Here is a 144,179-nt window from a genome sequence, read left to right as displayed (position 1 = left end):
ACGTAGAACAACAATGTTAACACCATTGATTTCACAGATTGATGTTACTATATATATATTTTCCATTTAGTTCTGCCCTTCATAAGCAACAGAAGATACTTGTATGTTTCACGGTACAAAAAATTAAGTACAATTTACCTTGAGCTTCAAATTCCAAAAGTTATCTCTCCCAGCTCTTAATGCATCATGTTTCCTTCTGGAGCATCAGTGAATGTTTGAATCTTTTTAAATAGTTGTGTTTGAGTCCCTCAAATGTCCTCAGCGTGATAAGATGTAACTCAAAATCATGAAGTCACAGCTGGAAAGGGTTCAAATATGCAAAGATGCTGGAAAACTGAAGAATTTGCAGGACCTTAAAGATTTTTCTGAAGAACGCTGCTCAGTTTAACTGTTCAGAACAAACCAAGGGACTCATGCACAACCATCACAAAACAGAAAGACAGTCAAGGATCATCAGGTGACCACACACAGTACTAAGAACCAAGGGTTCCTAAACTTTTGAGTGGGGTTATTTTAATAATTTCAGCATTTTTTTTGTCTTGTGGACTAAATGTTAATATCTTTTATGTACAATATCTTACTCAGGACAGTACTAAATAAAATATAACATGCATTTAGTATGATCTCTCTTATTTTTTTGAAAATTACTTGCATTTTCACAGATTCTGCAAAGGGTGCCCAAACTTTTGAGCCCCACTATACATACAAACACACACACACACACACACACACATTTCATCTTATATGACTTAAAAAGTCTTAAATCAGATCTTAAAAACCAATTACAGATGGACATTAATTTTTAAACCTGTGCAACATTGGCGCAGTACTAGTAGCTTCTTGTTCAAACACATAGATGGCATCCTTCCACATTCACGCATACAATAAATAACCTCATTTATCCCAATGAACCAAAGGTGAAATTCAGAGGCGAAAGTCAAATGTATCCTTAAGATGGCCAAAGAGAAGCTGTCAATTATCCCACAATATACAAACACGATAACCTCCAAAGGGGCTTTTATTTGTAGCTGCACAAATACCATTTCATCAAAGCGAAAGGTCAACCACATCAGTCTCTCTTGTTGTTAAGATAAATAAACAAATGTACCAACCGTGAAAGGTCGAAAATCAGTACGAACTAAAAACTACAAGGAGAATAAAACATGACCTTAGACAGCCCATCCATCGCATGCTGTAAGTTCCTGCGGTAAAGTCTGCACCTCTTGCCTCTCAATAATGAAAATGAAATTCAAAACAGAGCTTTTAGAATAATTAACAAGTGTCAGCCAGGAGCAAAAACGTTATTATTTAAAATGAGCTGAATTAGCTGAAAATTAGTGAGCTGCGTATGAAGAGCTGTCATGTTGTCACATCACATTTAATGCGAGATCAATCTTAATACATAACGAAGCATGCTGTTTACACTGTTTAAAACACCAATAATTCATTGTCATCACCAAATGGAGCAAGCATTAGTTGCACGGCATAAATATTTCAGATGAGTAATGTCTGAACATTTTAGTGTGGAGGTGACACTGCTGACTTTGGGAGCAGAGGAGAAATGAACTCTGCAGGAGTGTGACATAGGTCACTCTGGAGTCTTGGAGATGAAAGCTCAGCCAAGGGATCTTGTCCCCTGCACACAAAATGAATTATTCATTGAGGATTTGGAGACATCAGTTAGAGGATCTGTCGATACCAACCCCCATCTCCCCCAAACACACAAAGACCGGCCAGTAACAGTACGCTCTGCCCTTTAATGCAACCTTTAAAATGTAGAGTCTCCTGATAGGTGGGTCATTGTGTCTCAAAATCTCAGAGAGAAAGGATGCATCTAAACAAACACTATGCTAGATGGCTTTATGCTTTGTGGATATTTCGAGAACAGTTTTAAAATATCACTTTTAAGAATCAATTTACTGAAGGCCAACACGGACACAGTTTAATCTAAAGGTCAGGAATTGTACATCACATTGACGACTGGCTCTTTTTGACACTGATCAACTGAGAACAAGGAAAGTGGTTATATTTTCCATCGTAACATCGTGTATTCGAGAGCTGGATGTAGGAAGACTGTGAGAACTGTAGAAATGACTGGGTCAATAACATATAAAAGTTTCCACAAATAAAGAGCACAAGGCTAGTACTTCAAACCTCTTTATATGTTGCGTTGTCCTTGTGGACTGGGCTATGTGGGAAAAACAAGCAGACAACTTAAAACTCTTATTGCTGAACATAGATGTGCAATTAGACACCATGACCAAGTCCAGTAGCACAAAAATGTTACAAATTTAAACATTCGGTTTCGACTCTACAATATATTAACATCGAAGCAGGTAAATTACCTCGAAGAGGGGGTGATATCCACAATCTACTTTTAAAATGTATAATGTATACTTTGAATACTTTATTTCCTAATAGGCTCAATGAAGATTTTTATATTCGCCCTTTTCTTGAATTATTATAGTGATTTAGATTGTACAATGTGATTTGCTTTTTTGCCCTTTTCTAACATGATTTTTTGATTGTCCTGCTTTTTTTTCATGTGGGCATGGGCAATCATGTAATTTAGTATGTGTATATAAGGGCATTGTCCTGTATGTTCATTGTTTGAAAATTAGAAGACTCTTTAAGCTCTAAACATCACCTGTGTTGAGAACACAATAGCCCCTTTTACACTGCCATTCCGGCAAATACACAGGTAAAGTGTTCCTGCAATTGTTCCCAGGTCGCTAGATTTTGCACTTTCACACTGCCAGTGATGACCCGGTATATGTGTGTGCTTTCACACACAACCCTTGAAGATCCCGTAACGACACGTGACATCAGCACGTGATGTGTAATGTACGAGTCGAAAACGCTAGGCACGTTATACTTTCACTGAAGCAAGCAAACGATCTCTGCGTCAGCGTGGAAAATGAGGAACAAACTGATCTCTGCTTCATTACAGTTTGCACATATGTTTTCGTCGCGAAGTTGATCTTCCTTCAAAACAGCCGGTAAAAGAGTCGCGCGTTCACTTCGACACGGAATTAGATCTGGCTTTTGTTCACACAGCGCTCGTACCGGGTTGAACCTGGTAATTTTACTAGGTCCCCGACCCGGGTTCAATGCGGTAATTAATCCTGGGACGTGGTTGCTTTCACACAGAAGGCGACCCGGCAATGTCCCGGAAATATTGCGGGTCCGACGTGCAGTGTGAAAGGGGCTAAAGTAATATATCTCTTGAGCTGCGGTGTGCCTACTTTGATGTTTTGTTCTCATATAATCTGGAAATTAGTTTGTTAAAAAACAATACTTACACCCTTCAATACTTGATTGTTAGTTGTTTAAAAAAAAGTTACTATATATTTCACTTTCAGAAAAGTATTTACAAATATCTTGTCAAAAACATGAATGTTGGTCAAGCAGCAAATCAGCATATTACAATAATTTCGGAAAGATCACGCAACACTGAAGACTGGAGTAATGGCTGCTGATAATTCAGCTTTGCATCACAGGAAAAAGACATTTTAAAATATATTCAAATAGAAATGGTTACTTTAAATAGTGATAGTTTCACAATACTATTGTTTACTAAGAAGATGCATTCAAGTTCTTGAATGCATGAATTGCACTTTAAAATCACTTTTTGAATAAATTAATAGATAAATAGGTAAAACAAACAAAATTCATGTCACGTCATGTCATTGACCCTCACGACAGAGTCATAAATTCCTAATTTGTCTAGTTCTGTATGTTTTTGCCCTTGCCTTAGGAGAGCATAAACAAAAAGTCACCCAGAGTTAAATGTGTTTTGTTAGGAAGGCCACCCACTGTGAAAAACACCCCATGGTCCTGTCTCATCATTTTGGCATTTATATGACACTAAAGAGGCATTCAGGACCACATCAGACATTTGTGGTAAAAATTGTAGCATTTCACACTGCTACCGTCAGGAGTCATTTCCTCGATTCCGTCACGTTTCACTTGTGACAGTCATAAATTCTCAGGCAGGGCCATCCATCATTCTTCTCAGCAGCACGTTGATGGGACCTGTCTTGGATGGGCTGTTTTGCGAACTGTCTATATTTAATCAGCATGAGGTAAATATTTAGTGAGTGGTGTGACGATATGCCCCTGGAAAGCGGTGAAGTCGCTACGGGCGAAAGACTAGACAGGGAGCCTTCAGAACAAATGGCCGGACAGGACTCAAGAGGAACTCAAGGTGGAGCACGAAGCCTGGGACACTGGGGCACTTCATGAAGGTTAGGCTATGAAGACAAACACCCCTTCTGGAGGAAATCCTACCTTGTCACCCACCACAATAAGGCTCAGGATTATTCTGCTTCACAGCCATTTGAAAATCACAAAGAAAAGGTCTGAGATCAGCCTAAGCATTAATCTTCAATGGAAGCTCTTCAGAGGCAAACTCTTTTAAAGTATAAAACTAAGGACGATGTAGAGATGTGGCTAAAGTCAAACATCTTATTCAGAAAGTCAAAACCAATGACTTCAAAATTAATAATAAATTAAGTAATTGATTAAATATTACATTATATTTATGCAGTTGTTTTTTTGTTTGACTGATCAACTACAAGGATAAAGCAGTATTTTAAATGAACATATATCTACTTGTGTAAAGACAATATGAATAAAGCCTGAGCTTTATGAAATGAAATGTGCATTATGTGATTTCAATTTCAATTTGAACGGCCACACTGCATCTTTTGTGTGTTTCAGAATACAAACACATTATTAATAACATTAAAACTAAGATATATCATAAGCTTCTAAGTGATATTAAATAACATGCTAATTCATTTCAAGTTTGACCGATAAGTATTTATTTCAAAGCAAGTGTGCAGAGGAAGCCATGCTGTTTTTATTCTTTTTTTTACATAATTTTTTTTTATTAAAACGACAGCGTGTTTGATATGTAGAAACTGTAAGTAATGATGAATGAAAACTAAATGATGTAGCACTTCTGATGTACAGCTGTTCTACTGAATACAGAAACATACAGACAATTCATTACACACTGCTAGAGTTTACACCATGTATTTCATTAGGCTAATGTGTGCATATGTAAGTGCAGATGTTCAGGTTTACTGACTGAGCTTCTGATGTGATGTGATCTTGTCCTGTAGCATTGTTTCAATGACAAGCTAGTAACTGATCTCACTCACTTCATCACAGGCAACAGTCAGAGGTGAGGTGTGTAGCTGTGTTTTCTATTTGATTCATTTGTTACACATCAACTTTGTGTTTGTTTGCTTTTAAACTTTTGGTGACGTCATTGGTAATGATTACCTTAGAAAGCCAGCTACTCTGAGCATGCTTAAACGTACAGGCTAGACTTTTATTTTCAAAATATATTAGCAAAGTCACAGTAATAACGTTCACACATTTTCATATGAATCAAGATTTTCACACACCTCCATCTGTCTAGGCAATCAGAATAGAATGCATGTTGCATGTTATCACACGGTCCCAAAAGCCCTGTTAATTAAAAACTGAATAGTGATTTACTTAACACCTGCTGAACATTATGTCGACTATAAGAAAGACTAGAAATAAACATGAACAACAGGCATCAGAGATGTGCTCTCACCTTTCAGGAGGAGGTAATTCTCTATTTTTTATTGCTATTTTAACATATTAACACAGGTTCAGGTTATTCTTATCTCTCTGGGAATAAAATCTAAGAACACTTCCTTCAGAATTAAAAGTGGATGTCTCTTCAATTCACTTATGAATTATATTGGCAGTGCTGTTGCATTGATTATCTGTTTTTAGTGTTATTTTTTATTATTATTAACACTAAATCGAATTTCTAAAACAGAAGTTTAATCTGTCTAGTAAAAATTAAAAAAATATATCCGCTAAAATATCAGCTTTTAGACGGGGGAGTGGATAAGGATATTGCATAGAAAACAGTAAAAAAAAAAATTAGTTCAGTTTATTTCTGGGTAGAACCGGGAACCCATCATTTCTCAATGCAGCACATTAAAATCAATAAAATCTATTTAGTTCAGTTGGACAACGAACATTACAATTATAAACGGAACGTATCTGCTCCATAAAGCAGGAGCAACGAGAGCCAAATTTCATTTTTCACATGATGGAGAAAGAAAAGATGACTGACAAGACAATGAGGGAAGATTCAATTAGAATCTTCAAAGTGAAGAGCAAAGGTGCCTATAAGTTCTACATTTAACAGTAATTGTAGTTCCCTTTCAATACTTCACTCGTACTGCGTCGAAGACGCATATGGGAAAAACCCCCTTTTTCTCCTGAACTGAAGCCTTATTCAATCACGCAGTGAAACTGCACAGCCATTGGATCGTGCAGTGCTATTAAAACAAACCAATGGCTTGGCAGCGGTGCTGCACGAACCTATGGCAGCGAAGCCCGCCAAAGCCCGCCAATATGGGCGGGGAATCTGGCTATATATTGGCCGCTTCGCCACAGGAATTCAGATTATTTCTCCTTCAGCGACGACGTCACATCGCTTCGCTGATCTCCGCTGAACTGCTCGCCGTTGACACGCCTCGCACTGGAACGCGACTGCCGGTCCCCACCGCAGATTCATCGCTTCCCTGCGGCCATCCGGTGAGATATATTGAAAGAGCAAATTTCTCTAAAAGAGCCTTTTTCTACGGCGTTGTTGCAAATGCCGTCTCGTCATTGCAGCTCGTGCAGAGCCCCTCTGCACGCTGATGACGGGCACAGCGAGTGTGTCGCGTGCTTGGGGAAACCCCACGCTGACACAGCACTCGCGGGGAATTCATGTTCTCATTGCGAGAACATGAATATCGCCTCTCTGCGCTCGCGAATCGCTTTCTTTTCAGAGAGCGATCTCGCTCCTCGCGCCCTCCCTTTTTCTTCCTCCCGCGAGCCGGCGAGGAAGAAAAGGCGGGGCAGAGGATTAAAGCAGCAGGATGAAAGCGAGCTCACGCCGGCTCAGCCCCCGCGTGCCTCGTTTTCTCCGCCCAGAGGGGATTCCCCAGTCCTCTTTGTACAGCCAGACCAGTGTCCCTCTGCTGCCGCGAGTGATCTGGTTTTGTTTGGAGGGACTGAGGAGGAACTGCTAGAGGACAGCATGTCTCTAGCCGCTTCAGATGCTGAGGAGCTGTCGGGCTCGCCGGACCCCGCCCCCTCGATGTCATCTGAACCAAACCGCTCGAAACTCGGCATGGACGCCGAGCTTATCCGCGTTCTCTCCAGGGCAGTGGATGAGCTGGGTCTGGATTGGTCTCCTCCAGAGGAACCAGCCCGTAGCCGTCTGGATGAATGGTTTCTGCCGGGGCGCCAGCAAGCCCCTCGTCAGCGAACTGCTCCGTTCTTCCCGGAGGTCCACGACGAGCTCACTAAATCGTGGCGCGCCCCCTACTCAGCGCGCCTGCGTACTTCATCTTCATCCGCCCTCACCTCAATTGACGGCGCTGATGAAAGAGGATACGAACGGCTGCCGCCGCTGGACGAGTCTGTGGCCGTGCATCTCTGCCCGCCAGCAGCTATTGGATGGAAAGCCAAGGCCAACCATCCGTCCAAACCCTGCCGTACGACGTCGGCGCTCGCCGGGCGTGCCTACTCATCGGCAGGGCAAGCAGCCGCGGCGCTCCACTCTATGGCGGTGCTTCAAGTCTTCCAGGCCAAACTTCTCGCCGCCACCGACGAGTCTGGCCCAGATGTCGCCACACTCAGGGAGCTGAGAAGTGCAACAGACTTGGCGCTGCGTGGCTACCAAGAGCACCGCCCAGGCCATTGGGCGCTCGATGGCTAACCTGGTCGTCTTGGAGCGCCACTTATGGGCTCAACCTTACGGAGATCAAGGATGCTGACAGAGCCCAGTTCCTAGACGCACCGATCTCCCCCAGCGGCCTCTTTGGCCCGGCGATAGAGGGATTCGCCGAGCGTTTCACAGAGGCGCAGAAGTCGTCCCAGGCAATGCGACACTTCCTGCCGAAGCGCGCTTCATCTGCTGCCAGTCGCCCCAGACAGGTGCCGATTCGTCAGCCTCCTAAGCAAGCGCCAGCTGCTACCACCGCAGCCCAGCCGGTGAAACCCGAGCCTCGACACCGTTCTCGCTCGGCCACCAGACGGTATCAGTATCCCAAGCGCATGGGACCCCGGCCCAAGATAGTGCTGGACCCTGCGCCGCCGCCGTCATCCTGATCGACAGGAAAGAAAGAGGAGGGGGCTAAGTCTCGCCACAGCCGGACCACCCCCCAAACTGCCCCGTGTGTTCTGCCGTCCATCTCCAGATGTCGACGAAGTTGTTCCTGCTGCAAACAATGGGCCCTTGTTAGCGCCCAGACAGCAAAGCGCTGTTATAGTGCAAAAAATAAAAAACACACTCCTTCACAAAAAGAGCAGTTCTCCTCACACAACACTCACGAGTGCTATGTCCCCCCACGGCGGTCAATCACTCGAGTTAATACAACCTCTGTCCATCCGGGCCTCACAATGGCAAGCCATTCCCGGGGTATCAGATTGGGTCATGGGAGTAATAAAACACGGCTATTCCCTTCAGTTCGCACGACGGCCACCACGCTTTCGCGGGGCGGTCACCACTTCAGTGCACAACGAGAACGCTCACGTTCTTCGTGCCGAAGTGAAAAATCTGCTGGTGAAGGGAGCTATAGAAATCGTTCCCCCAGCACACCGCGACTCAGGGTTTTACAGCCGTTACTTCCTGGTTCCCAAGAAGGATGGTGGGCTGCGCCCCATCCTCGATTTAAGACATCTGAACCGTGCCCTCATGAGACGGCGCTTCAGAATGATCACATTGAAACAAATCCTCTCGCAAATACGCTCAGGGGATTGGTTCTTTTCGCTGGATCTGAAAGACGCTTACTTTCACATCCAGATAGCCCCCCGTCACAGGCCGTTCTTGAGATTTGCCTTCGAGGGCGTGGCTTACCAATACAAGGTCCTCCCCTTTGGGCTGTCTCTGGCGCCTCGCACGTTCACAAAGTGCATGGATGCGGCTCTCTCCCCTCTCAGGCAGAAGGGCATCCGCATTCTCAATTACCTCGACGACTGGCTAGTTCTAGCTCAGTCAGAGGGGGAGGCATTGGGTTACAGAACTGTGCTCCTCAGCCATCTGGAATGCCTGGGGCTCAGGGTGAATTTTGTCAAGAGCTCACTGTCCCCCAGCCGGCGGATATCGTTTCTGGGAACAGTGTTAGACTCAGTGACGATGAGGGCAACAATGGTGAAGGAGCGCGCTGCGGCTCTACAGCGACTTGCGGCCTCTTTCAAAATAGGTGCTTCTCGACCCCTAAAGACATTCCAGAAGCTGCTGGGTCTTATGGCGGCGGCATCGCCGGTGCTGGAGCTCGGGCTGCTTCGTATGCGCCCCCTCCAATATTGGCTGAAACCACGTGTTCCACCTCATGCATGGCGTCACGGACGCTTGAATATCAAGGTGAGTCAGGACTGTATTTCGGCCCTGACCCCTTGGAGGGACATGCAATGGATGGAACGGGGTGCTCCACTTGGTATGGTTTGCAGAAGGAAAGTGATCTCCACAGACGCGTCCAACAAGGGTTGGGGCGCGCTGTGCGAAGGGAAACCCGCTTTCGGCCAATGGTCGAAAGAGGAGAGCAGGCTTCACATCAACTGCCTCGAGATGATTGCAGTTCAACGAGCCTGCCAGAGCTTCCTGTCAGACCTAAAGAGCCACCACGTGCTGGTCAGATCGGACAGCATGACGGTGGTCTCTTATATAAATCACCAAGGTGGGCTGTCGTCGACGCGTCTCTTCAGACTGACGTCGCGACTGCTGGAATGGACCCAAAGCAATTTGGGGTCCCTGAGAGCAGTGCATCTTCCGGGCAAGCTGAACAAGGGCGCGGATATGCTGTCAAGAAGCGGAGTCTCCTCAGAAGAGTGGAGACTCCACCCGCAGACGGTTCAGAAGATATGGGAGGTCTTCGGCAGAGCGGAAATAGACCTCTTTGCCTCAAAAGACAACTCTCATTGCCCAATATATTTTTCCAAGATCAAGGACGCGTTGTCCCAGGACTGGCCCAACCGTCTTCTTTATGCTTTTCCTCCGGTCCCTCTGATTCCCCAAGTAATCAGGCGGGTCAGGGACCAGAGATGCAGGGTTCTGCTTGTAGCCCCATTCTGGGAAAATCAGCACTGGATAGCCGACCTGTCGCAGATGCTGACTGCAGCCCCATGGCCCGTTCCCCTGAGACGGGACCTCCTTTCTCAGGCGGACGGGACGATTTGGCATCCACACCCAGAGAAGTGGTCTCTGCACATTTGGTCGCTCGACGGGAGCCCGCGGGACTCCCTGAGCGTGTGCTAGACACAATTTCACAGGCTAGAGCTCCGTCTACACGACGCCTCTATGCCTCCAAATGGTCTGTGTTCTCCACATGGTGTTCAGACCATGGTGAGAGCCCGACCTCTTGTGACGTATCAGTGATACTGTCATTTTTGCAAGAGCTCTTGGAGAAGGGACGATCCCCCTCCACGCTCAAGGTCTATGTAGCAACTATAGCGGCATCACACGCCCTTATAGCAGGCCAGTCGGTGGGCAGAAACGACTTAGTCGTCCGATTTATGAGATGTGCCAGACGGCTTCATCCGCCTTGCCCTCCCACCGTCCCTTCTTGGGACCTGCCCACGGTGCTGAGAGCCCTGAAGGGGGCCCCCTTTGAACCGCTACAGTCCATAGGCCTTAAAGCCCTGTCGCTAAAGACCACTCTGCTATTGGCACTAGCGTCTGTTAAGCGTGTGGGTGATTTGCAAGCACTTTCAATGAGCCCTAATTGCCTAGAATTCGGGCCTAACGACTCGAGGGTCGTCCTGAAACCGAGGCATGGCTATGTGCCAAAGGTGCTCTCCACACCTTTTAGAGCACAAGTGGTCACCCTCTCTGCGTTACAAAACACAGAGGAGGATCCAGGGCTGAATCTACTTTGCCCAGTGAGGGCTCTAAAAGTCTACATAGAGCGTTCTGCACCAATAAGACGATCAGAACAGCTCTTCATATGCTTTGGAAACCGCACCAGAGGGTTACCGGTCTCTAAGCAAAGACTTTCAAGGTGGATTGTGGATGCAATCCAGCTAGCCTACTCTTCTTTGGGCCTGCAAAGCCCAATTGGAGTAAGAGCCCATTCGACGAGAGCAGTGTCTTCGTCTTGGGCATGGTCTAATGGTGTGACTATCGCAGAAATTTGTGAGGCGGCTGGCTGGAGCTCGCCGTCCACATTTGCTAGATTTTACAATCTAGACGTCCCAGCGCTTCATGCTAGGGTACTTTCTGTGTGAAGGTCACCTTCTTGTTCCTCATTTGCATGCTCTTGGCCATTCTTGCCCAAGGCTCAAACTCTACTCGTATGCACTCGGTCCCTTGGCTACTGAGGCGATACGAACACGGGATGATCAGGCTAGGCCAGACGTAACCTCATTGAGCTTATTCTGCCCCTAGTTGCTATTATCATATCTTGGTTTAACAAATCAAGTTTGATTGCGTTGGTCGTCCTCCCTTCTTAGCATGGCGTGATTGAACTGGGTTCCCATATGCGTCTTCGACGCAGTACGAGTGAAGTATTGAAAGGGAACGTACTCGGTTACTAACGTAACCTCGGTTCCCTGAAATACGGGAACGAGTACTGCGTTCCTTGCCATGCTAAAAAGGCTGCACAACTCAGTCGTCGCTTCAGTCGAAGTAACCTGAATTCCTGTGGCGAAGCGGCCAATATATAGCCAGATTCCCCGCCCATATTGGCGGGCTTTGGCGGGCTTCGCTGCCATAGGTTCGTGCAGCACCGCTGCCAAGCCATTGGTTTGTTTTAATAGCACTGCACGATCCAATGGCTGTGCAGTTTCACTGCGTGATTGAATAAGGCTTCAGTTCAGGAGAAAAAGGGGGTTTTTCCCATATGCGTCTTCGACGCAGTACTCGTTCCCGTATTTCAGGGAACCGAGGTTACGTTAGTAACCGAGTACGTTTTTTATTATCACGTTTTGTTGTTGTTTAAAGCATTCATTTTATTTAAAGAAAGATAAAGATCTAGCATTAATGATTCAAGTAACCACTACAAATCCTTAAGTCTTATTGACAAATATCCTGTAAAATCATGTGCACTGTAATTTGTAACTGTTTATTACTCAGTGGGGACACTTCCTCACCGTGGCATCCCTACTGGCGATATTACAAGCTAAAAAATACAAACTCACACTCACAAACAAAGGGCTATTATAAGTTAGTTCTTTTAATTAATCATTCAGCAAAACTCAAACTCAAAAGTCACTACTTTAAATCAGTCTAATGAATCCATTACTGAATGAACTGGAAATTAACCAAATCCATCAAAAAGGCCTATCCAGTGTAACAATGTGTCAACAAAAGTAAAAGAGAACAAAGTGTGTTTTCTCCCTCATATTTCACAATATAAATGTTTCTGGTGGATCTCAAGATTGATTTTTTCCTCTCTATGTGGTTTCTAAACTGAATAACTTTGAGAAACCCTTCTTTGAAACAGTGAATGTCAGGATTCTGGACACTTCAGAAAGATCATAAGTTTCCTTTTTGCCTAAAGCATAAATTGCCTATATTACAAATAATAATTAAGACAAAAGGATCGAGCAGTCTTATGAAGAACATTCTCATCTCTGAACTGTTTCTTTACATGCTAATGTTTCTCATATCTCTATTTGTTTTGTCTTCGTCCTGTCCATTATTTTCTCTACCAAATGTTTTTTGGAGCTACTGCTACCCTTGTCACCTCAGAGGAAATGCTCCTCCTGCATGTAGCACTGTTCTGTCTCTATTCATCTCCATCAACGGTTACAGTGATAATGGACTTGCAGAGAACAAGATAGCTTCATTCCATGGGCAGGTATTGGAAATCACTCAAACAGACAAACTAGCAAATAGGGCTTGCATTGGTATAAGCAGTAAGGGTCAAATTTTTTAACAACAAGGCATCATCAACATCCCACTCTGTTAAAATGATACAGGCACATTACAGTGATCCACAGACACATGGAAACTTTAGGCTTCTCGTAAATGGAGAAGCAGAGCTGTTTAGGACATGATCACTGGCACTAAACTTGCTTGTACATTAGAGACAGACACTTTACAATCTGCAAAAGTTATTTCCCTTCCAAATACTGCTATGTCTAGCAGTATGATGAAAGACAACGCTTCAGCAGTCTTTTAAATGACCCACAGGCAAGGCAAAGTGCAGGCAAAAATGTATTATGCACCTTGACAACAATCCAGTAGGCCTAATGGAGCATACACTGCTTTCCACCAACAAATATATTCTCTGCTAAGTGTAGTTTTACTTGCCTAGCAATGTTTAGTGAGGAAAAAAGAGAACAGGTAAAAAAATAAAAATAAATAAAAGGAAAAAAGTTCTTATTCACTCAGACACAATGCCAACGTTTAACTTTGTAACCTCATTCATCTTGCAAATTGTTTGAGGTTCAGCGCCACATAAGGAAGGACTGATTCACTGGTTTAACACTTGGAAGGTGGTGACACACCAAAGCTACACTCTCTTCCTCCCGCGCTCAAACACACACACACACACACACACACACACACACATTTACTTAGGAAGCTGAATGGGGATATTCAATAGACATCTTTTGTTTTATATACACTAGTAGGGGTGTAATTGTACATGTATTCGTACCAAAAATTTGGATACATATACACATGTGTATCGAACAAATAATTCAGTTTTTCCAGGAAATTCAGACAAGACACGCCATTTTGGCACTCTTACTTATGTCTTAATTATCTGATAGGCTGGATCAGAATATTCGATTATTCGGATATTTGAATATGCATTTGGTGGGTTAGCATTCAATTTAAAAAATTTTGAGATTCAAAGATACTTTGTTTAATATATTTTACACATGGCATCGCCGCGAAACAGTTTTCAGTCGCACTTTAATATAGCCACTTTTTTACTATCTGTGTGTGACATCGCCACTCTGTTGCCTGGCTACCAGCTAAGTAAACAGCTAAGCTATGTTCAATATACATAAAAAATAAAATAAAATAAAAAACACTGTCAATGACAGTTTGGTCTGTTTAGGAAACATTTTCGCTTATTGATATTATACCCGTCGTCGCCTTCTGTTTATTTTATTCATGTCAAGAGTTGTGTCCTTTTTTCTGTACCTGAACGAAGTAAATATAAGATAAAAAAAGGAGTCCCAAAAACAGAAATATCTGATCATTGTCCACATCGTTGTGTATATTACACTTGCGTTACCAAGCACCACAGTGTTAAATGAAACCGTATCCGTGCTGACTGGCCCAGATCGTGATGGAATGGAACGGTTAAGCAAAGAGAACCGTTCGGCCTGATAGTGGAAAAGCGGCTTATGAATCGCCCATGAGTGAACATAATGATTGTCACGATTCAGTTCATTTGGAAGAGAAGACAAAAACGCAGAAGACCTCAACTGTGTGGAGCACTTTAAATTGAGTGAGGACAAAGCAAAGGCAGTGTGCCAGAGATGCAATTTGAAATTGGCATACCACAACAGCACATCAGGTTTGAATTGAGTTCTGCAAATAGTACACTTTTTGTTGGGGTAAAAAAAAAAGGGGGGGGGGGGGGTTATCCACATGTTAATCAATAATTTTACACATGAAAAAAATTTGCACTTAATTTGCTTGGAATACGGCAGTCATTAAAAATAAAAATAAAAATAAAAAAACTACAGTAACCTATCCTTGTAATAATTTGTTATGCCATGCATGAAGTCTATTGGATGAATGGTTCTTGACATCATTAAAAAGCAGACACACACACACACACAATGTGTAAAAAGTTGTGACGAGATGTTGCACTGCGCAACATAACTGATAACTGTGCCTCATTCAGGAAAATAATTGCCAGTTCATAGGGACAATAACTATAACTTTAAAGTTTTAATAACCATTCCAATTATATGAAAATAGGAAGTCCACACAACAATTATAATGATAATGACAGAGGAAGAAAATCATCAGAATAATTTTTTAGAACTGAAGAACCCTCTCACTTTCATCTACTTTTATTTAAAGCACGTATCTTTATGTATACATTTTGGATAAAAAGAACATAACATTGGATAAAAAACATAAAAAGATGCAACAATTGAGATGTAAACTGAACAAGTTTCACAGGCATTTGATGAACAAAAATGGAATAACGTTCCCTGAACAAAGGGGAGGTCAAAAAAGTAACAGTCAGCAACTGTTTCAAGTACTAAAGTCTATCTAATCATCATGGACTGAACCAGATTTGCAGTTCTTGCTGTGAGATGTTACTCCACTCTTCCACCGAGGAATCTGCAAGTTCTTATACATTACTGGGGACACACATGGTTACATGTGGTGTGTCACTACACCGGCAATCATTATCAAAATGTCATTAATAACATTTACAAAAGTCATTACAATTACTAGTCACCATTGAACCCTAATTCATTGATCATTAGGTGGGATATGTGCTTTGTGACACAGACTATATTTTCTACTAAAGCTTAATTCTAGCTGTTTTCACTGAGAAATTGTGCATGCATGAGTGTAAGGTGAAGTACTTTATGCCCAAATTACAAACAACGGAGGCGAGATAACTGTTCTCGTACAGGAGGACACCTGCTGCTCTGCTTCCCAGAATCCTCAGAGCTAGATTACTTCTGTTGCTCATCTACATATACATCAGTAATCCTGTTTCTGCTCCAACACACACACACACCACACAGAAGCTGGCTCATATACAGCTAAACCGGAAACACATAATCCTGTTTGATTTCTATAAATATCTGTTTTTAACTTGGACCAGTAGACACAAAATGCAGCCAACAGAATATAACTAAAATTGAGATTTGTTAGCACGTAGAAATGTATATATGTGAACCCAGTCTTATAGAAAACCCTCTACAACCGTCCACAGTACATGCAAAGAATACAGCAGAATATGAGATAATATCACCAGCCACAGGAAAACGGCAGCAAACACAAATGTTGCTCCACTGGCATCCTATATTTCATCTCCCAGGGTTGAAACAGTCACAGAGGAAGTAAAAAATGTGGAAAAAGTGAGAAAAGTAATGCAACACCCTGGAGCTAGAAAAAAAAAATACGCCAATAACTAACATCACAAGTTGAATAATGAAACTGCGTCATTTCTTTGGCTGTTTTTTTTATTTCACAAGGATAAGAGGATGTTCTTCGCACCCATCTATCGCACTCCTGTCTGTGTTTGAGCACTTTTATAAAGAGCTTGAGTATTTCCAGACAGAGTGAGAGGCTGTCAGTATAGCCATAGCCAAAGGATGCACTCTGGAGCGTGACAGGCTGACTAGGTGCTCTGAATTGTTGACAAGGAAAACATTGTTTGCTTCCGGTGTTGGACAGCATCAAATAAATGGAGATATTTTGCGGCAGAGTAGCATTTGGAGGCTGTCCGAGTCGGGTGGGTGAATGTGGTCTGACAGAGGGGCACTGAGCGTACTACCCTTGGGTGGTGCGTAATGTTCTCTTGTGACATTTTAAGTGATACACACACTGAAACATTAGGACATCCGGAGGACGCTTTCTTGTTTCTTTATATCCACTTTTGATGTCAAGAAACTTGACGTTTATTTAAGAAATATTTTTTGGTTTTTCGGAACATGGCAGTACCCTTTCAAAAGGTACACCTCTGTACCTTATCAAACCCGAAAGGGTGAGTATTAGGACCTTAAAAGTACTTATTAGAGTCTTTTGAAAAGGTAACGCCCCAGTGACACTGGAATATACACTGGATGTCAAAGGTAACCAAAACTGCTAACATTTCTTAAAATATCATCTTCCCTCATTTATGGGGGAAAATAGGCACTTAGAAGTGAATGGGACTGGGATATATTTGTGCTTTATTGAAACTCTGTTGTTATTTAGGCGTTACATTGACATGACCACAAAGCTGTAAAATTGGATAAAACAACACAAAATGTGTTTTAAAGCCTTTTTTCTTATTGTGTGTGTCTTGTGCCTACAGTATACTACTGAAACAGATTGCATTATCCACCCCCTTTTTTGCTTTTTTTTATGATAAAAACTGAAGGACAGACTGAGTTTAATTTTTGTGGTAATCGAGATTGTGCCACAAATGCTGCTGACTGATCTTAAAATGAAACTGGAACGGTCATTTAATCAGTTTGAACTATTACACTTCTTTAGCTAAATTAAATCAGCACTCATTTAGTGAGATTTCAGATATTTATTATGTAATAGAGTATAATGTCAAAAAGGTAATGCATCAGAAGAGGGGTTTCTGATCTTGAAAGGTACCTTTCATCAACATGCACTCAAATTCAACACACTTCCTTTAATGCAAGTTGATATTCTGCCATCTAGTGGCACAAGCAATATTTGTTGTTTAAAATGCCTCCAAGAATCTTTTCTTAGTCATAAATAAATAAATATCACCGGAGGAAATCTGGCTTTGAATGTATTGATATTTTAATCCGATGAAATCCCTTAAAACCAAATCTATCCCTCAGTATACAAAAAAACCTAACCTCCATCATAATGAGAGGATAGTGAGAAAAAGTGTTGCTCGTTGCTCCCTTAGACCTAAACCATTTGAATGTTGGAGAGTAAATACTGAAGATTTGGGGACCAGACTTAACTCCCACTCCATCCACAGATTTCCCATCATGTTGCTAAAAACACCAATCTTAACTCGGTGTGATTTCAGTGTCTTACGGACGGATGTGTGCTAGATAGAGTCCCAAATCACTCTGCTGGTCCAGAGCAGAGAAATGTTAATTCCAAACCTAATGCATGGTGGCACTCTCGCCTCTCCATCTAGGTGTGATTTACCCCATGTGAAAGCATCCTGACAGCCCCCTCCATCATCACACCTCTGTGACCAAATCTATAGGATGCTCAAATCTCCTGGTCCCCGGCTCATTCGTTCTTTCCATCCCTCCATCCATCCGCAGGTGAGACTGAAGACTGTATCGCTCAGTCCTCTGAGAATTACTGCCCTGAGAAACAGAGGCAGTCAAGCCCACTGGGACATGTGTGCGTAGAATCCCGGCTCTCGGGTTGTTAGACGCTGGTGTTCATTAATTAGCACGGACTTCAATCATGTGAAATAGCACCTCGGGCTGCTTTTAATTTAGATGAGATCTGCTGTGCAAACACATCTAGGACTGGTGGCACGTAGTTATTGCAGCTACACTGAAACATTTATTCTTTTAGCGATGCTTTTATCCCCAGCAACTCGAAGCAAAGCAGAGAGCATGAGAAAACAATGAAAGGGAGCAAAATAAAGCCAAAATGTGGGTGGATGCTACTCATAGATGCTACTCAAGTTCATTTGAGAGTCTATCAATATGCCTATTTAAGCAATTAGATCAATGCGATTCAATACTGAAGCGCTCCAGATTGCATGAAATCCACTGATTCACACTTGCCTCTGTATAAAGGCTTGGTAAAATACTGCAAGGAGAGCACAGACTTGAGTATCTGAAAGTTTCTTTTGAAAACTTTGAGAGTTTTAGCTGTGGAGGGGGTAGAGCTGTTGATTTCGACCCTGTGCATTTTTCATTCTAATTCAGTTTTAATTGCATCAATGAGCATAGAGCTGAAAATTACACATGGCATGCAGCTGCTGGTATGGCCAGGGGGCAGAATTTAGTATTTTTTTTTTTTTTATACTATTGTCTTTGCTTGCTGGAGTGGACTGGGGCTGCACATGGTAATGGAATCCCTGCTCATCCTGTACCATGTAGCCAAGTGCTATTTGTCAGGATGTTGCAGGGGGCAATAGTTGTTCTGCTTTTTTTTTATCAGATTCTTCTTGTTTGGTTTAGTAGCTAAAAATGTATTTGTTTTAGCTGACATTATTCATGATCCATTACTCTTTATACTATAAAAATTTATTAAATCACTAGAGATTAAAATTAAAAATACATTTTGTCACAATACGCAGCTGTTTTGAATGACTGTCAATTTTTGTTGTCCATGTCATAGCATAGTTATGCAATCTACCAGCAGGAACTAACTAACAGAACTCCGTCTCGTGTCGTCAAAGCTTAAAATAGTGTTTTCTGAGATATACTACAATGCCAGAACATGGCTGAACAAAAATAATAATTATGGTTTGATTACAAAGTAAAAATACAGGTTAACTAGAAAATGTGTTTTATACAGACATAACTTAATAAACAGTGGAATAGACCATTTTACTTGTGGATATTTCCTTTTCTTATTACTGTCCCTCAAACAAGATTTGATGTCACTATAGCGACATTTTTGACATGCAGAATGTATTTTATTCTCAAAAAACTGCTGTATCAACCTGCTACAGTTCCTGACAAACTAATAAACCGTGTATCAAAGCCAGTCGATGAAATTAGAACATATCATCTGTTTGTCCAACCAATGGAAAACAGGAGAGTGTTCAAGAAGCCCATTTTGGAAACAGTCTTTTTGAAAAAAAAAATAATAATAATAAAAAAATAATAAAACATAACTGTGTGAAAAGTTCAGTATACAGTATAGCTTAAACTTCATACTACCTCCTTCGCCACAAACTAACACTTCAGTGAACAAAGAACCAGCAAACAGCAGTAAATCTGCTAACACTTTATTTTAAGGTCCTAATCTCACTATTAACAAACCATTAATTACGAAAATGATCACAGATTGTTTCAAAATTCACTTTTAGACATTTATATATTTTCAAATGTTGTCATTTTTAAATGACTAAAATCTATAAATGTACACAATTTGTACACAACCCTTTATACATTTTTTCTTTTCATGAGGACCAATGCCACAACTTCAACTGCCTTCATTAAAAGATTTTGCCAAATTAATACCACAAATTAAGATCGCTGTGGTTCTGCTGAGGGGACTTGGATAACTTTATTAGCAAAAGTGGAACATCTGATCAAGGTAATTACGCAATGTTAATGATGGTTTCTAATCACACCGCTAATTATGGGCACCCTTGCTGGTTCAATCTTAAAATCAAATCACGCTGCCTTGAAGGTGTGGCGATTCGTTTGGCGAATCTCCATCTAAAGCGGTTTTCCAGCATACTCAGCAGTTCACCTGCTGAGGAAGAGAAGGGTGAGGGGAAATCAAGCACAGAAGGCCTATTTTCATTATCTTGCTCCTGTTGGTTCTGCATGTCTAATGTGCATCATTTTACCTTCTAAGGAATCCTGGAGTGTGTTGCCAGGCAACATGCACATGGTATGGTGCGCATGTAGAGGTTCACTAGTTTTCCATGTATAATAATCCAAACAAGCCGAGCAGTCAACAGTGTGACAATTTCAGTAAATGAAAAAAATCTGGAGCAAAAGCTCCTTTGGTACATTTTAAACTGCTTCGCTGCTAAACACGGACATAGCTAGAAGTAGGTATTTCTAGGAGTGCATAACTTTTTCTTCTGCAGAACACAAAAGGACAGATTTTGAAATATTGTGCCAGTTTCTCTTTTTCCCCATGCAATTATTCTCCTTGAGGATTGAGGGCCTCAAACAGGTTGTAAAAGCGCCATAAAAATGGGCCATATGACATATTCGCCACAAGCCTTTAGAAGCCATACAACAGGCTTATGTGAAGAACAGACCCAAACTCCAGGCATTATTCACTCATAATCCTCCCCTGCTTTGACCAGATCATTGGTGATGTGAACTTCAGAACAAGATCAGTCAGATTTGAAAATGAACCATATGTAACATATTGTGAAATAAATCAACCAAATCACTAAAAGGATCCAATTCAATATAATGAAACATTATACAATTTACCTATACTTGTTCCAAGAACTCGGATGGCAGATTGGTGGATAAATAAATCTCCATTCACAGTAGTTGCATAAAAATAATATACATTTTTTTATTTATTAAAAAAGAAAATGCTACTTTTCAAAATTTTAGTTAAGAAAAAGAAAGAACAAGAACAACGAAGAAATAAATAACTTTTAGCAAGGACACATTGAATTGTTAAAAAAAATTGAGCTGAAAAATGCTGTTCCTTTTTATTCGTCAATGCATCATGAAAAATAAATCCACAAAATATGAAGCATAACAATTATTTCCAACATTGATAATAAGATTTAGCTTATTAGAACGATTTCTATAGGATACTGAAGACTGGAGTAATGGCTGCTGAAAAATCATCCTTACCATTATAGGAATACATTACATTTTAAAGGACACACTCAAACCGTTTAAATTTTCTCAATATTAATGTTTTTACTAAATTTTATGCAGCCTTGGAGATTGTAGGAAATGCCTTTCAACAGTATGAAAAATCCTACCGATCCCCAACTTAAAAAAAAAAAAATTCATTCAATCTACGAAATGTAACAAAAAAAACAACAACGATCAATCCACATGCTGCAAATCTGATAAATGTTGAGCAAAACCAAAATGACAAAATAAAATCTCATGCACAAGACTCCTGCAGTCTTAAATTATGAATCATATTTGAATAATGCAAGAATCACAATAGATTACAAAACAGAGAGCACAAATGAATGGTTTCATCACATGAATCCAGTAAGAATTTGAACTCAACCCTAAAGCATCACTCTCAGTTAAACAGTTGGAGCAGCAAAGAGACCAAGAGGCTGGAGGATGAACATACTTTTCAGCTTTTAACCACATTCCACAAGGACTAACTCAAGGAGAGCTCCATTGCCTGCCATTTGCATACATTTCCAAATGAACAGAGTTTTGTAAAAATTTGGCAGAGAGTCAAAGTGATGTACGGGGGTTAGCGAACGCTCGTCTCTGAGAGCTCCCGGTTCACACTGAGCAGTGACAATCTGGCCACGTCTCATCCGTCACTCTCCGCTGTAAGAAATGAACCAGCCTGGGACACTAGCAGATTGCTGGAAGCTGTCCAAATTAATTATAAGGCCTCTCAGAATACAGAGAGCTGACTAGCCTGTGTGCATCTCTCCCTGTGGCAGGGACAATCGCTCTCGAAGTTGGCAGACGCATTTATCGAATGATCTCAAGCAACAGAAGTGCTGCATTGCATGATTTATAGAAGATAATTTCAGACCTTACCTGCTGAATTTGTAAACATCATCAGTCAGTCCTTTCCAGGCTAACAAATAGCTACCATTTAAAAATATGACAGACTATTAGCATAGAAGCATGGGCTAATACTGTGGATCATAGCCTAGAGAGAAGTGAGTGAAATCTGACTGTAATTGATGAAGTGAACTTGTCAAGGAGGTTTAAGTCTGTAACTGACAATGGATCTGCAGGAACAGACCTTAGTCAGGGCAGACAACATACTTAATTTGACTCAAATGACAACGAGGGGGTGAAGGATAGAGGTTCAGTCTGTTCAATGGGCTAGACTGTTGTGTACCTTGGTGTAAGCGACCAAAAATACAACATAACACATTTCCAGCTGCCAAAAACTCTAGGAAACACAATGTCCATGTTAACTGAAAATAAATTAATTGTGACCTAGGAGCTTAACATTGCATGTCTGTTACTCAAAGAATGAAACTGATCCTGGCATCTACCCTGACTAAGGTTTATTCATTGCTTATTTAAATAGAAGATCATGAACTGATGGATAAAAACAGTGGGTAAAAATGCCAATAGATACACCAATCACATCAAATTCTTTGAATGCCCATTCTTATGACTAATTTTGGTGGGTAAATACCATATTAAAGATTAACACAACGTTAGCTAGCCCACTGAATCAAATACAGACTGAGAAAGTATTAAAAAATATTTTATTTTATTTTTTAATTTGCATTGTGCAATGTTATGATAGTTCACCCAAAAATTAAAATTCTGTCATTAATTACTCACCCTTATGACGTTCCAAACCCGTAAGACCTTCGGAACACAAATTAAGTTATTTTTGATGAAATCCAAAAGCTCTCTGACCTCCATAGACAGCAAAGGTACTACCAGGATCAAGGCACAGAAACGTAGTAAGGACATTGTTAAAATGGTCCATGTGAAATCAGTGGTTCAACCGTAATTTTATGAAGCTATGAGAATACCTTCTGTGCGAAAAGAAAACTAAAATGGTAAACCCATTTCCCATATGCTGGTTAGGTATGTTCTGAAGCATGGCTGCTGGTTTGAGCTGGTTTAAGCTGGTCCTGAGCAACAAGCTCCTGCTCAGGACCAGCTTAGGGCAAGCTAAGAACCAACTTAAACCAGCTCAAACCAGCAGACATTCTTTAAAACATACCTAATCAGCATATGCTATTTTTCAACAGGGTAGGGTGATGCAAAATATCTTAATTTGTGTTCTGAAGATGAACAAAGGTTTTTACAGGTTTGGAATAACATGAGGGTGCAGTTATTAATGCTATAATTTTCATTTTTAGGTGAACTTGAAGAAGAATTTTAGAGATCCTAAAAGGAAAAAATAAATCCTTTTACTTGAGGTGCACAGAACCAAGGAAATATTTGAAAATGAATACAAAAGGTAGCTAGCCAGACACTGAATAAAATACAGACTGATTTATTATTTTTTTTTATTAACTGATCGTGCAAAAAAGTAAAAATTCAATTCAATAATAAAAAAAAATGCATTCAGTTAAAAACAAGTGGATACAAGCAAGCAGATGTTTCAAGTGGTAACATTTTTCTTAAATATATTCACACATTGCAATGTAACTTAAAAAATCTAACAGAATCATGAAGAAAAACTAGAAAGACAAAAAATGCATTCTCAAAATATTAACTATTTTAATGTCCTGATTTACAACTTTGTTAAAGCGATTCTATTTCAAATTTTGCTCCATTTTTTGTATGTTAATAAGCATGCCTCATGAAGTTGGTATGTTTCCTGTCTAGCATTGTTAATATTAAATATATAAATTCAGATCAGCGCAAGAGGGAATAAAACTTATCTCGACAACAAATAAAAGCCTGGACTGATGCTTGCCAGACTTTGTATATGCTGCTCTGAGTGTTGTGTTTCTCTGCAAAGCGACACAAACCACGTGAGCTGTGAGGAACCGCAGCTGAACATTGCTTCAGCAATTCAGGGCAGACAAATGAAAAGTAATTGACTCAGGAGCTAGAAATCAGACCCAGTGGAGAAGGAGTAATCATTCTGAATACTGATCAGCTTATGTGATTGACATCTAAAAACACAGAAAACAAAGCCCAAAGCACAGAGGGTTTCATCGGCAAGTGTGGAAACATGCAAATCGTTACAGACAGCTAGGATGTCTGCAGGTGAAAATGAGTTGGACGTTGTGGTTCTCTCTTGGGACGTATCCCCAAAAATGAGATCTCAAGCTAAAATTCAGGGATGAATTCATATCTGTGTGCATTAGTTTTCTCTGCATTAGTCATCAAGAACATAAAAAATTAAACATAGTAAAGCAAAACAAAACAAACACACAAAAAAGAGCCTTGTTCTGGTAGTTTTCTCTTCAGAAGAACTGTCAAAAAGTGGAAATCAGTTACAGTTTGGAGAGATGAACCAGCCAGCAACATTCATTTAAAACTAAAGAGGATAAAAAAATATAAAAAAGAGCAGACTGTATAGTTAACATTTTTATGAATAATTTACGAAGGGCTTGTGTAATGTTATGGAATTTTGGAAGTTATCATTAATACGGTGAGAAACTTTTAAATGAACGATACAGTGGTAACTGACATAGCATTAATTACAGTAAAGCTATAAAGTATATTTTCTGCCTTATTCTGTGATAAATGTATATATGTATATAAAAAATATATATTATAGAGAAAAATAATTGGTTATTTTCCACCAGCATTGTACTTTATTTCCTAGCCAAGTAAAAGAGATAAAGTTTTTTATTTATTTTATTTTTTTGTCAGTTAGACATAAATAAATATAATTAAGCCTATTATTATTATTACTTTTGACATTTTCTCCCCCTCACTTCTGAATAACTGAATATAAGTCTTTATCTATATGCTGTGTTATCTTTATTTGGGGATCAAATATCTTGTGGCTCCAAGTGAATTTTATTTGGTGGGAAAGGGGCCAAAATCGCTCCTTTGATGCTGAAGGTTGCAGACCCCTGCTCTAAACTATACCAACATGCTCTCACATTAACCAATCGCAATGCATATCTTTCACACCTTTTTTTATGGGACCACTGCAACAGAAGAAAAAAAAATCTTGTCTCGCACCTTTTGACATGTGGTATTAACATGTGCATGCATAAAGAAACATATGAAGCTTCTAGAACAGAATTCCACTTTTTTGTTGTATATGCAATCTGCATATTCAAATTACAATGTATCGATGTTTAGTAAGTGTCTTTTCTCACAGACCAGCATTTATATTTTGTCAGGAATAAGCCAAGTGCCCAAAACAGATTGTTCTGCTTATTAGCCTGCCAACACAACCACAAAGAGACTTTGCATAGGGATCTGAGAGATTCAATTGTAAAAAGAGCATTCAATGATAGAATTGGCCAGCTTCACCCTCCTGCCTTGGGCAGTGTTTTAACCTCTCTTAATTGACAATGGGAAGAGGCTAATTAAAACTAAGGGAACACTTAAAAGTGTTGTTTGTTCTCTTGTGTTTTAACAAAACAGAACTCAATAAATTAATGACATTTCCACGGCAGTGTCTGATCATACCATTTTAAAATACACCATCAAAGACTGGTAGAAAAAAAAAAGCCTAAGTGTTGGTTTTCTACAGTTAGGACGTAAATGCTAAATAATTCTACACTATTCAGATAAACTGCACTGACATCTTGGGAGTTTAAAGTAGGTCAAAAGGTAATGATCTCGTGGTCATCACTTGATTCAAATTTTCCAAATCTTGAAACGGTCGACTCAACACTTCCTCAAACAATGAGGTAAATAAGATGTCAGTTCTGTGACAGAGGTTCTCAGATCTGCCCAGTGCACACCAGAGGGATTGTAGGAAAACACTGCCTCCATATACCTCTCCACATTCATCTGTCCAAGAGCAAATTGGCTGCCACCAGGGTTGGCAAGGATCATCCTGCTGTAAATGAAGACTGAGCCAACATAGACGGCCTGTCAATTTGGCCCTAGCATCTTGGGACCTTCTGGTCCCCAGACCTGCCCGCTCCAATCCGCACCACTATTAAAAGTATTCGCAATTCAACTATGGCCAAGGGAAATATTTAACCGAGGTGCTGTCAAAGCAGAGGCTTTTTTTTATGTTAGTATATAAACATTAAACCCCCGCTCTTCCAGAGCCAAAGATGAGAAAGTTAAAGCCATTTACCGAAGTGGAAGCAGCGAGGCACATTACCTGGGAAACAGAGTGGTTCGTTTATTAGAAGAGTAGTACGGGTCGACATACCTGTCAGTGGATTTTCCATCTCACTCAGATTAATGTTCCTCGTGTGCTTCTGCATCTTCATCATTTTTTCCGGCATTATGCGGCTTTATGACTGTTTGTGAACAGAAACAAAAAGCTACTTGATTTCCACAGCTGAAGAAATGGTTGTCATCTCAAGCACTGATATAAAGAGTGTTGTAATAATTGAAGTGCTTTGTACACGTTGACTAAACAAACCACAAAGGGTACTGGCCGTTGGACACGCTGGCAGCAGGGGAACAATCATCTATTCGCTTTGATTTGTGTAAACCCATTACCTGACAAACCTCCTGGACCAATTGAGATCAATGGTTTAATCCAAATGCTAAGTGTTCCTCGCTGTAAATGCACATGTTAATAATTATGGCGGTGAGGTGTCATTATATTCCTGTAAGGCATCTCGAGGGATCCGACTCCAAATGAGAAAGCTTTGTCTCAATTATGGGCATTTAAACAGGGGGTGTTCAAGATAAGGTGAAATAAAAATTAGCCTAAAAATATACAGACAAACAAATTGCATAATATCAGGGGTAATGTATCAACAATCCTCTGAAAAGCCTGCCTCCCACAATGTTTAATTTTCATAACTGCGGGTAAAACGGTTTCACAGTCTCTGAGGATAATTTCACATGCTTTTGTTTAAAATCTAATACAGTGGAAAATTACCTCCAGTACATTCATATTTCCCCAATCCTGCCTGATAAATCGTGCCATTTGAGATGAGAAGAAACAGGTGGGTTTTAAACTGCAGCTTGCCTGAGATGACTAGTGCAAGTCATTTCCATTTTGAGAGGTTTCTTTATTGCTCTCAGTTTTGTTACATCTGTTTTCTGCCATGCTCCTTCACCTTGCCTGATGTTTCTTTGCAACATCGCCTTGTTCAATTTGTATTCCTAAATTACCGAGCATACCATCACTGTCTTTCTGAGGACTGAGACACACCTGCAGTCAAGCAGAACATCTCACACTGAGCATTGAGCAGCTAATCGTTTCATCTGCACCTATATCGTTCAGACGTTAACGTTTTCATGTTTGTTCACCTCTTTTAACACTTGTGCTCTAATTGTGCTTCAGAATTAGGAGCACTCGAAAACGTTTAGACAAAATAATAAATTACTCTTTCCAAGCCTTAATGTTTGTTTTTTTTCCTGATTGACACAAATGAATCTCATCCTTCACAATTAAACGTTAACCAAAAAAGAGGCAGTATTCACCGTAAGGGCTCGGTCTTTCAAATAAGAAGGTTTTTTTTTTTTTTTTTTTTTTTTTTTTTGTGAATGCTTCTCACATATCTTTGCATCTTTGCACCACGTTAACCAACAGATTTGACTTCTGTTATATATCGATACACTATTTATTGCATCCGCGATATCGTTAAACGCACGACAGGGGATTAGTAAGAATTAAGAAAAAAAATCTTTGAACCTTCCTAACTTCAGTATTAATAACTTTGTTACATATTTAGTCGAGTGACAGTTATTTTCAAAATACCGTGCCGTGAGGAAACGAGTCACTTTCATCATCATCTGTTTGAATCAATTTAGTGAACCGATTCATTTAGACGGTTCAAAAATCTGATTGATCCAGTTTCCATAATATCCCCCTCTCCACTAGATGGCACCTACATCAATGATAACAATGTCTGTCCTTTTGCCCTCACTTTTGTTACAGACCATAAAATGAAAATAGCATGCTGATACTGCCATAAGTTCAGTATAGCTACATTGTTTTCGTTTTTTTCACAAGCTTTACTTTAATTGCAAATTGTACATGTCTACCTACACAACAACGCTTGGCCTTTTGCCCTCACAGGCTGTAACTTTTGTCACAGACCATAAGATGAACATAATGCTGATATTGCCTTTATGCAGTTCAGTAGCTGTGTTGTTTTACACAAGCTTTACTTTAATTTCATGGTACATGGCTGTCTATTATACACAACAACTGTGTGCCTGAAATGAATAAACAGATGAATACATTAAAAAACACATATCAGTTTAAGTACAGCAAAGTTTATAAAAAGGCTGGAAGTGGTTAAGATGAACCAAATACTGTTCAAATATCATTTGCATGCAAATTATATCATGAAGAATGTAATATATATTTATAAAAAAAGGAAACAGAAAAAAGAACAGAGCAAAGTACAAATTGTTCTACCTCATAGCAGGAAGTGGTTTTGATCAGCAGACCAAATCACACATTATCTAAACTATGCCTATATGTGAAACTCACTGTAGTACCTCAAATCCCACTAAAACATCCTAAAAGATCAGCATATGTAAGTTCACTTTTGGTTTTGGCATGCATACTAACAAAAGCATGTTGTTCCAGCCCACTCCAGAATAATGACAGAAAACAAAAAATGTTTGAAAAATTCATTATTTTGTCATTCATTATTTAGAGGCAGCATCAACATGATTGATTTGCAGGCTTTCGCTGCCTTTTTTTCTGCCTAATTAGCCTTTGGGCCCTCGGTCACAATAATACAAGCCATCTTTTGTTTCCTGTGGCAGCCTTTACCCTGGGATCCATATCCACGCACACATGGGAATACTGCATGTCACTAGAGAGCAGCTCCCCATCATGGCTGCAGGGCAGGAGTGGAGCCGCACGGTGGAACCGCCACCATCCCTCTTACTGATTTATGATCTGGAGAGCAACAATAAAACAAGGAGGAAGCCCAATTATTCTTCAGAGGGAAACTGGAGAAAGTGTGTTAGCCTTGACTGGAAGAGAAGTGGGCGTGGAAGAGAGGGAGATGAGGCCGGCCCTATGCAGCAGGTTGATTCTTCCCCAAAACCCAGCCTTCCCTAACTAAAGTCTTGGAAGAACAGATTTACACCAATCAACAATCTAATTTTAAATCCTGAAAAGTTGCTTTCGATCTGCAATTTCAGTTTTAAGTCAATAGCAAATACTGACATATCTTCTAAGTAAGTAAAGCTTTACATTGGTACAGTCCTGCAGTGCTTGCAGTATAAGAAAAGCTGGATATGAAATTCGACACCCCCAGAACATCTGAACACCCAGGGGAGAGAGAACACAGGTGCTTAAAGGAAGAAAAAGAAAAAAGAGATCATTCCTCGCATGAAACACTGTTATTCATCAAACTTTGATTAAAGCACGGATATATGCCATCTCTAATAGCACTCAACAGAGTGATCACAGATTAAATGTGAAATCTGAATGTCGCTAGACATAAGCTTTGATTTAGGTTCAATCAAAAGAATAAAGACAAGATCTTGAATTAAGGTGTACGGAGTGCCACCTGGTGACTGTTTACTATAATGGTTTATATTGAATATAAATCTTGACAGGGTCACTGTCAGATGAGGTTACTACTTAACCCTTGTTCTCTGTTTGGGGTCTGGGAGACCCCAAGGTCATTGTAATAACTTAAAAGCATACTTAACAAAAAAGGTTTATCCACAACCTTTCAGAATCATTCATTTCACGTTTTATTTTAGAAATTATTAATTCTTATTATTATTCTTCCCCATGTTATTCTGTCTATCAAATAATTAAAAATAAAAATATATTTTGTACATTATAAATGACTTGGAATTATTTACATATACAGCATTTGTGGTTTCTGAGACTTTAAATATATTTTTTATTTATTTATTATTATTATTTTTTATAAAGTCAGTCCTAATATAACATGAGGGATATTTATATATGACTGAAAGCATTTACTATAATTTTTATTATCGGGTATAAGTTTTGATAAAAATAAAATAAAATAAGAAAAAGTTGGTTGAACCGACAACTATGCAATCAATGTGAATTTAACCAACATAATAAAATGAACATCATAATCAGCTTTCTTTCACAGATGGCAGTGCACATATTGTTTTCTGTCTGTGCATATGTGTTTTTAATGTGTTTATTTTGGTAAAATTCAGTGATGCTTTTAGGAATGAACAAATTTTGCGAAGTGAATCAGAAAAAAAAAAGAAGCAAACCCTGCTCTGTCTTTGTTAGCCAATGAGTTGCATTAATACTGACAGCACTAAGCAGATTGGGAGATTTATGACTAAAGTGCCATGACTTCTGAACTCTGTTCTGCCCTGGAGTGCTGTAATGAAGATGTGACCCTGCCCTCGAAGCACAGCTATAACAAACAGGAGCAAGATGTTACATAATTAACTTCTCAACCATGCCATGCTAAAATCTGTTGACATATGAGAAGAGTGTAAACCCATGTCACCTTTTCATTCTCCATGATGAGTTTGTGGGAACAGCATATGTGATATGATCTTTGTTCTTGTATTTGTTGTGCTTGGTGAAGATGGTTAATCAGAGAACCTGACGTAAAGACATTTAAAACAGAACAGTCTGTTTACCACAAACATAAATCAGATTAGATACACCAGTTTCAACAGCAGAGACTGCAAACACGGAACAAAGTTTTGGTCTCTATCTCAAACCTTTTCACCCACAAACACAGCTTGTTTTTTTTTTTTTCTTCTGTTAATAGAGTTGATTTTAGTAGACTTTAATTGCTGGACATGATTACGTTGCAAATTCTCAACAGAATCCAAATCAAACAATTAAAATCATACAACATTATAATTTTGACAACCAGTCTTGACTGCACCTGTCAAGCTCAACCATTCAACACTGTTACCCAAATTATGGTAAGAAAAAAACAAAACAATTAAAATAAATAAAAAAAGTGTAAGTGTAAAAAATATTTTGTTTATTTGTGGAAAATATACATTTAGCCATAACTATAAATAAACACTCTGGGTTGAAAATAAAACGTAAAATCTTATGTTACTAAATAAGACATTCATGGACGTTATATTAAAAGTACTTATTCAAAAAGCTCCTTTGTTTCTGCCTTTCATACAAACGGGTAAACAATAATCAATAACTTTACATTTTGAATCTTTACTTACCATTATGTTTCAATCACTTCTCGCTTCTTTCACGGTGAGAAAATGGCGGCTGCTCGCACTGGAGACGTACGATCTTAACGTGACGTGCGTGCTCTCCTTCACGTCCGCGTTCCCAACCCAATGCCGCTGGGTTAAAATCGAGACCTATTTTCAACCCAAACTTGGGTTAAAACAAACCAAAGTCCCAACGGTCTCAACCCAGCATTTGGGTTGGAAAAAAACAACCATCGTTTTTAGAGTGAACAGTTTGCCCTAGATAATAGCCCCTACAGAGTAATAACTTTAGGTTAAATTATCAACCGTCTCACTCATTCTGGTGTATTTTTCTTCAACATGCATATCTACACAGTAAAAAAAAATACTTAAATAAATTAAACAAGAAGTTGCAAATAACACTGAAGTTGTATAAAACAAGTATTATTGGAGTATTTGAGTAATTTCTCTGTAATTCTGTAAATATGTTTCTACACAATTTTTTGTCAGTATATAAAAATGCATACATATATGCATGTGTGCATAAAAAAATTAATAAAATGTACACAATGGTTTTTGTAGGACAATATTTGAAAAAAAAATTACACAACCCAGTCTTGTCCCAAATTCTGGTAGCAGGGTTTCAAACTTCATTGAAAATAAAACAGACATGACATGCAAATAAACAAATAAATAAATAAGCAAATAAAACACATGATATTTCTGAAGGTTAAACACCACCGTGTACTGACCATTTTATTGGAAAAGTGGAAAAAATACTTTCTAAGAGTTTCAGACCTTACTTTATACTTTATTTTAGGAAAGTGGCCACTGACTTTCCACCCATTGAGCAGATAATGGTGGAAAGAAGCCCGGTGGGAAGCCTTGAAACCCTGAGCTGAATGCAGTTCGGCTCCAGATGTGTCACTTTGCCATTTTCCACAGCAACAAAGCACAATCTCCGTGCTCCGCTTGTGTGCTTTCAGAATGGCCGTGTCATGTCACTAATCTCTGGGTGCTTGCCTTTGTGTGTGGCTCCTTCAAGCCTGAGCTGTAGCTATTCACTCAGAGCAGACCACACTTCACACCTCCTATCCTCCAACCCCCCAACAATACAAGAGAAGAGGCCATCTGCCCCTCTAATAGATGTCAGGAAGACAAGCGTGCCTCCATATATTTTTGAGACGAGTGGATTTTGAATGCAATCTCCGGAAACATTATTTCTTATATATAATATATATTTTAACTGTGGAAAAAAATTTGAGCTCTAAATTTCGAGCTCTAAAGTGAACCGGACATCCACCTGTGCCACCTCAAAAAAAAAAAAGAAGAAAAACCCTGGCACCCATAAGTGAGGGGGTGTTATTATTTATTCATGTCTCGGAATGAATACGAGTTTAACACGATCAATATATAGCCTGGCGTGCCTCTGCCACCACTTTAGTTTTACTCTCTATCGGTTGGTTGAAATGTCATAGATCATGAAGTCATGCTTTAAAGTGGTTTTCTTGATCATGAATAAGCCCCTCTCTCGTTACAGGTGACACAGAGGTGAGTTCACACAACCCTGTCCGCATGACAGACCACAGAGCAAGAACGTTCTAAAATAAGACCCTTTCTAGTGGAAAGTGGACCAGTGTGAATTCCAGCTTGTCAGTGACATCACTGCATGTTAAGAAAAGGAAACAAACAAGTCAACTTCTTGTTTTTAACACTTGTTCTCACGCAACCAGTGTGCAAAACAGGGAAATGCGTAGATGAGAAGTGTGACAGTGACTCATCAATGTCCTGGGCTATTGATTTAATTTAATGTTATCATGCATAAACAGGCTGTAGTGGTAGGTTGGGGGAGATAACTAGACAGGGGAAGTATCTCTGAGGTTTGAACAACATGAGAAGCAGCAGCCATCAGCAGAACACAGGCCAGGTTCACCAAGAGTTCAGCCACTAGAACATTGTGTTTGAAGTAACATGTTGAATGGCAGAAGTTTGGTGGGCAGTGAAAGGGAGAGCTAATTACCCCGCAGACATCAGCAGACGGCCTCATTTGTTATTGCATGTTTTTTTCAGACTAAATGGCACTGGTAAAAACAGCTCTGCTGGAAGGTGTTCAGGCATTTATGCTCAAATACTTCTTAATGTAAGTGATTTTAGAACACCTGCTTTCTAGAGTGTTCTTGGCATTTGCTTATGTCATTGAATAAAGAAGTCAGAGACGGTTTTATAATCTCAAGTCCTACGTAGTGTTCACTGCCCCCCAGCTTCTCACTGAGCAGCCTTCATCAAACAGACAAAATGAGTTTAAGGTATGATGACAATATATTTCTGTAAATAAATATAGGTCATATAAATTGGATTGTTTACATATTAATTCTTGTTTTCTGCAATAATCATCTTAATTAAAGATATTTTCAAGGGATAGTTCACTCAAAATGAAAACTCTTTAATCATGTATCCATATATGAGTTTCTTAGAACCAAAGCAGTTGATAGGCATTGAAATTCCACAGTATAAAAAATGCTATGGAAGTGAATGGCTACCGTAAACTGTTTGGTTACCAACATTCTTCAAAATATCTTCTATTATCTTCAACAAAAGAAAGAAACCCATACAGGTTTGGAACAACTTGAAAGTGAGTAAATTATAACTGAATGTTCTTTTTGTGTGAACTGTGCCTTTAAATTAAAGCCATATTGAGAACAAACCCTAAGTATAAGCAACTATTAGTAGCCTAATGGCTGACAAGGTGAGACAAAATGCTACACACCTGCTGCATGTCATAAAGCTGTATGCTATAACAAAGGCACAGGCACATCAAAAGTATGATTTGTATAACAGACCTATTTTGAATGATTTTATGATTCAGTGTTTTAGGCTTCCCTGATAAATGTGAAATAAGTGATTTGGCCTCAGGACCGCTAACACTAATCCATCTTCTGCAAAGTAAAAAGCAAGGAAATAGGATATGGGTGTCTGAGTGCAAAGACAAAGCACTCTGAAGTTGGTTGAGCAATAATTTCTGGTGTCTGACACTGAGGACAGTAATAGGTGATTCAGTCTGAGTAATGAGCCGAAAGCACAGGTGTAGTCATCACCTGGAAATATGATAACATTGATTTAATAAACATCAGCCATGGATGCCAAAGAAATGTTAGCACAAGAAATGCTTTTAGTTCTCAATAACAGAACATCTGTTAGGAAACAACAGGCAGAATGTACAATTAGACATGTTATTTCTGCAGGTTTAAATAATAATAATAATAATAATAATATATTCAAAACACATTATGAAACCATGCCAAGGAAATGAAGCAAAATAATATCTCACTCTGCATCCTATACAGAGTTTAGTTCCCTCCTGGACTACCAGCTGCATCTGTTGATGTATCTTCAAGTCACTTCTTCTTGTCAGTTACATATAAAACCAGATGGAAATCACCCTAGGGACATGGCCCTGCTAATTCAATTAGACAGGCCTCAGCCGTGGCCAGATATAAGCAGTCCGTGGATACCCTGAAAAATGGCAGATTGATCCCCACTGCCACCCTGAAGGCTCAGGGCCCATGATTGATCAGACATTGATTTGATTTGAAGTGAGAGTGAAGAGCACTTTCCTGAGCTGTAAGTAAGAGGTCTGAACAAGATTTGCCTTGTCAAATTGTCTGCGTCTTGTGAAGTGACTTTGGCTGTGAACAATATGTGCTTATACAGTTGTATGCAATTCAAGCACAATTCTAAACACATTGCTATGAGTGAGTCAGAACAGAAGAATGTGACATTATGAGGAATATTCAGCACCCAATATCTGTCTAGTTTTAAAGACATGAAATATGCTACTCCCTTTTGAGGTTCGTATTGCACAACCCAAATGGCCTTTTAAACAAAATGTGGACATGTTGTTCAATATATCTTTGTGATTTCTGCCAAATGTGACAATAGACAAGCTGACTAACTTGTAATTTAACTTTTGTGCTTACTGAAAACAGTTCAAATGTTTAATGCTTTCAAGATCCCCCACTTTTTGTCATGCCCGTCTTCGAGAGGTTTGAGCCTTAATTGATGCTGTTAAATGCGAAGTAAACACACAATGGTTATATCAGGATTATATTTTGGCTATTTCACAGCAATCCTCTCTGTTTCACGGTCTTTTATCAGTGAAGACATCTCAGAATTAACAAGCCGTGACAGGAAAAGAGGGAATTTGTGGTGTGAAATGTAATACAAAATAAACTAAGAAGTGGTTACATACAAATCCCTTAATGCTGGGAGTTATATTCCCTGTCTGTCCACTGAAAAAAGCTAGGAGGCGGAAACTTTAGCCGGGGGAAAGGATGTCCTCTGTTTGCTTTTCTTACAACCCAAAGCCTCATGGGAATCTCCTTTCAGTTTCAGACTTTGACGTACTTTAAACATACAAATAACAAGACAGTATTATCTGTTGACATGACAAACATTTAATGAACCCTGTGGGGAATACTGAATCATTTCTATAGTGTGCATTGCAAATAAAAGTCAACACTAAGCAAAAAAGGTGTGTGCATGTGCTCCCCAATGAAAAGTAAATTAAACTTTGCAAAAATATGGACTTAAATATAAGTATCTGTAAGTACTTGGCATCGCACAGCAGTCAGGCGTCAGAATTTGAAGTTCAGACAGTTGAGAAGCCTATAATTATGGCAAGACATTCGCTGTGGCCCATTATTATAGCTTACAGCCTATGAAATTGAGGAACAAAAACAAGTCATGTTAACAGGTGCTTGTTTTTCATCTTTCTCTCTCTTTCACCTCCAGCCATGAAGCACAGAAAAATAACCATTTGTTTTCAGCTTGCTGCAGGCCATTGCTCCGGTCTCGTCTTTCAGGCTTGCTTTCAGGCAAGAAACCAGATCTTGGTGAAGACAAAGTGTGCCGTTATATGACTGTGCTGGTTATGAGTGCTTTGTTTCAGTCTGGTGTTTAAGAGATATCTGCACATCAGAGCTCGGATGCAGCACTAATATTCTTGATGCTATGGTGTTCATGTTGGTCATATGGGTTATATTTTATATTTTAGGACTATTCTGGTTTATAATTGTACAAAATATTTAAGAAATGCAGTATTAAGTATGTTTAAATATTTAGTATTTTAGTAAAAATTTTTGTGATTAATAATTTTAATAGAAGTCCGAGTACCTTAAGTTACCTTAACTTCTCCTGGCATCTTTTGAATTTTTTTTTGAATATCAATATCTTACATAAGTAGAAGAAAATGAAGGGACTTTTTTTGATCGTGTTTGTTTGTTTTCTTGAAGTATCAGCACTGATGTTTTTGCTCTATATCTTGACTGACTTTACCTCAAATCTAACTTGAAAGGGGACTATTCACACATCAGTCACCTAATAAATAATAAACTACTATGAATTGCATTGTGGGTGCACTGAACGCTCATTAGCAGCCTGCTTAAGACTCTTCTGTTCACCTTCTCATGTGGTCTTATGAGTTGTCATCTGGTGCACCATCCCTCTTATCTGAGTCAAGTGAAGCAGAATTGAACAGGCCATGTGTCTGATGTGCCCTTTCTCTTCTACTTAAGCCACTCTGGCCATATGGGCGGATTTAGAGCTAGGGACACTTGAAAGGGGGCAAAAGGAGTGGCTGCCCCTCAACCCTTCTGTCACAGATAGTCATAGTGCTTTGCTGAATGCACACAATAGGCTCTATTGGAAGGTCAGACACAGGTAGCTCTGTAATTAAAACAGCTGGTAAGTCAGTCAGTTGTTATGGAGTGAATTTCCCACTGATAGAATAACAGACAAAGGGAAGCTGCACCTATGAGGTCTATTTACCAAAGGATTGCATGTAAAGTTAACCATTAAGAGACATTCACCAAGCATTACAAATAAATAGCAGCGATAACACTATATTTTGCTATCATGCCCAAACTAGGAAAAAGGATTTGGCTGTTTTGTAATCCGATGTGACATACTAACACTCGTCTACCATTGTTCACTTTCAGTATTGCACACTAAACCACAATTTAGTCGTTAGTGAAGGAAGGTAGGAACTTATCATGGAGAAACAGCAAACACCCTTCCCTTCAGACTTCATCTCATCCAAGAAAGGCCTGTGAGATGCTGTTGTGGTTTGTTTTGGGCTATGAGCCAATAATGAATATAAATTTCAAGCAACACCCCAGGGGAAGTGTCAGCATTTAAAATTTCATTTCACCCAACCTATTCTTTCCTTTTTCATTACCCCTTCGTTTTCGAAGTGAAGTCGTGTCAGGACGCGTGGGCAAAGTTTCTTTTTTTAATATGCAAACTGTAGTGCTTCCTGTTGTAACACCTCAGGCACCCACACAGTGCTCATGGTACAACATGTGACTGCCTGTTTTACGTGGTTACGGGGTAAACAATATGCAGCAAATCGGCAAAATGAAAAGTCAACGTTTCTGATTGCAAAGCGTGTTCATCTGAATAGCAGTTCTTGAACTGGATTCCAAACTTGATGAAGGCAAATCTAAGGCCTGTCCAACAAATTCTCCTGTGAATAAATGGCCCACTCCTCTAATTTCAAAGCTCAAAGCCATGACCTAATGCTATAAGAGGAAGAGCTTTCAGAAAGTCAATAAGTCTGCCCCACACCCAAGTAGGAAGCGTAAAAAGGTGCCTTTCGTAGATAAGGCGAACCTTTGTCCTTAAAAATTTCCATTGTTCAATCATAAGACTTACTTTAAACAGTCCTTTAAGACATTTCCTTACATTTCTGTGATATGCTACAGGCTTCAAACTGTGGTTGTGTTTTTAAACCTACTGAATATCAAAGTTTCAATGTCATGAACGCACAAGAACTGGATTGTTTCTCTGACACACCTAAACTAAGAAGGTATGCTTTATGATATGTGAGTGACACTATCATTTAGTCACAAAAGATGAAAAATATTCTGCGCTATAGAACATGAATGGACAAATCTTAACATGTAATTGCCCTGGTTATATTTCACTGCTCTTTTTGAAGGGAGGTGGGGGAAAAATATGCAGAACACAACCACAAAGATGCTGGAATTAATTAGGCAACAGTCATCCAACATGCATGGACATTAATAAATATCCCAAAGCAGAACCATGAGTAAAATATGTATGTTTTCCAGCTCACAAAAAAGCCTTCAGCTATTTTGATCTAAATGATGTTCCAACTAAGGGCATATATATATATATATATATATATATATATATATATATATATATATATATATATATATATATATATATATATATATATATATATATATATATATATATATATATAAACCTGATAACCCTTGATCTTTAAAATTAGCTTTAAGAGATGTTTAGATTCTATTTTGCATATAAAACTAGTTAAATAAAATTTATATAATTAAAACATAGCTATTTTTTCCATTGAAATAACTAAAGAGGATCATTATCTGTGTTTTTGTTTAGTTTAGTTTTTTTTTTTTTTTTGTAATGGAAGTGAATAATTTCTGGACTGTAATCATGCGATATATTTACCTGTAAATTAGACTTTTTAAAAAAGCAAATCAGGATGAAAAAAAACAACAATTCAACCTCCTTGGGGTTTTTAGTGTCAGATCAAAGCACAAAAATCTCAACAGTCTCCACGCAAACAGCTGGGTCGTAAAAGCTGGAAACCCCCTAGCTCTGAATTTTATGATTAATTATGTATGGCTGCATATTTTCCAAAAAGCACTATCTTATGAACCAAAGCTGATCCTTCAGCCCTCATATTATTATGAATGTGATTCTTTGCAAGCTTGCTGACGGCCATGAATGAGTTGTGGCTGCAAAACAAGCATTGTTTACTCTCTGGAGGCTTTACACATTTCGTTCTTTATCTCTGCTGCATTCTTTTACCTTATTTCCATGCTCATTCCCTGCTTCTTAGCTCCCTTGCCGCTCTTCACACTTTTTATTTGAATTCTAAACAGCACACGGGTCCTTTGTGTTGTGGGTACAGGCGGTGTACACAGACAGACTGTGTTTAGTGCTCTCAGGACAGGGTATCTTATATTTCACAGGGGGGATTCTAGCTCTGGTTAGCGAAACACATCCTCCTGACCTGACCCTCACTCATATAATTGAAAGAAAACAAACCATGGAGGTATTGCCAAGTTAATAATTCAGCCTGGAAAGGCCTGTCAAAACCTGTTTTAACTTTCAGCGGTGGAGTTTGAGTGAATCCACTTATTAAAATCCATACAGTTTGCATTTTTTTCTAAATTAATGCAGTTTTAACTGAAAATCATAGCATTAAAATGTTGCACATTTATCAGATTATCGGCCTAGAAATAGCGGAGAAGCTTAAATATTTTATGTCTTAACATTTCCATAATTTTCCATTTACTAGTTAATAAGCATTATGTGATGTGCAGCTGCAACTAGCTTTGCCATTCTGGTCTATTATGACATAAAATACAGAAATAATAATCTATAGGTATAGAAATACTTACAGTTGCTGAGTGATTTATATTATAAGCTCTAGACCTTTAAGTGTCTGAACTGTAATTTTTGTAGGATCAAGTGTTTGCTGTTATTGGACACAGTTACATGATCCTTAGGAAAAAGTGCATACAAATTCTCTCATGTCTTCATCTGTCAGTGAACACTTTTAAATCTACTTATTTTTTTCCTGCGTCACCTTCATTCCGTATCCATTACTCACCAGAGGCTCATGCTGTTGATGTTTCACATTAACACATAGATGGAGGAATTCCATCTGTGCGGTCCACAGGGCTCTCATTCTAAGAGCACCGATAGGGATCGACCTAACGAGAGGACAGACATAACAACAAACACTAGATGGCAAAGATGTTGCTCAAAAATGAAACGAATAAATTACTTAAATAGTCTCATGTTTCAAAGAAGCGCAATTCTGTCATAGGTGAGATTTAGTAGAGTCACAGAGAGTTTGGATCTGTCATGAAATGTTAGTCTAGGCATATGATAGAAGTGACTGCGTGACCTTCTGCTTTCATCACTCACGGTTCCTTCAACAATCAGAGTTCTGCACGAAACAAATTGCAAGGAGGACCAGAGGAGACCTGTCATCTAGTAAATCACACTACAAAGCCTAAAGCCACCACAAGGAACGGCCTCCACACTGTTCTTCACCCAAGAAACACATTGTGATTATAAACAAAACTTGATTGGGTGTCTGGGAGGAAGTTTTAGGTGGTGGGAAAGTTAGCTTCAGTTGATCTGATTAAATAAATATGTAATGGAAGTGGGGGAAGTTGTGGCCTAGTGGTTAGAGAGTTTGACTCCTAAAGTGGGTTCGAATTTTGGGCTGGCATTACCACAACTGAGGTGCCCTTGAGCAAGGCACCGAACCCCCAACTGCTCCCCGGGCACCGCAGCATAAATATGGCTGCCCACTGCTCCGTGTGTGTGTTCATTGTTTGTGTGTGTTCACTGCTGTTTGTGTGCACTTTGGATGGGTTAAATGTAGAGCACGAATTCTGAGTATGGGTCACCATATGTCACTGTCACTGCACATGTCACTGCACTTACTGCACTCACTTTTCACTTCACTATATATAGTGAGCTGGTCTTTATAGGAATAGTTCACCCAAAAATGAAAATTTGTTGAAAATGTATTAACTCTCAGAACATGCAAGATGTATATGAACTTGTTTCTTCATCATTGTAATCCAAAACAGATATTCTAAGTAAATATTTTAATGTAAGAGAATAACAGGGGATTGTATTTTTTACTGAAGGAAGCATTATTTTGGACTGTTTTTGTCAGAAGTGATTGTTTGAATTGAAAATGACTTGATGGATTAGTTTCTGACAGGCACACAGATTTTTACTTTATAAAATGTTAAAAGATGGACTAGAGTCGTGTGGATTAGTGTGATGTTTGGATTCTCATTCTGATGGCACCCATTCACTGCTGAGGATCCATGACGTGACATTATGCTGAATTTCTCCAAATCTGTTTTGATTAAGAAAATAACTCATCTGCATCTATGATGGTGAGTTTATTATTTATTTATTTTTTAGCATTTTTTTTTTTTTTGTGAACTTTTCCTTTAACACAAAATAAACTGTGATAGATGATCAAAACCTTTGCACAAATCAGAGTGGCTGGTATTGTCCCTAAGGGAATTAATTTGCCATAAGGACCTGCTGACTGCTCATTATCCCCCTTGAAGCTGCCTAGCAAATAAATAAAACAACATCAAAATAAGTTTTATCTATCTATCTATCTATCTATCTATCTATCTATCTATCTATCTATCTATCTATCTATCTATCTATCTATCTATCTATCTATCTATCTATCTATCTATCTATCTATCTATCTGGATTTGTAATACAAGCAGTGCCATTGAAGCAAAAAGTCTGTGTACAAACTATTTTTGTAACAGGCACGAGTGATACATAATATAAAGTTAATGTCAATAACCATTGGAGGCAGTGTTTATCATAATACAGCGCCGAGAGCGCTACCCTGTTGAGCCACGCCTACCTCATGGCCCCGCCCGTTGAATAAAAAAGGGGGCGTGTACGGTTTGACGGTGGCTTGTTTAAAAGCTGCTTGAGGTGATGCTCCGTTGACTGAAGTGTGTGGAGACTTTTTTATGTGGTTTATACGTTATCTGTTTGAACAACATGGACAACCTGGACTTTTACGATGTAAGTGGATTTAGGACAAATGTAAATCGCAATGTAGTCTGATGTTTGATTAAATACTTTAAAATGAATGAGGCTCAGTCTGTTTTAAGTTGATCATATCTTGGAACCTGCACTTTTGGTGTCACGTTTTACCATTTAGGTTTTAAAATATTTTAGAAGTTTTTAAAAACAAGTTACTGTTTTGTTGTTTTTAACATGTATTTGTAATTTACATTGTTTGATGTCACTTTGTGAACTTTAACATATAATTTATAAGAAATTAATCAATTTACTGTTATTTTCTGCAGCACATCATTTTAGATAACAGCTCAGACTCCGGATCTGGAGACTTTGACTATGACGAATTCTGTGACCTTAAAGTCAGCAATGACTTCCAGAAGATCTTTCTTCCTATTGTATATGGGATTATATTCGTCCTGGGAATCATTGGCAATGGACTTGTTGTGCTTGTGATGGGCTTCCAAAAGAAGACAAAGAACATGACAGATAAATACAGGTTGCATCTCTCCATCGCCGACCTCCTGTTTGTCCTCATGTTACCCTTTTGGGCTGTGGATGCGGCTAGCGGATGGCTTTTTGGGGAATTCCTGTGCGTCACTGTCAATATGATCTACACTCTGAACCTGTACAGCAGCGTGCTGATTCTGGCTTTCATCAGCCTGGATAGGTACCTGGCAGTTGTCCGTGCCACAAACAGCCTGCAGTTTAGGAGGTTGCTCGCAGAAAAGGTGATCTACCTTGGAGTTTGGCTCCCAGCGACCCTACTCACTGTCCCCGATCTGGTGTTCGCCAAAGTCCACAATAAGGGCTTAAAAAAATTCTGCGAGCTCACCTTCCCACAGCAAGCAAACATAGTGTGGAAAGCCGTTTTCCGTTTCCAGCACATCATCGTTGGCTTTTTGCTGCCTGGTCTGATCATTCTGACCTGTTACTGCATCATCATCTCAAAACTGTCCAAGAACTCCAAAGGTCAGGCCCTGAAGAGGAAGGCGCTGAAAACAACGGTCATCCTCATCCTCTGCTTTTTCATCTGCTGGTTGCCTTACTGTGCCGGCATCCTGGTGGACACTCTGGTGATGTTGAATGTCATATCTCACAGCTGTTTCCTGGAGCAGGGTCTGGAGAAATGGATCTTCTTTACCGAGGCGCTTGCGTATTTCCACTGCTGTCTCAACCCCATCCTTTATGCTTTCCTGGGAGTCAGATTCAGTAAATCTGCCCGTAAGGCTCTGAGCATCAGCAGTAGATCAAGTCACAAGATGCTGACCAAGAAAAGAGGTCCTATATCATCAGTATCTACTGAGTCGGAGTCATCTAGTGTCCTGTCCAGTTAATGGATGCTTTGTACATAAAACTTTCCTACGTGGATGATTAAGCTTTGATTTTTTTTTTTTTTTTTTTTTTTTTTTAAAGGACTTTACTACACTTTTTGTATATTGTAAACTTGTTGTGTTGATGAACATTTTTTAACACTTTTTATTCAACTACTAAAATGTATATATATTTTTTAAATGTTTTTAAATGTCCTTTTTTTATTTTAGTACCTAAAGGCAGAGCCTTGACAAAGTCTGTATACTTGCAGAAGTTCTTATCAGGAAATGTTAGCAAACTGTTGCATGGTCTTTTGTCTGATTAAGAATGTGTAGTGTAAATTATTTGTACATAGTTCATTGTTTGTCATTTGTTTTGTGTGTGTGTGCGCGCGCACTTAGCGTTTCCTATTTCCCCATAAGTGTTTTTATATTTATTGAAATGGTAGCTCACACTGTAAAAAAAAAAAAGTGTAAAAAGGGGTTGTAATTTAATCATGTCACAATTGTCACATTTTTACTTCCATTTCATAATAAAACCTAAAAATCACCAATTTTAATGAGGTCTGACAGTGTCATTACTTCTCTCCAGTGGCCATACTCTCACTCACTCACACACACACACACACACACACACCCCTCCACCCAAATCTGTCAGTGGGGGTGGGGCAGAGCTGAAGTGGAGTGAAGGTCTGTCAAGTTACCAAAACAAAAGCTCCACCTGATCTCCCACTGAACAGAATGGCTGGGAGAGGGTCTGTAATTTTAAGAACATCTGTGTTCTTTAGCGGTTTAAGCAACTGCTGATACAAGACACCCATCAACCTACAAAGGGACAGAATTGGCCGTCCATTGGGATTTTTGTTGTTGTATCAGATAACAAGCAAAAGAAGTTAATAAGGTAGTTTGAAGATGTCAAGTTTGAAATAATAAAATCTACACAATAGAATACAAATGTAATGTCTTATACTGGTATAGGAGAAAAACATTTTAGAAACATTTTAATGAGTATTGACAAAACCCTAATTATTCTCATGAATTCAATACAGCCATTTCCTAAATTGGAAAAAAAAACACTAACTTAGATTTAAAACAGCATAGATTCAAATCAATATAACAAAAATTGCAACTATGAATCAGTAATTTACATTTTTAATTGTATATATGTATCAACAGTAAAATAAAGAATATTTGTCATGTGTATATATATATATATATATATATATATATATATATATATATATATATATATATATATATGACAAATATTCTTTATTTTACTGTTGATACTCTAAGACTTGCACTTTTTAACCTCTGTTTGCAATGCAAAGATTTCAGTCATCAAGTTGTGGTCTATTGCTTGATGAATAATCACCATGTAACAGAAGCAAGTCATCAGTCCTGAAGAAACTTTAAACCACACTGGCAGAACCTAGATATTCACAAGGTTTATATTGTAATGGCTTAACTCATGTTTAACACAGTGGGCTAAAATTACCATTTCTAAAGAGGCCAATGAGGTGTGAAGTACTCTGCATCAGAATTTAAGGTTTATGGTTATTTTTCAGTGTCTGCTCTCACAGTAAGAAGCCAGTAAAAATAGAGCATTCGGTGCTGCATTTTGTTCATTTGGAAATGTTCTGGAGTGGTTCTGTCATTAGCATAAGAGCTGTTCTCAAAAGCCACGTCACACCATTAACACTCCATTGAGCTCAGCTGGACCATCTCTCCCATCTCTAAACTGCCATTTGAAAAGAGACGAACCAAAAGGGAGCTTCTGGAAATCTGCTGGGAAAACCCTATATTATCAAATCCCGGATCTTAGACAAACCTTAGCCATGCACATCACAGGTCAAAAACAGATGTTAAGTTCATCCAAACACTCAAATCACAGCCCCTTTGATAGTTCATGCCTTTAATAATTAATGTCTTTAATAATAATTATGTCAGAACAAAAGAACACAAGGTATGATAGCGTACTATATTTAGAAAGTAATGAATTTAAGCCAGCTGCTTCTCAAAAATGGCCAGAAATGTGCTTGACCTGTTTATTTAGATGTGTAAATAAAGCTATAAAGGGAGCTTTATTACACAGAAGGTTTATCAGACTGTATTTCCTACTCTTGCCATTAGTTTATTATTACGTTTACATTGTTTTGGCTGAAGAATCAGGAAGGCAGTTTCCTGTATCAGGACCTCCTGTGACCAGTAGCTCTTGAAAGACTTTATAGCCCTATAACACAACTGAACAGAACAAACCGAAATGGTGGTCTGGAACTCAAGAGCAAGAGAGTTCTGAGGTTATTTATTGCCTCATTAATTATACAGTGACCCTGGTTAGGCTATATGAAGCAATCCTACTGAGAAAAAAATATAAACATACACTATATACAGTATGTAAGTAATATATAATATATATTATATGTTTACGTGTTCCACAGTAGGTCTATGTTTCTCAGAAATTAATATTCATTGGGTTATAGAAGTGTTTTAGCAGCCCTGAACCACAGATGAAAAACATATTCAACGGGTTTATATGATTTAACTCATGTTTAACACATTCATTTTCTTGGATGACAGTAGCGTTGCACTGTCAATATATAATGTTTTATTTCACTTAATTATTTTACTTTATGTTTTATATACACGAGCCGAGCAGCTTGAATGAATAAACCAGTACCTAGGAACCTTTTATTCCCGCGGAGACGTGTTCTACACGGACTCGCGAGGAGGCTGTGAATGTGCAACAGCAAAACACTTCCACACTTTTCCACATGTCCACCGCTCCCAGTGGCTGTCATTGCACATGAACAAAACTGAAATCTTGAATATCTAGTGCTTTTGTTTCACTCCATCCTTTCAGAGCCGAACTATGACTAAAGAAAATGTACAAGGGTGAGAATACAATCTCATTGTTTTCTGCGGATGTGTAATATTCGTGGTCAGTTTATTCATTAGCGTGCCTTGCTGCTAGCTGAGTCTGATAGAGTTTCAGATGATTGCATCAGCAGTTTAGAGATCTTTAAATATGACAGCTGAACAGTGGCTCTATATACTAACACTTGGAGTTAAACAACTGTTCACATATACTAAATTACTTTTGCAACAGTTTTTACTTTAATGTGTGAATAAAATAAAATATTAGGTATCCATAGTGGAGACATTTGCAATGCAATGCAGTTAATAAACCGAGTTAGTGTGGAGGAATTTTATGCCGTAAAAGAAAACATTTGACATGGATAAGCAGTGCTTATGATGTACTAGTTGCAGATAGTTAGCAGTTTTTAATAATTAAGGTAATGTCTGTTAATGGCGTAATCAAAAACACAGTTTGATGATAATGATTTGCTTCTCAAGGAACAATTATTGTCATTATTAATTTTTTTTTTTCAGGATTTTATGATAAATAGAAACTACAAAGAAAAACATTTCCAGTAATTGATGTCGAAAAAATAATCTCATGAAAATGAATTGATCATTAAAATTGATCAGATAAAATAGACCATTATAATAATAGTTATTTTAATAGTAGACCTACTTTTCAAAAACCGAAGTGAAAGTAACTTTTCAAACACAATGTGAAAGTAAGAAAGATTCGTTTTGATCTCAGAAATTCATTACATTGATTGTTTTCGTGTTAGTTATTAGCAGATGAATTATTAAATTGTAATTTCTATAATCATGCTATGCTGTGCCCAAAGCAGTGTTATGTGAACAATACTGTCTATGGTTTAATATATAAACCACAATTTGATGAGTCAACAGATGTGTTCTGGAGTGGTGTGGAGGGCTGAATGCTCAACCCTTATATTCATAGCCCTGCTCTGCTCCAGGCCTTGTGTTTCTGTGTAAATACATAACCTCGAAAGAATCTGGCACAGGCCTTTAATTATCGGCAGCCTTCTCATTCTCTTCTATCTGCCCCAGTGCTTCCAATTTCCTGTGAGCAGAAATTGCAGCGATGCTTTGGGGGACCGTCATCCGTGAATTCCCTTGAAAACTGCTCCGTGATGTGCATATCTTCACTGTGGCCCTTTATGTCCTCTGTTGCCGTTACGTGCAAATGCATAATGCAGAGGGGGTAGTGGAGTTGTTTATTGCCCACTTTTGGCACGGTTGAGGCCTCAGCGGTGCCTGCGGCTGGACCGTTGTTGTCTTGGCCATGGTAGTGCTGGGTAAGAATTTTTTACCGATCCATTGTGTTTTAACTTCTGTAGGTCTGTGCACAGGCACTTGATCCTGTGTTGGTGCCTGAGGGCTGCCATATGGTTACCTGCCCGGATTCTGCTGTTTTTGGAGGTTCTTTGTAGATCAGTGAGGGATAAAGGCCAAGACTGAGTCACAGTTTCTCTGTTTGTTCTGTTGTTGTTTGGAGTAATCAGTGTTAATTCTGTTAATGTCTTGAGGTAGAGTTGGTTTTGTTCTGCTCATGTTGTTGGCCACCTGTTACTCTTTGGGTTTCAGGTTAAATGGTGCCATTCATATCTTTAGAGCAAGAGACCAGAATTTAAATTTAGCAAATGAGTGATTTGTAATGGGTGTATTTAAAACAGTTGGTCAGTCCTGTTAATCGGAGACCATGTGTTATATAATGAGAGTTTAAAATGTTAATGGAGCTCACAGATGCATGCCATTTCCTTTAACCTCTGCCCTGTGATCAGTTTACATATTGTTGGGGTTTCTGTGTAATTGTGTTTGTTTTAAATAACTGTTGTACTGCTTGGTAATTCATCTCAGCCATCTTTTTTTCCATCTAAGTAAGCTTGTTTCCTGTCATATCATTATATAGAGGAAATCATTAAGAGTCTGTTTTTTAACTGCCAATTCTTACATAGAGCAGCAGATTTGCCAATGTCACGTAATTTACTAATAGGCTAGTAAATTAAATTCAAGAATTTTTTTTTTTCCCTGAGTAATACATATCATCAGTTTTGTCTGTAATGGATGTATTAAAAAGTCTGTACGATTTCTATAAGACGACCAAGGCTGCTATGAATACCATTATGAAATATTTTAGTAAATTAAGATATCTATTTTCTTTTTTAATTAGTGCTGTAGTGATTAATCGCGATTAATCGGATCCAAAATAAAAGTATTTGTTTGCATAATATGTGTGTGTGTCTGTGTGTGGGTGTGTGCTGTGTATATCACGTATATATAAGCAGACACAAATGCTTGAATCTATTTAAGAAAAATGTATTGTATACACATTATATGAATATAAACGTATACATGTAACAATTTTCAAAATATAAACTGTATGTGTGTATATTTATATATACATAATAAATATACACCACACACACATATATTTTGCAAACAAAAACTTTTATTTTGAATCCGATTAATCACTACAGCACTAATTTTAATTTATTTTATAATAGAGATTTATTCCTGTGATGGCAAAGCTGAATTTGTCATTGTCCCATGATTCTTCAGAAATCATTCCAATGATGATTTGCTGTTGAAGCAACGTTTCTTATTATTATCAATGCTGGGAACAGCTGTACTGCGTAATGTTTTTAGGAAAATAGTCATAATTTGTTTTAGGGTTTTTTAATGAACCGAAAGATCAAAAGAATATAATTTATTTGAAATATAATTTTTTAATTACATTATTTTAACTTGCTGAATAAAAGTAATGATTTCTTAATATATATATATATATATATATATATATATATATATATATATATATATATATATATATATATATATATATATATATATATATCTGGTAATTATTCAGTACTATCTGACACACTTACCATGCTACCAATACAGCCTCTTTTTAATGACCGTGTCAGTTACTAATTGCACTTGTGGTCATGTGAGCAAATATGGACTGAAAAACTGCCGTTGACAGTTTATGGAACTCAACTGAATTCACATAATTTAAAAGTGAACTGAAATCACTATTTGCATTATCGATCGTTACTCACTTCCATGTTCTCATTCCCATTCTTTACTGTTAAATCAGTTATGTCTGTTTCTACAGCATGAGACAAGATGTACAATATTACACATGTGCTACTGTAGACAGACATCACTCTTCCTGTGCTGCTATAACTGGACTACCGAAACCACAGGAGCACAAACAAGCAGACATTACTGATGAAAGTCTAATTTAGCCTCTGTTGTTGTTTTTGGGCATGTTGAAACAATAGATGAAAGACGCAACAACTTAAAAGCCAGCGGGATGCTGTGCCTATGTGTGTAAGCCGAGGTTGGAATGCTTTCCCCCATCTTTCAGAAAAGCTTCCCGGAAGGAAATGAGATGGAAGTTTGACAGAGCTGTTTTTATGGTGTCTTCCTGTTGTAGAGCCGGTGAGGATGAGCAGCAGGCCCAGTCGAAGAAAGCCCTGAAGAAACAGCAGAAGGAAGCAGAGAAAGCTGCAAAGAAGGCAGAGAAGCAGGCCAAGCTGGTGAGTGTGTGCCAGGAGACGCAGACCCTGCCTGCTGTGCTGCCCATGGCCCACCGCTGCCGTATGGAGGGGTTGTCATTGTTTTACTATTCCTGTGATTACAAATCTGTGTACGTGCCTGAACAAAGGGACATTTGTGCATCCAGAAAAATGACAGTTATTTGCAGAAGTTTTGTGAAAAGCATACTCTCCCTGGAAAAGTCAGAATATATTATTATATATAACTTTATATATATAAAATAATAAAATAGTAATAAAAACATATACTATAATAATAAAGTGAATAATGAAAACAGTTCAATAATATCCATGTTCAAATATTTTACTTAAAGTCTTAAGGAGTTTTTTTTTTTTGTGAGTGATTCAGAGACGAGAGACATGAGCAGAACAAATGAATAAAGTCATTATTACTTATATTGACATGCTGATTTGAGTAAATTACAAGGAATGCAATTCTATTTTACCTAGAAAAGTCGATTCTAGCACTCTACTGTACTTGCAGACATCAGTAAGTGTTTGAATTTGTATCATTCAAGATTCAAGATTCAAACAACTTTATTTATCCCCATAGGGCAATTCAGTTTTAGCCTACCAGTCGTATTAACAAGACAAAAGACAACACTTACTCAAGCATTCAGAAACACTGTCAATGATATCATATTGCTTTTGGGCACCAGAACGAGCAACAAATACACAGGCCACAATACTTAGTCTGAGCAGCGATCAACATTTGAGTAAATAAATAAATAATAAATAATAGAACAGAGGTTTACGATGCCTGGCACCTATCTAGTTGGGCTAAAATAAAAATCGGCTATCAAAAGCTGATGGCAGAGATTGTATTTGTATTTTGGTAAGATTTTAAAGTGATATTTCAGTGCTTGCCTTTCTCCAGAATAATCAGTATGTGTTTAATGTTTGTGTTAGCTGATTTCCCTCTGCCGTTGAAGTTTTATTGAAATCAGTTCTCTCTTTGATTCAGGCCGCAGAGCAGCAGGAAGCTGATGAGGATGTAAGTATTTACTGCTATCTGTCCAAATTCACATTTTCTGTCTGTTATTAGCCATATCAAGTGCTGAAGAAATAAAAAAAATATATATATATATAATGATTTTTATCTTCTTAGTGTTACAAATATATTACGAATATATATTTTGGAAAGATTTTTATGTTTTATTTTTTTAATTTACTGATCACATTTTGCTTGCAGTTACAATGAATGGGGACTGGATTCTTTTTTAATTATTATTATTTTTTTAAGTAAAGGTTACAAATAAATGTAAATCATTCACTGAATATCTTGACAACCCAGGCAATGTCTATTTGAAGAACATTTTTTTTTAAAATATTTATCAATGAATTGGTTGATCTAGTTCACAAAACAGTCTCAAGATTTGCTTAACTCCATTGATGATCCATGATCCAGTCACAAGGTTCTCAAATGAACAGCTTACTGGAACGGATGATTATCAGTTATAAACTTAATGAATTTTCAGCGTACTAATGTATTTAGTTTTTTTTTTTTTAAACTAAATGTTGCTCAAATGGACTTTTATGATTTAAGGCTTTGAGGTTTAAGTCCCATTCAAACACTACTTTGGTGTCACACAGAATAAAGTAATGTAACTAATGGGTGAATAAATGATGACAGAATGAACAGATTTCTTCTTTTTTGCTGAACCGTTCCTTTAAGATTCATTACCATTCCTATCATCTTCTCTTCTCCACCCAGGATTTTGCCAAGGATCGCTATGGGATCTCTCCTATGGTCCAATCCCAGCAGAAACTGGGTCAGTGTCCTTCTCAGTATTTAAGTGGAGATTTAGGAGGGCATCTCGCTCCCACAAGATGAATATAGACAGGTTTCCAAGGGCAAAATCTGCTGTAGAATGATGATTAGGAATGTCTTTGAGCTTAAGAGATAATCTAATTCTGTCGGGATCTCCCTGGCGTCCCCTTTAGCTCTCCCTGATGTTCCTCCCCTCGCTGTCACACATAATGGTCTTGAATAACTGTACGAGATAAATCTCGGATGAGGAATTAGGGTGACACTACTCCCGACTGTCCGGCTCGAGTATTTAAGCTCTGCTGCTACAGAACAAAGTCGTCTCCCACCAGCATTCCTCTCGGGCAGAGATAGACGAAGCTTTCATGTGGGTGGATTCCGGTTTCAGCCAAAGGCCCTGAGCACTTTAACTGTAGCTGAGCGGGGCTGCCCCGTCTCTGCTGCCTCACAATAAAGTCATAATGTGAGTCAGCGAAGGCAGGGTGACACTGTATTTGTCAAAATGGAGAATAATTCACATGATGGTCACCTTTCAGACGGGGCTTGTTATGTTTCATATTTATTAGCCCTCCTCCTGGTGGCTTTGTAATCCGAGTGCATGTCTTTGTGGAGATCTGTGTACAAGGGGGGAGGCCTGTCGTCTTTGATGTCTTCTCTCTGAGACACTCTCTCTCTCTTTCTCTTCTGGATGGAGGCAGACAGGGCGTTGGTGCGTGTCCAGGACCTGACACCCGAGAAGGCAGAGCAGCAGATCTGGGTGCGCGCCAGAATTCACACCAGCAGAGCTAAAGGTAAACGCCTTCTCACTATTACACAAGCTCATCTGCTGCTGGAAGTGTTGCTCAATTCATTTCAACAGGTGGAAGCTGCTATTACCAAAGCTCAAGTGTTTCTTATTTGACATGCAAGCTTTAGTATTGCATTAATAAACACTCAAGTGACAGTTCCTTTAGCTCAAACAGCAGCAGAACATGTGTTTGGCATCAAGATCATGAGTTTAATTTTAAGAGAACGCAAGAACCGATAGAAATGTACATTCATTAAAAATGCAATGGACGTTGATTTAGATAAAAACATCTGCTAAATGCTTCAGTTTAGATATAAATAACAGACATTATCATAATTATGCATTAGATATTTTGGAAGACATTAAAGTGATTTCTCCCCTTGCATTTCAAATCAGATTATTTTTTTTTTAAGTGAATTAAAAATTTAAATGGAAATATTTGTACTTTGATCAGTATAAGGCTGCTTAGTTTGGAAGTGACCTTTGAATTAGTTGTTCTTCATGCATTGGTAGACTACTGATAATAGCCAGTGGACATTTTTACGTGCATTGAATTTCATCTAATTTTGCTAACTAGACCTACTTTTGCTGCACTTGGCAAAATGTGCATGTGAATATGGTTTCCCAGAACGTATATGCACAGTATGATGTCAGCTAGACTTTATTTTATCTAGATTTATTTTCTTATGTTCTTTATAACACGTGATGCACATTTATAATATAATATAATATAATATAATATAATATAATATAATATAATATAATATAATATAATATAATATAATATAATATAATATAATATTTCCTGTTTTTCAGTCCTGTAATTTAGCATACCTGTGGTTAATGGAGGTGATGAGGACCATGCGAGATATGGGTGCCCTCAACATGTGCCTTATCTCCAGTTTTTTTATTTGGATGAATTGCAATGACGCTGAAAGCTTATGAAAATAGTGGCCATTTCCACTACAGAACTGTCAAACACTCCTCGTGGCTGCATTTTATTAGTAGTACTAAATGACGTCAATAGAAACTGTTTGGTTGAATCCTCAGCCTTAATGAAACTTTGTGGCTTCCCCTGTCTGTCCCACACAATCCAAGTCTGAAGGGCCCACACGTACACATCTGCTTTAAGAGTGCCGTAATGAATAAACCATGGCTATATCACTAGTTTCCTTCCACTACGACTTCCATGTCAAGGATTCTTTAACCTCCAGCTTCCTTCATTCTGTCAGTGTGCTTTGGGCTGAAGGATGTCCTTCAGCACAACAACATCCTGATTTGCTCTGCGATGAAGGGTCTGTTTTTAACTACCACCTCTGAACACTGAGGGGGACTTCAAAGAGTCTGGGTGGCCTCTGATCTTGACCTGATCCGTGTCAGGTTTACACAAATCTGAGTTTGTTCACTTTCAAGGTGTCTGATTAGCAGTTTGTTGACAAGTCAAAACTACACGTGTTGTGTCTTTCAAAGAGACGTCCAGCCTGTTGATGGCTGATTGGTACCAGTATATGTGGTGCTCTTTTATTTAACTCTTTTGACTAGAGCTGGACAAGCATGCTCTACTTTGATATCAAATCTAAATCCTTGTTCGGTAGAGATTTAAATAAGTAAATGTCTTTAGAAATTGGTTCAAATTTATTGTTGATTCACTCAGATTTTTCACAGGTTTTGTGATCAGACACCATCTATTATGAATTGCCAGTGATGTAAAGGTTACTTTGGAAATGGAATAGGTTAAAGATTACAGGTTTCTCTATTTAAATTGTAATAATTAGGTTCTGTTATCAGAAACCATTTTAGATTGGATCTATTTGGTTGTGAATTAGGCACAAAAACTGTTTAACGCTGTGCATGGGTTTGGCACCAAGATCTTGAGTTTGATTATAAGAGAACAATAGAGAATTGATAGAAAGGTATATACATAAAAAATGCAAGGTAAATTCATTTAGATAAAAACATCTGCTAAATGCTTCAATTTAAATATAAATAACGGACATTATCATATTTATGCATTAGAATATTTAGCAAAACATTAAAGTGAAACATTAAAATGGCATTAACGTGCATATTATAATGTGATATATTTCAGATTGGGATCTATTTGGTTGTGAAGTAGGCACATTATTGCTAAGATACATTTCTATTTTATTAATGGTGCTGATATTGTTCTCAGACTTTGAACAATCTATAACTAGTACTGTTTATTCTACTACTTCATTCTACTCTATTCTATTCTATTCTATTCTATTCTATTCTATTAAAATGTATTATTAAATGATTCATTTCTTTAGAAAATATCACTCCACCCAAACTTTTGAACTTTATAGTATAATAAGTTATATCATTGTTCTTTTTGTCTTGGGCAGTAAGTACCCATCTTTGTAAGGTTTGCTTTGGTATGTGTTTTTTTTCTCTCTAGGGAAACAGTGCTTCTTGGTCCTGCGTCACCAGCAGTTTACCGTGCAGGCCTTGCTCGCCGTGGGAGATCGAGCAAGCAAGCAGATGGTCAAGTTTGCAGCTAAGTGAGTATAGGCCATGTTTCCTGTCAAACAATTGTGGGAAAAGTGAAGTCCTGGCAACTCGTTCCATTTTAACGTGTTAAGTGGCGATCGATAAAGTTTCACCTCAGAACAAAAGCTCCATTTTTGCAGTCGGATACAGCTTTCCCTCAACACCGTAATGGGTCGTTCCCTTTAAAACAACAAACAGTAGACACATCAGAGAGACATGTCTGCTTAAGAGTATGGCTTCAATGAATGATTATGGGTTTGGGGTCAAATAGAGGGTTGTGGGACAACAGACAAACATTAGCTCCCAAATACAAAACTGAAAACTTTTATTTCATACAATGTGCCATATTAGTTGCTATTTATAGGGCCCTATGAAATCTGTTTTTTAACGCTCTAAGGAAACTGTACTGAACCAAAATAATAACATTTCTTGGTTATATTTTGTTATTTTATTATTTTACTACTTTATGAAGCTAAAAAATTAGGATTTCCACACTTATTTCAATACAGAAAATATTTTGTAAGCCACAGATGGTAAAAATTACCTATCATTTATTTTTTCAAGCTACCTGAAATAATATTAAACCTTTTTTCTTTTATTGATGTTTTGTGACTTTTTCTCATTTATCATCATGGATATGCATGCAAAGTTTCAATATGCTGTTTTTTTTTTTACATATACACGCAAAATTAAAATTACATGTGTGATGTCCGTAGGTCAGTTTGACCCTCATAGACAGCCATTCAAAAGAAACTGTACAGACACAAAATAAAAATATAAATATTTCATGTATGTCAGGCATCAGCTCCAGTTCTAAAGTGTAAGTGTATCTAAAAGTGCACTAAACCTTACCAAACACACTTCGAAAAGCTAAATCATGGTGTTCAAAATTAATGGCAAATGACAAACCTGAGCTACCCAAAGAGATTCTGAACATGGAGGGCAGAAACGTGCATCTGGAGTCAGACCCACAGAAAATAAAGGAGTGAACACAGATGATAGGGAAAAAAAAAAAATGGAAGAGATGTGAGGTGTGCCCATTCATGTGCAACAGCAAAACCAGCACCATGTGTGTGAAGTGCAAGAAATTCATATGCCAAAATCACACAATTGCTGTGTGCTCATCATGTCAAAAGTAAATTCATTACTTTATGAATTGAGTTTACAAAACAGCCAACTGAAGAAAATAAATATTTTCATTATACAGCTACATTTAATTGTTCAGTTATGATGTTCTAAGAAACAAAAAAAAACAACAAAAAAAAATGTATATGCAAAACAAGTCAGCATACTGTTTATTTTGAAATTTTGTCAAAACAAAATATCTTTAAAAATGGTTAAAAAACATTTTCATTAAATCATACCTTCAGATATATTTTTGGGGGACTATTTGACAAATGTTGATAATAAAAGTTTTCAGTTTGTACCTGAATCTTTGTTGTTTTTCATAGTGTGATTTTTGAGGAATTGTATTGAATCCAATTAGGGTCAATTTGACCCGCTCCATAAAGGGCGTACACAGAAATCGAACAGTGCACAAGGGTTAAATTAAATGTTATTAATCAAAAAGCATCTCTAATTAATTAAAATCAGGAACTTATATATTTTCACATCAGTTTATTAAAAGTTTAACAAAAATTACATGTTTAGAATACATTCTGTACATTCTGCTAAACCATAATAATACATTTCTGGCAAATACTTGTCTTTAAAGTAAACCAGACTTTTATTTTGACGGGTTGCCTTGAATACCTTTACAGTTCTGTGTATGTGATATGACGCTAGTTTTACTCAAATCAAACGGTCAAATGCACATGAAGACATTCTCAGAACAATTCTGGAGATGTTCCTCATGTGTTCACGTTGTTATTTAGAGAGACCGCAGACGCTGAAATCACCGCGAGCGTCACGCGCGCTTCCATGCGTGTAATAGACGAAACCGTGTTCCTGCACCATTCATTAACAGAGACACGCAGAACATGCAGGATTCATATTTAAATCGATTTTTCCGGATTAATATTTACAGATACTTGTCCGTATCGTGATTTGATTAATATGTAATTACCTACTTTTTATTAATTCATTCAAAATTTGCCAAATTCTGTGACATTCCACGTTAAACTGTAAATTCCATTTTTATGGCTGGATTCTGGGATTCTGTCATCACGGAAATCATAGGGCCCTATATTTAGTTTCTAATTATCGATTCTGTCTGGATGTATGGAAATGTGTGTGTTTGAACATTTACATGATTTCATTCTGTTGCATTCTTGCTTGAAATGTTTCATCAGATAGTAAGCTTTCACAACTGTTTGATAGACCAGGCTTGTTCACTTTGTTTTCAAGTCCTCTTCCATTCTTTTAAGAGGGTCAAAGGGTTTTCTGCTTGACTTTGTTAACATCCTCTGTTTGCTCATGCAGCATTGAATGGCTAAACTCTATTCACATTATCAGTCATGAATTAGGAAGGGTGTTGTGGTCTGGGGAGTTCCTTTTCAGTTCCTTACGCTGTTGATCTTGTTTCCCATCGCTTGCAGTTGAATATAATTGTTCTTGACTCAAATGGTCCTGGTTGATAGCTGTGCACTTGGTTATTTCTTATCTAACTGAAGGATTTCACCTCAGCAGAAATCTTAGATGAGCGCTTCCCCACATTCGCAGATCACTGAAACAGATTTTGTGTTCTGCAGAGAAACTTCCTCTCTTTGTATTACCTAAATGTGGAGTAAAATAACAGTTAAGTTAGAGAGTTTCAGTTAGAGGATGTTTAACACACCCAACTACTATCAAGTTCTATCAAGTTCATAGTTAATGTATTTATCTTTTAAGCTATATCTATTTTTAGAGTTCTTGAATTGTCTAAAATAATGGTGTTGTATTTTAAAATAATGCACACCTGTATTAGGTGCATTACTCTAGAATGCACAGTTCTCCGCGTCTACCTTGAAGCACACATTTCATACAAACATGATTCATTATTCAGGTTTTTTGGGAAATTTCTGGAAAATATCATGAATGTTTGAATACTTCAGGATGAAGATTAAAACCATTAAAGAATAAAGTACTTAAAGTCATCGCTGATGTATGTTTCAGTCAGAACTCATTTCACACGGCAGGATTTTGAATCACTGACAGTTCTAGATATTTAGCAAGCCAAATATTTCACGGGTGATGCCGACGTATCGGCAATTCTCTCAAATTGTGTCTTTGATAATGTACACTGCGTGGTTGTCACTCATGTGAATGAGCACCGGTTTGCCTCTAATTTCGGGCATTTGTTGGCAATTCCGCAAAAAGTGTTGGCGAATGAAAATCAAATCAGCATTACTTTTAAATTTGATTGGATGTCGTAGATTATTATTATATTTTATTTTGCTGTCCTTTTTTAAAAGCAGTGAACTAATGCATTACAATGAGTTTCACTATTTTTAATGCATTATGAAAGTAGTTTTAATGCATTAATTATGTCTCATAATGCACCTTAAAAAGGCATTGTAAAATTCATAAATAATTGTAACTACAGTTAATACATTATAACACTTTTGTAAGATATTTGCAGTAAAATATCCAAAAACCACTAGGCTAGTGTTATATATTTTGTCCATAACGACCAACAAGATTAGTATTATGGGGCATACAGGTCAAACGTGTGGCATCGTGTCTCTAGACCCGCGCGAGGATGCGTCTGATCCATAGTCTGATCGTGTCTTTGCATCGACTTTGTATGTTATCTACTTGCGCAAATTGTTGAACTCGCGTTTGAAAATTGTGACATCAAGCACAACATTTATAAAAACTTTACCTCATCCGTTAAATCCTTGATTTATATTTCCGTCTGATGGCCGTCAGCGGCTGGGTAGAAGACAACAAATCCCATCATTCCACACTCCTTCTTAGCGTCATCAAACCACGCGATTGTTATTGTTTTGGTAGTGCGCCCTCTTGTGGCAGGTCATACAACCTGTACCTTTAATCTTTAATCAATTTCTCTCAAATAAATTATAGTGAGTTTTACCATGTTTAAGGGTTATTTTCACATCCTTTTACCATGGTAGAATCCCAGTATCATTAAAGATTTTAATACACATTTGTATTTATTGAAATTGATCTCAAAGCTTTTTTTTACATCACTTCACATCCTGTTCATGCCATATCCTTTCATAATAAGGTTAATTAAGAAGTGCTTCATGAACATAGTGTGCTTCAGACCCAGATTAGAGTTTTTGTGTGCCACCTTGCTACTTCAAACCTATACAGAGACATTCCAGACACATTTTAGAGCACAGCTCCCCCTAGCTGATGGTCAGTGGGTCAGTGGATGTGTAGTCTTCATCGCTGAAGCTTGTTGAAAATCAGATGTTGTGTTACAAAGCACATGTACACAATCAAAGGGCAGGTCAAACACACTCGCTCCCTGTTTAATCCTTTCTTTATATCCAATACACAAGCACTAATGCAGAGCCCATCATGGGCGGCTTAGTGTTCAGTAGCTAGACTTAATCAGGACTTATGAAGAGCAGCGTGTCTGTATGGAGATTGTTAGCAGAACTGATCCCAGAGCGATGTGGCCGCTCTCTGAGCAGCAGCTGGCAGGGACTGGTGCATCTCATTCTCTCTCTCTCTCTGGTCTCTCATTACTCCTTTGTAATGACTGGAGCTGAAGGGTGCAATCGCAATTTGTGCCGTCTGTTTTTGTAGCAGACAGTTGGCCGTCATCTTAACGTTTGACCTTAGAGAGGTGACATGGCTTAGTCTTGCCAATCTAATATTATTTCACTAAAAGGAGTAGGTCATCCAAAATGAAAATTCTGTCATCAGTTACTCACCCTCATGTCGTTCCAAACCCAATTGGCTTCATTTTATTTTTCCACAGATCGAGAATGATAGTTCAAAGTGACCATGTCTGTCAAGCTGTAAAAATATAGATTCAAATATCCATCAGAAGTTTCTCATTTTATGTTCCACTGAAAATTAATGTGGAATGACTAGAGGTTAAGTAAATGACTGGATTCAAATATTTAGGTAGACCTTTCACTTACTGCTAATGTTTTTGCAGTATTTGTGGTGGTGAGAAACTTATGGCCTTTCAAAATTGTAAAAAAAAAAAAAAAAAAACGTTTATAAAAGTGTAAATATTTCATCAGAGTGAAAGCAGTGTGGTTTGTCTTCACAACAGCAATCTGTTTGTTCTAATTGTAAAAGCAGAACTTGTGTGTACCATGTGATAGAGATCGTTGGAAACAAAGTTAAATTGCAAAGGCGCTGTTGCTTAACAGTATAATCTCACGAGTTTCCATGAAGTTGTTCTGCAGTTTCTGTTTCAGACTTGCTATTCTGAATGTTGTTTAAAAAAAAAACACCTCAATTTTGTTCTAAAGTGAAACTTCAAAAAACGTTTGTTTTAGATCATTATCACCCATGTCTTATAAATCCACACACTGCACATTTTTTGTGTATTTTAGTTCAAACTTATGTTTCGTTTTTTTGTGGAGTGACTAATTATGATTAATCATAATTAGATTAATTATAATTAATCTCATCCAAATAAGTTTTTGTTTGCATAATATATGTCTACTGTGTATATTTATTATGTGTGTATATAAAAACACACACACACAAGATATATGTATTTTGAAAATATTTACATCTATATACATGTATATATTTATATTCTTATATTTTATATTATATATAAATATATTTAATTATCTTTCTCTTAAATATATACATGCCTGTGTTTGTATTTATATATACATATTAAATATGCACAGTATACACACACATTATGTAAACAAAAACTTTTATTTTGGATGCACAAGCAAGGACACATTAAATTGACCAAAAATGGCAGTAAAGACTTTGACATTGTTACTAAATAATCGGATTCAAATAAAGGCTGTTGTTTGGAATTTTTTGGAATGTTTAATATTCATCAAAGGAATCCTGAAATATGTATCATGGTTAACACATGATAAACAACAGTTTTCAATATTGATAATAAGAAGTGTTTCTTCCCTCATCCTCATGCTGTATTTTTCTGTTTACAGCCTCACGAAGGAGAGCATCATTGATGTGGAGGCCGTGGTGAAGAAGGTGGAGCAGAAGATCGAGAGCTGTTCCCAGCAGGATGTGGAGCTTCATGTGGAGAGGGTGGAGATCTGAGATTCATCTCTTTTATTTGACTGAGAGAGCATTAGGGGCTTTATATCTATCCCCACAAGAAGCCAGTGGAATTTGTTTTGGTCTTATATGTACTTTAACCAATGAATGGTACCAAACCTGTTTGCAGGTACAATTCAACTGTAGTAACATGCTGTCAATTCTCTCCAGAATTGATATATGACCATCATTTCCTGACCGTCATATTGTTTTAGACTTGTATGACTTAGGTTCTTATGTGGAACAAAAAAGGAGCAGTTTTGCAGAATGTTTATGAGCTGCTTTAGTTCATGCAGTGAAAGTGGAGGGGACCAGAGACAACCGAGTTCACTGTTTCACATTCATTGTATGGAAAAAAACAGCTTGGACATTCTGCTAGCCGGCAGCTTTTGTTTTGCATCTAATAATAACCTAAACTCTTGTTCCCTATTCTGTGTGTTGGTCTCAGATCTTTGTGATCAGCCAGTCTGAGGCCCGACTTCCCCTTCAGCTGGAAGATGCTGTCAGGCCAGAGGGAGAAGGAGACGAGGTGAGAAACTTGTGGGTTATGAGAGAAGAGCAAACCACAAATGAAAGCTTAAAATGTTAAACCGATCCCTCAGTTCATTGTTAGGATAATTTACCGTCAAAGTTCTCTTAGACAAGTTGAGATTATTTTAGGTTTTTTTTTCTGTTAGGAATGGAATAAAACCATACTACACAGTATACACACAGAATAGTATGCATTAAAGGGATAGTTCACCCAAAAAATAGTAATTCTGTCATCATTTACTCAACCTCAAGGTCTAACCTCAAGTCAGGTTAGACATTAAAGCAGCTTCATTCATGTTGTTTTAAGGGGCTATACAAATAAAAATAAACTTCACATTAAACAGTAGTAAGCTACATCGTTGAGAACATTACATTATGATAAATTGTATTCTATACGATGTAACTTGTTGTGTATTTCTCATAGCAAATGCATCATGTCATCAGGCATACCATACATGCAGAAAATTGACATACTTTACACAGTATACACTTTGCACACTACAGAAATGGCAGAACATGGCTTCTGTCTTTGCTAGTCTTTCTTGACGTCAGACAACTAATGGTGGTGCAGTGTTTATATAGTAAGAAGAAACCCGCTGCAGTTGCTATCCAGGTGTTCTTTGCAGTGATTCCACGATGTCAGTCAGACAGAGCATCTGCCGCCTCATTACGCTTGTGTCTTATCAGTCGGTCGGAGGATGAGCAGGCTGTTGATCAGTCTTCAGCTACTACAGGCTTTATGAAGGAAACGGAACTCTTAGAGCTCAGGGGCTTTGGGGTCTCTGCGAGAGAAATCATTTGAATCTAGATTCATTTCTTTAAAAAATATATATTCCGCACTTTTGGGTAGTGGTGTATGTAATACCTGTATAATTTCCAGTTTGTAGTAAACTTTTGTGATCGGCACAGCCCTGTTTTCTTTTTGTAAATGTTCTTTTGCTGGCAGAAAACAAAAAACATATTAAGCCATGATCGAATAATTTATTGTAGGTTTGGAATGACATGACATTTTGGACCAATCCGATTTATTTGTTAGCTATCAACAGAATTATTTTGTGAGTAATCGTGACCTTTTCTGTTTTTCTTTCAGGAGGGAAGAGCCACTGTCAATCAGGACACTAGACTGGACAACAGAGTTATCGATCTGAGGGTGAGTCGGTATCCATCTCTCGTGGATTTCATTCAGGGTGAATTATCTGTCCAGAGCTCAGGATTTGGTTGGTTAGCATTGTCCTGTAAATAGTCATGTGACATTTATGTCTCAGGTGATTGGCCCTGTGCCAGTCAAGCAAATGCCAATAGACCTAAGTCAGGTTAGTTGCCTTATTGAATGTAACAGTGATACAAATGAGGCTGTGAGGAATAGACTTGCTGTATATACAATGGCACGCAGTGAATGAAAGTCATCAGTCATCAGTGGATTCAGCCAATCGTGCAGCCGCTGTGACCGTACATTGTTGGCATACATCACAGTGATGTGGCGTTGGTGCCATCTCGATTTGTAGATTACTTTAGAAATCGCATGCACTGCTTCAAGTCAGATGCCAGTCAGCCTGCACAAGACCACATGAAGTTAAACACACCTATTTGGATGAATGGGAGAGTTAATGGATAGCTTGCTTCAGTTTCTACTGTATAGACCTCCTCGCTCTGTCCTCCTAAACTTCCTGATATTGTGCAGCATGAAAAAAGCGATAAGGTTCTGAATTAAAGGAGAATCCCCAATGAGTGTATTGTTCAGATTTATGAAGCCCTGATGTGGTTGTGGGACTCGAGCGCTGCGATTGGCCGCCTGTTCTTTGTGAGAGCACCTGTTTCTGAGACAATGTGTCAGTGCGAACAGACCTGGCCTGCCTCACACATTTTCATTTTAGCGAACAGTAAAGCAATAAACAGTTTCCAGCGGTTGCAGGCTTAGCTTTGTCAGAATGAAAGACCTCCGTGTCACGCATCCACACACACACACACACACACACACACACACAAACACACACACACCTCACCAAATGTGATTGAAATCTGGCAGTGCTATAGGACTGCCACAGCGCACCTTGCTCTGAGACAGCGGCCTGTTTTTGACAACTTCCAGAAAGTGAAGGCAGAAATCTGAGATTGTGAGGTGGGGGAGTCAAACCACAGGACAACAGCTTTTTGTGCCTCTTCGCTTTTCACTGTAGCCTTGTGAACACTAGAGTGACGCACACAGCTCCTTTCTGAGAGCTGTGAGTGAGAAATGTGTGAGGACGCCAACTGAAACCTGCATGTCTACACACTCCACTGATAGCAGCTTTGCATATTAACTGTACAACCACTCAGCGTCACAGACAAGTCACTTAATGTCCCCGCAGTGCTCCCCCGGCGCTGTGTTATCACGATCTGCACTAAGAATATAAACAGTGTCTAATCTGTTGACTTCTTGATATTTATTAGCATGTCAATAAGAGGAAGTACTATTGTCCTGTTTAAATTGCATTTACTGCATTATGGTCATACATTATCACACTAACAGTCATTAAAAAAAAAAAACATTTACGTCCATGACCTTTGCATGTTTATATGTAGTCTAAACTTATAGATGCATTCAGCTATATTTAGTTACTAGACATTTGCTTTCAGTGAGTGCAGTCTTTAAGGATTCCTTTTTTAAAAGTACTCAAATTCATTGGTCAAAAGTTGTAGGAACTAATTTAAAAGTTGTAAGTCACTAATGATAATATGGATTTTTTGGGGGTCATTCTCCCCCCCCCTCACCGAAACCGAAGCTGTCTACCTTGACGTGTAAGTTTTCTAAAAGGAAGTCAGCAGATTTATACTGCCTTCTAAGATATGCTTTTATGACACATTTTATATTTTGCAAAGAGGCCAATACCAGAATGCGTTGTGACAAGCTCAGGGGAAACAAATAATTCAGTCATAAATAAACAGTACCATTCAAACGTTTGGGGATCGATAGATAGATCACAATATTGCTGTTTTGCTGTATTTTTTGATCAAATAAATGTGACCTTAATGAAAAATCGTACTGACCCCAAAATTCTTGTGTATTTACTTTCAATACTGAAAACGGAATAGTTCCATCGAATTAATAATAACCTATTTTAACCGATTATCTAAGTCTGCTATTTATTTTTAGTGTTTATTATGTTCATTTCAAACCAGAGTCACTTCATTCGGTAACTATCTTGATTAAAACCCTGTACAGTAGGTGCAATTCTTATCTCCTTGATGACCAGAAACTCTAAACTGTTTTTCAGGACTGCATGTCAATATTAGATTTAAATGCAGCAATAAAATCTGATAATAATAGTATTATAAATGTAGCCTCTTTATATCAAATCATGCAGAAACAGTTGTTTTGATACCAGTCCAGTTTATACACATGCATGTTGTAGATCTGTCTGCAGAGTTGCTGTTTATCAAATCAGTCTATTTCATTAGAGTAATAGAAGGTGGCTGTCTATATAAGCAGTGCACTGCAAGACTGCTCACTAGCTTTTGGAACAGCACAATTTATATGTTATTTACAGGTCTAAAATCCCCCTAAGGAGAGTGGAGGTTTGTAATGTGGTTATAAAACTACAAACACGGAACCAGAGTAGATCTAATTACCTTAAATCTCCACAGAAATAGTAATGTTGTTCTATCACAGTGAATTCTTGTCTGCAAAAGTGAGTCTGTCCTAACTGAATCAAACCCAATAAACGAGATCCTTGAAATATTGATATAGAAGCTGTTTGTTTCTCTAGGATTCATGCGAGCTCTCTCATGAAGAAAGAGGAAACGTGGCCCGTATCACGGGTCATCAGGGAGTCATCTGATTCATGGGAAATTCAGGCTGAGAAAGCTTTTTTGTTTGAGACCTGAGGATTCAGGAGGTTTGATTGTTGCTGAAGATTGATTTTGCAAGCACTCTGTCCCTTTGGTCCTGTGAAGAGGACCTCATTTATTTGTATCTCTGACAGAAATGACCCGAATATATTCAGTTGCCAGAGAGATTTTATTAGAACATAATAAAAACAGGGCCTTTTGAGATCTAGCATTATGGTTTCTCCAAAACTCCAACAGAATTACTTACAAAACCTTCACAGAGCGAAGCTGAGGTTTCGAGGTGTTACTCTGCATTAAAAGAGAAGTTGCTCCCTAGTTACACCCAAACAAACAGGTTACGTAACATGTTTACTAACCCATGCGTCTTCCTTCCCAGACCACCACCAGCCAGGCCATCTTCAGGCTGCAGTCGGGCGTATGTCAGCTCTTTAGAGACACGCTTATCAACAAGGGCTTCGTGGAGATCCAGACCCCCAAAATCATCTCTGGTACGGCCTTCTCCAACTGCACTTCATCGCTCTCCTTTTGTTCACATCTCTCTGCATACCTTTAAAGAAACGTCAGAGGAGTTCGCTAGTCATTTACTCACAAGCTCTTATGTTTTCAAAGACGCTAAAAAGTCATATGTGGTGACCAGATAAAGCAACAAGCACAGATAATATCACGATGGAAGCACTTCACTACAAATTGGTTAAATTATGATCATGATCTGTTTTCAACATGTCTTATCAAAACAAAACAAATCAACTTTTCTACTGGTGTCATAAAAACCGGGCTGAACATTCAGTTTTGTGCTGAATTCTAAATTATAAATGGCATAATTCATCCATGCATGTTTAATTTTTCAGCTTTCATCTTCAGGAGAAACTACAGACTTTTGTCTGTTGGCGTGTACCAGACTTCTCCAACCATTTAGTCGGTTTAAACCCATCTGACTGTTAACTCACAGTAATCTAATAATCCATTTCATTTGAATGTACATCACAATCTAGAAGAAAAGATGTGTGGCTACTTCATCCTCACAGAACGTTTGAGATGACACGAGGCTATGTTCACACCGGAGTATCTGTATTCATGAGTGCAGACGGAGCAGCACAGGTCTTATCTCTGTCCTCGCGCACTGAGCCTTCTGAATGATTTCCTGCTCACGCTGTCCAACTTAGTTTATTGTTCCTTCTTTGCACCTTCAGTCTCTAAAAATTTCAATTTCAAGGATTGATACTTTTTCATTTTCGGAGGTGAAAAAAAAAGAGAGACGGCGACACTGTCAAAACACTGGCTGAAGAAAAAGTGGTGTTTATTAAGGAGATATGTCTCCAGTCAGTGATAGGATGCCATGTTAGCACTCTGGAGATGGTGGGTACACCAAGAGCTATCGGATCTGCTGGGATTCATGAGCACAGCTGTCTTTGTGAAGAGTTGACTCGACTCAAAACTCTGCAAATTGATTGCTTTCTCACCTCCTGAAAAATATCAAAGTTTCCACAAAAATATTAAAGAGCACAACTGTTTTCAACATTGATAATAGGTAATAATTAGAATGGTTTCTGAAGGATCATGTGCTAATGAAGACTAGTGCTGAAAATGTAGCTTTCATTTTCCATGGAAGACTGATTTTCCTCAAAAGGTAAAGAGAGATAATTGTGAGAAAGTTTAAAATAAGACAAGCAAATTGAGATATAAAGTTGCATTGTAAATTATATGTTTTTAATTAAATATATTAAGTTATACTCTGAGGCAGGAAGGAGCTTTCATTTTAGTCGTATAATCAAACTTTATTTGTATAATGAAAGAATAATGACTGGAGGGAATGTAAAATAAATTATTTTTTAATAACAAAAAAAAAAAAAAGCTATTACTTAAAAAATCTAATACAAAACAAATACACACACACACAGACAGACAAACAACAACACATTGTATTAATTTTAGTTCATGTATTTATGTTACTACTTTAGTTTGCCTAATACTGTTTCTTTTTCCTGAATGATTGCTTGTTGATCAGGATGCTGTCTCACGAGTTGATGGAAGTCGAGCGCAAAAATGATGTGGCTCAACTATTTCAACCTCCTCTTAAATATGATGCTTTTTTAGTCCACCAATGATTTCAAAGACTAGAGATTACGTCAGTAAAGGTCTTGGTGGTGTTACAACACTTTCTCTCAGCAAAACCCCCCGCTGTGTTTGTGTGGTTCTGCTGTTAAGGAAAACTGTTACTTTCATTTCCTCTGTAGCCCGACCAACCAATCCGAAAAAGCCTCGATGACGCATTTCGAATTTAAACTTTGCCGCCTTTGTCACGATCTACCACCCACAACAGATCAACAGTATGTTCTTTCAGTAAAACCGCGTGACATCCGGTGCCCACACCCAGCTCTACGTGGCCTACAGAAGAACATCATGTTCTTATGATGACCACAGTTACCTTGAGAATCATCAGCACTTCTCTGTCCTTACATCTGCGACACAAAATACTACCTCTGATCTCAGTGCATATGTCTTTGTGTATTGTTCACAGCTGCCAGCGAGGGTGGAGCAAATGTCTTCACCGTCTCCTACTTTAAAACCAGTGCATACCTGGCCCAGTCCCCTCAGCTGTACAAGCAGATGTGCATTTGTGCTGACTTTGACAAAGTCTTCTGTGTCGGACCAGGTAAAGCATAAAAATGCACCTTCTGTCTCTTCCCCTCCCTTTTATATGCTGTTCCCATCCACAGGTCATCTCTAAGGTGGATAGCAAGCAATCCAGAAGACCTAGAGAGAGTCATATACTGTAGACTGTGGCCTTAAAAGCATCTGGCCCTTGTATCAGTGGAGGTCACCTTCACCAGTATCTGTCTCCTCCCTGCCAGTATCCAGATCAGGACATACTGCAGGATAAATAGACGAGTTGCACTCTTCTTGGTGCATTTGGCAGGCACAGAAATCCCTCATGTGCAGCGCACTGAATAGAGCGAGAATATCAAACACTTTGAGCAGAGCCGTGGGACGCAAGACTGCAGAAAAATACAGCTCATCAGGGACCTCTGCTGATGGGACGTCACAGTGCAGAAATGTTCAAAACAAGTGCAGCACTCTGATCCTGGGCAAGACATTAATGATGATCCTGTTGTTTGACACTGAAATTTGAAATGTATATACTGGAGAGTTGATTCATATTTTAAACAAGCTTTATTTTTTTAATTTAGCTTAACTTTTAGCTTTCCTGTTTTGTTTTTACTCACTTGCATACTTACATTTATTTTATTTCAGTTAGTTGTCAATGCTTAATTTTACGTTTTCCATCTAATACTTATATTTATTTTATTTCTGCTTTATTTAAATAAAAAAAAAAACATTTAAACACTGTAACTCAATTAGAATTAGACCTCTGTTATTTATTTCATGATGGGAAATTTCCGTCAGATGTGAACAATAGTAATGTTTTTCAAATGAATCGCCCAGTGGTTTCATTTTAATACTCGGGTCACGATGAATGTGAATCTCTTGACAGTGCTAATGTTTCTCCTAGTGTTCAGGGCCGAGGACTCCAACACTCATCGCCATCTGACCGAGTTTGTGGGGCTGGATATTGAAATGGCTTTCAATTACCATTACCATGAGGTCATTGACTCCATTACTGACACCATGGTCCAGATCTTTAAGGGACTACGTGACCGGTAAGAGATCTGACTCCTTCAACATGGCTTTAAACTGGCGCATAATTTAATTTGAATCTATTTTCTTTTAATAAGAACCAAATCCCCTGAGAATAAAGTCCAGAGAGTTTCCCTTGGTAGTTTCTTCATGTGAAATAAACGCAGACACATTCATGTGATTTATAATAATAAGGCTATACACTGCCATCTAGTGCTCACGTTAATATTGCAAGTGTTTTACTGTTTCCTACAAATGGAAATCTGACCCAGGATTCTCATTATGTGTAATTCATTAATGATTTATTCAGTAATCACTAACAACTTGACCAGCATTGAGAGAGAAAAATAACCTTTGCCCTCTAATGGTGTAGAAAATAGTGTTTGGAAGATGAGACTGAGGGAGCCTTGAGAATCACTTTAGAAACTTTATTTGAAGCCTTCGATTGAATTTTGGGCCCACATTTCATGCAAATCTCCGTTCTAGCTACATATTCTCTCTCATCGTGTGTCTGTGATGTGGATGCACTCCAGGTTCCAGACAGAGATCCAGACGGTGAATAAGCAGTACCCCAGTGAGCCGTTCAAGTTCCTGGAGCCCACGCTGAGACTGGAGTATAAGGAGGCAGTGGCCATGCTCAAAGCTGCTGGGGTGGAAATGGGGGATGAAGAAGATTTGAGGTCGGCGTGGCTTTCTTTGATAGAATTTCCCACATTGCACACACAGGAAATCTGTAACACATTTTAAAATAGATCTGCAATCTTTTTTTTTTTTTTCTCAGCACACCTAATGAAAAGCTGCTAGGTCGTCTTGTGAAAGAGAAGGTAAAATATATTTTAAACATAAATAATACACTACTGTTCAAAAGTTTGTGCTCTGAAATATTTTTTTAATGTTTTTTAAAGAAGGCTCTTATGTCATTTTATTTTATAAAAAATGCAACAAATATTAAAAAAATGTTTTAAATGGAATTTATTCCTGTGATGGCAAAGCTGAATTTTCAGCATCATTACTCCAGTCTTCAGTGTCACAGGATCCTTCAGAAATCATTCTAATATGCTGATTTGCTACTCAAAAAACATGTTATTAATAATGCTCTCAAGCTCCCTCTTTAGTCCACCCAGATAATTTTTGGAAACTACAAAAAATAGATCATTCTAAAATCAGTTTGTGACACCTTTGTTTGTTTAAGGTCTGAGAAAGCTGAAAATGACCTTGTAAATTTAAAATGATCCACGTTTTTAGCTCCAGAAATATTGAACCCAGGACAAATATGTTTGTACACATGAGTGGAATATGGCACATATAAATGAAACACATCTTTGTGTTTATTTTAGTATGACACTGACTTCTATGTGCTGGACAAATACCCCTTGGCGGTAAGACCGTTCTACACAATGCCTGACCCCAACAACACGGTAAGTGTTTAGAAGCCTATAGATCTAAATCCTTGACTTTTTATTCAGACGCCACATGGTTCATAACAAACACTACATGTTGTTCCTGCAGAAATACTCCAATTCATATGACATGTTCATGAGAGGAGAGGAGATCCTGTCTGGAGCTCAGAGAGTCCACGACGCCCAGCTGCTCACTGAAAGAGCAATGCACCACGGCATCGGTAACTAGCATCCGTGGTCTGATAAGTGATGCTCCAATGAACAGGAATACACAGAATGTGGAGTGATTATAATGCATTTGAATGACAGCAGTTTTATAATTCATCCTTATGGTAAATATTGGCTACTCTAAAGTATGTTTGGTCATAGATGATCAATTTTTTGCTCTGTGTTACAGACTTGGAGAAGATCAAGGCCTACATTGACTCGTTCCGTTATGGAGCTCCTCCTCATGCTGGCGGTGGCATAGGTAACACACATTTATTTACATCTTAAAAAAAAAAAATTCTATTCTACAGACTAATTATTGTTTTAAGGTTTTTGGTCATTTAAGGCAAGGGCATTTATATTCTGTACTTTTGAATTTAACTTTCAAGTTGTAAGAGCATTAAGTGGCTTAACTGTTGGTAATAATGTTTCTTGAACACCCAATCATATTAGATTGGTTTCTGAAGAATCATATGACTGGAAATCCTAAAATAAAGTTCCTAAAATATTCAGTTTCAGTGTTCTCCTTTAAAAAAATATCTATTGGACTAGTGTGTTAAATGTCTTCCATCTCTTAGGTCTGGAGAGAGTGACCATGCTTTATCTCGGCCTACATAATGTACGTCAGACCTCCATGTTCCCTCGTGACCCCAAACGCCTGACCCCATAAAGATTAAAGCAGCCAGTCGGCTTCTCGTCTCCCGTCCCGCCTGAAGCAGTAGAACCTCTCGGACACCCAGCCCTCATGCCAGGATGTAGAAGTGCCATGATGATTAACCGACACACATTCAGCCACTTTTATAATACTTCTCACCAGACACAACATTACGGATGTTAGATCAAACTAAAGTACTTTGAAGGGAATCAGTGTGAACTGCTATATAATACAGCTGATATCGTGACATGTATTACTAAAACCACACTGTACATGTAGGTGTTTTTCTACTGATGATGTTCCTTGACACAAAGATTTTGAGAATTCTAACAAATCATTTAAACAGTACATGCAAAATAAATTAACTAAATGGTACGTTTCTGAGTTGTTGTTTTTTTTTTTCTAAAAAAATGTGGAAATTATTTTTTATGTTGTTTATAATCAAATCAAACCATTACCACTTACTAAATGATTCCCCAACCGCTGAAGGTTAATATTACATCACTTTCTGTGGTTTAATGCCAGTGTAGTTCATTTCCAATAGTCATCATACATTTGTTGATCATTTTTCTTTGTTTTATTGCCCTTCAGGTTATAGGCTATATATCAAATCACAGTTTTAGTACATGTTCACGCTTTTACAGTAGACTCTTTAAAATGCAAATGAACCAGTGTTATGTTACAAAAATAAAGTGCTCATTGTAAATAAAGTGACAATCAATTTGGTAAATGTATGAGCAACCTCGGTGGAACAACATGTGAAACAACACAACAAAATCATTTTAATAACAGTCAGTAGTGTTGAAGGTAATAGTTGAGATCCGTGTGATTGAAAAAGTCAAGATAAGCTCATAGAAAGATTCGAAACGCTCAAACGCATTTATCTGTTTACTCGGAAGAGCTTCCTGTGATGTGCAGGAGGAAGATAAAGATCTGGACGATATCAACATAGAGGGAAAGCGCTCCGAAGACGTATTCCTCAGGGCTGATGCTGTTCTCTCGGTTTCCAATGAGCAGCTGAGTGTGGTAAGCCAAAAACTATAAAAAGACAAGCTGTCGTTTAGCATTCCATTGTGGGAAAAAAGTGTGCTTAATTGTATTGAATGTGTACTTCAATAAAGTAAATGTAAAAAATTACTCATGCAGATAATACAACATTAATTTAAGGTAAGGCCACTTGGGAGCCTTTTAAGAAAATACTATTTCAATACAGTTTCTTACACTTAATTACACTACACTTTTAATAATGTAGTCATGTCAAAATCAAAGTTTTGTACTTTGGAGTACATTTTGAGCCACTGTTTTGATCTTTGTCACACTTTAAAGAAACACATTCAATTTATTGTGTCGACTAACATACTTAAGCACATTAACTAATTTCATATCACTTTTAAAGTTGCTAGTAGCATTTAAAATGTACTATAATAGATTTATATGTATATTTAATTGTAAATAATATGCAATTTAGTGTGCAAAAACATTACATTTAGTTAATTCTTTTATAGAAAAAAATATATTTTTTTTTTCCCCATAATATTGTTTCAAACTCACCAAGGTAAAGACTATTGCCCCACAAGCACCATACATCATCTGCAGCCACGGCACCTGAGACATTGATGGTGTAGGTATATTATACTATAATGGGTATTTTTTAATGGTTAATCATTCATAAGACAGGACACATCAATCTCATGTTAATATGTGAAATATACAGTACATAAAATAGGCACCTGTCAAGACAAGTCAATCCCCCTAGTCTGAGTTCAAAACTTATTTTAATATGTTGGCACTCCTTATGACATTATAAAGACAATAATGGCACATTTTTTGGAGCTGAATGTTCTTCAGGGATCCCAGTCTTTTTAACCTATGAATTTATATTTATTTACCTGACTTAATCAGCTATTCATGATTTAGCAGATAGGGATTTTTTTTTAAAATATGTTTTTCATTATAAATGGGCATATTTCATTTTTTTTATAAATAGGCATATATCCATGTTTTCTGGTCTGTAAGAAGCATGGTTCTTTAAAGGAAATGAACAATTGTTGAGGGGGTACGTAAAAAAAAAAAAAATCTTGGTACTCTTAGATGTTTTGTCTAATTTCAAAAATGTTTTGGTCCTCTTGAGACCTTGCTGAGGGTCTTTTTTTATTTTATTATTATTTATAGTGCCACCCACTTACTTCCATTGTATTTGCATTACTGTAATGTGTTTCCTGTTGTTTTTCAACAAACTAAAGAACAAGTCAAAATGATTTTGATCTACATGATCTATGTAGGCATTACAAATAACAGAGCATTCTTTTAAACCAGAGGTTCTCAGGTTCAAAAGAGGTTCTCTTCGAATTAGCATATTTCTTCCAGTATGTTCTGCTTTAATTATGACATAGCTGCTTGTTTTCAAACAGTTTTATTAGCTGTGAGTGTCAATATGTTAAAATAATAAATTCAGAAATTTCCCCTTAGTGGCCCTCTAGTTGAGAAACACTGCTTTAAACTGGTCTCACTTACATACTGAAAGGAGAGCACAATGGACGTGATAATGCCAGTCACCAGAAGAACAGCACAGAGAGCACAGAGCAAACCTGTGCAGGAAGTGAAGTCAACCTGTGCAAATGCAGAAAATGTAAGCAGTTGCAAACTGTAGAAGTTGTAATACTATAAATAAAAGTAAAAAATAAGTAGATTTCATATGGAAAATAGGGAGAAAATATTAGACAAAAGCCTAAATTGTTCAGTTTAAAAGCAGAGCACACACACACACACACACAAAAAAAAAAAAACAGTTTTGTCTCAAGCAAGCATGAGACATTTACCAGTAAGCCATGAATGTTTTAAAAGAGACAGACGATCATTGTAATCAAATACAATGGGGTTATTTTACACCGGCAACAAAGTGGCATTCACCACCGACCAGTCTCTGGGTGCTGCCACAGCACAGCAAGTCTTACCTTGGTCTGAAAACAGAAGATTGTGACGATTATACACACTACTGCCGTGATGCCCAGGGCCAGGAACACTGCTTTGGTATCAAAATAACTGTAAATAACACCAGACGGAAAAAAACAAGAGTTTAAATCCAACCATATGCAGTGTGTGAAACTGATGACATTTTAGTCTTACCTTGATATTGTTCCCGTCATGTAAGACAGCGTAAGGGTCTGCGGTGGACAGAAAACATGTTTGGTCAATTACAATGAATAATTCAACAGAAATGTCCACGAAAACTCGATGCAATCATCACTTACAAAAATAAAAAGGAGTATTAAATTCCATGGATGACGCCTCCTAAAAACCAAGTCAGGATTTCCATTATTAAATAGATATTCTGTTACTTATAATGTAAATAGTTAAAAATGACTAAACTCACCTCGGCCCCTCACAGCAAACCAGCATAAGGTAAGTAACAAGATACACCGGGCTGTGAGAAATAAATAAATACAATTCACCATTACAAGATCATAAAAGATCTAAAAAAACATTTCAATCTGTTAGACATGACTGTAAAATAACTCACAATGATGCCCAATAAATGGCAGGATTTTGGAGCACAAAAAGACGCACAGGCTCACTGTAAGATGAGGGATGTACACAAATACCCATTTCATTTCATTGCACTGTTTATTTATGTTCAGTTGCTTTTTGAATTTATTTATCATACTCACACAAACGTGAACACCGCAATGATTGAAGCAGTGACTAACAGCTGGACGGCTAAAATAAGGTAAACCTGGTACAGAAACAACCACAAGCAAATATCTTTACATGAAGCTATTGCTCATTATTATTGCTACATTTATACACTGAGAAATCTGTAGTACTAGTTCGGTTTTAAAATAGATAGTCTCAATACCTTTCTTATGAAGGCATGTCGAACACTCATGCTGTCCCATACGCCAGATGAAGAAATGCCCTCTTCATCTCCTAAAACAAAATAATTAATACAAGAAAAATGCATTAGAGCATTATAAAAATTATACAAAGTGACCCCCAACTGGTAAGAAACTTGATTTGTACATACAAAAGAAACAAAGAAATACAGCAGAGAAGTCATAGGTTACACTTCATTATTCACATGAGAACTTGGTTCTTACTAAGGTTGGAGGGAAATATCCCTGGTGTTATAAAGGATGGCATTGCTGAAGGGCAGTATCCAGGGCCCTGCCAATGCCCTGCCGGGGGGTGTGCGCCAGGCTGTCCCGGGCCCGTGTACACCCCTGGATGTACTGGGTATCCATAGGGAGGGTATGGATAGTTTCCATGCTGCTGCTGTCTTGACTCTTCATAACTTGGAGGGGGATCTGACTTTGACATTGTGATGTCCCTGAAACACAAACCACAAAATTAAAGTTCTTGAATAATTTAATTAAGAAATTAATACCTATTTTAATACTCTCTCTCTCTCTCTCTCTCTCTCTCTCTCTCTCTCTCTCTATTTACACACATACAGAGAGCATTCAATGCATTCCAAGAAGACAGTAAGGCTATACTAAATAAATACATGGAGCTATGGAAACAATACACTTTATTTTCACTTTAAACAACAAAAATATATATGTTCTTAGTTGTTTTGCCAGTCTGACATCAGCAGAATTATAATAATTGTAAATGAATGGAGAAGTATTTCACTTACCACGTTTGCTGTGACCTCAGCAACGGGACCGAATGAAATGAGAGCGTGCAGAATTAACTTGTTCTGCTCATGTGATGCAGCGAGAGCGCGAGGTGCGCACTGGAGCGCTCTGATTGGCTGGAACCAGGATCTGTCTCCAGTTTCCAGGGTTCTGTTCTCACTGGACTACGCTCCTGTTTATTTCCCCAACTAGTCTGAACATCTTACCAAAATACTGTTTTGTATGACCGCTATTTAGTATTCGAAATTATGTTAACTATTTTTTCTTTTGTTTTGTGTGATCTGAACAAATGATATTTGATATTATATATCTTCACATGAGCATGTCTTATTGACAACACTTTGTATTCAGCAGTGCAGAGGGATTTGATGTTGGTTAGTCATTATCATAGATATCTATGGGTCATTATTAGTTAATGATCTTGTAGTAAAACCTGTCTACCAACAGACAGCGCTAAAACATAAAACATTATGACGCTCACGCTCGTGCATTGTTTATACACACACAGTATGATGTGTAGATAGTTTGATCGGTGTGCTCTTTCTTTTTTGTTTTTATACATATTAAATGATTCATTTTTTTAAAAGAAAAATACGATTAAAATTTGAAAATCATACATTAACTTACATGATCAGATTTTTCTCCATTCAGTCTTTACAGTCTGTTGCAATGCAGACAGCAATGACATCATTGTCATTTTGGCATACTGTTCTGCGACTTGTCATTTTTATTATGTTTATTTTAACTGACTTGTGATTGGTCATTTTATGTCTTAAATGTATTTTTAAGTATGTATTATTTAGTGCACACACCTCTGATGTACATTTGCCCTCTTTTCTGTAATCAATATAGGACGTTTATTTACGCAACATTCACAATAATTCTTTTGATACCATGTTTCTGATACCTGGTAACAGTGTGACACAAGTTATTTTCCACATGTGTTTTCAAAATTAAGTTACATAATCTGTACATTGCAATGTAATTAGAGATTTGAATGAACAATAGCCTGTGTAGGCAATATAAGCAGATGAGAGGCACTCGGTTGTCTGTTCATGCAGCCTTCCCAAGTGCCCTCTTTCAGTCTACACAGACACGCACACACAAACCACTACACCATTAATTATTCAGCCAGCTTTTGCATTACACTTGCAGAAATACAACTGATTGTATCTTGTATGACATTGTATGGGATACAAACCAGAGCAACACTCAGCTCAGAAAAAAAATATTGAAGTGCTAAGAAATATAATATTCTCCTACTGTATATTTTCGTTATGAAATAATAATGAACAGGATCTCAGAAATCTGAGAAAACACACAGAACACAACCATTAACAAAGAGCAGAAAAAAAATCTGTTTACTTGCATCTGAGCTAAGTACAATTAATAATGTAAAAAAAAAATCACAAAGGTATAACGATCCCAAACGATTAAACGTTATTCAGTTATTACTTAATTTATAATAATAGCACAGATCAAACTATATAATTCAGATGTCTTCTTTATCTAACAGTTTTTTTTGGCCCCAAGTAAACAGGAGTGTGAGGCTTAGGATGACTTTTATTTTGAAAAAATAAACTAATAATAATTATCTAGTACTTCCGGAACTTTCAACGCGAGCTCGTAAGATTTTACGATGCTGTCATGCTATTTGATTTGGAATTAGATTTATAAACAAATGCTTTTGTTGCTGTTGTTATTGTATTTTTGTACTTTGAAGCCAAACATGGACATTTATGCATCAAATCGATTCACTGAAGGAGTTTAAGTTACTTCCTGCTCGACCATCTGTTTACATCAACCTCAGCAGTACTTTTGATTTTTGCACTTATATGCTGTCTATGCTTATATGTATATATAAGAGGAAGAGGAAGTAATCATGCTGAAGGCTGTTATTCTTATCGGAGGTCCTCAAAAGGGTGAGTAAATATCCCTCAGACTCGTATCAGTGGTGCAGACTGACAAACATCAACATTGTGTACGTCCTGTCATGTGTAGTAGACCTGTGACCTATTGTTTTATTGTTTTATTTTTTGTGTATGTGATATTCTCAGCATTATTATTAATAATAATTATCATTATTATATTCTAAGGACAGGACCTTTTTATCCTAAATATGTCTTAAATACCATTTTGAAATAAAGTATTTCTTTTTTATTATTATTATTTTTTTTGTGTGTGAATAAGATGGATAGAAATATACAATTATCATCAGTGGACATTCAATGGACCTTAAATAATGGAAAGTCTGATTTTGTGTTCCTGCTGTTCATACAGGCACCCGGTTTCGCCCGCTGTCTTTTGAGGTGCCCAAGCCTCTGTTTCCAGTGGCTGGAGTGCCAATGCTACAGCATCACATTGAGGCCTGCTCCAAGGTACATATTTTCAGTTCATATAGAGATAAATAGATATTTAATGAATTTACCTATAGGGAAAAGTTGTGCACTTGTTTATCAATTTTTATGACTTATTATTTTCTTTAGCTTCCGAATATGAAGGAGATCTTACTTATTGGCTTTTACCAGCCCAATGAAGAACTAAACAGATTTTTGTCATGCGCCCAACAAGATTTCAAAATCTCAATAAGGTATATAATAGAAAGTATAATATCATTATAATGTAACATTTGTATTAATTGTTTTTAAAAGTTGGAGACGGCTTTTGTTTACATGGATTGTCTGAATCCCCCTCAGATACCTTCAGGAGTACGCTGCTCTGGGCACCGGAGGAGGAATCTACCATTTCAGAGATCAGATTCTGTCTGGCAGTCCAGAAGCATTTTTTGTCATGAATGCTGATGTGTGCTCAGAGTTTCCTCTGCCAGAGATGCTGGACTTCCAGAAAGAGCACGGAGACGCTTACAGTTTTGTCATCCTAGGCACCACGGTTAGGAGTTCTTGTGTTTATGTGTTAAATCATAGATAGATAGAATATAATAAAAGACACAAGACAGGCTGTTTATAAAATGCTTGAAAATCAAATCTGATTGTTTCAGGCCAACAGAAAACAGTCCCTGAACTACGGCTGCATTGTTGAGAATGAACAAACTAATGAGGTAATCAAGATTATTATTATTATTATTTTTTTTTACTTGAAGCAATAAGAAATAAGATCATAAGTGTCGTATCATATTCTCCAGGTCTTGCATTATGTCGAGAAGCCCAGCACGTTTGTGAGTGACATAATCAACTGTGGAATATACCTGTTCACTCCAGAGATATTCCAGCACATCGGAGCAGTTTTCCAGAAGAACCAACAGGACATGATGTTGTGAGTGGGACAAATCCTGTGGGGTTCTTGAGAGGAAGTGCATGCATACTTAATCCATTTCTTTCTCTTGGTTTTGTTCATTTATCTTTTTCCCTCTAACTCCTTCCTGTCTGCCATCATTCTGTTTCCTGATCCATCATCAGATATTATGACCAGGGGTAAGTTTGTACGTGGACTGAAGGTCTGCTTTGGATGTAGAACGAGAAGGAGCAAGTGTGATGTAGATTTTGTAGTGAGCTCACCTGCTTGTGTGATCTGTCAACTAGAATCATCTTAGCATGTTGTGATGATAACAACGCTTCACACATGTTGTGATAACATCACAAACTTTGATTTGAAGCAAAAAAAAATATGATAATTGGCGTTAAACACGATTATCTAAAACATATTTGAAAATGATGTGTATTGATGGCTTGAACAAAGACTTAAAGGAAATTTATGAAAATAGGCTCATTTTCCAACTCCCCTAGAGATAAACAGTTGAATATTACCATTTTCAAACCCATTCAACCGATTTCCGGGTCTGGCGGTAGCACTTTTAGCTTAGCATAGATCATTGAATCTGATTAGACCATTAGCATCTTGCTGTTTTTTTTCCTATTTAAAACTTAACTCTTCTGTAGTTACATTGTGTACTAAGACCGATTGAAAATAAAAAGTTGTGATTTACTAGGCTGATATGGCTAGGAACTATACATTTAGAATAGTCTCCAGCGAATTTGTGTAGTTGCAGCAATAGCAGAGTTGCTGGGGACTATTTTCAGGCACTGCGTAATATTACTGCGCCTGCTGCACCCATGGTATGGCAGCACTGTTCCTTGATTATTATGTTGGAATGAGAGTATAGACGCTTTCAACGGCAACAACATAAACAAACGTTAATGCGCATGCACGCTTTTGTGGACCTAACTTAACACTCTGGATCTTTGGCATTTACCTTTTATTTTCATTAATTTGTTTTTGTTTAAGTTTACTTTCCTAATTATGTGTTTGTCCATCATGTCGTTTTATATCATTCTATGTCCTGGGTTGTAAAACATATCCTGATATCACCAGAGGGTGCAATTAAGATTTTATTTGGTACTATGTGGTTGTGTTCTGTAGAGAGGAGCAGTCCAATGGCTGGCATCGGGCAGAGGTGATCCGTCTGGAGCAGGACATCTTTACGGCACTGGCAGGCCAAGGCAAATTATACGTGTACAAAACAGACCGCTTTTGGAGCCAAATCAAATCTGCAGGGTTAGTTGTTGACATATGCTGTTTAATCACAATTATGCACTGATTATGCTGCTGCATTGTGTATTTAAGGTTATGCTCGCCTCTTTTTTTCAGATCTGCGATCTATGCAAGCCGTTTGTATCTTAATCAGTATCACAAAACACATCCAGAGAGGTTAGCTACTAATAGAGAAGGAGGGCCAAAGACCAGAGGTAAATGCTCAGTGGAAGTATACATTTTGTTTGTCTGAGAGAGTCATTTATGCAGGCCTTCCAATGCATTTTTTTTTTTAGGAAATGTTTATATACATCCAACTGCCAACATCGATCCAACTGCTGTGGTAAGTGTTTCTTGATATTGACATTTAGAGTTCCTCATCAATCATTTGCAATGTATTAAACTTCTGCAATGTGACACTTCTGCATGAAAAAGTATGTTCAGCAGAAGATTTGCAGAATAATAGCCATCAGGATTTGATTTGAGCACAAGTATGTTTGGTTATGATATTAACATAGCAATATTGTACTTGTGTAGAGATAGAATGGATAAACTTATTTTAATAATTCAAATGAAAACAGGTAATCTAGAAAAGTAAGAGAGTGCTAGTATTAGAGGGTCAAGTTGTTCAGTTTTTTAATAAATCAAAAGAAAACAAGTAGAAAGATTAGAAATAGAATAAAGAACTCTTGTGTTAGAGGGTTAAGTTTAGATGGTAGAGATGTTTAGATGTTTTTTGAAGATGGCTAAAGACTCAGCTGCTTGGATCGAGTTTGGCAGATCATTCCACCAGCTGGGAACAGTTAAAGGGTTATTTTATCCAAAAAAGGAAAATTAGCCTGCGTTTTACTCACCCCCAAGGCATCCTAGGTGTATATGACTTTCTTCTTTCAGATGAATCCAGTTGGAGTTGTATAAAAAATTGTCTTTGATTTTTCAAGCTCTATCATTGCAGTCAGCGGGTGTTGCATTGCTTCAGTCCAAAAGAAGATAAATAAAAAGCGCCCATCCATAAAAATAAAAAACTTGTTTCACATGGCTCCGCGGGGTGAACAAATGCCTCCAGTAGTGAATCGATGTGTTTCCATATTCCAAATTCAAAACGTAACAATCACTTTAATCTAGCTTGCCCTCATTGTTGTAAACGGAAGAAGTCTGAAGAAATGTCTGTTAGACGTGCTAAGATGCAAACAGCTATTGCTGGATCATCACGATGGAATGAGAGGTAGAACTAAATGTCATCAGCACAGCAGTGATACGAAAAGCCATGTTTTTGAATGACAGCCTAGTGATGTCATGTAGACAGACAAGAGAAGTATTCCAAAAAACGGAGCCCTGAGGCACCCCAATAGCTACAGAAGATGTTGAGACTTGGACAGCTAACACCTATGTTGTTTCTTTTCTTTTTTAGTTAGGTCCCAATGTGTCCATAGGAACAGGTGTAACGATTGGTGCAGGAGTGCGTGTGAGGGAGTCCATCATCCTCCATGGTGCTACTTTACAGGTGAGTTCATGCTCCTAACCAGTGGCACAGAACTCTCCCTTTCTATCCCTATTGCTTTCTCTTGCATTTAAAACCAATGACTCGACACAATATTACACAGTATATTAATTTTGTGTTCTATAGGATCACAGCTGCGTTTTGAATAGTATTGTGGGCTGGGACAGCACCATTGGCAAATGGGCCAGAGTGGAAGGGACCCCTAGTGACCCAAATCCTAATGACCCATTTGCCAAAATTGACAGTGAGACACTGTTCAGAGATGGAAAACTAACACCATCCATTACAATTCTAGGTAATTTTATAGAACAACATCATGAATATATGCATTTAAAAGTGGTTCATCTAATGTGACTTCTCACTGCTTCTCTCTCGATCTCATCAGGCTGTAATGTAAATATCCCATCTGAGGTCATCATACTCAACTCCATCGTCCTGCCACATAAAGACCTCAACAGAAGCTTCAAAAACCAGATCATACTGTAGTTTCATTTATTCTTACTTGTCATTTTCATACAAATAAAACAGTTATTTGAAATGAAAATGGATGGATGAAATGGATGAATCATCTGAAGATAAAATGTCTGCCACTGTATTGTGCATATGGATTTACCATTGTACAATTATCTCGTCAAAGCTGAATAAAACAAATGCAGAAAGAGTTATGCTGTAGAATATCTTCTCTTTGTCAAACTGTTTCTGGAATGACTTGAAATTCGTTTTATTTACAGCTTGTTGGCTCCCTCTTGTCAGTGAAATGTTCAAGATATTCACAAAAACAGTGCAAAAAATGAATGTTTATTCGTGCAGTCTGTTACCATTCATTCCAGCATTTAACATGTCATGGAAAACAAAAAATGGTAAGACAAATGGTAAAATCTTGTAATTGGATACCAGTAGTATTGCTATTTGTTTTGAATAATTGATGTTTTTGTGACTGCTCCCTGTATGAAAGCCAAGCGCAGTGCAAGAGTCAGACGTCTGCAATAAATTATATTTTGATTAAGTCACAAAAGGTAATAAAGTAATTTACTGCTGCCCTTGTAGAAAAATCACAGTGTCTGTATTTATGGTTAAACAGCTACAAGACCATCAATTATTATTTCTTAACCTTTAAGATCAAGACAAATTATTCAATTACAGACTTCACATTTTGCAGTTTGTCAACAAAATGCTTATTTAGAAATTTATTATACTGCCTATCTTCTGAAGGCACTACGGCAGATTCTGTCCTTATTATTAAAAAAATAAAATCCACAAAGGAGGAGATGAATTCATCTAGTTTATTTCAAATCATTTTGCCATTTCACCCTGTGTTCATAACACCTTTAAATATTTTCCAGGACATTTCCTACATGCATAATAAATAGACAAACATTCTGCAGAAAATACAAAGGGTGTAGTCTCATATTTCATAGTTTTTTACACTTCTGGACAGAATTACATTCATAGGAAAAGTTTTTTCAAGGTAGAATATGAAGTGCTAAAAAGTTTCATTTTTTGTGGTGGAGAAAAAACAGTTCAGTGTCCCTGTGCAACACAAAATATACACACACACACACACACACACACACACACACAAATCATTTGGGGGATGTGAAGAATTTCTTTTTCCCTGAATCATTTTTTGGTTTGCTTCTAGAAAGAAAAATAATGGTTATGAAAATCCGCAATACGAACATGCTCCAGACCAATAAAACAAGGGATAGTAGCTTACGGGTTATTGAAAGTGCCACCGAAGTGCTTGATCCGACCCTTTATTGAGCCACCGGATGTAGTTTTAGAGTATTTACTCAACTCAGGAGAGGTCAGAGGTTTGAATATCTTATCTGTTCCCACAAATTAAAAAAAAAAAAAACATTTTAAAACATAGACTTAGGCAAAATATAGACTACAAACTGAAAAATACAACAACATTTAAGATTTTAAAATTATTTTAGACAATAAAAATGGAATTAAAATAAAAGAAAATAATAATTAAGTGAGCAATGGAACTTTAACCAGCCAGTTTATATGTTAACTTTAAAGACCTGTTCACAACAACAAGGATGACAACTATAACAACCATAATTTAGTTAAAGAATTCTGTATATGTTAAAGAATAGCAGCTATGACTGATAATGGGACAACATTTTTTTATATTGTTAAAATCACTTTCACAACCCTTGAACAACTGATAAATCAAATTGTCAATCAAAATCCATTCCGCTTTAAAGAGCTTGAGCATTAACGTGGCAGACGACAGAACTGCAGTTCATGCTTATAGTAAGATGAACGTTATTTTGTGCTGGTGTGGATAATCATTTAGTTATGGTTATAATTGTCGTTCTTGTTGTGAATGGGCCTAAACACATGGTAGAAATCATTGTACCTCTGCTAGTGCTTGGGCGGACACCGATGACATTGGAATCCACCACAGGAAGTACTGTATCCCCTTTCTCAGCTAGAAGGCCTTCCCAGAAATCTGAGGGGAAGGACAAAAACCGAGCTACTACCTGTTGCAAAGAAGTTAGAAGAGGTTTATTTCTTGAAACAAAGCTAAATACACAAGGAATGAATCACATTTGGATTTTCTTGCTACCTACTTTGGGCTGGGTGTTCGTGTCTCTCATAATTGTCATGGGAGAAGGTTCTAACAACCCGTGACCAATGACAGTGGGCCCAAACACTCTGGATAAGTTATTCAGATCCATCTGACACGTCGGACTCTGCATTACTCTGAGAAAGAACATAAATGTGGTTGCAACATGTTTAAACAAACAGGTATACAAAGTCAGAGTTGCAGAAATGTCCAAATCGGAGCAATTTACCTCTGCAAATGCAGAATCAGGAAGGCCAGGGTGTCTTTGTTCGGCTGCGGCAACTCTTTGATAGTCTTTATTAATGTTTCTACACTCTTGTCTTCATCAGCCATCTCTGCGAGTGAGAAAAAAAAAAAAAAAAAAGACGACTTTTGTTAGACCTAGCCACAGTATCAGATTCAATTACGCTCCATTGCCAGAGCAATAGATCAGGTGAATTATCACTATCAACTTTTGTAACTTTAAGGATATCAGGTTTCATGGAGCAAGTACATAAACACCTGTAGCAGCGTTTGCATTATGAAGGACTTTCTCTCATTTGCATGCTACAGCCATTCTTGGCCAAGGAAATTAGACAATATGCTCTCCCCATGACATCCAATCCAATTTATAATTTAAAAAGGGAGGTACTTTACCCTGGAGTCATCCTGAATCTATGAGAAAAAAAAAAAAAAAAAAAACTCCATAATAATAGCAGAAGCACCCTGACTGCTCCTAAATCTGCCACTTAGCCTTCATTCAGCAGTGGCGAATGAAATTAAAATGCTGAAAAAGACAAGCGCTGGTTTGGGAGATAACGTTCGACATTGATTGTTTCTGAGTCATCAGGGACTTGTCAACTGTGTCACAAGTAATGGGAAACAACCATCCGCCCTAAATGAATGAGAGTACCATACGTCCTCCTGCCTCTGGCATACACAAGCACCAGACGCTTGTTATAGAATCCACCCTCCGCAAAATTGTCACCATTTTGGATAATCTAGTCAGACTCCTCGAAGAATATAACATTTTGAAAGTTGAATTGGGACTATTAAATGTCAGGACAAGATGGGTCTCTTGATAGATTTGATGAAGTTTTAAGTAGTAAGAACAAGGCTTTCAGGACAGACAGCTTTCAAAAATCAACTCACTGACTTTCTAATAAATGCTAGGGTTTTTTTTCTAGAATGACCAGAAAGCCCTTTAAATAAACACTGTAAATATTAAGTTATAATACTTAACCATAAATATTTTACCTCAAAGGCTTTTGTTTTAAAGTGAATTAATACAAGGATGCATTACACTGATCAAACATGGCAGTAAAGATATTTAGAATGTTACATAAGATCACCATTTCAAATGAATGCCATTCTTTGAACTTTCTCTTGATCAACGAATTCTGAAAACGTATTAAACTTCTCACAAAATGTTAAAACAGCACAACTGTTTTCAACCATAAGAACCGTTTCTTGAGCAGAGAATCAGCATATTAGAAATATTCCTGAAGTATCATGTGACACTAAAGACTGGAGTAATAACTTTTGAAAATTCAGCTTTGCCATAAAGGGAATAAATTACATTTGAAATATATTCAAATAGAAAAAAAATATTTTAAATTGTGATAATATTGACCAATATTACTGATTTTACTGTATTTTGATAAACTAAAAGCAGCCCTGTTGAGCACTTAAAAAAATATTGTATATTTAAAATTAAAACCAAATCCTTCTCCATAATACCCACCAGAAGCTTCCATAAATGCTCTGTGAAGCTTAAATGTTATGAGAGGCTCCTTGAGCTTCCTCAGGAAGTCTTTGAGGAGTCCACAGACAGCATGAACCTCTTCTACTTTGTGGAGCATCAGCGAGCCTTTCCCAGAAATATATTTCTCCCTCAGCTCCTTTACCAGCCGCTCTCCTCCAGGCACTCTGTAAATACCCTTCTACACACCCCAGTCAGCCATACAACAAATGAGATACAGAGAACTTTCATATATCAACTCTATACGACGTAAGTAGATGTTGTAATGTACTGCAATATGTTAGAAACGATTTGTTTCTTAAATCCAAATTAAGCTTAATTATACAGCGCTGTGTTTCAAGCAGTGTAATTATACTTCAGCTTGAGAAACTATCCCGGTGTTGGTGTATTATTGAGTAAAAACACCTCTTCAAGCCCTCTTCTCTCAATTTCATGAACACACTGAACAATCAGAGAGGGAATCCTTGGACGTGTGGTGGAAGCAAAGCTCTCTAAAGTCTCCTATAAGAGGGAAACAAACAGAAGCTTTGACCATGGCATCTCTACACAAGGATGTGTACGTACACTGTGCACTATGAAGGGTGAATACCTCATTGGGCTGGGTTGAACCATGAGCATTAGGACTGCATCTCTCCACACATAGTTGTTTACACTCAGGATGGCTCACCAATCGACAGTCTCTGCATTTTATGGCCAACTTCCCAAAGCGAATCCTCTTCCCACATGGCACACATGTCTCTGGACGAATCACCTAGAAAACATAATCCGCTGACCCAGGAGTCACACAGGCCCCATTCAGACCAGTCTGCACCTATTATTTTTTTCTTTTTTTAAAGTTGAGATTTAATTTTTTAATAAACAGTTTTATTTTTATTTTTTCCTCTGACCCCTCTTAGAGTTAAAGCCTGTATTTCACTATGACCGTTTCATAAAAATGCACATTGAAATGTGCTACACAAACTGTTAAGGGATAGTTCACCCAAAAAGGAAAAGTCTGTCATTACTCACCCTAATATGGCTTCAAACCCATAAGAACTTTGTTCATCTTCAGATTGCAAAATCAAGATATTTGTGATGAAATCCAGGAGCTTTCTGACCCTGCATAGACAGCAATGTAACTAACATGTTCATGACCCAGAAGCGTAGTAAGGACATCATTAAAATAGTCCATGTGACATCAGTCATTAACAGTAATTTTATGAAGCTACGAGAAAACTTTCTGTGCACAAATAAAACAAGACTTTATTCAACAATGCTTCCATTCCATGTCAGTGTCTGCCATAACACACATGTTGAATGCGTGCGTTATGGCAGACACAGGTTTGGAACAATATGAGGATGATTAATTAATGAATATTTTCATTTTTGGGTGAACCATCCCTTTAGGTCAGACACCTTGTTAAAAATTAAAACTTTGACCACTTATTAACAATTGTAAACCAGAAGCCACATATTTGGCATAGTTTCCTTATATTGCACTTCATTATTTCACTTTCCACTATTACATACTGAAATAATTGCATAGTGCACATTCAATAGGCTGGGGAGGTTCTGAAACTGTTATACATTTATAGTAAATGCAACTCTATTTATGAATAATTACTTTTATATGATAAATTCAAGTTAAACAATATAATGTATTATATAACATGTTAAACAATATAATAAAATAGAATATAATAATCCGTCATATTACATGGATCCTTTTCACAGACTGAAAGTTTTACTATATATTTTTTATGTTTTCATATTTTTTTATTGTATTTTATATGCTTTTAGAACTTTATACTTTGTGTTATATCACCTTTAAGTAAAATAATATAGTTGCATCGATACTGAATCGCTACATTATATTTTTCAGCAGCTAGAGGGTAAAATGTATGTTTTGAAGGAATGCAATTCACAGCTTCACTTTTGGAGAATGAGATGCACACATGCAACTTTCATCTCTCTCTCTAGAATTAATTCAAATAAATAATATAATAAATGTACTCAAAAAAAAATAAAAATAAATAAAGTTTGTTGTGGTTTTCGTCCACAACTTTCAAGTTTACCCAACTAAGATAATTTTAGCTTCTGGGAATCCTGGGAATGTGAAAAATGTCTCTAATATTAAATCATACTATATAAAAAAATAAAAAAATAAAAAAATAAACTAAATGTTTGCTTCCTGACTCATGAAACTGATGTTAAAACCAGATGTGAAAGCCTCACAATATGTTGAGAAGTACTACTGAACAGCCTCCTACTGTTTTTTGCTGGAAAACATGCTGCAAAGTCTTATCCACGGTGGGCGTGAGGTCCTGAGGGACGGCTGGCTCCGGGACGCTCACCTCCATTTCAACAACTGTTTCAGCCTCTGTGACTTCACTGTGTGCCCACACAGACGTTTGTTCTGCACGAAGGACTCTGGTTAGTTTCAGAAGGTTAGAATGTGTCAGTGAAAGTGGCACCTTCTGAGTCTTATTTACCATCAACAGACGGAAAATTTTCATTTCTGAGAGCCCTGGACTGATATTCTGGAGTCTCCTGGGTTATGTCTATTACCATGTGAATCTGACCTCTAGTCTCTGGGGTAGTGACGGATGCCTTCACAATCGTCGTCTCGATTTCCTAAGCACATACACAGACAAACAAACACTTAAAATCCATTTGAAGCCAATCATTCTCTCTGCCGAAATGGAAGACCCTTAGAGTAGCATAACAATTGGTTATCTAGCTCGTGTCCACGTTCCTGGACAAATGTAGTTTCTCAAGGTGCCAAATTGCTTTGCTTCTCTCTTAGTGATCAGTGCCAGCTGAGTGGGAGTGATACGAGTCCCATGGAGGGAGACAGACAGGACATGGCCCACTGCTTCTCATCCGAGCAGTGTGGCAGTGGGTGTGGGCGATTTGAGGGCAAGCAGTGACTGATGAACGAACGAGCTGATGAGAAACGACACCAGACTAACCTAAAGAGGGAATACAGTATAATCCCACTACTAATATGTAGAGTATGTATTCACAAGATATACCTCACACTTTTTAACTGTGCGTTACAGTCCTCACTGATATCTCAGCTAGGGGAGAGGTTTCATTAAATGATAAGTGATATCTACAATTAATAAAGATTGAAAACACTATACTGACTGTAAAATTAATATGATGCATTAACTTAAAAGTTACAAATGATGCATGGTGGAATCAAATATCGAAGATTCAGATCATTTGGGTTTAAAATGTTTCACTCTTGGTGGTTTTGTTTGTACCGAAACGGTTAAAACAACTGAAATAAGAAAAGTAAAGAGTAGATTTAATAAACTTCTACCAACCTTCTCCAGAGGTCTAGCCCCCAGTAGATCTCCTGAACGCCCGCTTACTCTTCCTCGTTTTTGAACCGGAGGACCAACACTTGGGCCCATTGATGACCGCTAAAAACAAGCAGTGATAAAATGAGACACATTAAGGACAAAACTACAAAATATACTAGCACTTAACAACAGACATAATGTTGTGTCTTCTAGAACTTGAGAAATTTGAAAAAGGAATGGGAATATTTAGTGTGCTATAAATATATCATAATATAATATTTTATCTAATAATGTATAGCATACATTCAGAACTCATTAAAATGACACAAATGTACTCATTTAAACAGCATGATTGAATGATGTTAGAATTTTTCCTTTTTGCTACTTTAGACTAGATTTGGATTCCTAGCCTTTCCATTTATTCCATCTATTTCCACTTTTTTAAATGCATCACGGTTTACACACAAAAAAACATGAGGCATTACAATCGTCTTAAACATTGAAAATAAATAAGTAATGGCTTACTAAGTAATGGCAGTTGATAAATCAGCTCCGTCATAGCAGGAATAAATTATTTTTTAAATATATTAAAATAGAAAACATTATTTTTAAATTGTAGTAATATTTCAAAATATATTAACATTTCAACAATAGACACAATATGAAAGAAAAACAGTAATTATCTAGAAAACTGGCAGCACTTACTCTTCTCTCACGAGCTCTTGACTTGAGAGGCTTAACAAACGCGGTGTTGTCCAAGTCCTGGAAATCATACCAGCGAAATCATTTTCAGAAATCTTTTCAATGACTTTTATGCACATGGGTCTGACAATAATCCTACAGCATGAATAAAAATGATACTAAATATGATACTCCACCAAGTCATCATCCGTTCTGTCATAACTAATGTCAGAGTGTGACAGAAAGGAGGACTCATCAATCACTGATAACCTGATATAAAGACACAAGATGGAAAACGGCATTGGGAAAGGGGAAAAACTCCAAACTGAGAACTGCATCAAGTCCGTGCCGATCGCTGAGGTACCGTTTTCCTCTGTGCTGTGGGACACTGGCTCCTTTGTGACTGAAGCTGGTCAGCATTGACCTCTGCTCGTCATTGAGACAAGCATTTGACTTGCTGTCATGCACCAGTACGTCACATATCAACTGCATCTGCCGCTCCTGTCAAATGAATGAATGAGCGAAAAAGATACAATAAGTATCCTTAATAAACTCTCACAACAATGGTTAATAAATCACAGAGAACTTCTGTTTTATGAACTCTCTATGCACATTAACACATGAGTCATGACCGCCCACAATCACATGGCCCTGTACTCAATGACGCCCTCCACCAAGTCTGTTAATCACATTGTGGCCAAACTGGCAACATTTTCCTTGTTGGCTTCAACATTTACATACAAATCTCAAGGTGTAGTAGCTAAACAGCCCATTTAATTCACGAAAGAAAGAAAAATAGTATATAATAATAAAAATTAAATAATTAAACACAAAACACAAACACAAATCTAGCTTCTTTACATTACTGCACATGGGATAAGATTTTAATTTTAACCAGGCACTGGTAGTCGGCCTCAGCTTTGTAGCGTTTCTTGATCTCCACGTCCAGCTGGTTCCGAGCATGTTTGAGTTTGACCTCCAGCGCAGCTCGAGCCACATCAGATTTGACCAGGAGCTCCTTCTGTTTTTTCAGCTCCAGCTCTGCATGAAGCCATTTCTTCCGGGCAACTTCAAAGTTCCTCACCACCTCGATGAACTCTTGTAGATAAAAGACAACTGGTGAGATTTCAATATGGCAAAATATACACGCAGATCAAAGAACGACGGTCAAGACAAAACATGCTTTCTGAAAGCACAAGAGTAGTTTTTTTTATGATTCTAGCACAAAGATATGAAGCGGTTACAGTTCAACAATAAAAAGTGGGTAATCTGTGGTAATCAAATAACCATTTGCACGTTTTTTTTCTCAAAGTAAAAATGTAACAAAAAATTAAAAAGTATTTGTGTCTTTCAAAAGATCTGTTGAAACAATACCCTCAACACTTTACAGATGTCTAAATGATCCCTCATGTTACACTGAAATTGACTCAACTTACCTTTTCAACATCCATATAAAAATAAGAGTAATTTCAAATGAGTTTATTTTACCTTAAATGATTTTAAAATAGTCCTGCATTTGACTGAACATCCACCCATCAATACATATTATTAAAGCATCTGTTTTTATCAACGAGCGGGCATACAGGGGGTGATTGCTAGCTAGAATAGTAGCCTTATCAGTGATCAAATTGTACAAATATTTAGGGGGGATGGTGTGCTCAGTTTCTTTTTCAGTTGGGCAGGGTTTTGTGGTCCAGTAGCTAATTGTACATAATGATTACGAAATGTGTAATTTTTAAAAAGGTTTTTATTAAGTGAAAGAATTGCCTCATTAAATGAACTATTATTTATACTTTTTTTTTTTTTTGCTTCTGGTGCCTGAAATGGAGGAATTTTGGTTAATATTTTGCTAAATATGTTTTTGAGCTGGTAGTGATGGCACCTTGTCTGGATTAGGAATGTCATGGATAAATATGATGACAATAAAACCGCCAGTAGGTGGCAGCAAGTCCACGTTTTAATAAATTATTTATTGAATCATTCAAATCAAACGATTCGTTCAAAACGGATGATTCAATTAGAAACCAAACCAAACAAGTTCATCTGAATGGACTGTTGAGTCACTGGCTCACTCGACTCGTTCATAAACGGATTCATTCAAGGAACGAAACACTGTTGCTGTTCACTGTTGTAAAAAATTAATGGCACATGTGCTGATATTCAGAAAAGTGCATTGCTTGCGCAATGAATATAAAAAACGTAAAATAAATCTGGATATGTTGCCATTTAAACTTCTTGCTCAGTGCAACATAAAAACCACGCTACAGCAAATAGAGAACAGTATGGCAAAACTCCACATATAGCCTACAATACATCTTACACTGCAACCACACAACAACACACAACATGGTGGAGAACCATTATGTTTAGAAAAAAAAATTAATATGAGGAAAAATACAAATAACAAGAGTTTTTGTTTTTGGAGCTCAGGGTCAGAGATGCAAATTTAAAAATAAATAACAGGTCCCATAATATCTTACCGAGCTCAGAGTTAGACGCTTCTTCGATAGCAAGCCTTTGCAAACACAGACTGAGGACTTCTCGTATAAACTGATCCCCCATGATCGAGTCGGCATGATCCGAGGATCCGCATCAAACTCAAACAAACCGCTTTAAATGCGTCACGTGAGTGTAAAGTCGCGGGTCACATGGATTGCAGGCTGTTCTGAAAATTGTGTTTGGACGGAATATGCTACCAGAAGTCCATCAACAATCGAAACAAAGTTATTTAAGCAGAGGTAAGAGCGTTCAATTCACTGAATGTGTTTTGAAAATGTCATTACAACTGCCATAAGTAACGTTAGGCTATTTGGCTTGGCACCTGCTAATACTTATGTATTGTTTATCTATTATTATTTTTAATACAGTTAATATCAGGGCTAGTTTCAGTACAGACTACATGATAATCTTGACTAGCCTAATTTACATGAATTAATGAGTCAATGGCACTGTGGAAATGTTTATTTATTTATTTATTTTTATTCTTATTATTACTTTAGACAACCTTAGTCATTTCAGTTTGTTGTTGTTGCAGTTGATTCATATTTACTTTATTATATGCCATGGATTTTGTTGTTGTTGTTGTTGCAGTTGACTAAATCAAAATACAGTTAAGTATTTTGATTTAGTCAACTGCAACAACAACAAAATCCATGGCATATAATAAAGTAAATATGAATCATCTTTGGTCTACATGCCAGTTAATAATACAAAATGAAAATAAAGTAATTTTACAGATTTATTATTTTGTTATACCTTATTTGGGATACATTTGAGGAGAAGAAAAAAAAGAGTTGAGTTTGAAATAAGAGTAGATACTCTTATCTCACCCTAAAACCAAACCCGTGTCCAGTTTATTCAAGATTTCTCTCGGCCCTGCTCTGTTGTGGCCAGTAGAGGGCAGTCGAGGCATTCAGTGTTGAGCATCCAGGATTGTTCACCATATGGGGCTCTGTTTGAGTTTGCCAGTGATTAGTGTGGTGTTTGAGCAAAGCTTTGTTGTGTTTGCTTGACTCAACGCTGTTCACAAGAAAATAAGCTTCTCTGTGATATCATGCTCTGAGTTTCTACTGCAAATGCTCCATTACACAAATAATGGGTTCTGCTGCTACTGGAGTCACTTTAATTTAGCACCCAAAAATCTTATTACAGTCATTTTTAACATGGCTGCTTTGAGCATAGGAGATCAAGAGCAGTGGTGTTTGGAGAGACCGAATTCAATTTTGTTGGAAAATAAAAGACTTGCAACACCAGGTCTTTCTCATTGTTGGATGTTTAACTGGCTTGCGAGTCCTTGGTCATTGCATGAGAAATATGAGAAATATTGCATTTGAATTTAGAGCTACCTTTAGTACTGTCATGGGTTTCAAATGTCGTCCTTTGCATAGCAATATGCTGCTCGGTCTTGATGGTAAACATTTTAGTTTAGCAGTGTTGCATTGGACTAGATCAATCTGTTTTCTTTTTCTTCTTCTCTAATATTTAATTTGTTTAAATTTGAATGATTGTATGATAAACCTGTGGCTCTACTTCTAATCATTCTTAAAGCATCATTTTGCATGATCTGTACCATTATAGTTTTTTTTTTTCTTTTTCTTGTTGCATTGTATACATTTAGGGTTAATATTAAGGGGTTATGTAAAATAAAGGATCATATTTAAATTTCTGTGCCTTTAATTATTAAAATTTTCTACTAAAAGGGGCAAAGGCACCTCATATTGGCCTATGTTCACTCTTTGCCTTTGTAACCCACTGTTTGCATTGAGTTTAGAAATGGAGTTTTCCTCTCTAAATTAAAGCCCCTGCTTACATCGACATTGATAAAAATGTAATTGTGATTGCGTGTGCTGTGTGGAATGCAAAATCTGTTTTTCTCTGAGGCAGCTGGGATATTTGCATTGTTTAGAACCCACAAAATAATCAGTTTCTGATGGCAAATCCACATTTGCTTTAGCAAGCTAGTGTGGCGTTAATCTTGGGAAAACATGCATTTATAAAAGAACCTCATTTGTTTCATAAATAGACATGGCATGCAGTTCTTCTCTGATTAATATAATTATTTGACATCATTATATAAATTATAAGAAATCCTGAACATTTTTAAAACGTTACTTATTTTTGTGTGAATATTTTATTACAGATTAGTTTAATTAACGTTTAGTCATGAATGAATCACCCAAGAGTATCATTTATAAACCAAACTCTTTTAAATACACTTTATCCTTGTACTTTTTTCACTGAAAGATGTAAGATAAGTTATGTTAATTCGACTGGGACTCTGCAGCATTGAACAAATAGATTTAAGAAGCTCTGTACACAAGCATTAAAAAAGCAATTTATTGTCTGTTGCTTAATATTAATGTTTGCTTTACAGTGCATTGGCTCATTAGGAAACTTATTGCCTTTGGCTGAGTGTATACACAGCTCAGCAGATAAGATGCTAATCTGAGGACCAGAGATGAATGTGTTTGATACTAGTCCCTATTTAGTCAACACGGTTTTCCTGAATGAGCCATTTGTCTCTTTAAGTATTTACCCAAAACCCAGAGAAGCGTTCATTCTTAGGTCAAGTCTTGATTTGTTCATCCTTTTTATGTGAGATGAGATCTGCTGTCCGTGAATGTAAAAGTGAAGATGAAGGATGTGTGGTGCTTGGTGCTTGTATAAGCACAGACTGTCACATAAAAGCTGTTGGGACATTGTAGTCCTCCCCTAAGCTTGCAGGGTCAAATTTGATCTGCTTCATATCCTGAACCCAGTAATTCCTTCCTAACTGACCTGTGTAGTAAAAGTGAAAGCAACCGAAAGCAAAAGCCCAACACAATCAAATGAAAACAGTCTACATGTATTCAGATCCTGACTTGAGCTTTGACCTCTTTGTGCCAGAATGCAGTGATACATATTCGGAAGTGATCTCAGTAATGAGCTTTCAGCCTGTAGACTGTTCTTCAGTTCAGTGAATCCAAACTTTCAGTCTGGTACCCCTGACCACCTCGTCTCTCTCACCACAGCACTCATGATTCATTTAAACAAGTGTGACTTCAAGTCAAAAGCATACTAGAAATAAATATGAATGCAGAGCTGGGACTCTCCTGTGCTCTGTGGTACTGCTAACAGTCATGAGCAAACCAAAACAGAATACAATTATGCTGTTCTCTTATGGTTTGATTATTAATTTAATAAAATATGTGTGTTTTCTTTTGTTTGTTTTCTTTGGCAAATAATACAAGGAAATAATTAATATATTTTTTTAGCTATAACAGGACAAGACTGAATAAAAAAAATGCTACCTGCTAATGGCTTGCTAAATAAATAAATAAATAAATATTTATTAATGATTATTATTATTAGTAGTAGTAGCAACAGCAGAAATGGCAAACTAACAAGACAGAATCCCTTCTATATCCAATTAATTTATGTAATGTATATGTCTGTATATATTCATTTATTTGATGGTTTACTTCACACCTATGAACAAAATGTCAATGAAGTCACCCTTTTTTTCTGGTAAGAAATGAAAATAAAAGACCAAATACAGGTGCTTCCTTCTATAGTGGCTGTGTGCACTGCACTTAGCTGCTGACAAAACCCCAAATTATGCTCCTAGGGAAAGAAAAATATCAACCTCTGGAGACTCGGATATATAGAAACATTAATAAAGAAATAAATAACTAAATGCGCCGCATCCAAAGCTGTTACTGAAACTGTCAAAACAAAAAAGCCTCAAACTAATACACGTAGCTCAAGTCGCTAGTCTCATAATCATCTGTTGTTGTGAAATGATTCCCTGAATCTATTCTAATACCCATGTGAGCATTGATTTCTGCGCCAGGTACAGTACATCTGTGAAGTTCGTATGAGGTGAGCATGGAATAAACAAGGAATATTCATGCATGACTTCCCCAACTCCACCGGGACCCATTATCAGCACCGCTGATGCAGGAAATAGATTGAATGCTGAAAATAATACCCTTGAATAATTAATCAGATGGCTTTTAAATGTGCAGCAAACACACTAGCTTCTCTCTAGGGGAAACAGAACGTGTGATTTTACAAGTGCAAGTTTAAAAGCCGAACTGGGTTTACATCTGAAACAGCAGAGAAGCCGATAACTAGGTGGAGGAATTGGATTAAACCCATATTTGCCGTGGAAAGCCTTCACCGTCTATGTATGTTTGCTCTGTGCTTTGATAAGGCAGGAACAGGCTATGGGATCCAACCCACAGTGTAGAAAAGGTCAAAGTGGCGACCATCTTCCTTGATTGGGTTTGTTTTTCGGTAAGTGCTTTATTTGATCATGCTCTATCTCCATATCTTCTGATTGGTGTCGTTTGATGCACATAAGCAGAACTAAGCAAATATTGGATTTCCAAGTGCACTTGACCATTTGTGATCACTTATCAGTTTATGAGATGACTAATGTCTCTCTGGCTCTTTAGTCTTAGTAGGGCTTAGAGAGGATAACACCAGTGTGTTTTAAAAGTACGCGGAGGAGAAATGTCAACATTTAATAGTATAGCTGGTTTCAGACTGCCTTCCATTTCTTGCACATTTGGATTCATTTTATTGTGTCGGTTGTTTAAGAAATTACAAATGTCACTGGTTGACCTTTCGAGTGACATTCCAGTTTCAGGTAATATCAAAGCAACTAGTTGCATTCAATGAGGCAGAACTGCTGCTAGCTTTGCTTTGAAGAGGCAGATCGCTGTACAGTCTCTATAAACAGACTAGCACTAAGAGTGTAGAAATACATATATGTTTCCTCAGTCTCAGCTGGTGTTCTCAGGTTTTCGGTAAATTTGCTTGATAAAGAAAATTAGAAGCAGCTCTTGCTTTTTGTTTTGACACAATGGCTTAAAAATGTGCTGTAATACAGTTCTTCTTAAAGGGACGGTTCACAAAAGGTATGGAATAGTGAGAATTCTATAGTGACGCTATTGTTAAAGTAAAGCTATTTATAACTTTCATTATTGAAAGAAAATATGATAAAACTGAAAAATATTTCAATTATGTCTCACTAAACATTAGAAAATCTTTAGTTGCCTTTTCTTCTATTCAGATAGATAATGAAAAGACCAACATTTAAAGTTGAACTTATCTAATTGTATATGCAGCTGTGGGCTTTACTGCAGATGAAAAGAGACAAGACGGATATGAATGATTATAGAGCAAAGCTGTTCCAATATTAACAATCACTCTAATGTTTCCTAAAGGTAAAGTTTTAATTCTGGATCTGTTCTCAGGCTGTATAATGGCATTCTTGGCAGAGCACTGTATGTTTTAAGTTATTTGACAATGATGTGGTTCCAAATGCTTTGCCACCTGAAAACAACCATCCCTTTTGCTACTGTTCACTTACACTGTCAAATGACTTTCAAGCATGAAATGGATTGGGCACATCTCACTGGAGATTTTATTTGACTTTTTTAAATATATTCTAGCCAACCTCGTCCTGTTGTTCCTCCGAGTTGCTTGTCCAGAGAGGAACCGTCTTGATAGCCTTAAACAACAAAGTCAGAGTGTGAATAGGGAGAGAAACTCCTGTATCAGATGAATGTAAATCTTGCCTGAATGGAGGACAGGTCTTTCAGTGCCACATTATTTGATTGAAGATGATGTCAGCCACCCATGCGGTATATATTGTTTTGGTTTTGGAGTTACGCAGAGTTCCCATGACTTTTGAAAATCCTTTGCACCACAGTTTTGACTCATCATTCTGTCAAGCAGTGACTGCAAAGGTGTCAAACAAAGACACACATTTTGGTACGTTTAATACAGAATACTGTACTATCAGCAGTTCATGCAGTATCTTCACAGGGTTGAAATTATGACAGAAAAGGTTGGAGGATAATATAAATCACATAATATACACTGTGACATTTGATCCAAAAGACTTGAAGTCATTTAAAGACATACTGACAATTTATTGAATTTGATGCAAAATACTAGAGCAGATGATTACACTATTATTCACACCTTTGTGGATTTAAAAAAAAAAATACTTTTATTATTAATAATTTGATCAAAAATGACAGTAAAGGCATTTATAATGTTGCAAATGATTTCTGTGTCAAATAAATGCTGCTCTGTTAAACCTTCTATTCATCAAAGAATCCTGAAAACTGCTTAATGGTTACCACAGAAATATTAAGCAGCACAGCTGTTTTCAACTTCAAATCAACATTGATTTCTGAACATTCAGCAGTATTACCGTTACTGTATTTATATCAAAGAAATGCAGCATTGGTAAACATGGAAGAATTTCCAAAAGATTTCAAGCTGTTACAAATCCCACTTATTTGAACAATAGTATACAGTATATTTGCATTCATTATTCATAAAAGCTTCTAAATTCAGATAATACATATCTGGTATTCAGCCAGTAGACTGAACGGTTCTTCTGCAATGTTTTACGTTTACATTTATTTATGTCTGTGCATGTCTAAGTGAAGTAATTTTGAAGTTAAGAGATGTCAAACGTTTGTTTTGAAGCGAGGACACAATAAGGAGACTGCATTTTTACACAAATCATAGTGTTTTTGTGTGCACATATTTTAGCAAATTGTAGAGTGAGATAATTCATTATTTCATTTTATTACTTTGTGCAATGAGCAAAACAGTAATAAACTACAGTAATAAATGACTGTAATAAACTCCAACAGTCGTCATCTCCTTTGTAGAATGATTTGCATTCTTGGGATGTTAAGCTGAAATTGCAGGAAAAGTACCTCTATGGTACATGCAGTCACATTCATAAGGACTTTCTAAAAACAACAACGTATAGGCCAACTACCGTGGAGTTGGCTGACCACATAGTGCGTATTGGTGGGCCATTAATGTAAACACAGTGAGTTATTTATAAACTGAATGTACAGTACACTGACAGGAATAAAGATCAGATGTGTAACTTGTACCCAGATGGCGGAGGAGAGTACTTCACAGGCTTTGAGCTGCCTTTTTAGTAATGATAAAAGGAACCTTTCTGCAGCTTGCAGGAGTAAGGTTGTTTTATTGTTTGGTCTGAACCCTTTTTGATTCTACCACTCTCTCTCTCTGCCCTGCAGGTCTCTTTTTAAATGTTTGTATTTCGGTACATTTGCGTCATCAGTGCGAGTGCCACCCTGAGTCCTAGCAGCAGATGTTTACTGCTGTAGCCAGGGATCTCAGGAAGAGAAGGTGCTCACTTCACTTCACTTCACTCTAAATTTAGACATACACACAAAATTCAGCTTGCACGCGTCTTAAAGCACAGTCAACAATGAGAAATTATTCAGAATATGTGTTATATTTATTATATATAAGGGATAATGTACTTGCAGAAGATTATCACAAAACAAATCACAATGGTGATAAGGTGAGAAGCATAGGGGTCTTGTAACACCCTGAAGGGCTTTGTTGTGTGATAACAACAACAACCAACTTGATATGCAGTCTCCTACTTATTACATGGCTATTTGCCACATAAGTAAATAATTAGACATAAAATATTGATTTAATTTAGTGTATTTAGCTCATTAAACACAAAGTTTCCGCAAAGAAAAAGTTAGCAAGCAGCTTTGAGCCTATCTGAAGAAACAAGTTAATGTATGAACGTGTAAAGGGTAATGTACATTAATATCAATTATTACACCTCTTTTTTTCCACATACATAATGACAGGCAAAAGGAATTTGTTACCTCGGCTTAATTTTCTTTTTTCTATACTTTCAGGAGGATTGACTGTACCAAATTCTGAATGATATTATTTGTCATTTCAACTAAAGGCTCTTCATTTTTGTGTCGATCCTCAATCTAAAGCTTCATGGAGAGTAATCGAAGCTGACAAGGTCAAACCACATAGGCTCCAACATATTTTATTTGCTGGCACAGGAAATAAAAATGATAAATATAAATTTGGCCCAGCTGTGGCGAATTCTATTAGGATCTGGAAAAGGGTGGAATGTCTGATGGGAAGACATTTCAAATTTTTAACCACACATCCTTATGGCTAGGGATGCACGATATTGGATTTTGGCCGATATTCGATATGCCAATATTTTCAAAATAATTTTGGCCGATACCGATATATATACAAATTTTTCGCCTGATATATTTAAACTTTAATTTTACTGAAGAGAAATCCATGTATCTCTTCTGTACTGATTCTACCATAAATGTATTATTTTACAGATCTAGACAGACATTCACACCTGAAAAACAGGTCTTGGTGCTGCTCAGGATGATGGCTCTTAAGATGTGTAATCATATTTGTAGTGTTGAAAGACTGTTATTTTACGCCTCCTCGCATCACTTGTGCTTTACAAATATTGCAAATAGCAACTTTGTTATCTGTTTGACAGATCTCGAAATGCCTCCACACAGCTGACATGTTGTAAGTTTGAGTTTTTGGCGCTCAAGCTACGTTCATGGTAGTCGCGCGCGCACACGCCCCCCTATCGGTTTGGCTCATCAGCAGAAATATTCATGTCGGCCGATGCCGATGATGGTCATTTTAAGCTTTTATCGGCTGATACCGATGTTGTGCCGATATTATCGTGCATCCCTACTTATGGCACAACTTTATGTGGAAATCGGCCATTTGTCCAGCCCTCTTGGTCTGCATTGGCCATAAACCCATGCGGTGACTTATATGATAAAAGACATTTCAAGAACTAAGTTTTGTTTACCAGCATCATCATATTTTGTCTTTTTTCAGTTACGCTCTGCTCTCAAGGCCTCTGGAGTTCCCTGGGCATCCCTCATTTCCTCTCATCCTATGTGGGATTGGATCACACCACCCTCTGGTTGGCCATCTGTTTCTCTAATATATAGAAAATGATCACAGTGCAAAGCCTCTTTCTATTAAACCTATCTGGAATCAAGAATGAACAGATTTTGACTTCGACTGGGTGTGCATATGTGAATGTAGTGTGTGCATTTATCTTTATTGAGACTCTTTTGGCTCCATAAAAAAAGATTACAAAAAATAAATATAAATAATGACAGGCACATGAAACTGATTTGAGAAGAATTTTTTTTTCTTATAATCCATTGCAGTGTACAATTGTTCTTAAACTAAATTTGTTGTAGGCCCAGTACTACTACTCAAATCCTTCAGTTTAATTTTACAATAAATTTAGTGAGCAACTAAGGTGCAACATGGCACTGGGCGTGTTTGAATGAAACGAGAGAACAAGTGCATCGGCAGTAAAATATGAGAGACATGAAAAAGTGGCGAACTCAGATACCCGGATGCGTAATGTGTACCAATAGCAGATCACATGAATTGTATTCCAGAGCAGTTTTTGCTGTTTATTTACTAAGTGACTTCAAATAGACTCTGATCTGGATCTAAAGCTTTAGTGTGAACACACCAAAAACTGTAGTTTGTCTCCTCCTGCATTGTGGTTGTTAGTCTGGAAGTGCAGCAGTGCTGTACTTAACTGAATCTGTTATTTTCCTCCATCCTTTGTGTTCTGGCCTATCACACGTTGGGGGATGCAGCAGTGTAGTGCTGTCAAAGGTAAAACATCATTTTGTCACTGAAGACTGACAAAGGCCTATTAATTAGTGGAGTTTCATTAATCCAGGCAGCTAATTACCCTAGGAGCATGATTTGTGAGCTTATCTGGCGAGATAAGGAGTTAAATATGATGATAGTTCTGCTTATCCCTGCTTTGGGTAATTGTAATTACTACAGTATAGTGTAAAAGGAACATTGGCAAATTGTCTCAGATTAAAAAATCATTATCGTTCTCCAATGAACATGCAGCCTGGTCTCCTGGTTTATTATGAAAACAATGTAGCAATTTGGCATAAACCGAGACAGCAGATTATAGCTAGCAATTAAGTTTCGTTCTTTCAAGACAGCTTTTATTCGTAACTGGCATAATGTCATGGGCTGTCAACAGCGTGACAAGGGCTTCTTATGAATCTGACACAGGTATAAATGACTCTGTATCCTGGCTCTTTACCACGCTGGGTAAAAGCTCTAATTAAATGTCCTTGAATTCCTGCACTGATTCAAACATACAGGCTACATTATTCTTTCTCCTCTTTCTGTGGACTGTTATTCATGACTCTTGCTCTGATCTTTCAAATATTAGTACCATGCTGGCCTCATTAATTCCTTTCCATTATATGTATATTTTTGGATTTGATTTGATTGTATGCGAAGTAGAAAGTGGAAATTCATCTCAATGGATTGGCCACACTGCAGAATCCACTGCAATGAAGCTGGAGTTTGTCTAAGAATGAAAGCAGCAATTAGAATCAGCTTTGATTTTCTTTCAGGCTGCATGATGAAAGCTGGCACTTTTACACAATCATGTCTCAAAGCCATTTCTGAGGTCCGTGACCTGCTACTCATGTCACTGATGCAGTTACGGTAATGCAAAACAAATGTAAAGTGGCTATAAGGTAAACATATGCTTTTATGTTTTGCGTCATCTTTTCGTTCATGTTATTTTTAGCATTTTGTTGTAGTTTTGCCTGCAGTTCATTTGTGGGTCTATTTTATACTATTTAAAAAAAAAGTTGCACTTGCAAATAAATGTGGTGCAGCTCCCCAAAATATTGATATTATTATATATTGTAAAATTCAAACCTCTCTATAAATGTAGAAACTCTCTCCAAAATATTATGACTCAGTGTTGATTTTAGACAAGTAGCCAATAGTGGGGGGAAAATCCTAATATTAACCACTTTCCTTTAAAATGAGCAGATGCTTACATTGTCTTGTATCGTGCGATACATATATTGTTGTTAACTTAAAAAAAAGAAAACAATTTTAGTGTTTTACTGACTAGGCCAGGTCTATAAACTTTTTGACCTTTGATATGCCTCGACCTACAGTTGCCATGTTTGGCAGTGTCCAAGTATTTTAAAAAGATAGACAAGGAAAAAATTGCTGCCTCGGCTTGTCCACCAGGTCTAGTCAGTGTTGTCAATCTTCCAGAGAAGATTGGGATCAATTCCACTATGTGTGCTATTCTGACTTCAGCACGGCTCCCATTAGATGTTTACTTCACCTCAAATCATAGAGGAGAGAAGTGCGCCCACAACCGTCAAAGGATTTAGCACCTGAGAGTAAGAAAGCTGCAGCATTCTGAAACAATCACAATGGTGAAAATGGAAGCAGATTGTGCCTGCTGTGGTCTGATTGATTTGTCTGGGACGAGGGTAAAAGATAACTTCCTTCTGTGAAGATTTTAAAGATGAACCCTCTACTGGCACATTGTGAGGACACACCTCCTCTATTCTACAGCTCAGTGCAGCTTGATCTTTATACTCAGTGTTACAGGTGCTTTTTTTAAATAATACTTTGGTTAAATACATTTTACTATCTAGCATATACAATTATCTTCCAAATTCCCTTGCAAACCTCTTATAGCCAGTTCACAAATTGCATTCAGGTACATTTTACTGAAAATTTAAATGGATCTTGTTGGTTTTCCTAATAACTGAAAATCAGTCAGACAGGATTAGTTTTTATGTTATGTGTATGTAAATTCATTTTTACTTTAGATGTTATCTGCAATGTTAGGTCTAGGCAAAAGGTCTTTTTGGGCTGGATAAGCGATATATTTAAACCGTTAAATAGTTGGGTGTGTCTGCTACACACTGCCAAAATATAGCCTATTTCTATATGCACGTAATCATTTGGGAATTATTTAACGTGAACTTATTAGTATCAGAAATTGATCTGAATATACAATGAATAATACAATAGCTTCTGTTACTATATTGCTCTATACTTGAAATCAATAGCTCAATTTACCATGTTGAAATAAAGCTTCATGTCCTTACTGTATGTAGTCAGTTATTTCTCTGAATAAATTATGATGTGTATGTTTTTAATGTCCTGACAGAGCAACCTCTATTTCAGACTCTCCAAGATCACGCAAATATGTTTGCTAGCATTACCGTTTCCATGTAAAATGCTGTATGCTAAATGGATGATCAACTGAACCAAAGTTTAAACCATTACCTGCTTTAAAATGAACGCGTGTCTGTCTGTTTATCATGTTCACGATGTTCGCTACCATAATGAATGTAGCTTTTTAATAAGTAGGGGAAATTCCCAAAATTAAAAAAAAAATAACTGTTTACATTCCTAGGGTTGTTTGCATTGTAAGAATGTACATAGATATTTCAGATTTAAAAACGCTGGCTTGTTAGGTGATATTTTTTTGTTCAATTAATTCAATGGAACATATGGACATATTTACCAGTATTGTGGTGCGACAGCTTTCATCACGTTATGAGCAATAGTTTAATAGTTCAATAGTTTAAATTTATATTAAATCCAATTAGTTTAACTTTAGTTTAACTTTTAGAATGCTTTTTATATCAATAAAAAGTACAACTTAAGTAAATTTCTACAGTTTAGATGCCTTTTATTAAATTAAGATTAGATTGTCTGCAAGTGCAGTTATATATATATATATATATATATATATATATATATATATATATATATATATATGCATCTATTTAAATAAATAGAGCACTTTGTTCTCATGAAGGTATGTCTCTGGCTTTATATATTATTCTAAATTATTTTTTTATATAGGGCCTAATCATTAAAATTCAATAACTTACCTCTGAAGTGGCATTTATTTTTCTAGTAACGTGAACCAGAGAAATTCCAACAGTATAATAGCAGCAGAAACCACCATCTTGACTCTTTTAATTTCTGTCACAAAAATTTGTATCCAAGTCTGATTTCATGTTGGTATAGAACATACTTTTATTTATTTAAATGTTTATTTATTTATTTATTTGATGCACCCTATGCGTTTTAAAGAAATATTAGACTTTTCAACACCACTTATCTCTTAAGTTGTTGTTGCAGTTTGTTGCCACTTGTCTGGCCTTGGTGCTTGTTATCTTTAAGTAAATACTTTGGTATTTGGAGCACAAATGTTGTATGCACTTTATGTCTTTGAAGAGTATGTAAGTGTAAATCTCTCCACAGTTGCAATTGAAAGAAGCTTTTCTCACTCTTAGGCTGATGACTGATGAAAAGTAAAAGGCTGTCTGTGACTCACAGTTTTAATTGCTGTAGAGAGATTCACAGATTCACATTAAAATAAACTTCAGTAAATGCATGCATGTACTGTACATAGTGAGGACCAAAAGACTAAGCCCACTTTGGAAATATTGGCTTTTAAGGGGGGGGGGGGGGGTGAAATGCTCGTTTTCACTCAATATCCTGCTAATCTTGAGTACCTATAGAGTAGTACTGCATCCTTCATAACTCCAAAAAGTCTTTAGTTTTATTATATTCATAAGAGAAAGATAGTCTGTACCGATTTTTCCCGGAAAAACACGAGCGTCTGGAGGCGTGACGTGTGGGCGGAGCTAAAGAATCACGAGCGTGAGTAAGCTTTTGCGTTGAGAGCGTTTGGAAGCTGTGACAGCTGTGAAGGCTGAAACTGAACGAGAGCAGCAGCAGGAACGACTCGCTTCAAGCGGGGCTCGAACCCGGGTCTCTGGCATGGGAGGGGACGCACTAACAAGGAGGCAGAGATATTTGAAGCAGTTTTACTCACCGCCTGTGGTTCCAACACAAGATCGTGACCCTTTTTCGTTGGGACTGCATTATCCTTAAGAAATAAAACGATGTGCAAATCCGTCGTCAAACTGGGCCTTGTTTGTAAAACAAGCATCTTCGAAATGCAGGGAACAAACAAAAACACTTGCACAACTCCGTTAATGCTCTGTAAAAATAAACTCCATCCACTGGTCCCTTAATGCCGTTTTTCTTTTGGTAATCTGTGCAGGGTTGTCTTGCCCTGGCAACCAAAAACACAATCCTTTTGGTGACATTTTGCGACGCTCTCGCTCTGATCAGTGAAGTCTGTTGTGCTCTCAGTGCTGTGCTATACGGTAGTGCGCGCTCTTCTGGCAGACATGCCCTCAGGACCCATATAAGGAAATTCCGCTCCATCTAACGTCACACAGAGCCATACTCGAAAAAAAACTTTCCGAAACTTGTGACAAACCGGAAGGAGTATTTTTGGAACAAAAATACTCCTTCAAACGTACAACTTAATTTTTGAAACTTTGTCCATGTTTAGCATGGGAATCCAACTCTTTAACAGTGTAAAAAATTCAGTATGCATGAAATAGCATTTCACCCCCCCTTTAAACATGAAAATAAAGTTTTTTTTTTTTTTTTTTTTTTTTTTAAAGAACTATTAAAGGAATAGTTCACCACCCCCCCAAAAAAAAGAATATTTTGGGTTGTGGACTTATGATATGATGGACTTTTTTAGCTGGAAGCAGTGGTTTGACAAAAAAAAAAAAAAAACAGATTAGTTTATTACAAATAAAGTTTTACACTTAATCAATTAACATCTTGTGAAGTCGTGTCGATTACTTGTGGTTTATTGTGATGTTTTCTATTTTTCCTTTTTCTTTAATGTGTTATGTAGCTGTTTGTGCATGTAATGTTGTCAAAAGACCCAGTACTTCGGTACCAAGTCGGTACAAAAAAAAAATGAAAATGTGATGGTACCAGTGGTACAGAGTGCTCGGTCAACCCGGTTCTTGACGCATACAGCGCTATGATTTCCGCGAAGCAGAAAACATAGACGGAATCTCAAAATCCAGTCATGAAAATGAAACTTACATTTTAATATAGACAGTCACGGAATTTGTCAAAGTTAGCATAAATTAATCAAATCAACTCTCCACATGGACCAGTATCTGTAAATGTTAAGCCGCAAAAGTTGGTTGAAATATGAATCCTGCATGTTCTGCGCATCCCTGTGTGAATGAATGAATGGTTTGTGTACAACATAGACTGAAGCGCGTGTCGCTAGCAGTAATTTCAGCATCTGCCTACATCACGGTGTGGAAATAATCGGCATAATGCCACCCAGATTTGCATGCAAAGAAAGAAGTTGTGGCTTCAGGAACCGCAGTAGTAGTAATGCAGCCATGTCAGGGAGACGCTGTGTGTTTTTGTGCAAAAGCAAAAGCACTTTATTTGGCCGTCCAGAAGTAGATGCAATTAGGAATCATTGTTAAGATCTGTTTACAGCAGAACCGCACAACCCAAATATTTGAATATGTGCAACGCATTTTATGGATGACAGTTTTGTGAACCTAGTAGAGTATGAAGCTGGCTGTGCACTAAGACTATTTCTTAAAAAAAACCTGACTTTTCTATGACAATCTGGTGCTTCTGAATCAGCAAATGTAAATCTGTTTTGTTATTAGTTTAAGTATTTACTATTGACTGTTCAAATGCAGAGGTTTGCACAGCGTAGAGTAATGCGTTGTGTGTGTGTGTGCTTGTGTGTGTGTGAGGGGAACAAGGTCACATCGCAGCAGTGAACAGCCTGTCAGAAATCATACAGTAGCACATCAGCTAGGGCTGTAGCTATCAAATATTTTAGCAATCGAGTATTCTACCAAAAATTTCCATCGATTAATCATGTAATCGGATAAAATGTGTTTTTGCTTAATTAAAGTGCAATATTAATTATGCAAGAGAAAATAAGACTCATGGGTTTCTTAAAATGAACAACTAAGTTTCCTTTTTTAGAAAAAAAAAAAAAAAATTGTATTTTTTAAAAGCATAGAATGCAATGCATACATAAAAAATAAACATTTAATTATTACCCATTGTTTTTCTGTCTGTACTTGTACTGTGAACGATGACAAAGTTGACAGATGAATTAATAAGTGGATTTAAGTGCCATTCAGTTGTGATATTAAAGCATTTTCTGAGAAGCACATTAAAAATTAAACGCATAAAACATTAATTTAATTTCTCTGTTAATTATTGAAAATTAACTTCACTTTTTGGTAAACAAAGGGGATTTACTATTAAAAATAAAACATGGAAGAAATGTTGTGTGATTAAACCTTAAAAAATTTATTTTTTTTGTAGTAGGCTATCTACATTCTGCTGAACAATAGTCTTTAACCAGACTTTTATTTTGACGGGTTGATGTACCTTTGACGCTAGTTTTACTCAAATCAAATGGTCAAATGCTCATGACGTGACTGTCAGAGCAGTTCTGGAGATGTTCCTCATGTGTTCACGTCCTTATTTAGTGAGACAGCAGACACTGAAATCACTGCGAGCGTCACGCGCGCTTCGGTGTGTGTGATAAAGGAAGACGCGCGTCTGCTCCATTCATTAACAGAGACATGCAGAACATGCAGGATTCATATTTAAATCGACTGTTCCGGTTTAATATTTACAGATATTAGTCCATATTGTGATTTGATGCAAGTGCAATGACTTATTTTTGATTAATTCATTCAAAATTCCATGCCATTCTGTGTTAAACTGTAAATTCCGTTTTTATGATTGGATTCCGCGAACGAACATGACATGAGATTTATAATAAATTAAAAGAGGTTTCAAGGCAGAGGAATTTGCCTCTATAATTTTTTGTAATCGAGTTACTCAAGTTAATCGAGGAATCGTTTCAGCCCTAACGTCAGCTGTCTTAACCGCGGCTTGTGTACTGCATCATCACTGTGTCTGTCACGCGACTCTGTAAACTGATGGTATAACTAACAACATTATTAACTGTCTTGATATTTACTTTGATAACTGAGGCTCGCGATTATGGCAAGGGGCATTATATTTCCGATGCGTGCTTGTGGTGTTCGGCCAATCACAATGCAGTGGGTCAGTTGGCCAATCAGAGCAGACTGCGCTTGTCGGAAGCAGGGGCTTTGTTGAAAACAACGCATTTGAGAGAGGCGGTGCATAGAGGACCTACAATAATGTACAGTATTTGAAAAATAAAGTGTTTTTTGAACATTAAAGCATGTCAGCATATTCTGTTACACCAATATATTATATTTTATAATATAATATAATATAATATGATTCCTTTAAGATTTTAACAATTCTATGAACAAGTTAATATTGAGTTACTTTTCAGACTGAGTTCGGACGGTTTGGAATGCAGCGATTAAACTTTTATGAAAATTGTAATTTTTTTGTTTTTGTTTTCAATTCAAAAAGAATGCAAAAAAGTTTCGTTTTTGTTTTTTCTAGTGGTCTCAGACTTTTGGACCCCATTTTGTGTGTGTGTGTGTGTATATGTGTGGAAGTATGTGTGTGTGTATGTGTGTGTGTGTGGAAGTGTCAAGTAGAGAGAGACCTGGAGTACTCTGGCTGTCCTTAAATCTGTGCCAGCGGGAGTGACATCATACTCGCTGTCTTCCTGTGTGGGAGGTGGCAGCAGGGCACCCAGTTTCAGACTTCAAGAAGAATCACTGTCATCTGAGCATGATGGTGCCACAGGGTGAAGGCTCTGAAGATGTATATTGGTGCATGTACAAAAGTATGAACTTAAACTGATTTAAATGCCTGCTCTCATCATTTTGCTTATGCATTTTACATTTTGGCAACAGCCCTGTTTAACAAATCCTGCATGCAAACAGTGTGGTTCTCTCATTAAATGAGCTCAGCGTGTTTCCAAGAAGCCTGTCAATCATACTATCGATCCGTAAGCCGCTGTTCTAGTTATCTATATCTGTGCAAACAAAGAGGCATTAGGCTAGACACTTCGCAGTTTTGAAGAAGCTACTTTGCTGCATGCAATTTAAATTTTTCTGCATATAACCTATACACCCACAACTAATTCTGCAACTACGGATAACCCTATTATTTAAATGGCACTAAAACCTTTAGTCTAGGGCTGTGGAAAATAATTAAAGGTAGTCTCTTGAACAGCACCTTCACTTTGCTTTTCATTTTCTTCATTTTTCTCCAATATGTCTCTGCCGTTTTTTTCTGTACATGTCACTTCTTTACCAGCGGGTCTATGATTAGAATGATGTCCACCTTGTTGCAAAACCTCATTCCAATTTAATATTGTTATTTATTTGAAAATGACTTAAATACCCAAGAAATAACATGCCTACATTATGTAAAAAATATATAAAAGCACATTTTCTAAAGAGACTAAATATCAAAATCCGTACAATATCTTAACAAATCCTAATAATGAACACACTATTGAATTATTAGGCTGTGACTCTTAGTCAATTTTTGTGTTGTTGTCTGCTCTAGCTACCTTCCTTCCAATGTAACAAATCCATGTGCATATCTGTCTGCTAAACCTATTAATGTAACTTTCCAATCGATAATGATGTTCTTTAGCACAGTATTCTGACTGATGATAATAATGGGGTGTTCCTGATAGCCAAACAGATGCTAGCAGTTTAGTACTCAACTAGGTTAATAAAGACAAACCTACAGTAGCGTATTTATAGATTAAACTGACCTGCTCTGAACAGGTCAGTAATTTTTATCCTTCCCCGAGGCCTACACATTGATTCTGTTCGAAACTGTTTGACAGAAACATGGAACATTCGTGAGCTGATTCGTATAGTGCTGCCAGTCAAGACTAATCCAATTTATGATTTATCGAAGGACAAAATCTGAAATGATCAGTTTGGTACATTTAAGAAGATAAAATAAATGAAAATTAAAGGGGTCATATGATGTGATTTCGAAATCTCAAATCCAAAGAGATATTCTTTATAAAAATGAAAACGGCTCATTCTAACACAACCCCACATGTCTATGTTAGGATGAGAGAAGACTTGCATAACGCCACCCAAATGTTCACGCAAATAAAGAAGGCCTAACTTTTATTCTCGCTGTTGCCGCCGCCATGTTATGGAGAAGCTGTGTGTTTCGTTGTGAAAGTGAAACTACTTTGTTTGGCCTTCCAAAAGAGGACAGAACTAGAAATCAGTGGTTAAGTTGTATTTAAAACACTGTTTTGGAACGGTTTAACCCAAATATTCATATGTGTGAAACGTATTTTATGGAGGACGAAGACTGTTTCCTGTGAGTAGCCTACAATGCCTGTGTCACACACACATTCCGTCACACACTCAAAGTATTCAGCCAATCATAGCACACTGGATAGCTGGCCAATCAGAGCACAACCTCACTTTTCAGAATGAAGAGCTTTGTAAAAAATCTATGCATTTCAGAAAGGCTGGGCAAAGAAGAGAAATAATAATGTACATTGTAGTACATTATTGTACAATAATGTAGAATATATATATATATATATATATATATATATATATATATATATATATATATATATATATATATATATATATATATATATATTTTTTTTTTAACACATTGCATTACACCAAATACACAAAGTAATGTTATTTTAAGCAACGTCATATGACCCTTAAAAAAAGGCTAAAAAAAAAAAAAAACAGGCCAGTGGGCCAAATCAGTCGCCAGGCCATCGGGAATTCTCCCAGTGCTCCCAATGGCCAGTCCAGGCCTGGTCCTGTCCATAAACATTTTCTGTGCATTACAAAATTGTAAGAACATTACAATACATTTTCTTTTATTTAACAAAAAATAAAGTATTGTTTTAGAAAAAAGAAAAAAGTTATAATATGTGATATCACACCAAGATATGGTGTCAGATTTTTTACTGTTTTCATCATAAATTATACAGTAATTCATTTAGATTTAGATTTACATTTAGAATATTTAGATTCAATACATATAATTTAATGTTAAATTATTTGCAGTGTTTAGCCATATATTGTAATCAATTTAAACCAGGTTTTTACTGTAACATTTTTACAGTAATTTTCAGGCTATTTAACTGAATAAAAAAAATCACAGATACCATAATATACTGTAACTGAAAGATATTTACTATTTTATGCAAAACTGTGTCTTAAATATAGTAATGAGCAGCATTATAAAATATATATTTTTCACAGTTTTTGAACAAGATTCAAATCTGCATCTGTTTGTATGCAAATATACAGTGATAGTGGTAACTTTTGTTGCTTTATTTAATAATTTCAATGGAACAGAAAGCATTTGGATGAGAGAAACCGGTCAACATATCTTTTTATTTAACGACTGGTAATGGAAATCAGTATCTTACTGCATCCACTGTGTCTTATCATTGTTAAGATTAACTTTTAAGAGTTCAAACTCATTTTTCTCTTTGCTTGCTTGCGAGAAGTCTTAATGGGGAAGTTGTAGATGAAATCTCGTTGAGATAAATGTATGTAATGTAGATGATGTCATTTAAAAGTTTTCAAATTAGATTATATTTGTAGATTAGACTATGAAGTCCACCTCTGAGATCTATAAAAGGCTCATGACCAATGCTTTCTTCAGTCTATAGCAAGACTTCCAACAGATGTTTTAACAATGGCAGCTGATTCATACAGGTTGTGGGACAAAGCTCTCCTACAATCAGACTCCACGAAAGCCAGCAGAACTCGCCTTTCATATCTGAGAGCATTAGCGGAACAGACCTCTCTTCATGGAATCCAAAATCTCCTCCAGCCAAACATGGGCTCCATCAGATACTCGCTCTGGCTGCTGGCCATCTTGGGATCACTGGGCTTCCTCCTACACTATTTCATCTGCTCTATTACTTTTTATTTCCAATACCACCATGTCACCCAACTAGATGAGAAGAGAAGCGAGATTCAATTTCCCGCTGTTACACTGTGCAACATGAACCCGGTCCGGCTGTCCGCTCTCACTGACTGTGATATGCAGCACATTGGAGGGATTTTGGGCCTTCCTGCAGACACCATCCTCAGTAAGCGTTCCAGCCAAACAGGCGACGTGTACGTGCCGCGACTCAACATCACAGAGCCAGAGTGCAACCTGTGCAGGTTTGACTGGCAGGACTTGTATGATCGAGCCGCTCACCGCCTCTGGGACATGGTGAAATCTTGTCGTTTTCAGGGGATGCACTGCACCCTTGAAGACTTTGAATCTGTGAGTAATCCCTGGCTCTTGCCTTTGAACTTTAATCCATTCAGCTCCCCGTAGCCACGGGCCGGTGTTCTCTGCGAGAGGTGTCTAGGAACCTCCTCATATGCATATAAACTTCCCTCTACTGAAGAATCAAACTTAGTAAAATAGGTTATGACAAGAATAGATTAAGAGTTTTTTCTCTTTTCTTTTTTTGTAGGTAGTTCATCTTGATATCTTCTAAGGCCTCAGCTCAAGTACTGTGAAATTAGAATATAACCACTACGAGAACGTCTTGTCTTTTTTGCTCTTTTTTTTTTCTACTATAACTAGACTTCAAAGCTTGAAACTGATTCTGTTTGAAGTTGCTTTCTTTTTGAGTTGCACTAGTGGTTTTGGACCACCTGTCTTGTAGGCTATAAAACACAAGAGTGGAAAAACCAGAGAACAAGGGCTGAAATTTGAGATTAGTAAAGTGTCTGTCAGTGTTTTCAAATAATTTTATTTAATAATTTTTTTATTTAATTGTAGAATTGAGTAATTCAACATGATTAATGGAATTATTAATATCATTACAATTAATTAACTGATTTTGATTTTGAATGCCTCAACTGCGAGGGAGCACTTTAAATTGCGTGTGGACAAGAAAGGCAGTGTGCCAAATATGTGATTTGAAACTGTCCTACAACAATATCACATCAAGTTTGAAAAATCACCTAATTTCTGTTAGTAGTTTGCCTATAGTATATCATTGATGTACAAAAAAAAAAAGAAAGAAAAAAAAAAACGAGCTGCTTTTATACGCCATGTTAATTTGTCTATTACAAAATTATTGCTCTTTACAGACCTTTGTGTTTTGTATCACTACTGCAGTGTCCGTTCTTGGAGCATATAAGCCCTGCATGCATGAGGCACGCGGCTTTCAGCTCGCACTGTTCTGTCATTTATTAAAGGTTCACCAAAAAATGAAAATTTGGTATTTAGCTGCTTGCTCCCAGGGCATCCAAGATGTAGGTGAATATGTTTTATATTAACACTCCTAACTGATATTGTAGATGGAGTGTCAATGGTCCATTTGATAGATACACTTGTCTGCTATCCGCCATAAAGCAAGCACTTTATATATATATATATATATATATATATATATATATATATATATATATATATATATATATATATATATATATAAATACTATTCAGTTTCTTGCACAGCCCGATCATTTTGTGTCTTTAAACATCAATATATCATCACAAGCCACAGGGTTTAATTTGATTTTGTGTATTTTTTTTTTTTTTTATTATTATTATTGTGTGTTTTAGCTGTGATTCCCATCCACTTGCACTATATGACTGACAGACTGCAACGGTTTGATTTAAAAAGCTCAGTTTGTGTTCTACCTGAATTAACAAAGATACCTACATTTTGGATGCCCTGGGGGAAAGCAGATGAAGCAGATGATCACATTTTCATTTTTGGGTGAACTTTCCCTTTAAAAGTTTATTAATTTGGAACGTGTCGCGTGCCCATATTACACCAAAATGCGACACTTGGTTCTGCAGAGTCACACCCGCCACACGTGAAGTCGACTGGATAAAGGATTCTTGACATAATATAAACAGACAGACAGATATTTTTGTGGAAACCATTATATATATATATATATATATATATATATATATATATATATATATATATATATATATATATATATATATATATATATATATATATATATATATATATATATATATATATTCTTTGATGAATAAAGTTCTAAAGAACAGCATTTATTTAAAATATAAATATTTGATAACATTATAAATGTCTGTACTGTTACTATTTATCAATTTAATGCAATCTTGCTAATATTTATTTTAAAAAAGAGTTAATGTATGTTTTGGTAGTTTGCAAAGAGTAGTGGTCTGAATTTTTTGTTTTGCATTCAAAGAAGAAAACAATTCTTAATGTGAATCTGTGGTAAGCTTACATATAACAATATTGCAATACAATAAAACAATATTAATCACAATTTTTTTAATGGCTTCAGAAATATGCGTCACTCTGCAAACTAATCACTGTTCACAGACCTCAATTAGTTTTTTTTATTTTTATAATTTGTTTTTAATGCAGAATCACTAGAAAGTGTTGTATATGCTATTAAGAAGTATTAATACTTAATAATTGGTGGTTTATAAAGAGAGACACAACCACTTCATGAAGTGGAAGGACTGTATGTGATCTGGGGGTCTGTGTCATGAACTTAATTAAGCTCTGTTATTTTCTGTAAAGGTCAGTGTATTTTACAAAGTACAGTGATTAATATTTCAGCTGAAAGAAGATCAATTCTGCACCTGCAATGTATTTGTGGGAGTGATGAGTTTATTAAAATGAGATCTCTGATATATAATTGACAGCTTATTATGATCTACTGGAGAAAATATATGGCAGTATGTAATTATAGACAGACATTACATTGAGAGATATTACAAATAGAGATGGATTAAACCCAAAAGAAGAACAAAGTGAAACAGATTGGGAGCAATCCATGTAAACACGTCTTAAAATAGCCTTGTTATTAAAATGTCACAAACATCAGGACATTCCCATGAGGGAGGTTAGGACAAGGACAGCTGCACATACTAAATAAATATTATAACTTCTCAATCACTGGGATACATAATACTCAAATAAAGAAGACGTTAAAAACGCTAGGGGAACTCGCTAAGAATAATAGTGCCATTTATTTTAAAATGCTGTCTGGGATGTTTTAGTGCCTGATTCGCTAAAGAAATTATGTGTGTTTGTGTGTGTGTGTGTGGATGTATGGATGATTTGTCTTGATTTAATTATCCTTTGAAGAATAATTGCTGCCATTGATCAATATAGAATTTCCACAGACATGTCTAATTTTTTTTTTTTTTTTTTCAGTTATAAAGACAGGCCAGAAGAAATTTGAGGTTTGGATCACATGTCTAGAGCTGCTGCAGATGCTAATCTAAAGAACATAAAACACCTTAAAGGGTAAAAAAGATGAAATAATAGAAAATGTGAAAGTCTAGTGTATTGGTCTGTTTCTATAGTGCATAAAAGGCAAATCAGTTAAAGTGACATGAGCATTTACACTTATTAGTATTATACAGGAACATTTCGTTCCATTTTAGAGGACAGACTTTCTTGTGAAGGCTATGAGGTAAATTAAAAATCACCTTGACAAGTTTCTCAGAACTGTGTAAGTGTTGCATGAGATTTACTTTTTGTCCATTTATGGAATAAAATTTGAAATAAACAAGCAGCTTCTAGAGTAGTCTGATGAAATGTAAGTCAGTGAATAGAGCATATGTAACACTGAATTAAATCGCATGGTTAAAATCAAATCCGTCAGGGTGGTGATGCAGTGGTTCAAGATCTGCGCTAGCGACTCAAAGCCCATCATTTCAAACTTGCTAGTGGTGACCTGTCAGCAGAAAGTTTACAAGATCTTTTATGAAGACTTTCTTTTTTGAACAAGGCACTTAACCTCAGACCACTGTTGGGGTCTTCACAGTGTGTACTTTAAGTGGCTTTGAACTGTCAGTTAAATATATAATGTACTGCACTTCCAGTGAGTTGAAGGAAGTACTTCAGAACTCGGTCACTTGTATAACCTTGTGTGCGAACCTCATATGATGTTCCAGGAATCCTTTGTGCTGACACTAATCGCTTTAGTTCACATGTTGACATCCTTCATAGCCGCATTGAGGACATATACGTTATTGCACACTGCATTTTCTTGAATGTTCCTTGAAAACAGTGATGGCAAAAATATATAGAAAATTGATCCACTTGATTGAATTGATTGAAGTTTGGACTGTGCATTTTATTGTGGTGAATTCAGAGTGTGCCATTTATTATCTTAATATACTCATTAAGCTCCTTTTATACTTTAGATGAATGACAAGTGAAAAGTTTTCAGATCTGAATAACAAGATTGTCACAAAGTCTGTAGTATTACAGTTCTCTTCATAGTAATCTGCTAGCGAGCTACAGGTATAAATGAAATCAGGCTATAAAAACAATTTTTCATTTCTTGTCCAGACATCTCACAGAGAAAAATGTAACATTTAATACCAATTTCCCAAAGACAAATACAGTACCCACATCCCTGTATTAGTGAACAAACAGCTTATTTTGCATCCTCTTGGAGTTTTAGTGTTTTGCCCAAGAGGAACAGATGAGGCAAAACGTGTTGATGTGGACACGTCTCATGTTCTTTGTCCTGTGGGGATACATTTGTTTTGTCTGACCCATGGCCTCATACACAAGTAATTGGTCTCCAGATTATTTATTGTCATGCTGCGGTACATCTGGAAAGTCTGTCTGTCACACAAGGCTTTTTTTTTGTGCGCGCAGAGATGTTCAAGTAGCATTTTAAACAACTTTCGTCTGTATTTATTTTTCTATATCTATCTTTGTAATTTATCTGTACCAAGAAAAAAAAGTATGTGAACATTCAGCTTAAGTATCTTCTCAAATGATCAGTTGTACTTCTTCATCTGTCTGTCTTTTATCTTTTTCTTTTATTTCTTGCATCTGTATGGTTGTTGTTGGTGTTTTTTTATTCATGTATTTTATTTTACTTTTTGCTAGTTGCTGGAATAAGACACAGCCGCACTATAAAGGTGCAGTATACTGCTGCTTGGTGAAATCCAGTAGTTTCAATGGGAATCTGCACGTTTGGGAGTTTCGTTTGAGGAGGAAAATGGTCCCATGCATATTTTGCTCATGTTCACATCCGCCACATTACTTGTTTGGCTGTTTGGTTTGAAAGTGACTTCTGTGTGAGTGGAGCTTAAAGCATTGCTACACTATTGACAATTGCCTTTTTTTCCTGTGAAATATCGCTAAAGTGATCAGACCACATCTTAATGTATCCTATGGTCCATGTGACTTGTGTTATATTTTAAGTCCTCTGAAACTGTACGATAGCTTTGTAGGATAAATGTAATTTAATTTAATTCATTATTTACACAAAATCTTGACCACTAATGGGCTGTTAAAGTGTGGTCACGTTAGCAACATTTGTGGGCAAAAAATGGTCCTCTACAGCAAATTTGTGTGACAAGTCTGAACGCAAGCAAAATTCACTTGGGGAACTTGTTCTCTTTTGTGTGAAACAAAATTCTGCAGAAAATGGTCAAAGTGACCTAACCTTTAACTGCTGTGACAGAAGCAGTCACTAAGAACCAGATCAGTCCAATGTGCAAACAATTTCTGCAGATTCGGTCCGCCATAAGATTCTGATCTGATGATCTGACTAAAAAAATGAAAGAAAAAAAAATATTAATGAAAGAAGGCTATGGTGGTCTTCATAGCAAAATGATAAATTTAGAGTAAATTACACTTGTCAGGCTGTTCTGTCTGTAACAATAGCCAAACCAGTAACAGACCACAATTACTCATCTAAAATGAGTTGATTTAAGATGGTTTTAAGTAGCCTTTTTTTTTTCCAGCAGAGTAAATTGAATTTTCCTTGAGCAAGCATTTTTCAAAATGATTTAAGATTGCAGTTAATTGCAGTGACCTGACCTGCTGCGTTTGCAAACATATCCATGCAGAAACCAGAAGTGGATCCCGCATCAGTGTGCAGCTCTGTTGTAATATCAATTCCAGTGCAACTTCCTGCCATTATGCCTTTGTGTCTCATAGATGTACAGAGGAGATATATAGAGAGAGAGGTTACGTGGTCACAGCTATTCAGATTGTTGAAGAGATAACTGATACTGCATTCATGACTGTAGCACATAGACCAGGTCTGCTGTCTCGCTTTAAAAGCCTCTATTTTTTTTGTGTATTTTGAACTGGTAAATAAAAGAAGGATGAATAAATTGGAGATGTTGTCATGCAGGGAAACATTCCTATTACTTGCTCCCCAGGTATCCATGGCAACCCTAATTCTGCAGGTACCGACCATTCGTGGCTGGTAATTGCTTCAAACGGATGCATACTTTTACCAAATTAACCTTTATCAAAACCTTGAGACGTATTAATCTTCTGTTTTGTCTCCATTAGTGTGACTCTGCAATGTCGTTCTGATTTATGGAGGTGTCAGGCGGGTGGCTCCAGACATCATCTCACGATACGGGCCCCTGAATGTCATCATTTCATCCTCCCAGTTCCAGAACAAATGCCCCTCTGTGACAGCTCCTGAGCTATTGATGTGAGATCACTTTAGAATCCCTTGACGTGGCGCCCGTTTTGTTTTATTTTCAGGACATTTGTTCCTCTTTGTGTCAAGCTGAAAATATTTCTCCGTCATTGAAAATTAAACCACTGAGATGCACTTTATCAAAGAGATTGAGCGGGCCTAGAGTGATCGTTCTTACCGTAACCGGTGTTTTGTTTTTGTTACTCTTGTTCTGTTGTTCTTTGCCCCCCGACCCATGGTTCAGGATTTAAAGCATAGTTCACTCAAAAATGACAATCCGGGATGTAAATGAGTTTGTTTCTTCATCAGATTTGACAAAAATTTGCATTGCGTCATTTGCTCACCAATTCTCGCATTTTTGATGTTGCAAATACATTTTAATTTTTCAGAAGGCTGAAACACAACAGATGGAAATAAGAGCCCTCAGACTTCAAAAAGATCAAACAATTTATTAAAACGGTCCAAATCAAAAGAACAAAAATTTATTACTTCAATTTTGGTCTGTTTGTCTTAGCTGTCATATGACTAATTTTTTTATAGTTTTATGGTACTCGTATAGTCCAGAAATCTTGTTGCTTGACAGCCCCAGTCTTCATTCACTTTCATTGATAAGAGGTGGCTTGGATAATCTTCAAAAAATGTACTGCTTGTGGTTCATGGAGGAAGTCATTCGGGTTTGGAAGGACACTTGGGTCAGTAAGTGATTTTCATTTTGGGGTGTAAAATTCCTTTAAGCTTTGTAAATATTTAAAGACATGTTTTACAAATGCTTTCATACAAGAATACTTTTTTTCAGTATGGTTTTTCCCATAGAGTCTGCATGACACACAGTATAACTGTCTTTTTCTTCAATTTCATTTTTTTAAATGTAATTTATATTTTCTTTCTGAGCGGCTCCGCTGATGGCAAGCTATTAAATGGTCACTGAGGTTTGAAAATCATTTTTAAAGAACAGAAAATGAAATGAAGGTGTTTTTTGTATATGAATGCTAAAATGTTCATCAATAATTAGTTCTTCGTAACTGAGGTTGAATTAGAAATGGTGAATGGTGCTGTAATATAGACGGAGTTCAAACGTGTAAAAAAAAAATACTCTTACCCTGTAACTTTTTCCCCTTCAAAATGACATTAGCATAACAATTAATATAACTTGAAAACCTGTTCATCTACTTTTCTTTTTCCAAAACACATTTACAATATCTTGTTCCTATTCACTCCTTTATTTTTATCATTATATCTCATAATTTTCCTATTCACTGTCAAGGCCAGGCCAGCACACCTCAGTATTCCAAACACCTTAATGAGCTTGTTCAGGTGTATTTAGTTATTTCAAGCTAATCTCAGCAGAACGAGCAAGAGCTGTGCCCTATACAGCTACAAGTATTTAGGCCTACTTAGAATATATATATATATATATATATATATATATATATATATATATATATATATATATATATATATATATATATATATATATATATATATATTTGTCTCAATATGATTCATGAATAAATACATTTCCATTTTTGACTTGACAGTTCCATAGAACAACGTGAACTTGAATGAAAGCAAGAAAATCTGACCTTTTATAGAAAGTTCACATGCTTAATGTCACATATGATTAGTTGTAAATAATGCCGAACCTTTCTTTTTCTTCAAAATTACTCAATTATCATCATAATGTTTCTTAGTTTTATTTATTTCCAATGTGGACTCATTTGGACCACACATTAGATGGATTTTCCCAGGTGTTTTCTCAACTAACAGTGGTCTTTGAACATATCATTTAGTAATACTTTTATGTAAATACACGTTCTGTTTTGCAGACTAATTTGGAAAGCTTTTGCAAATGCACATGAGACTGTATTTGTGCAGAGGATTAATTGTGGAAAGTGTCTGTTTCCTGACGGGTGAAACAGCTGGGTCAGCCTTCTCTGCTCCTTCCTGACTTTAGATGTCAATGACATTGGCAATCATTTCAGAAAGCATTTCCTCTAACCGCCAGTGCTAGATGTGTGTGCTGCACAGAGACTCTGAATCCTCAGATTATCTGTATGTACAAGCAGTATGCAGAGAAAGTTTCAGCTGCCAATTTTGCTGTATCAAAACATCATTTTGTCAGCTTCTGATGTGCAATTACTTCTTTCTGGGCATATAACGTTCTTTCCTTCTCTCTGTCTCTCTCTCTCTCTGTCTCTCCTTTCATTTTCTCTCTAATACTCTCAGATGTGGGCTGGCCTTTACGCCACTCAAAAATAAATAAATAAATCCTCTCTGCAGCTGCTGTTTTATGTACATTGCAGTATTCTGTCGTTGATTAGACAATTGAAAAGGAACAATTGTACATTGATCTTAGTTCCCAAGACCTTTGTTAATGAAAAAGCCATTAAGGTGTTTGATATGTGAAGAAATAATGTACCATCAGTCGGTCATTATTGCAAAATAAACCCCCTAATAGAGTGATCTGGACTTGTCACACTTTCAAGGGGTTTACTTTGCAATAATTTCAGGATGACTGTACTGTATATTTATTTTGCTTATTGCATGACCACTCACTGAATGAATGGATGAAAAAAATAATAATTACTACAGTAGCATGAAATACGGATCCAATTTGAAATTCCACTATTGTTAAAGTATATTTTTTATTTTATTTTATTTTTGTTTTATTAAAGGGATAGCTCACCCCAAAAAGAAAATTCTGTGAGGGTGAGTAATTAATAACAGAATTATTTTTTTGAGTGAAGTCAGATTAAGGACTTATTTGCAGTAAGGTGTTTAGATGACACAAGCAAACCTCTTCACTCCTGTTTACATGTGATTTTCATTATTATGATTATTTGGTAAAAATGTTGGTTATTTTTACTGAACTACAATGCACTGCATAAATTGTGTGTTGTAATACAGTTTCATAGTATTGTTGTTTTTACTGTATTTTTTCTACAATAAAATGCAGCATTGGTAAGCATAAGAGACTCATAAAAAAAAGAAAACATAAAATATTTTTCTTAGTTTTATTTATTTTCAAGTTTTTCAGTGTGGACTAATTTGGTAGATTTTCCCATGTGTTTTGCCAACTAACAGTAGTCTTTTAACATATCATTTTGTAATCAATTCATGTAAATACACATTCTGTTTTGCAGACTTATTTGGAGTACTTTTGCAAATAAAAGTAAAAAATAGTTCATTACAGTGTGCAAAACAGTTGTCCTAGCTGCAGTATTTTACAAAAACACGAGATGAATGCAAGAAGACTGCAGTTGTGTGGAACGAGAGAGCAAGTACACAGGATGTTATGTGAGACATGAAAGTAGTGTCAGTTTCATTTACCCGGATGAGTGATCTCATATATAACATCGCCCTGGAAAGTGACTGATATTAGGAAATATTACTGCACGATTAGGTGATGGGCCAATCAGAATCGTACCAGGCCACTTACCTCATCCCCACCTCTCTGTCCCCTGTGTGAAACGTCTACAGCTTGATTTCAATTAATGTGTTGGATCTGATTTTCTTCATCAGTAATGCCTCTAGGATGCTCATCATTTAGTACACATATTCACAAGAGCCTTGAGCCGATTACAGGCACTTTCTCACTGTTAGGAGCCTCTTTAAGTAATTACAATCAAATCTCGACCTCTGATCATTAACAACAACATCACATTATGTCTGTTTGTCCCAGATGTGCTTTTATTATGAGAGGCCTGCTTTCATTTGCCTGAGTCTCCCCCTCTTTGGTTTTGACCCCAGAGCTGTTTGTTAAGCAAGAGGAGTCGAGAGGGGATTTAATTTGCTGAAATGACTGGCTAATAGTGTTTAATGAGCTATGTTTGGCATGATGATGTATTCTGGAACTTGTCTGAGGAGAGAGGTGACGTGACACCACCCATCCACAGTCGCAGAGTGCTTGTGTGTGTGTTTGTGTGTGCTCGTCTGATCTTGTCATTTTTAATAGAGGCTGACTTGCAGAGCTCCCAGAATGCTCTTGGAGCTCATCTCAGTAGCTGGTGGAGAAGTGGGACTTGCCTCACATCACAAACTTAACATCTCAGTACTAAAGGGAAAGCTTTTAATGCGTGTCTGAGATGCCAGTCATGAACCCGAGCCACTGAGTATGTTCAATATGAGAGTCACTGTGGTGTCACTGGACCAGAAAATGGCATCTCAGCACTGCACAATGAGCTCGGCAAGCTTCTGAAGGACTCACAGAGGTTGGGTCGCATTAATCCTAAGGATATTCATATGAACCTGAAATATGACACAGTGACTTTCATTGTTTTTGCTTTTTGTGCAGTGGTTATGATTCTAGTTTTAGATTTGAGGCATTTGATTAATAGGCTGGATGGATGGCATTATAGATTACATTTTCTCATTTTTCTGGATTAGTCATAAAACAAGCGGTGCTGGTATGGACAGGTTTATGTACTTCAGGTTTATGAGTTTAGCTCTCATCATTTCTGAGTGATATGATTTGTGTGTGATCCCACTGATTGTCCTTTACAACCAATGTTGTTATTGTTCAAACTTAAACTGATAAAAACTTTTGTTAATTGAAATAAAGCTGAAATAAAATATAAATACTGGATTAAAAACTGAACTTTTTTTAACTACTAAGAATGGCAACTAATAAGCTGAAGTACTAAAATTAGTTAAAACAAAAGAATGAAAAATACATGTAAATAGAAATATAAAAAGCTAAAACAGCAATCACATATAACAAAATGTCTCAAACAAAACTTAAAACTTTGCTTGACAACACACTCACTGACGTCACTCACTTTACTTTCACTTTACTTTTTTTTCCAAAGTGCTCGGGCACTTGCGGGAAAGGATGAAGCTGATTGGTTAGTTCTTGTCAAATGACCCGCGGTGCGCTTGCGGCATTCTGAAAAGTTGAGATGTTTTTAACTCGATGGGTTGTGGACGCACCTGGAAAAAACGAGCGCGTTTCTTCCATTATGAGCGCGTATACCGCGCACCTACATTGGAAATAACGAACTTGAGCGTGCAAAATACTTGATATGTGAATGGCCCTTGACCAGTCGCGTGCCGTCACACACACCCATTCACTTGAACACATACAAACACACTCAAGCTAAATCACTCAGTCACTCACACACAAACGCTCTCTCTCTCACACACACACACTCTCTCTCTCTCTCTCTCTCTCTCGGCATATCGTATTGATTTTTATGTTTTAAGTATCTTTAAAATACAGTGTCCTGTACCGAGTGTATTTCACCAAGTGTATTTCTGTAATACAGTGTTAAAGGATTAGTTCACACAAAAATGAAAATGTCCTAATTATTTTCTCCTCCCAATACCATCCAGGATATCCATGGCATTTTTTTTTAAGGAAAACATTTCAGGATGTTTTCTTCATAAATTGGACTTCAATGCATACCAACTCAGTTGGTTGCTATTGTTTCCTCAAAAAAAAAAAAAAAAAATTCCAATACAGGACTTGATACTCGACTCGGACTCGAACTCTGGTAATGGTGACTCGACTTGGACTCGACTCTGACTCTTCTTTGGTGACTCGGACTTGGACTCGGACTCGAACACTGAGACTCGAGACTCGACTCGGACTCGACAGTTGATGATTCGACTACAACACTGCACTGTACATAGAGATCAATGGTTACAATTTATGTTTAACTTTCTCAAAAATTATAATCCACATGTGCAGCACATTTTTTTGAGGACAGCTTCCTCAATCTCAATCAGTTTAATGCCAGATTCGCAAAAGATTATACTTGAAAGATGGAGCAGTTCCCTCTTTGTCTGGAGAAGGTGTTGTTTATGTGTGTGGACAACCGGTAAGTGTATTTTATTATTTAAGTTGGTGCGTTTAACAGTTTCTGTAACTTATTACACAAAGGGCAACACTGTTTAGCTTTGTTAATGCGAATGCGATTTTCATGTGTATATCCTCAGTAAAAACGCTTCTGTGATTATAAGTACAGCTCCAGCACGTGCGTTCAGATCAGGATTGCCAGGTTTTCAAAACAAATCCTGCCCACTTGCTTTTCAGAAATAGTCCAAAACTAGCCCAATCGTGTTTCTAGGAGGGCAGCGTGTACTAAGCTGGAGTCGAATTACAACACAGGAACCACTTACACAATCAGAACTCGTTACATATTTCTGAAGGAGGGACTTCATAGAACAAGGAAGTCATCAGCCCGTTTTTATGACAGTGAAAACAGCGGTATACAGATAGGTGAATTGTGTGAAAAATGCTGTTTCTTTACACGAGAAACATGAGCACATGTTATATTGCACACTGTAAACACAATCAAAGCTTCAAAAAAGCACAAAAAACGGGACCATTAAACTGTTGCAGTCAATAAAAAAAAAAAAAAAAAAAAATACACAAACAAAACCAAAATAAACCCTGCGGCACAATGGCGATCAAAACGATCAGTCTGTGCAAGAAACTGAACAGTTTTTATATCATTTTTTTATTTATTTCCGATTCAGTGTCTGAACTGTTAGAACTCTCCTGAGCGCGTTCTCAGCAGCAGGCGTTTGATGCATCTTCTTCTTCTTAATTTACAGCAGATCGTAGACTTATAAGTGCATTACTGCTAACTATGTCTCAAGTGGACAATTGACAATCCTAATTGTAGATAGTGTCAGTGGTCCAAAACAACAACAAAAAAGAAGACTTTTGAACAGGGTAATTTTTCTAAATTCAGCTATTATTTTCTCTTGTAGACTATATGTAAACATATTTTATGTTTCATAAAAGATGTTGCAAGGGGTATGTAAACTTATGACTACTTTATATGTTGAGAACAACAACAACTTGTCCTTTAATTGAAGTTCAGTCTTTCATATCTGACTTCCTTTTATAGCTGACCTTTACCATTACACATGACCCTATGCTTTTTTTATTATCGTGTTTACCCAAAAGCTGTTACAAAATATGATTGTAGAATTTTAGTTTGGTAGAAAGAATGAAAACAAATTATTAACATTAAACTTTTAATTATAATTTAAGACTGTTCTAAATTAGTTATTTAAAACCAGCGTCTGAAACCACTTTGTAGAAGAAAAAAAAAACAAAAAAAAAAACACACACATTCGGACCTTATGGTTACTGAGATACTGCCCAGTGTGTCAACTAGCCTTCATAGCATATTAAATAAACATGGATAAAATTATCAGCAAATTATGCATTGAAATTAATTAGCTGGACTGTGATGCGCCGTCCATTTAATAAATTAATATCATGTTATCATCAGTGTGGTTTAAATACACTGACTCCAGCACACAAGAGTAAACACGCTAGAAAGTTGCCTCCGTAATGGCAGACTTATCATCTGTCTCACAGTCTGTTTCATTTACATCTGAACAAAATTGATTTGGAAGGCTTTTATTAAGTTTGCTGAAGCATCTTTCGTTCCTGAAGATAACGCGCACATGCTTCTATTAATAGGTACTTGGTCTTTTTGCCTCAAAGCCTGTCATCACCTGTCCACCACAGGACCTTAAACAAACCTTTGAAAACCTTTTCATCCCGCCGTTACGCTCATAATGATAAACCCTGGGGAAGTGGGGCCATTTCTCTTGCTCTTCCTCTCTCGTCTCACTTTCTCCTGCTCGCTCTTTCTTCCTGGATTTATGACCCTGTTGTGAAGCAGATAATGTACATATAGGCTGCTTCAGTACTGTGGTGTGAATTTGAGGAATGAACCCTGCAAGGCCTGTGTGATCTCCCAAAGCAGGGGCGTAGATTACGCGGGGCACGTGTCCCCCCGACTTTTAATATCACGTAAATTCATCCCCCACACTTTTTCAGTCAAATGTGTTCACATAGAGATTTTCAAGAGCTGGTGTGAATAAATATAGATTTAAACTCAAGGAGATAGTGTGCACATGACATGATATTTTATTCGGACCCAGAATACAGCGAGATGAACATCACGGAGCGCTAAGCACTCCTGCAGCGTGTGTTTCATTCATACTCGAAGCCGGGGTGCACTCTCGCGTAGAAAGTCATATCAGGAAATTCCTAACATGGACAAAAGCGTCCAGCTATCACTGTATGAAAACCGTTGTTTTCACAGAAAACCAGAAACTTTTGCAAACACGAAGACATTTAACATACGATTGTGAAAATAAAACAGTACAGACAAACAGTAAGTCTTTGAGAAGGGGTTTATCAAGCTAAATAAAATTGACAAACAGTAAGTATTTGAGAAGGGGTTTATCAAGCTAGATGGTGCATTAGAAAAGGGGTTCATCTCCTGTTTCCAAAATGCATCACAAAGTGCTTGAAAAAGCTGTAAACTAATTCCACATCGCACAATGTGCTAACAACATTACGCCTGTTTCACACCAATGTTTACGTTTTTTTCAAGTCTGTAGGTGTCAAGGTACAGAAACCAAATAATTAAATGTAAAATAGCACTGGATAGTCTTCAATGTAAAAATGAAATATACAATGAAACCTACATTTATTCAGACACCTTCTGTCACAGTCTTCTGTCTTTCTGTCTTTGTCTTTCTGTGAGCACATGGCTTGTGTTGTGTTTATTTGGTGCCATGTGCTCTCTCCTTTCCTTTTCTGACCCCGCCCACCTTGTCACCTCATTACTATTTAGTTGCTCCACCTGTGTTTCTCCCTTGCTCCCTGACTCATTACCTTATTCACTCTGTACACCTGTTGCATCCACTCACTCTGTACACCTGTGCACATATCACTCACACAGCTGTTCCCTATTTGTTCACGAGTATATAGTTTCGTCTCACCCACCACTCTGCCTGGCTATATTGTAATGTCTATGTGGATTACCTGTGTTTCTCGTGCTCGTGTTCCGGCTTGTCCCTGTGATTCATTTTGGTTTTGTTTTTGCCATGTTGGCCCGAAGTCCCCGAGGCGGCGGCGTCCGCTCACGATTCCCACAAGTCGGTGGTGACCGCTCCGGACCCTCCAGAGTCGATTCAGGTTCTTGGTGAACTCCCAGAGTCGAGTCAGGTTCTTGGTGAACTCCCAGAGTCGAGTCAGGTTCTTGGTGAACTCCCAGAGTCGAGTCAGGTTCTTGGTGAACTCCCAGAGTCGAGTCAGGTTCTTGGTGACCCCCCAGAGTCGAGTCAGGTTCTTGGTGACCCCCCAGAGTCGAGTCAGGTTCTTGGTGACCCCCCAGAGTCGAGTCAGGTTCTTGGTGACCCCCCAGAGTCGAGTCAGGTTCTTGGTGACCCCCCAGAGTCGAGTCAGGTTCTTGGTGACCCCCCAGAGTCGAGTCAGGTTCTTGGTGACCCCCCAGAGTCGAGTCAGGTTCTTGGTGACCCCCCAGAGTCGAGTCAGGTTCTTGGTGACCCCCCAGAGTCGAGTCAGGTTCTTGGTGACCCCCCAGAGTCGAGTCAGGTCCCAGTCAAGTCACCGGTGATCTTCAAGGACTGAGTCAAGTCACCGGTGATCTTCATGTACAAAGGCAAGTCACCACTGATCTTCATGTACAAAGGCAAGTCACCACTGATCTTCATGAGCAAATACAAGTCACCAATGATCTTCATGTACAAATACAAGTCACCAAGGATCTTCATGTACAAATGCAATTCACCAACAATCTTCATGAGCAGTGTCGGGTCAGCACCGATCTTCTGGAGTCCAGTATGTACACCATGGGATTGCCAGATTGTCGTCCTCCCAATTGTGGTGGTCTTCTGCTCCGCCCTGGGGGGCTTCCGTCCTGACCACACGGTTGTGGTGGTCTTCTGCTCCGCCCTGGGGGGCTTCCGCCCTGACCACACGGTTGTGGTGGTCTTCTGCTCCGCCCTGGGGGGCTTCCGCCTTGACCACACGGTAGTGGTGGTGTTCTGCTCCGCCCTGGGGGGCGTCCATCCCGACCACACAGCTGTGGTGGTGTTCTGCTCCGCCCTGGGGGGCATCCGTCCCGACCACACGGTTATGGTGGTCTTCTGCTCCGCCCTGGGGGGCTTCCGCCCTGACCACACGGTTGTGGTGGTCTTCTGCTCCGCCCTGGGGGGCGTCCATCCCGACCACACCTTCAGCATTTCTCACATTATTACAGTTTTGCTATATATATCAAAAATTATACCTGGTGTCTGAATAATTTTTGGTTTGACTGTTAAAACTACAAATTAATTCAGTCAAGAGCAGTGAGGGATTTTCATTTTCATTTTCTTGGATTAACATTACAGCAGCCAGTAGCTAAATTAGACGCGGTCACTTTTAAGAGACGATGAATGCATCCAATATAATACACATCCCATTTTTTTCCTCAACTGTTTACTTTCACTTAAGAAATAACTTCCATAATCCACAATAACTTTCGAGCATAATTTCCAAGGTGGATATTTTGACATATTTTGTATGTATTTGTTGGCACAAGAGCAAAAATAAGCAAATTCGATGTTAAAGTGTTTTGAGACGCCTTTCTCTTCGCAGAAGAGAGCTCGGTCAAAGTCCTTGGCTCGGTTCAGTGTCGCTGTCCGTAATATGCGGCTCTCTCTCTCTCTCTCTCTCTCTCTCTGTCTCTCTCTCTCTCTCTCTCTCTCTCTCTCTCTCTCTCTCTCTCTCTCTCTCTCTCGTGCGCACCGAACACCAGTAACCAGCTACTCCGTTCAGCTTTTACGCGTTTTGTGTTTGGATGCTTTAATGTTTAAATCGACAAGCGGTAAGGCGTAAAAACATGTGAAAAAGATTTTGTGACGATGCGCAGCAGTGGCCTGTCAACTGTCCTGAGCATCTCTTTAGTCGGTTATATAAAAGTCATCATAGCTTGCTTAGTATAGACCCAGCTCCCCACCCTACTTTGAGAATAGATTAACGGCGATATTTTTTTTATCGCCCGATAAGAGTCTCGCGTCAACGCAGCACGTTAACGCCGATAACGGCCCACCAGTCACCACTAATATGTATATATAATTATGTAATGTCTGTCCTCCTCACTTCTGAAAAGATGGCTAACGCCCCTGTCCCAAAGCTTCATTTTCATTTCCCTGACGTCTCCCTGCTCCTTATGAGTGGCAAGTTGAAAATGTATTTTAGAAATAAATAATGCAAGTAATGATGTATTAATTTCTGTGATACATATTTCAGGAAAAAGGAATATTGATAGCAATTTCTTTTGCATCAGAACCACTTAGGAATTTAATATTTCATGTGTTTTAACAATTATCCAAAATAATTGTCTAGAACCTGCTCGCATATCATTCTGGCTTGTTTTAAAGAAATTTAATGGCATAAAAACAAAAAAAGGGCCTTCAGTATTACTGAATGGATGCTGTAATGGGTGGAAGTAGGGACTACTGAATATTTATAGTTCAAAAGTAGATGTGTCGAGTTTATTTGTAAAAATTTAAGTAGTTAATTTAACCATATAAATTAAATCATACAAGGGGACCATCACATAGCCTACTCTTTAAAATAAAAAACAGGAAAACCATTTTTGGTTCCGCAAAGAAACTTTTAGTAAACCATTCTTAAAAGATCTTTGTAATAAAAACTTCCTATTCATCCGGAAGAAGGAGGCGGGAACCGGCGCACAATCAAATAACATTTTAATATTCAAAATAAACACAAAACAGCGCACCAGCCCCTCACGGACGACTGGTGTGCATAAATTAAAAGCAAACACATAAAATATGTCCCAGGCCTGGTCCTCTCTCGTCCCTCACTATAGTCGCTCCAGTTTTATATCCTTCCATCTCCTACGTGGGACTCGATACCGGCAGTGGGGCGCAGGTGTAGCTCATCACCAATCACTACACCTGGCCTCACTCCTCGTTCCCACGCCTCTCAGCCCCGCCCCACTCGCCACAATCTTGTTTGAAGAGGATTTTAAAATCTGAAGAACCTTAACAAACTTAACAAACAAATTTCCAAGGATGTTAAAGGTTCTTCATTGAACCATGTTGTTGCCAAAAGGAGAACTTTTCTTTTTAAGCGTGCAGATGGAATGTTTCCGCCAGAGATGTTTATACTGTTCTATGTGTTTTCCACTAGATCCAAAATGTATATGGTAGCAGACAAATGCCTCTCTATTTGCATGTAAGTGCTCTTTCCCAACAAGAACGACTGATCAGTAGTTCTTGTTTGGAAAGAGCACCCAGCTGTAGACACATTTGTTTTGGTATTTACATAGAGGGAAAAGTGCTGTGTAAACACTGTTTAAGTTTTAAACCCAGTCATTTTTCTTAAGTTATTTGTCTGATAACATTTACATGAAGTCATTTGGCAGATGCTTTTATCCATAGCAACTTAGGATGTTGCTCAAGCAGTTTATCAAATAACAACCAACTTTATAGTCACAGTACCTCAATACAGAATTGCAAAAGTACATTTAAGTACTGAAGATAGAGCAGAAGTATTTATATTTACATTATGTGGTTGTAATTGTAAGATTGTGTGAATTTGTCATTAGGGAAGCTATAGCAAACCAGCTATGTTGAATCTACCTATTGATAAAGTTCAGAATGTCTGTAATTCAGAAAAAATATATTTTTGTATGAAAGCTAATAGATGTGTATAAGAAGTCTTGACTAATATAGTTTCTAAGTGTGTGTGTTTTTCCTCCAGGTCCACTTAAGGAATGAATATTTCATGCTTTCGCAATTATCTTAATTGTCTGCAATCTGCTTGTGAATGGTTATTTCTTTCCTTTAAAAGAATTTAAAGTCATGAAAAATTCAGACGCTTGCATATTAATGAATTGTCTGAACATAAAAACCAAGTGCATGAGATGTACGAAGTCTTAGGTAAGATGGTAGGCCAGTATCAACATAAAAAGAGTGTAGCCATATTCGGTAGATGAATCAAACATATCATAAAAGCAGCTTATGTGTGTGCGTGGGGCGGGATGCTGAGGCTGTGTTTGATGGCTCTAGTCTCACCCTTGTTTTAGCAGGGCTGTGTGTTGAACCGTGACTCTGCTAATGACATATATTGCTGCTGGTTTTTGCCCTGTAATTCCACCTGATGGACGGTAATGACGCTGAGAGACTCCATCAGTGTCGTGCCTGGGTTATCTGTATGGATCCTGTCTGGCAGCCCGCACCATTATCGGCCTGGCTGTCATCATTAACGCCGCTACAGAGATGCACTGCGGCCCAGCACCCGCCCAGATGCAACAGCTAGACTGAATTATGCAGCCCATGCTGACTACACCTGCAATGCTCCCATTGCTGAGCTCGTAACATGCACACAGGATGTGCCTTCTCTGCATGCAAGAAAAAAATCAGTGCGTTCAGAGCAGCACTGTGGGGAGAGTGGGTGAAAGGGTCAGGGTGAGAGTGGAAATGAGGACATGGGGAGTTCTTTTTTCGTCAGTCAGTTGGAGAGAATGTAGGGCTTATGTTTATGGATAAGCAGTAGTTAATTTGGTACAGCTTAGTCTTGGATAGCCAGATGTTTGACATTCGGCGTAAAGTCTGGTCTGTTTTGTTAAGTATCGGTCATTTAATCAGGAAGGGCGTGCCGGTCATGTAAAGTGACCAATGACAGTTGATTGTTAGCTGATGTTTAGTGGCAAGTAAATATGTATTTGGATATAATCCCAGGAGAAAGGTGGAATATAAAGGGTTATACTCAGAGTGTATAACATTTAGTAGCATTTACAAAACCAATGATCAGCTTATTGAACTCATACAAGTATTTAAATTGACAGAAAGGGAAAGTTCACCTGCATTTTAAATGGCCTGAGGGTTAGTAAATTAATATAATTTGTGGGTGAACTATCCTTTTGATTCATGGTCAGAAACATATAAACTATTTATAATAATTTATGATAACAAGTTTTTTTTTAAAGGGGTCTTATGATGTTGCTAAAAAGAGCATTGTTTTGTATATTTGGTGAATTGTGTTTATACAGTTTAAGGTTCAAAAAACATTATTTTCCACATAATATACATTATTGTTTCTCCTCTATGCCCCACCTTTCTGAAATGTGTCGTTTTTTACAAAGCTCATCAATCTGAAAAGTGAGCTGTGCTCTGATTGGCCAGTTATCCAGTGCGTTGTGATTGGCCGAATGCATCAAGCATGTGATGAAAATGTTTTATCCCACACCATACTCTGATGCATGTCCTGGTAATAACAATGGCACAACAGAAAAAAAACAAACAAACACAACAAACAAACAAAAACATTTACAAACTCATTTGTTGCATCCAATGGGTACATAATTACTGATTATAATGACTTATACATCTGCATTTGTGATCGGAGAAATGACAAACAACAAGCTCTACTCTACACTGCTCAAAATTCATGTTTGAATCACCAGTGGCAAACCCTTTATATGAAAATGTAGTTACAGACTGTAAGTTAGAATCTCCAGACTGTCCTCGCAAAGAGTGAGGAATGGCTGGTCGGCCTGAGTGAGCGGCAGTTGGCAGCGAGTGAGGAATGGCTGGCGAATTTGACAAGAGAGCGGCCGGGGGTTTGTCCACATTGAAAGCTGATCCAGCGATCCACAGCGGAAAGTTGATGTATTTCCTCAGCAACTAGTATGGATCAGCTTTAGACATGATGAAACAGATATTATGCTCTTTTGGAAGACCAAACAAGGTTTTGCCTTCACAATGAAACACACAGAGCCACCACAACATAGCGCCGGCGGCAAAAGCGAGAATAAAAGTTACACCTTCTTTCTTTGCATGAACATTTTTTCTGCGGCATTATGAAAATCTTCCCACACAGTGACGTAGACATGTGGGGGTGTGTTCGAATGAGCCATTTTAGTAGGGTGTTGTTGACTCCTAACTTTTATGAAAAACATCTCTTTGGATTTGAGACTTTAGTCTTTGCAACATTATAGATCTTCTTGATTCACCAAGAGTTTGTAACACTCCAAAGAGAAAGGAAAAATTGAAATCACATTATATTAACCCTTTAAAACAAAAATATTCTCGTACTAAATATAGTTTATTATAAAAATAGTTTTTATTATGTAAAGCAAAAAATTTGTTAAAAAATCAGAAATGTTTAAAGTAAAATAATAAAATATTTAAATATATTATTCATATATAACAGTTTGACAAAATTTAAATTATATATTTGTATAATTTGTGTAATATAGCTGCAACACAACAGAAACAAGAAGCAACATAATGGGAACAAGTCGAAACCCAACCGTAACAAGTCACAAAACAAACAACAAAGTTAGCAGAACAACAAAATTAGTCCTAGGCGTTGTGTTGTAGCAATTTGTGTTGTTCACTACTGGGCCACTACAGATATGGTATAGTCAGCCTTTGATACTAACTCTGATCACATCATTTAGTAGCATGTAAACACGACTTTGTTCCCAGGCAGACAAAAAAAAAAAAAACTGTGACCTTTGACTCCCATAAATGGTTAAAGGCAGCCAATCAAATTACTGCTTGTAATTTTGAGAATCATAATGTCTTATTTGTATAATGCATGTTTGAGATGAGTCTGTGGGTGTACGGAGTATTTGGGGTTTTGTGGCACATAGATCAGATTTGCTGAGGGTGTCTGCCACATTGGGCTTCATGCTCGAGTTGTTATCCCCAGAGCAACAGACCAGGCGTGCACGTGACCTGTGTCAGCGCACCTGAACCATGACCCTTAAAGGCACAAAGAGGCCTGTTGTCTCTGCTGAATAACACCTGCTCTTCCCTTGTCAGGTCACAGCGCTGATGCAGTGGTGTATGCCTGTGAGCCGCTGTCATCAGTTTGTTATGTGGTAGACGCTGAGGTGTGGCGTCACACCGGGGGATTCAATCGTCACAGGAGTGCTGCTCTGTGTTATAGATTTTTAGAAATTTCCCTTTGCAATAGTCTACAAACAAGAAAACAAATCCATAATTAAATACCATACATAGTTGTGTCGATATACTGAACAGAGCCCAATTAATCATTATTGGTTGAACAAAGTGTGTGTGTTTGCGTGTGTTAGCATTTACAGAATGTCACCATACAGCAAGACAGTGTAACAATCAGTGACTTGTGGACAAGAGGCCCATCAGAGAGGTCAAAGAAGAGGGCATCAGAGGAGGGAGGAATAGGGCAGGTAACTGTCATGTCCAATGAATTTAGGCCATCAATGGACCACCCTACAATATATAAACAGAAGCCTTATGTCGTATGGTCAAATTACATACTGTAGTTAACCCTCTGAAGAAAATGTTCAGGAGATGTAGTATAAAATAAATGGCATTTCTACACAATTTTTACAGTTTCATAATTGACATCAAAGGGAGAAACTTGGGGTAGCTTCATGCTATTTCCAAGGAAGTTCACTGACCAAAAATGCATAATATTTAATCATATTTTCATATACAACTTATGAGGACAATGGAAGCAATCAAAATGAAAAAAAGAGCAATGATGTGCAAGTGCTTTGAGAAGTCTCAGTTAGCCAAACACAGTACACGTAGCATTTTTTTTATTTTATTTTACAATAATTAAAAATAATCCAGATAGAACAGAAAAGGAATAGAACAAGCTAGTGTTATTTAATTGTATAATAAATAAAAACTAATAGAATACAAAAAAGGATTCTAAAGAATTTAAGAAAAAAACAAGCAGGTAGTAAATTAATAGTTTTTTTTTTTTAATAATAGAATTAGAATAGAGAGTGCTAGAGTCAGAGGGTCAAATAAAGATGGAAGAGATGTGTTTTTAGCCAATTCTTGAGGAGATTCTGCCCAGATTGAGTTTGGCAGGTCATTCCACTAGGAGGGGACATTTAATGAAGTGAAGAGACATACGGCCAAGTATGGTGACCTATACTCAGAATTCGTGCTCTGCATTTAACCCATCTAAAGTGCACACACACAGCAGTGAAAACACACACACATTGTGGACACATACCCGGAGCAGTGGGCAGCCATTTATGCTGCGGCACCCAGGGAGCAGTTGGGGTTTCAATGCCTTGCTCAAGGGCACCTCAGTCATGGTATTGCCAGCCTGAGACTCGAACCCACAACCTTAGGGCCGTTTCATAGTCAACGCATCTGTACGCATACGCGTCCCCGAGGCTACGCATCGTTACGCTTCGGCCGCCATTATGCGTCGGTGCGTAGCCAAATGTGTCATCCTAGTTTTTGATATGCGACGCGCCGATTCACGCAATACTATGCATTGTCGGTGGGGGCGACATTGCAAGTATTGTACATTAATTCAAGTATATTGTGTTTACAGAAGAAGAAGGTTTGAATACAATGGCGGGCGAAGAGGAAAAATTATGCAATCTTATACGTATTCATCCACATTTATACGATAGTTCATCAGCAACAGAATACACTCCTCTTCAGTTGCCATTGTGGTCTGAATATCACGCGACCCGACTCTACTACCCCCTGTTGCGTGAGCGGTGTATTGCATACATGCATCACCCGTGACGCTTGCGTTCCCTGTTTAGACTATGAAAGGGAGCGCATCACTCGCGTTTTTCGCGTTGACAGTGTAACGGCCCTTAGGGTTAGGAGTCATACTCTCTAACCACTAGGCCACGACTTCCCCATGTATGTTCCCCATGTAATGTAAAAGTCTATGAAAGTGAGTTTGTGCCTCTGTGGGATGACACAATAATGTGACATTCACTTGCATAATGCAAGCTTCTAGAGGGCACATAAGTCTGAAGTAGTAAATTTAGGTAAAGCGGTGCAGAGCCAGTGGTAGTTTTGTAGGCAAACATTAATGCCTTACATTTTTTGTGAACAACTATTAGTAGCCAGTGCAAATTGATAAACAGGTATGATGTGCATTATTTTCGGCTCATAAAAAAATAATCTTGCTGCCACATTCTGGATTAATTGTAAAGTTTTACTAGAACTGTTTGGAAGAACTGCCAAGAGAGCATTAGTCCAGCCTGGACAGAACAAGATCTTGAACGAGGAGTTGTGCAGCATGTTCCGAAAGAAAGGGCCTGATCTTCTTGATGTTAATAAAGCAAATCTGCAAGACCGGGTAGAATAGCAGTGAGGTAAGAGTATTTCACAAAGCGTTTTAACACTAAAGCTAGCTCCTAAATCTGTGAAACATTAGAAGAAGTGAAGAGGACTCCTAAATCAATAAGACCAAGCCACAAACTATTGTAAAATGGCTGTTGCCAGCAAATCTGCCTCAGAATATAAACACTTTAGAAACATTTGACGGTAATGAGCTTTTAAAAAGGTATCACCTTTGGGTTTAGGGGTTATCCCTACTCCAAGTTTTCCTATGATTATATCCTTGTTTTCATGAACCAGCTGGGCAAGAAGTAACTTGTTTGAAGAAGTAACAAGAAGCCGTGCTTGTGTCCAGGTTTTTTTTTTTTTTTTTTTTTTAATAACATTTGCATGCCTTACTATCAGCCATGATTATTCTTCTCTGTTAATTAAAAGGCTGTTTATATGCATATTCTCTAATTATGAGAAGCATCCGTAAGAGGCTGACAATTAGCTGAACTTGTATTTGTTTAAATGGTGACATGTAGCCTGATTTTAAAATCTTTATTTGAATTTGGCAATTAGCAGTTTTATATTAAAAAAATTATTTGAATATGGCAACATAATATTTCTTTGAATAAATATCTGACAGAGACCCCTGCCCTTTCCACCAATCACTGTGTGCATAGTTAGTAAGTATGCTGACTTAGGTCAACCCTTCCCAAACTCTTAGCTTAAGACGTCTCTCTATTCCTTAGTAAAAGTTTGTCTCAGCAGCTTTGTGAAAAGGTTTTTTAAGAGAAGTCTCTTAGTTAAACTGCTATTTAGAAGAACTCTTAGTGGTTTTGTGAATATGGGCCCTGATAAGAGATTTTAAATGTCAAGCTGACCATTTTCCTCTTTGCACCATTGGAGCCGGTTTGAAGTAACTGCGTCACACACCACAGTACAAAGTGATTGTTTGCAACTCACTTATCCCTCTTTGACAGTGGAACTTATTTCTGCTTTTTCTTACTGTCACATCAATGCAAAACTTCCAAACGAATGTCACTGACTTTTCCACAGTTGAAGTGCTACTTAACACCTCTGTTCTGAAAGATTCACATGGCTTTCTCTTGGGTTTTGAATGCTGGGATTGTTCTTAAAGAGATAATTCACCCGAAAAAGAACATTTTGTCATCATTTACTCATCTTCATGTCATGCAAAACCTGTTTGATTTTGTTTTGTTTTTCTCTGTATCACAGAAACAGATATTTAGATTTTTGAAGAATGTTGGCAACAAAACCGTTTTGGTCACCATTGATTTCAATTGAATGGCCTGAGACATATCTTCTTTAATGTTCTACATTACTTTGAATTTTCACATATAATATATTACAGGTAGTGTTTCTGATTAAAAAACATAAAAATACTGAATTTCATTATGCATTGTGGTGTGATCCACATATCACATGGAGAAACAACGAGTTATGATAATTATTTATTTTATTCAATTATTCCTCATCAGCATGCCCATGACTGCATGTCCACTGACTGTTATTGATTCTCATGGAAGCATAACTCAGACATTCAGTGTCACTTAAGCATGTGAATATCTGCGATTGAATCTCTACAAGCTTACAGCTAAAAATATCACACCTCCTGCTCATCCGTATTCACTCTTTGCTCTGTCTTGCCACATCTAATCTCATCTCCACCACAACAAATTTGTTTTTCTGGTATGTGCCAGAGTTGTTTCAGGCACTGATCCAGGCCGCTGATCTTCATGGCTTAGATGCTAGATGTGGGAGATATGGATCTCAAACCGGTCTGAAGCATCATCTGGCCCGGAGAGACTCTGACTCTCATTTGGTGTGATTTGAGGTCCGTGCAAGCGTTCTGTAGTTGGAGGTTGTTTCAGACTCCCACGGAAACCACGGGGGCTCAGACTCCCCTCAGCCCTCTTGGCCAAACAGATGGACTGGCACATTTTCCTGCCTTGTTTTGAATAGCCAGAGCGCTTCAAATGGAGTATGAAACTTCATTATGCTTGTTTGCTGTTTGTTATTGCTGAGGCTGTATGAAATGGGTGCTTATTTTATCTTACCATTTTCCTTTGGCTTTTATTTCCTGATTTGATGTTCAGGGGAATGTAGTTTGTTTGTGTTTGTGTTTTGCTGTGTGGTTGTAGGATACATTAGGTGGAATTAAATTGAACTTCCATTGAAAAACATGACTTCCTCTCGTATCTCCGTCACTGCAGAACAGATAATTGAATGTGCAGTTCATGGTCAGAATGCTCAGAGGTCCAAGCTATTTACCTGTGTCCATTTATTGTGTGCATGTGTTTGGGATCTTGCTTGATGTTTTTTTTTTTTTTTTTTTTTCGTACAGATAGCTTTCCTCTGTCCCATGTATGTGCCAGCACAATTTCTGTTTAAATAAATGGCATTCTGCTTGTTTTATAGCCCCTCTCTAAATGACTGCTGTATTGCTATAGACACTGACAGACAGCGTACCTTATCTTAAATGCGGTTTAATACACAATTATATTGGCATTATTTTGCAATCATCCTAATGCATAACATGAAAGCAGTCATTTGCATTAGAAACGGCTGGGCTCGACTATGTCTTTCTGTGTTTTTTACTGTCCCTAGGGCATTTGAGGAAACTATTTCTGTTCCATTAGGAATCAGTATTTTTTTCTTTGTTTATTTTTTTCTTTTCATATTCAGTACATATTGATTTTCTAGTCAGTGTTTTTAGATACAAACTAATGGAGTTCTTAGGCCCTGTTTACAACTGGTATTAGTGTCTGTCTTGAGTGATCTGATCACATGTTGTCAGCTGAGAAGCTTGGCTGTTTATACCTGTTATTAACATGTGGCTCCAAAGCATCTCCTGTGGCTGCTTGTAATTAAAGGGTTTCTGATTTTGCCACTAAATCCATCACGTACTGCCTTGTTGTGGTTATTGATAAAATGAAAAAAAGAAGGAAAAAAAAAATAAATAAATTGCACAATTTCTCTCAGATATACACTTTTCAAACGTTTAGGGTTGTGAGATTTATTTATTTTTTTTATGTTTTTTAAAGATGTATGTTGTGTTCACATCGACTGCATTTATTTGATCAATAAAACAGTAGTGTGAAATATATGTTTAATTAAAAATAATAATAATAAAAAAAAAATATCAGTCTTCAGTGTCGCATGATGCTTCTCAGTTATGTTGAATTGGTAAACATTTCTTATTATCAGTAATTAAAAGGAAAAAATGATAAATTATGGAATGGAATTTGTTTTTCAGGGCACTTTTGTATAAAAAAGTTAAAAAGAATAGCATTTATTTAACATTTTAAAAAGTAAAAAAAGAACACGTTATAATATTCCAAATGATTTATTGCCAGTTTTGAGCAATATAATACATCCTTGCTGAATAAAAACATTATTAAGTCTGACCCCACTTTTAAATAATAGTGTACTTAAATATTAAGTGGTCATTTTAATGGTGGTGATTAATTGAATGTGCTTCCCATGACCTTTCATGTTGATACCAGACATACTGTACTGTAGCAGTTACTGTGAATGCATACCCGTATGTATGCAGTATTCAGTATTTATTTATTTATTGACTCTCTCATTTAAGTGGTCTGTAACCCAACAAAGAGCATTTGATTGGCAGATGAGCAGGTCATTCTTCACTGTTGCCTGGGATGCATTAGGACAGATTAGTGTTATATTGTAGTCACATAAGTTTCACACTCCCTCCTAATGTGGTTTTAGTCAACAGATACCTCAAGTAAACTATTGTGGCCCATTGACTGAAATCAAAGAGTAAAGAAAGCCTCAAATTATGGCACTCAACAGTTGTTTATTAAAGTTTAATGATGAGCTTCTGTAGAACATCACTGTAAATTAAAACGAGCTGCCACATCACTTAAAAATCAAAGTAGCTGGGTCACAGAATTTATGAATAAAGCCACAGAGATTATGAAAGGTTACAGTCCTGAAATCATGTGTACAGTGAACTTTTTTGAGAGCATTAAGGATCCTAATGACATTGATTGAAAATCATTGACTGCTCATCACACAAAAAAAAAAAAAAAAGAGAGACATCCCTTTGCTGTGTCACATACTGGCTGGATTTCGCTGGCTTACCTGTGCTCAATAAGATTAAGTGCTATCTCATCATCTGTATGATTGCACCGAAATGTCAAACTCCTTTTACTCTAGATTAAGACGTCAGTGCAGTGACATGAGGACGCTCTCTTTAGTGCACTGAGCATCTGAGACAAGACCTCTAAAAATGGAGCAATTTGCCACAGATGCATTATTTTACCTTTTACTCTTCCTCCTCCTCCTTTTTGACAGAAAAAAAAAGAAGTTGAGTTCAGGGCCATCCATCACTGCTACAGTCCTTCCTCTGATGGGGAGGAGTTGCACGCTTGCCTGACCCCTCTGTCACCTTGACATGTGTTTACTTGGAGAGTGGGGGAGTGGGCGGCACCCCCCGCCTGTCACTTCCTGTCTGTAATTACTCTCTTATTTACAGTCATTGTTCATTGCTACCCAACTGATGTCCAGTTTCTCATTACATTCAGAGCAGGGGTGCAGCCGTGCATCTTGTCATTTTAGCATTGTCCTGTTCCTCTAAACTCATCAAAACCAGTTGATGTTCTCCATCGAAGGCCAGTTCAATCAAAAATTTGTTTAATTGAATATTTATTATAAGTGTCTGGAGTAGATGCAGTTAGGATGCACTTATTTTATGGTGTGGGTAAACCAATAATTAATATAAAGAGAAAGTTTGGGGTCTGTAACATTTTTGAATGCTTGTGCTGCATTTATTTTGTAAATATTGCAAATATTGTTATATACTGTATTACAATTTAAAATTATTTTTTCATTTGAATATATTTTAAAAGGTAATTAATTCCTATAAATAATTGACAAAGCTGAGTTTTCAGCCACCATTGTTCATGTCCTTATTCTTGCATGTTCAGACAGAAATCATTCTGTTTTGTTTTGATTTGCTCCTCATGAGACATTTCATATTATTATTAATGTTGAAAACAGTGGGTTTTAATATTTTTGAAAAAATTATCATCCATTTTCTTTTCAGGACAAACCAAACTCTTTTCTGTAACATTTATAAATGTTTATGTTTTTTTATCATCAGTTTAATATGTCCTTAACAATATTTTGAATAGTTTTGTGTGTTATGGATTATAATCATGAATCATGAATGAAAAGAACAATTTACCCTTTGAAATAAATATGCTATAGACAAATAAACATATTATACTCTTTATTTGATTACTTTATTTGATATATTATATTATAAATATTATGTTTGAAAGTATTAACAGAGGTAGTGCTTGAAATCCTCTGAGTATAGATTTTTAAAGATTGGTAATTTAAAAAGCGTGTTAATCGTAGCAGAGTTCAGTTCTCAAATCAGAGTAACAATAATGAAGTTGGAGTACTTTTTCAAGGAACTGAGCTTGAATCATCATCATCTAAAGGCAAAATACTTTTTATGAAAAATTGGTTATTTAAATTGTGCCATGATCTATCGCTGTCACAGTTAGTGCTAGATGATGATTTAATTCTTAAAATCAGTGTAAACAGTTAAAAATCCAATAACAACTGATGCAGAAAAAAAAAGAAAGCTAATATCTGAATTTAACAGATGTTCTCAGTGTAGACAGTTCGGATTATAAATGAAGCTGTTTTGCACAATATGCACCATTTTGACATACAGTATGTGTGCATGTGGTCTTTTTTCATCTAGACTACAGCTCTGCTTTATATTTTTGTATGCAACTATCTTTAAGAGATCTACAGTATGTGAAAACATTAAAAGATTAACCCTCATGGGGCCATATGTAACTATCTGCAATCTATTGTAAGTAACTAGTTGGAAGGATCTGTAGCATACTGCTCTGACAAGAAACAGTTGAACTTGAAGTACAATAGAAATTAGATTCTTACCTTTTGTGAGCTGTTATTATATTTGGAAAAAGTGAAAAACAAAATAAGAAAAAGCGTAAGCTGGAGAAAGTGATGTCAGTGATTTATTAGAGGTGCCAGATACTTAATAATTACTTAAATACACACACACACACACACACACACACACACACATAGATCATGTTTACTGTATTTCTGTCAGAGATGGCGTTAGAAAGGAAATGACATGTGATTGATGGTAGGAAGTGCAGGGCAGACCCGGAGGGGGAGGGCAGAGCAAGGTCTTACTTATAAAAACATCAATCAGAGGCCTTGCAGCAGAATCTGGAGACGGCAGCAGCCTCAGGACCAGAGAAAGGGTCCACCAGGCCTTGTTATGGTTCTTAATGAAGATGTTCATATGAGCTGTGTCTAGCATCACCTCAAATATGTATGATTGTGGTGTAGCTTCTTTATAGCTCAGATTTCACTGGTCTGGTGGATACCAAGTATTCATCTGTGACTGAAATGATAAATGTTTTTCTTTTCATCATAATCCACCACATCCAGTAGATAGTCTTGCACTGTTCCAAAAACTAGTGACCATCTCATAAAGGATTCAAAGACAGATTCCTTACACGGAGACTGTTCCAGTAGCAAAGTTATGCTGCCTTCTAAGACTAAAATCTGTAGGGCAGTAAAGAACGTATGATCTGTGGATAAGGCAGTTCAGTTCTGGAAATCCACCTTCTATAATATCTGTTTCATATGCAAGCAACAGTATTTATTTATGTAAGCATTTAAGATTTTTTTTTGCAGCAATTACATGTTGGCTATGGGCATAAATGTGTCAAAACAAACAAACAAGGATCATTAGGAGTTGAACAGATGAATAAAGAAATACAATTTATAAGTAAAAATGTAAAAATCATTGAGTAGGTAAAAAATTGTGGTGAACA

General features: G+C 37.4%; 5 protein-coding genes and 1 long non-coding RNA gene across 9 annotated transcripts; 4 read left to right on the top strand and 2 right to left on the bottom strand.

The window, feature by feature from the left end:
* Positions 1-41,735: 41,735 nt before the first annotated feature.
* On the top strand, positions 41,736-43,714 carry LOC113108763 (C-X-C chemokine receptor type 4-B-like). Its single transcript, XM_026272056.1, has 2 exons — positions 41,736-41,844; positions 42,132-43,714. The coding sequence occupies exons 1-2, from the start codon at positions 41,821-41,823 to the stop codon at positions 43,176-43,178; spliced, it is 1,071 nt and encodes a 356-aa protein (XP_026127841.1). The 5' UTR covers positions 41,736-41,820; the 3' UTR covers positions 43,179-43,714.
* A 2,178-nt stretch (positions 43,715-45,892) lies between these two features.
* LOC113108761 (aspartate--tRNA ligase, cytoplasmic-like) lies at positions 45,893-71,454 on the top strand. Its single transcript, XM_026272054.1, has 18 exons — positions 45,893-46,049; positions 49,477-49,579; positions 50,562-50,591; positions 51,312-51,369; positions 52,064-52,156; positions 54,572-54,674; positions 60,711-60,813; positions 61,271-61,351; positions 62,444-62,503; positions 65,558-65,669; positions 67,700-67,834; positions 68,693-68,840; positions 69,351-69,497; positions 69,599-69,641; positions 70,155-70,235; positions 70,327-70,438; positions 70,615-70,686; positions 71,003-71,454. The coding sequence occupies exons 1-18, from the start codon at positions 46,027-46,029 to the stop codon at positions 71,092-71,094; spliced, it is 1,596 nt and encodes a 531-aa protein (XP_026127839.1). The 5' UTR covers positions 45,893-46,026; the 3' UTR covers positions 71,095-71,454.
* Positions 71,455-71,471: 17 nt separating this feature from the next.
* Positions 71,472-75,826, bottom strand: LOC113108762 (protein lifeguard 3). Its single transcript, XM_026272055.1, has 12 exons — positions 75,716-75,826; positions 75,177-75,406; positions 74,936-75,006; positions 74,748-74,812; positions 74,600-74,653; positions 74,453-74,503; positions 74,331-74,370; positions 74,206-74,243; positions 74,034-74,121; positions 73,594-73,689; positions 72,631-72,684; positions 71,472-72,117 (listed from the first exon to the last, which is right to left on the bottom strand). The coding sequence occupies exons 2-12, from the start codon at positions 75,394-75,396 to the stop codon at positions 71,968-71,970; spliced, it is 927 nt and encodes a 308-aa protein (XP_026127840.1). The 5' UTR covers positions 75,397-75,406; positions 75,716-75,826; the 3' UTR covers positions 71,472-71,967.
* Positions 75,827-77,310: 1,484 nt separating this feature from the next.
* LOC113108759 (mannose-1-phosphate guanyltransferase alpha-A-like) lies at positions 77,311-82,715 on the top strand. 2 transcript variants are annotated; one of them, XM_026272052.1, is made up of 13 exons: positions 77,311-77,638; positions 77,997-78,094; positions 78,203-78,306; positions 78,413-78,605; positions 78,715-78,774; positions 78,859-78,989; positions 79,133-79,147; positions 80,094-80,228; positions 80,322-80,419; positions 80,501-80,547; positions 81,616-81,708; positions 81,832-82,000; positions 82,091-82,715. In XM_026272052.1, exons 1-13 carry the CDS (start codon positions 77,599-77,601, stop codon positions 82,189-82,191), a joined length of 1,284 nt encoding a protein of 427 aa, XP_026127837.1. In that variant the 5' UTR covers positions 77,311-77,598; the 3' UTR covers positions 82,192-82,715. The 2 variants fall into 2 exon arrangements, with proteins under 2 accessions (XP_026127837.1, XP_026127838.1); XM_026272053.1 differs by lacking the exon at positions 79,133-79,147.
* A 260-nt stretch (positions 82,716-82,975) lies between these two features.
* On the bottom strand, positions 82,976-92,644 carry si:ch1073-416j23.1 (rac GTPase-activating protein 1). Of its 3 annotated transcripts, XM_026272051.1 has the most exons (16): positions 92,479-92,644; positions 90,894-91,096; positions 90,363-90,499; positions 90,196-90,268; positions 90,023-90,079; positions 89,339-89,437; positions 88,499-88,640; positions 88,277-88,422; positions 86,617-86,778; positions 86,433-86,528; positions 86,010-86,208; positions 84,516-84,621; positions 84,291-84,423; positions 84,077-84,200; positions 83,423-83,534; positions 82,976-83,343 (listed from the first exon to the last, which is right to left on the bottom strand). In XM_026272051.1, the coding sequence occupies exons 1-16, from the start codon at positions 92,558-92,560 to the stop codon at positions 83,289-83,291; spliced, it is 1,926 nt and encodes a 641-aa protein (XP_026127836.1). In that variant the 5' UTR covers positions 92,561-92,644; the 3' UTR covers positions 82,976-83,288. The 3 variants fall into 3 exon arrangements, 2 of the variants coding, with proteins under 2 accessions (XP_026127836.1, XP_026127835.1); XM_026272050.1 differs by lacking the exon at positions 90,196-90,268 and having other exon boundaries at positions 90,269-90,499; XR_003292809.1 differs by lacking the exons at positions 82,976-83,343; positions 90,196-90,268 and having other exon boundaries at positions 84,077-84,169; positions 90,269-90,499.
* Positions 92,645-92,653: 9 nt separating this feature from the next.
* Positions 92,654-101,346, top strand: LOC113108760 (uncharacterized). Its single transcript, XR_003292810.1, has 3 exons — positions 92,654-92,736; positions 99,562-99,673; positions 101,192-101,346. It is a non-coding gene; the product is annotated as an uncharacterized LOC113108760 (long non-coding RNA).
* Positions 101,347-144,179: the final 42,833 nt, after the last annotated feature.

Source organism: Carassius auratus, chromosome 9 (genome assembly GCF_003368295.1).
Source record: "Carassius auratus strain Wakin chromosome 9, ASM336829v1, whole genome shotgun sequence".
NCBI lineage: Eukaryota > Metazoa > Chordata > Actinopteri > Cypriniformes > Cyprinidae > Carassius > Carassius auratus.
This window is presented reverse-complemented; position numbering and strand designations above follow the sequence as displayed.

Coding starts and splice junctions, on each gene's coding strand:
- LOC113108763 (XM_026272056.1), top strand. CDS start 41,821: ATGGACAACCTGGACTTTTACGAT. Junction 41,845..42,131: donor ACAACCTGGACTTTTACGAT/GTAAGTGGATTT, acceptor TATTTTCTGCAG/CACATCATTTTAGATAACAG.
- LOC113108761 (XM_026272054.1), top strand. CDS start 46,027: ATGACTAAAGAAAATGTACAAGG. Junction 62,504..65,557: donor ACAGAGTTATCGATCTGAGG/GTGAGTCGGTAT, acceptor CTTCCTTCCCAG/ACCACCACCAGCCAGGCCAT. Junction 69,498..69,598: donor GGGGATGAAGAAGATTTGAG/GTCGGCGTGGCT, acceptor TTTTTTTCTCAG/CACACCTAATGAAAAGCTGC.
- LOC113108762 (XM_026272055.1), bottom strand. CDS start 75,396: ATGTCAAAGTCAGATCCCCCTCCAAGTTATGAAGAGTCAAGACAGCAG. Junction 74,813..74,935: donor GACATGCCTTCATAAGAAAG/GTATTGAGACTA, acceptor TTTCTGTACCAG/GTTTACCTTATTTTAGCCGT. Junction 74,122..74,205: donor ATGACGGGAACAATATCAAG/GTAAGACTAAAA, acceptor TGTTATTTACAG/TTATTTTGATACCAAAGCAG.
- LOC113108759 (XM_026272052.1), top strand. CDS start 77,599: ATGCTGAAGGCTGTTATTCTTATCGGAGGTCCTCAAAAGG. Junction 78,095..78,202: donor ACATTGAGGCCTGCTCCAAG/GTACATATTTTC, acceptor TATTTTCTTTAG/CTTCCGAATATGAAGGAGAT. Junction 82,001..82,090: donor ACCATCCATTACAATTCTAG/GTAATTTTATAG, acceptor CGATCTCATCAG/GCTGTAATGTAAATATCCCA.
- si:ch1073-416j23.1 (XM_026272050.1), bottom strand. CDS start 92,560: ATGGGGGATCAGTTTATACGAGAAGTCCTCAGTCTGTGTTTGCAAAGG. Junction 83,535..84,076: donor CCGCCCAAGCACTAGCAGAG/GTACAATGATTT, acceptor TTGTGGGAACAG/ATAAGATATTCAAACCTCTG. Junction 83,344..83,422: donor GGTGGCACTTTCAATAACCC/GTAAGCTACTAT, acceptor TTTTCTTTCTAG/AAGCAAACCAAAAAATGATT.